This window comes from Leucoraja erinacea, chromosome 19 (genome assembly GCF_028641065.1).
Source record: "Leucoraja erinacea ecotype New England chromosome 19, Leri_hhj_1, whole genome shotgun sequence".
In the NCBI taxonomy this organism is placed as follows: Eukaryota; Metazoa; Chordata; class Chondrichthyes; order Rajiformes; family Rajidae; genus Leucoraja; species Leucoraja erinaceus.
The window spans coordinates 18,656,988-18,778,883 of record NC_073395.1 but is presented as its reverse complement, the minus strand read 5'-3'; the positions used below and the strand labels follow the sequence as shown (position 1 = coordinate 18,778,883).

The following is a 121,896-nucleotide window of genomic DNA, read 5'->3' as shown; positions in this document are numbered from 1 at the left end:
AAATCATCAGGAGTGACATTATTGAACCCTTGGTTAAATTTGATAGGACTTGGGGAAGATTTTCACATGACATAAATTGTCCCCTTTCCAACCGTTATACATTTGTTTTACCTTTATATGGTGGAATGGACGACGCCAAACAGGGACTTAAATTGTTGGAATTCTTTGCAGCTCAGATTCTGTTTTGCTTTTTTTCCCCCTTTAGTTTAGGGGGGAGGAGTTGTTTTATCCTTTTTTTACTCTTTTTTTTTCTTTTTTTTCTTTTTATCGTTTTGTTTTTTTTCATATATGTTTTCTTTTAAACATTTAACTATATTTACATAGAGACCAGGAGGTCTATATTCAATGTGTATTTTGACACATATTTAGATTGTACCTGTTATTAATGTAATGCTGACCCTTATCATTTGTTATGTTTATCATTATTCTTTTTTGTTGTTGTTTTGTGTTTGTTTTTGAAAAAAAAAGCTAATAAAAAGATTTTAAAAGAAAGAGAATTCTAGAAACATCAGAAGGATGCGGAAGACATTCACCGGGATGTTACCTGGGCTTGGGAAAGGTTGGATAGACTGGGACTTTTCTTTGGAATGTAGGAGGCTGAGGGGTGACCTTATTGAGGTGTACAAGATCATGAGGGGCATGGATAACGTGAACGCTCACAGTCTTTTTCCCCAGGGTAGAGGATTCTGAAACTGGAGGACACAGGCTTTAGGTGAGAGGAGAGAGCTTTACGGGGGGGCCTCGGGGGCAACTTTTTCACTCAGAGGGTGGTCAGTATCTGGAATGAGCTGCCAGAGGAAGCTTTAGAAGCGGATACAATTACAACATTTGGACAGATATATGGATAAAAAGGGTTCAGAGAGCCATAGGCCAAATGCAGGCAAATGGGATTAGCCCGGCATGCCAACTTAATCGGTATGGGCAAAGTGGGCCGAAGGGCCTGTTTCTGTGCTGTACAGCTCTCTGACTGACTGTATGCAGCGTTGCCCATGTTTCACCATAACCAGGTTGTTTTCCGGGGGCTGTTCCAGAGGTGAGGGGGCGAGTGTGGTTTGTGTGATGCTGTGGGTGGCGAGCAACTGGTTCAGTCCTTGCCTGCGGCGCTGGCAATCGCTGAGGTTGTGCCGGTTGTTGGAGGGGAGGGGCGAAGGATCACCCATCTGGGGGGGCGGCCAGATATGCTCACCACGTGAGCGCAGCTGGGCTGAAATATGAGCCAAGTTTAAGGGGGTTGCAGCCTCCTGCGATGGGCTCGGGCAGTTTCCCTGCGCAGGCATGTGGAGCGCTGTCCGCCCCGCCGGTGCTGAAAGCGGGAGCCCGCGGCGCAGCCCGCCGTTCGACGCCAGTGGCTCGCTCGACCCAAAGGGCTACAGGGCGAGAGGCGGAAACGCTGGGCAGCTGCAGACTGTCGGGGAGACCCTGGCACTGGCCGAGAGTCCGCCTGGATTCAGGTCCAGAGCTTCACCTCTCACTGGACAAGGTACAGATAAACCCCTAGTATGTGTATGTGTGAGAGAGAGAGGGAGAGAGAGAAAGGTGTGTGTGTCTGTGTCTCTGTGTATGGGTCTGTATGTGTCGGGGTATGTGTGTGTGTATGGGTATGTGTGTGTGTGTGTGCCTGTGCCTGTGTGTGCTTGTGTATGTGTGTGTGTGTATGGGTTTGGGTGGGTCTTTGTGTGTGGGGGTCCGTGTATATGCGGGATGGGGAGGGGCGTTGGGTCTGTGCGTGGGTCTGTGCGTGTGTCTGTCTGTATGTGTGTGGGTGGGTGAGTGGGTCTGTGTGGGTCTGTATGTATGGGTTTGTGTGGGTCTGTGTGTGTGTGTGTGGGGGGGGGGGGGTCCGTGTGTATGGGAGGGTGTGCGTGGGTCTGTGCGTGGGTCTCGTGGGTCTGTGCGTGGGTCTGTGCGTGGGTCTGTGCGTGGGTCTGTGTGTGGGTCTGTGTGGGAGGTAAAGGCAAGAGAGAATAAGAGCCAGAGTTAGACACAAAATGCTGGAGTAAATCAGCGGGACAGGCTGCATCTCTCGAGAGAAGGAATGGGGCTGCCTGTCCCGCTGAGTTACTCCAGCATTTTGTGTCTACCTTCGATGTAAACCAGCATCTGCGGTTGTTACCTCCACATAAGAGCCAGACCTGAAAGATATGGAGAGGCGGATTGTGACAGGGATACGAATAAAGAAAAGGGAACGAAAGGCAGGGGGAGAAAGAGATAATGACACAGACACACACGGATGAACAAAAGAGCGGGAACGCGAGAGGCGGATAGAGAGATAGAAATGAATGAATGAATGAATGTAAGAAACAAAAGGTAATAGTAGAGGGAAAAGGAGAGAGAGGGTCAGGGAAGGGAGGGGTAAGGGGGGTCAGGGAAGGGAGAGGTAAGGGGAGCGCACGCATAGTGGGAGGTTCAGGGAAAGATCTCTGGAGACTGGCGCAGAGAAAGGGAAGGATATAAGGTTGAGAGCAGGAAACAGTAACACGGTGCAACGAATGGGAGAGGGAGAAGGGAAGAGGGGAAGATGGAGAGAAAGAGACAGGAGAAGAGGCAGAGAGGAAGGGGGAGAGGGGAAGGGGAGAGGGGATGAATAACTGTGACACTGGAATCGAGGGACACGTTGGGGGGGGGGGGGTAGAAGTGGGAGAAAGAGATAGTGGGTACAGAATGTGTTTTGGGTGACAAATCAATCACTCCGCCAAGTAACTGGCTTGGATGTGATCCTGAACTGTGCGTTAAAGTCTAATGCACACGGCAGGTAAATGAGCGTCAGGCGAGGCTGCTGAAGGCAGGCAGGTGAAGCGCTGCTGCTCAGAGCTACATCGGAATGCAGACTTGATCGCCTACTTCCACCGATCACAGGCAACGCTCTTTAATGTGATTCTCTAGATCGGAAACTCCTGGGAAGATATCTTGATAGATTCCACTTACGTTTGAGTGCACGAGTCGGCGTTGGTGGGCAATGTTGCCGTTGTGATGGGACGGTCTGTGCGGGCAAAGTCTTGCTGAACCACGCCATTCAATGCCCGGAACCATGCATTATGTATGTGGCATCTGCTCGCAGCTTTCACCGAGTGTAGCTTCATTGAGCTGCGTGTCTCATCTGTGAGTTTAGTGGAGCACCTACATTTCTGGGTGATTGGGATAATTGCTACAAGGGAAGGGAGAAGCGCCCGTTGCAGTTTAAAAAAACGCCAAATGAAATAATTGTAACACTGGCACTCACGAAACCAGCATGGGGGAGGGGGGGGGGGAGGGCAAAACATGACTGAATCTCAGCGTGGTTACAGCTGAGATGGAACCACGCCGAGCTAGACCATTCTGGCCGCTGGATCTCTACTAGGTCTCGTTTTAGAGAAAGCCAACCCGAAACATTCCCCTGCCCTCCACCTACCGCCCTACGGGATCAACGCACGGATGTTCTGCAAGGAATAGAGATGGCCTTGATGTCAGCAATCCGCGGCTACAGGGTTGTCCAGTTGGCTGCTAATGCGTGGCTTTTTCTCTCTGTCCCTGACACTCTCTCATTCTCATTCTTACTCTCACTTTCTCTCTCTCTCTCTATCTCTCTCTCTCTCTATCCCCCTATCTTCTGACTTATCTCTCCCTCTATCTCGCTCTCTCGCTCTCTCGCTCTCTCGCTCTCTCTCTCTCTCGCCCCTCAATGGCACATATACTATCCCATTTCAAGAAGGGTAGGCAAGCTCCCTGATGACCCATGGCCAGTGTTTATGGTGTAAGCGAGGCAGGTCATCTTAATAATAATCTCGCCGAAGGAGCTAACGGTCGATAGTTTAACCAAGAGCATCCTCAGATATCTCACTGCTCTGAAAGTGTTAGTCTGGGGAGCTTGGTGTGAGCCAGTAAGGCTTGTAAATTGTCCCTTGCGTGTAGGATAGTGCGAGTGTACGAGGCGAGGTCGGCGCGGTCTCCGTGGGCCGAAGGGCATGTTTTCGCGCTCCAGTCTATCTCTAAAATAAACTAGATGGTTGCCTCACCTCCCGACCCGCTGTGTATCTCTGACACACTGTTGCCAAGCCTGGTCACTGAGGCAGCCGCTGAGTGTCTCCAGCATTGGTACTTCAGTACTGAGAACTAAATCACAGCAAGAAACATTGAAGGAGTTATTCTAGTAAACCGGCAGGAATGCACCGTCAGCACAAATGCCAGGATGGTAGAAGCTTCCAGAAGCAGAGAGGTGTCTAGTTCCAAGGTCAGTTGGTTGGTCAATTAAACTTAATTTCATCACCATGGAAGGAATTGATGTTGTTGATGGGGATGCATCACGCCACTAATTCTCAGAACCAAGTGTGTGGGAAATGAAATGAAACATTGGAAATTGATTTGTGTTGAAAGTCTCCCGCCTGGTTTGCTGGCCTTGTCGACTGAGTTAGCTGTTGCAGCGTCTGGACTGTGTTTATGACCAGGTGTAGTTTCCAAGATGTTACCTGGGCTTGCAGGCTTGAAGTTCTAGGGACAGGTTGGACAGGCTGGGGCTTTTTTTCTTTAGAGTGTAGGAGGCTGAGGGGTGACCTTACTGAGGTGTACAAGATGATGAGGGACATGGATAAAATGAACGCTCACAGTCTTTTTCCACAGGATAGAACATTCTAAAACTAGGGGGTGCAGGCTTCGGGTGAGAGGGGAGAGGTTTATGAGGGACCTCATGGGCAACGTTTACACTCCGATGTTAGTCCATATCTGGAACGAGCTGCCAGAGGAAACTATAGAAACAGATACAATGACAACTTTTGGACAGATATATAACAAGGAGGGGTTTAGAGGGATATGGGCTAAATGCAGGCAAATGGGACTAGCCCAAAATGTCATCTTGGTGGGGATGGACAAGGTGGGTTGAAGAGCCTGTTTCCTTGCTATACATGCTCTAAGACTATTTCACTCGTTTACCTTCACCCTGCCCCTTGCCGTTTTGCGAATTCCCATTCCCACCTGCAGTCCCTGTATCCTTTACACATGCCCATGCCGTGCCCGACCTCTCTTGAGCCTGGCTAGATGACGCCCCCATGTGGCCCGCTAGGTGATGCCACCATGTGCACCGTGCACCGGACCCCAGCCGGAAACGCTCCTCACATTGTCTACTTCAGTCACATCCCACCTCCAGGGGAAACAATCTCAGTATATCCAACCCATATTATAATTCAAACCAGTCAGGTTTGCTTGTAGGAAGGAACTGCAGATGCTGGTTTATATCGTAGATATACACAAAATGCTGGCGTAACTAGGCGGGGCAGGCAGCATCTCTTGAGAAAAAGTCAGATTTTTATCAGTGAGGAATGATGGAACTGATAGAATAGAATTGAGGGACTGAAATGCCACCTCTTGTTCTTAAACAGCAAGTTAGGTGATGTCATTGGGAAGTTAATGAATTCCTAACATAATAGGGAAGTTTCCAACTAGTTAATGGCCATTTGTTGCATTTGCATTTACTTGAATCTAACTGCTCAAAGCCTGGACAAGAAAAAATCCCTCTTCATCTCCATCTCCATCTCCATCTCCATCTCCATCACCATCTCCCTCTCTTTCTCCTCTGTCTTGGCCACCGTCTCTCTGTCTGTCTCTCTCTGTCTGTCTGTCTCTCTATCTGTCTCTCTGTCTCTATCCATCTCTCTGTCTGTCTCTCTCTCCGTCTCTCTCTCCGTCTCTCTCTCTGTCTCTCTGTCTCTGTCTATCTCTGTTTTTGTCTCTCTCTTCCTGTGCCTCTGTCTCTGTCTGTCTCTGTCTCTCTCTCTGCCTCTCTCTCCTCTCCCTCCTGTCATTCTCTCTCCTCTTTCACTCTCTCTGTGAGCTGGTTTGAAATAAATTGGAACCATGATGTACACTGTACAGCCTTATTACCGGCGAGGGAATGAGCGATCGGAATTATCTGGAAGTTCAGTCTTCACCTTGGCTTCACCCCACCACACAATAAAACCTACCCCCCGGCTGATCTTTCAAATCCTGGTCCTGGTGGCTGCATGAGTTGTCTAGAGGGATGAAGGGGTTTGCTGCTGGTTTGATGTATCAAGGCCTGGATAATTAGTCATAGAGGCAAACAGCATGAAAACGGGCACTTCTGCCTAAGATCACCCCTCATTCTCCTGTACCAGGTGTAAAGTCCTAGCCTATTAATAATGTCGCATGAAGTGTAATTTTTTTTCAAAAGTGCAAGGTCCACAATGGGGTTGGTTGGAAGATCGGCACTACACCCTAGCTTATGGGAGGACTGTTCAACAGTCTGATAACAGCGGGTAAGAAGCTGTTCCTGAATCTGGTGGTACACGTTTTCAACTTGACAGGAAAGGGAAGAAGAGGGAATGATGGGGGTGTGAGTGGTCCTCGATTATGTTGGCTGCTTTCCCGAGGCAGAGTGAAGTGTAGATGGAGTCGATGATGGGGAGCCTGGTCTGTGTGATGGACTGAGCTACAACCACGACTATCTGCAATTTCTTGCAGTCTTGGGCAGAGCTGTTGCCAGAACAAGCTGTGATGCATCACGATACGATGCTTTCTATGGTGCAACTGTTGTAGTCTGTGAGGGTCGTTGGGGATGTGACGCATCTCCAGAGTCTTACGCAAACCCATCCAAGATGACTACTAAGGGGTTTGAGGAAAAGCTGGATGAATACAGGGCAGATAATTAAACGTCAGTTCAGTTCAGTTTAGTTTATTCTCACAAGTACCGAGGTATAGTGAAAAGGAATTCATGGAGAGGTAGGTGAAAGGATAATAAGTAATAAGCAAATTGTAGTAGACACTGTCCAGTCCATCACGGTACTGACCTCCCCACCATCGAAGGGATCTACAGGAGGTGCTGCCTCAAAAAGGCAGCCAGCATCATCAATGACCCACGCTACCTTGGCAATGTTCTCAGCTCACTGCTACCATCGGGAAGAAGGTACAGGAGTCCGGGAACGATGACTTCAAGGTTTAAGGACAGCACAACCTCAGCAACTGTGATCTTCTATGGACTACGGACTTTGTTTTTTTTTGCACTATTATATCATTAATTTGTTGCATAATTGATTATTATATATCTATATGGCCTGTTAAGCTACATTAGAATGTAATTAGTCCATTGTATGGTATAAATGACAATTAAATCGTCTTGACTCTTGGTTAATAGACTGAGCTACAAAGAGGCAGAATACGAGTCTCTACAATTTCAGAAGCACTTGCCAGCTGATGCTTGGAGACGTTAAACTCTTCCTGGCAGGGTCTTTGGAAAATGTGTTTGGGCGGCACGGTATCACAGTGGTAGAGTCGCCGCCTTACAGCGCCAGAGACTCTCGTTCAATCCTGACTACGTCTGTATGGAGTTTATATATTCTCCCTGTGATCGCGTGGGTTTTCTCTGAGTGCTCTGGTTTGCACCCACTCTCCAAAGACGTGCAAGTTTGTAAGTTAATTGGCTTTGGTAAAAATTGTAAATTGTCCTCCGTGTGTCGGATAGTGCTAGTGTACGGGAGATTGCTAGTCGGCGCAGACTCAGTGGGCCAAAGGGCCTGTTTCCACGCTGTCTTTCCAAGATTCAAGAGAGTTTATTGTCATGTGTCCCAGATAGGACAATGACATTCTTAATTTGCTTCAGCACAACAGAATATAGTAGGCATGAATACAGAACAGATCAGTGTGTCCATATAACATTATATAAATATATACATACATCAATAAATGAGCAGATACAGTGCAAATAAACAGATAATGGTCTATTAATGTTCAGAGTTTTGTTTCAGTTGAGTTTAATAGCCTGATGGCTGTGGGGGCAGTAGCTATTCCTGAACCTGGACGTTGCAGCCCTCAGGCTCATGTACCTTCTACCTGAAGGTAGCAGGGAGATAAGTGTGTGGCCAGAATGGTATGGGTCCTTGACGATGCTGACAGCCTTTTTGAGGCCGCGACTGCGATAGATCCCCTCGATGGTAGGGAGGTCAGAGCCGATGATGGACTGGGCAGTGTTTACTACCTGTTTAGTCCTAAACTAATACTAAAAAAAAAACATTATGTGCAAAGGGTTTTGAACATAGTAATAGATTAATAGATTAGTAGCTTATCTTCTGAGTAACACAAACTGCCTCACAGATGTAATTTTGATGGTGCTGTAATTAAATACAGGAGCCAAGGTTAATTTTTTTCCAGGAGTAACTGCGTTTGCAAGTTTCTGAGAGAGAAGTTCGTAGCTGCTGAGTCAGCACGATCAGAGACACCCATCAGCATATTTAATTATCCTCCATGAGCCAGTCTCAAAATCTGTAAACAGAAAGAGTATCTGTTTGACTCCGATACAGACTTCTTTTCATCTGACTTGGATTGGATTCTCTGGAACATCGGATGTTGAGGGGAGATCTGATAGAAGTATATACAATTATGAAAGGTATGGTTTAATTTAGTTAGAGATTTAGTGGTCCTTCGACCCACCAAGTCTGTGCTGATCAGTAATTACCCGTGCACTAGTTCTATCCTACATACCAGGGCCAATTTATAGAGGCCAATTAAACTACAAACCTGCACGTCTTTGGGATGTGGGAGGAAACCAGAACACCTGGAGGAAACCCACAAGGTCTCAGGGAGAATATACAGACTCCATACAGACAGCACCCATAGTTAGGATTGAGCCCGGGTCTCTGGTGCTGTGAGGCAGCAACTGAATCACAGTAGCATACCCTGCATTGTGCTACAGGGAGGGTAGACAGTCAAAATGTTTTTTCAAGGGTGGATATGTCAAAGAGTAGAGCACATAGGTTTAAGGTTAGAGGGGTTCGGTTTAAAAGAGATGTGTGGGGCAAGTGTTTGTCAACACAGAGAGTGGTGAGTGCAGATAGTGGTGTCAGGGGTGATGGTGGAGGCAGATATGAAAGTTGCTTTTAAGAGGCTTTTGGATAGGAAAATTGATATTCAGAGAATGGAGGCATGCGTGTCATGTACAGGCAGATGAGCTTAGTTTAACTTGGAATCATGTTCAGCACAGTCATTGTGGGCCGAAGGGCCTGTTCATCTGCTGTATGTCGGTGTTCTATGTTCCACGACTTACCCAAGCTCAGAAAGTCTTGGTGTAGAATTAGGCTGGCAATTGTGTGCAGGTGCTATGGCAGTACTGAGGGAGGGGGGTACTGAGAGAGGGGGGTACCCAGGGCGGAGGGGGTGGGTACTGTGGGAGGGGGGTACTGAGGGAGTGTTACACCAGTATTGGCCGAGTGCCGCAGTGTTTGATAACGCTGCCTAAATTGGACAAGACATTGTTAATGCCCTCTTTGCCCTCTCGGCAGTGAGACATTTTTAGGGAAGAGAGAAAATTCTCCACCATGCCCAAAGGCTAATCTTTCCCCCTAATTTGGGGAAGGATATTCTTGCTATTGAGGGAGTGCAGCATAGGTTTACAAGGTTAATTCCCGGGATGGCGGGACTGTCATATGCTGAGAGAATGGAGCGGCTGGGCTTGTTTACTCTGTAGTTTAGAAGGATGAGAGGAGATCTTATTGAAGCATATAAGATTATTAAGGGTTTGGACACGCTAGAGGCAGGAAACATGTTCCCGATGTTGGGGGAGTCCAGAACCAGGGGCCACAGTTTAAGAATAACGGTTAAGCCATTTAGAACGGAGATGAGGAAACACTTCTTCACACAGAGAGTTGTGATTCTGTGGAATTCTCTGCCTCAGAGGGCGGTGGAGGCCAGTTCTCTGGATACTTTCAAGAGAGAGCTAGACAGGGCTCTTAAAGATAGCAGAGTCGGGGTATATGGGGAGAAGGCAGGAACGGGGTACTGATTGTGGATGATCAGCCATGATCACATTGAATGGCGGTGCTGGCTCGAAGGGCCGAATGGCCTACTCCTGCACCTATTGTCTATTGAACCCCAGTGACACAGGCAACCTGGTCACGGACACACTGCTGTCTGTGGGGGTTTGCCGTGCATCAGCTGTCACAACCCAACCGTGAATGAGCCCAGAGATCAGATGTTGATGCTTTGTGACATTCTAAGATCAGGAATGTTGCCACGGAAACCATTCTTGGTGCTGTGACAGTGAGGTGATGCGGCTAATCCCATCACCACCTACCCCTCACATTGTGCCCCACGTGGCCATGGTGGCAGGGTCTCCCCTCTCTGAGAGAATAATCAGGAGGTTTCGATAGTTGCCCGCGCCGATCCCAGGGTTTCCATAGGAGAGGGAAAGACCAGAACAAAGAGCAGGGATGAGGAAAAGGTGCAGACATGTACTGGAGTGTGCCCAGTAACCGGGAGGTTACTCCACGGGGAAGATCAAAGAGGGGGCTCTACTCTGGGAGGAACCTAACGCACTGGGGATTGTGGTGTGGTCATTGTGGTCAGCAGATGGCAAGACCGGGGCTGGTAGACGTGGAGATGCAGCAGTTACTAACTCATGGGAAGGCTGGCCTACGACAGGGGCGGGACTGTTAGCCGCTCCCAGAGGGGCGCGTGAGGGAGCAGCAGGGGGAAGTGAGGGGCGGAGGGGATGGGGGAGAGCTGGAGGGAGTTAGGAGAGGGAGATGGGGATGGGGGAGGGATGGGGACTGAGATAGGGATGGGAGTGAGATGGGAATGGAAGACGCATGGGGACTGAGATAGGGATGGGAGAGGGTGGTGTGGTGCTAGGTCCTGACTGCTGTTCATTTGTTACAGATAGAGAATCGAGCAGCACCAGTCACAACCTCTCCACTGGAACCAGTTACTACAGCTGTGTCAGCCAGATCACTGTCGGTAGGTCGCACCTCTAATCTACCTGTCACACCCCTCTTGCACACACACACACACACACTTGCATAGTCATACTGATCTGCACGCCCACTAATGTACATGTGCATGAACACACACACTCAAGCATACACACTCTCACACAGACACTCACAAAGACACAGACACACACACATGCATACACATGCACTCACACAAACACACACACACACACACACACACACACACACACACACACACACACACACACACACACACCACAACACACACACACACACACACACACGCACTCACACACACACACACACACACACACACACACACACACACACACACACACACACACACACACACACACACACACACACACACACACACACACACACACACACACACACACACACACACACACACAGTTCTGATCTTCCTACCTACCTCATTGTGGACCTTGCACTTTTTAAATTTGCTTTTTCTCTGTAACTAACACTATATTCTGTGTCCTGGTATGTTTGTCCTCACTCTAGCTATTCAAGTCATAGAGTCATACAACACGGAAACAGGCCCTTCGGCCCAACTTGTCCATGCTGACCAGGGATACCACCATCAGGAAGTTGCCTCTGAGTCACACACTATTTACTGCTCTAATTTGTCCAGAACTGACCCATACCCCTCAACACCATTCCGATCCAAGCATTATCCAAATACTTTCTACCCACCGCCACTGCCTCCTCTGGCGGATCATCAGGCTTGTAGGTTAAATGGCTTCCGTAATATTGTCCGTAGAGTGTAGGATAGAACTAGTGTACGGGTAATCGCTGGGTGGCATGGACCCGTTGGGCTGAAGGGCCTGTGTTGACACTTTGTCTGTAAACTACACTATCAGTAATGCAGATGAAGGTACACAAAAATGCTGGAGAAACTCAGCGGGTGCAGCAGCATCTAGATGCTGCTGCACCCGCCGAGTTTCTCCAGCATTTTTGTGTACCTTCGATTTTCCAGCTTCTGCAGTTCCTTCTTAAACACAGTAATGCAGAGGAGGTGGGGTGAAGGGACTATCATGGGCTCTTCTGTTCGTTGTGCTGCACTCGATGGGCTGAATGGCCTAAATCGGCTCCTATATCTTATGAACTTCACTGCATTTCTGTAACTCTGTCTTTCATTTTTTGCAAAGCCATTTCTTTTATCTGTCTTGTAGAATGTATGTATAATGTATGTAGATTGTGTGTACATTCACGAGGGTTTGTTCTTTGAGCTGAGAGGGGCAACGTTTGAGATGTACAGGGCAGGTTTTTTTTACACAGATAATGGCGAGTGCCTGGAACAGACTGCCAGGGGTGGTCATAGTCATAGTAACACAACATGGAACCAGGCCCTTTGGCCCAACTTTCCCATGCCGACCAAGATGCCCCATCTCCATTAGTCCCACTTGCCCTATGATGGTGGAGGCAGATACGATAGTGGCATTTGGCAGACAAGATAGGCACATGGATATGCAGGGAATTGAGGGACATGGATTATATGCAGGCAAATAAAAGATGTTCAGCATGGACATTGTAGGCCGAATGGCCTGTTGCTGTGCTGTACTATTTTATGTTCCAGTGAAGCCTGGGCTGGTATCGGTCTTTATTTATCTATTTATTAATTTATTCATTTATTTTTGTTTTATACATATACTTTTGTTCAAAAAATAAAAATAACATACAGAGTATTAACACAATCCAAAGCTGCCTGTGTTGACAGTTTACAAACAAACGATCATCAAATTAATATATTGCTTTATCAATCAAACACTCGACTTCCCACGGTGACCAGCGTTCACGGAAGGCCTCCAAAGTCCCCGTGGACACCCCTTGTTTCCTCTCCAGGGACAGGCGGACACGGACCTAGGCCCGGAATAGGGGCAGGTAGTCAAGCCCCTGTGCGGCCATCAACTGCCCGCCGCCTGGACCAGTATCTGTGGGAGGTTGTGCTTTAACCTGAAGGAACATCACACCTCCACCAGGTGGGGCTGCTGCCCAGGGATGTCTGCGGTGGACACATGCAGCCAGTGTGTGCAGCAATGCTGGGAAAAGCTGCAACTCTGCAGGCGACAGAGCCAGGGTCTAACCCGAAGGGCAACACTTGGGATCTGAAAATTAAACAGAATGCTGTTTGGTGGCACGATGGCGCAGCGGTAGTGATGCTGCCTCCCAGCGGCAGAGATCTGGGTTCGATCCTAACTACGGGTGCTGTCTCTACGGAGTTTGTACCTTCTCCCTGTGACCGTGTGGGTTTTCCCCAGGTACTTTGCTTTCATCTCGCACTACAAAGATGTACAGGTTTGTAGGTCAATTGGCTTTTGTAAATTGTCCCTAGTGCGTAGGATAATGCTAGTGTACAGGGTGATCATTGGTTGGCACGGGACTTGGTGGGCCGGAAGGCCTGTTTCCATGCTGTATCTCTAAAATAAAATAAACGTTGTCAATAGTGAACAACTGGAACCAGTGAGCGTACAAACCAAAGATCTTAGAGCAGAGCTATAAGATCTTTGGTACAAACAATGAACACCAGATGCTGGAGTAACTCAGCGGGTCAGACAGCTTCTCTGGAGAAATGGACAGTTGACTGGGAGGGGAGGGAGATGAGAGGAGAGGCAGGACAAAGCATAGCAGGTAATGGGTGGACACAGGCGAGGGGGGGGGTGTGGGTGGGGGGGGGGGGGGGGGGGGGGGGGTTAGGCAGATGGTTGGAACAAAGGACAGAGATTAAAGCAGAAGGTGTGAAACAAAAGGATTGAAGAGTAGCAAATTATGAAGCCAGAGGAAGGAATGTGAATGGAGGGGAGAAATAAGTGTAAGTATAGGTGGGGCACCGGGGATGGGGGAGACATGGAGTGGGGGAAGGTGAGGGTAGGGTTTATAATTGCGTAACTTTGGAGAATTCAATTGGAGAATTGTCACCTATCCATGTTCTCCAGAGATACTGACCTGCTAATGGACGCCCCTGTCCCACTTAGGAAACCTGAACAGAAACCTCTGGAGACTTTGCACCCCACCCAAGGTTTCCGTGCGGTTCCCGGAATTTTTTGTCAATCTCCCTACCTGCTTCCACTACCTGCAACCACCTGCAACCTCCGGGAACGGAAATCTTGGGTGGGGTGCAAAGTAAGTGTTCAGGTATAGGTGGGGGGCATTACTCCAGGGGTTTGTGTAGGGGCTGATAGACATTTATTGAGTGGGGGTAAGGTGAGGGTACAGGTTATAATAATTGCGTAACTTTGGAGAATTCATGCAAATTTGGAGGCATTGTCACACTAAAACATGTTCTCCAAGACAGAGATACTTTATTTGACCTGAGATGTGCTAATGGATGCCCAACTTCTCACCACTTAGGAAACGTTCTGTAACGGAAAAAGGCGTTTACCGAATCTGGAGACTCCTGCACCCCACCCAAGGTTTTTGCCTGACCGCAGCGCGGGAACAGTCAGGAAGTTTTTTTTATTTGTCAATCTCCCTACCCATAGTGCGTTCGGCTTCCACTACCTGCAACCTCCGGCAACCCGAACCTGCAACCTCCGGGACCCCTCAGCACGGAAATCTTGGGTGGGGTGCCTTGCAAAGTCTCCAGAGGTTTCCCATGTTCAGGTTTCTTAAGTGGGACAGGGGCATTACTCCAGCATTTTGTGTACTTTTTTAAAACCAGTTTGTGTAGTTCTTTGTTTCAGCACAGCTGCATAGTCGAGTTTATTGTTATCTACACAAGTACGGGAAGGTACAGGTACAATGCAAATCTTGCTTGTGGCAGCATCACAGGCACACAGACTCTACAGCACACAAAACATTTTTTACATAAATTATACATACATTCTACAAGACAGTGAAAACAAACGGCTATGCAAAAAAAGACAGCTGCAAAAATATGGTTACATAGAAAAATAGAAAATAGGTGCAGGAGTAGGCCATTTGGCCCTTCAAGCCTGCACCGCCATTCAATATGATCATGGCTGCTGATTATCCAACTCAGTATCCTGTACCTGCCTTCTCTCCATACCCCCTGATCCCTTTAGCCACAAGGGCCACATCTAACTCCCTCTTAAATCTAGCCTATGAACTGGCCTCAACTACCTTCTGTGGCAGAGAATTCCACAGATTCACCACTATCTGTGTAGAAAATGATTTTCTCATCTCGGTCCTAAAAGACTTCCTCCTTATCCTTAAACTATGACTCCTTGTTCTGGACTTCCCCAACATCGGGAATAATCTTCCTGCATCTAGCCTGTCCAGCCCCTTAAGAATTTTGGAAGTTTCTATAAAATTCCCCCCTCAATCTTCTAAATTCCAGTGAGTACAAGCCGAGTCTATCCAGGTTGTGAACATATAAGAGCCCCTCAGGCCACCATACACTGGTCCCAATGCCAATCTACCTGCCCATCTGTCTCCACATGGTCTATATCCCTCTGACTCCTACCTATTCATCGCTGTCTAAATCTCTCATAAATATTGCTATTGTATCTGCTTCCACCACCTCCACCAGCAGAATTGTTCAGGCACTCACTACCCTCGGTGTAAAATAAAACAAAGAGTCACACGGCACGGACACAGCCCCTTCGGCCCAACTCGTCCATCTAAGATAGTACATATTGCCTGTGTTCTGACCCACATCCCTCCAAACCTCCCCTATCCTTGTACCTGTCCAAGATTGTTAAGGGCTTGGACATGCTAGAGGCAGGAAACATGTTCCCGATGTTGGGTGAGTCCAGAACCAGGGGCCACAGTTTAAGAATAAGGAGTAAACCATTTAGAACGGAGACAAGGAAACACTTTTTCTCACAGAGAGTGGCGAGTCTGTAGAATTCTCTGCCTCAGAGGGCGGTGGAGGCAGGTTCTCTGGATGCCTTCAAGAGAGAGCTCTTAAAAATAGCGGAGTCGGGGGATATGGGGAGAAGGCAGGAACGGGGTACTGATTGGAGATGATCAGCCATGATCATATTGAATGGCGGTGCTGGCACGAAGGGCCGAATGGCCTACTCCTGCACCTATTGTCTATTGTCATTTAAATGTTGTTATTGTACCTGCCTCAACTACTTCCTTTGGCAAAAAAAAAAGACACAAAATGCTGGAGTACCCCAGCAGGTCAGGCAGCTACCTCATCTGGCAGCTCGTTCCATATACCCACCACCTTCTGTGTGATAAAGTTGCCCATCGGTTTTGCTTTAAATCTCCCTCCTCTCATCTTAAACCTTTTGTTCTTGATTCTCCTACTCTGGGTAAAAGACTCGGTGCATTCACCCTATCTATTCCCCACATGATTTTATACACCTCTGTAAGGTCACCTCTCAGCCTTCTCCGCTCCACATCATTAGAAGTGAACATGTAGCCTATCCGAACAATGAATATTAATGATCTCAAGTAATTTAATCTGATAAATTTAATGAAGGCAATAAACGCATAAAATGAACCAATTTATTTTTGGCCATTTCTTGGAAAATAATTAAACAAATGAAGTTTGCAATTTAAAACTATTCTCCAGAGTTCTCCTCCCCTGGTTATTGGGTTACGCAACATCTCCTGCCTTTGACTCAGATTAAAAGCATACAATGAATTTCCATTTCAGTGACGCTTTCAATAGGTATTGAGTTCGGTTGTTAACTTCTATCCTCGATCAATTTAGCTCAATGAAACTCGGCCGTGAATAAACGCAGAAGAAACTTTGAATATGATGAGCATTTGACGGCACTGGGCCTGTACTCGCTAAAGATTAGAAGGATGAGGGAGGACCTCATTGAAACTTATCGAAAAGTGAAAGGCTTTGATGGAGAGGATGTTTCCACTAGTGGGAGAGTCTAGGGCTAGAGGTCATAGCCTCAGAATTAAAGGATGTTCCTTTACAAAGGAGATGAGGAGGAATTTATTTAGTCCAAGGTTGGTGAATCTGTGGAATACTTTGCCACAGAAGGCTGTGGAGATTGTCAATGGATATTTTTAAGGCACAAATAGATAGATTCTTGATTAGTACGGGTGTTATCGGTTATGGGGAGAAGGCAGGAGAATGGGGTTAGGAGGGAGAGATAAATCAGCCACGATTGAATGGTGGAGTAGACTTGATGGACCGAATGGCCTAATTCTGCTCCTATCACATATGACCTTATGACATTATAGAAACATAGAAAATGAAACATAGAAAATAGGTGCAGGAGGAGGCCATTCGGCCCTTCGAGCCAGCACCACCATTCATTGTGATCATGGCTGATCGTCCCCTATCAATAACCCGTGCCTGCCTTCTCCCCATATCCCTTGACTCCACTAGCTCCTAGTGCTCTATCTAACTCTCTCTTAAATACATCCAATGATTTGGCCTCCACTGCCCTCTGTGGCAGGGAATTCCATAAATTCACAACTCTCTGGGTGAAAAAGATTTTTCTCACCTCTGTCTTAAATGACCTCCCCTTTATTCTAAGACCTTTTAATTTATGATGTGATGGGGATACTAAGATTTGAGGACAGTTTCTTCTGAGCTGTTACCTGGAAACTGAACCATCCTATCATGAGCTGTAGAGCAGTCCTGAGCTAGCATCTACCTCATTGGAGTTACCTAACTGGGCTCATCATATTTGCCTGCGTTTGGCCACATCCCTCCAAACCTTTATTATCCATGTACTGTCCTTGTGCATCGGAAAGCACGTGGGACAGTTGAAACGTCTTGGGCGGAAGATACAAAGGCAATGTGAGGGAGAATGTTTTGATACAGAGAGAACAGTTTACTATCTGCTGGGGGCGGAATCAAGGATTACAGAAGAAAACTGGGCATGTATTTGAAAGGGGCTACGTTTCCAAGCCTTTGGGAAGGATTGGGAGGTTTGGCATAGATGGAATTGTTCCTCTGGGGCTTGCTCAGTCAGGCAGTTTGGTCGAGTTGGGCCAAAGGGCCTACTTCCATGCTGTGCAGCTCCATGCTTATGAGAAGCAAAGGAGATATTCTGATCCATGTTCTAAGTAAATAACAAACAAGGACAGGAGCTGGCCAAGCATCTCATTGAACCAATGTAGACTAGATAGACCTAATGTCTCCCTTCAGTGCAATATTTCACTTCAACTTGGTCAGCATGAACAAGGTGGGCTGAAGGGCCTGTTTCCCACTGTACAACTATGATTCTTTGCCATGGCAACTAAAGGCAAACAATCAATACAAAACACAAAGTGCTGGAGTAACTCAGCAGGCCAGGCAATTTGGTCAGCATGGAGGAGATGGGCCGAAGGGCCTGTTTCCATGCAATGCAGCTCCATAACACTGAGAATTTAGAGTCACATAACCATACAGCATGGAAACAGGCCTTTCGGCCCGACTTGCCCATACAAATGTTCCTCCAGCATTTTGTATCTTTTGTTATAGTGCAATCAATATGTGTTTTGTCCACAACTCCCTCCGGAAGAATGAATGGTATTAAAAAAAATTACCTTCTAAAAAGAACCAGTTAACCTGATTAATTTTTCCCCAAGTGTTTGCTCCAGTTATCCTGAAGCAATTTATTTTGTTTAAGCGATGTTGTTGCTCTGAGCCTTTCTGATATTCCCGCTCCTTCTGGGCTCGTTGCTCGTGTTATTTATGAGGTAGTGGAATGAAAATCTTATGACGTTGGATTGGATACATGTTTAAAAGTAACTTCAACACTCAATACCCAAAAATGAAATCAATAGTGAATTAAATGTTTATGGGACACGTATCCAGCGAGGGTTTAGAAACAGAATGGAGGGATTAGGAAGACAGCTTAGAATGTTGAGAAGAAATTACCAGTGGGAAGAATCCGAGATGGGTGGCTTTTGAAACCAAAGAGAGGGGAGTAAACTAGAGAGGGAAGATGAGAGGCAATGAGGTGGGATTGGCACCAAGCATAGACTGGTTGGATGCATTTGAGAGCGTAGGTGTGAGACATTGATTGAGATGAAAGAGAGGGAGATCAACAGAGGGAGAGGGAGAGAGGCTGTAGTGGGGAGAGGGAAAAGGAGGTGTAATGAGAGAGAAAGAGAGACGGGGTGTCGGAAAGAGAGAAAGAAAATGAGAGGGGAAATGAGTGAGAGAGAGAGAGAGAGGTAGAAAACAAGTGAAAGAGAGAGAATGAAAGAGAAAGAGAGGTGAAAGAGAAAATGAGAGAGGGAGAGAGAACGAGAGAGAGAGAGAGAGAGAGAACGAGAGAGAGAAAAAGCTAGAGACACAGAGAAGGGAGAGAGAGAAAGAGAGAGAGGGGGATGATTGGGTTAACGGATGATGAGTGTTTGACGGCACTGGGCCTATGCTCGCACGAGTTTAGATGGGGGAACGCCCAGTAAAGTCAGATGAAATATAGTCCGAGGGTCTCCACTGAGGTAGGTCGTAGCTCGGGACAGCTCTCTAGTGATGGTAGTGGTCCAGTGGCTATGAACAGTGTTCACTTTCTCTTGCTCCCCCTTCACAGGTTTTGATGCTGGAGGACAGCTAGCTCCCGGCCTCTCTGGATGCTCAGTGCCCCCCTCTCAAGATGGGGCCCCGTCCCCTCATCATCGCCATTACCCACACCCGGACTTCAGGCTGCCTCCCTCCAAGGTCTTCGCCTCGCAGCTTAGCTTCTCAGCAGCCGCCTCTTGCCCAGCCTCCATCTCCATCACCCCCGTGCCTTCCTACTGCAGCAGCAGCCAGGAAACTCTCAGTCAGGAAACTGAAGGTAGGACCCCTGCCGCATACTCCGCTCAGTTAAGTTCATTGTCACGTGTGCCGAGGTACAGCAAAAAGCTTTTGTTGCGTGCTATCCAGTCAGCGGAAAGACAATACATGATTACAATCAAGCCATTTACAGTGTATGGATACACGATAAGGGAATAATGTTTAGTGCAAGGTAAAGCCAGTAAAGTCCGATCAATGATCACCTTGTGACACTAATCTTGCGTCTGAAGAAGGTCTGTTTGTCCTCGCATTTTGTCAGCATCTCTCAAACTTACAAGGAGACACAAAGAAACACAAAAAGACACAAAGTGCTGGAGTAGCCCAGCGGGTCAGGTAGCATCTCTGGAGAACATGGATAGGTGACGTTTCGGGTCGGTAAGTATAGATGGAGTCGGTGATGGGGAGGCTGGTCTGTGTGATGGACTGGGCTACACCCACAATTCTGCAAGACCCATTCACTATAACCATCCCACAATTCTATCTACATGGAGGCAGACACAGGAATGCTTATGACTCAGTCAAGAATGTTCACTTTCCTAGCCTGCTCCTGATCCACTACTCCACTACTCCACCAATCTACCAGAGAACAATCCCCTCCCTACAACCCCCACCCCCCCCCCTTCCCCACCCCCGTCACCAAGATAAATCCAAGCCCTCTCACTGTTCCTTCGTCTTTTGCTCTATATCCTTCGCACTTCCCTCTTTGGAACAGCCCTCTTTGCAAACAGGAGACATACCTTCTTGTAAGGTCCACGGATTGAGTGCTCGGGGGAACTAGCACTGAAGCGATAGCACAGTGGCACAGCGGTAGAATTGCTACCTCACTGCGAAGGAGACCCTGTTTCCATCCTGATATTTTGTGATGTACTGAATTTGCATTTTCTCCCTGTGACTACGTGGGTTTTCTCCGGGTGCTCCGGTTTCCTTCCACATTCTAAAGACACGCAGGTTCATAGGTTAATTGTCCTCCGTAAATTGTCCATAGTGTTTAGTGTGGACTTTCAAAAAACCTTTGACAAGGTCCCACACAAGAGATTAGTGTGCAAAATTACAGCACATGGTAATTTTGGGGGCAGGGTATTGACATGGATAGATTGGGCAGACAGGAAGCAAAGAGTAGGAATTAACCCGCGAACTCAGCCCGTCCCCGCCCGCGAACACAGCCCGCCCCCGTCCATGAACACAGCCTGCCCCCGCTCGCGGAACACCGCCCACACTCCGCTGCTTCAGGTTTATTCTTGGCAGCTACTGGATGGGCGGCTTCTGGAGGGGTGACTTCTGGACATGCTCACGGACTCAGCCCCGCCTCCGGGTTTTATTCTCCAGCGGGTGCCGGAAGGGGCGTTAACTTCATGGTGACTGACAGGCGAGAAGACCAATCTGCTGATCTCACGATTTTTTAAACCTTCATAACTTTTGTAATATTCCACCGATCGGAACAAAACATGGTGCGCGTGGAGCAGAGGAGAACGGTGAGTAAGGTGGCGAAAAGCCCTAACGATCTAGCGTACTGTTTTTGCACAAATTTAAAAACAACACAGACGGGAAGTGGTCAAGATGAGAGTTTTAGTAAAAGTATAGATAAAATGCTTAAAGGATGGGACAGGCTAGATGCAGGAAAAATGTTCCCGATGTTGGGGAGTCCAGAACCAGGGGTCACAGTTTAAGAATAATGGGAAAAACTTTTGCACCCAGAGATGTGTGAATCTGTAGAATTCTCTGCCACAGAAGACAGTGGAGGCCAATTGACTGAATGTGCTCAAGAGAGGGTTAGATGTAGCTCTGAGGGCTAAGGGAATCAAGGGATATGGGGAAAAAACAGGAACGGGGTACTGATTTTAGATGATCAGCCATGATCATATTGAATGGCGGTGCAAGCTCGAAGGGCCGAATAGCCTACTCCTGCATCTATTTTTCTATGTTTCTATGTAACTAGTGTGAACGGGCGATCGCGTGGACTAACTAGGCCGAAGGGCTTGTTTCCACGCTGTATCTCCAAAACAAAAAGCTAAAATCTGATTCCAGGGGCAGATCAACCATGATCATATTGAATGGAGGGATAGGCTTGAGGGGCTGAGCGGCCACCGCCTGTTATTAGTTTCTCGTGTATCCTTGTATCAATATACGGTCACATTACCTCTGTGGGATTAATTCTGTGGACATCATTAAGAGCGTACTTCCTAATGAGCTGAGTTTCCCAGAGTTAGCATCAATAGTCTCAACAGAATATCACCAGGACATGCTCAATTATTTAGCTCACTGGAAGCAGTGCAATTTTTCAATCACATGTTCATTTAGTTTTAGTTTTAGCGATCGATGACCATTGATCACCCGTTCACACGGGTTCTCTGTTATCCTACTTTCTCATCCACCCCCCATATGCCAGGGGCAATTTACAGAACCCAATTTCTTACAAAGGTTGGTGGGTGTATGGAACGAGCTGCTGGAAGAAGTAGTTCAGGCAGGTAATATCGCAATGCTTTAGAAACATTTAGACAGTACATGGATAGGACAGGTTTAGAGGGATATGGGGCAAACACGGGCAGGTCCGACTAGTGTAGATGGGACGGGGTGCCCGACAGAGTCAACGGAGCCTGGGTCTGCGGAGCCCGTGGCAGGGGCCTGGGGTCGGAGCCACTGAAGTGTCCGGAGAGGACCCGGCAGTAATAGTAGAGAGGTCAGTGCAGCAGTCTACGACGGTGCCGACCAACGGACGAGGACGGACACGTGGGAGCGAGGACACCGCCGCTGGGTGACGAAACAAAGGAGTACCCAGCATGGGGGGATCGACGTGAGGGAGGGGGAGGAACAATGGAGGACCCGCATGAGGGGGACTGCCGTGAGGGAGGTGGAAGATGGGGGGGGGAGGGGAAACATAGGGAGACCTGGCGCGGATACTTTGTAACTTTGTACATGCCCTTTCTGTGGCGACTATTTGCATACCTTGGGAATGCAAGCAAAAAATTTCACTGTGACAATAAAAAGTATTCATTCATGCACTCAAAAAACCATCTGAATCTGGAAGTGTGTGTGTTGTCTTCATACTTCAGTAGAGGGATATGGACCATGTTCAGGTAGGTGGTAGAATTAGGTAGGTAGGTGTCAGGGTTTATCGGGAGAAAGCAGGAGAATGGGGTTGTGATGGAAAGATAGATCAGCCATGGTTGAATGACAGAGTAGACGATGGGCCGAATGGCCTAATTCTGCTCCTATCCCTTACGAATGTATTCGTTTAACTCTGCATCATGTTCAGCACAGAGATTGTGGGCCGAAGGGCCTGCTCCTGTGCTGTACCGTTCTATGTTTGTGTTTGGAGACATCAAATACCAATTGACACATTGATGAAGCACTGATCTACCCTCTTGTTAATCCATTGACATATCATGCTCCGGCACTTTGGACATTGAATGGTTTGAAGAAGGTTAAACCCCAATTGGCCAAGTGTCGGAGGTGATCTTAATTTGTGAGAAGGTTGTTGTCCAATATTTCACAATAGATTTATTCACAAATGGATGGTGCTTTCCTGCAGAGATCAGGTTTCTGCTGTGTGGAAGGGCAGTGAGCTCTGAGAGTGACAGCAGCTGAAACCATTGGCACCGATTCAGCAGAAGGGAAACCATTCCTTCCACCAGTGAGTGTTGCTGCGTTCATATCATAATGTGTAGGTCAGCACTGCCCAAGGTACAAGTCCAAGCAAACCCAACAATTCTTGGTAGACAAAATTGCTGGAGAAACTCAGCGGGTGCAGCAGCATCTATGGGGCGAAGGAAATAGGCAACGTTTCGGGCCAAAACCCTTCTTTCACCAATTCACCAATTTCCGGTAGCCCTTGCTGTCTCCTCCCCTTCTCAGCTCTCCCTCAGCCCTTGGGCTCCTCCTCTTCCTTTTTCCTTTTTCTTTTCTTCTCCCCATCCCACCGCCCCCCCCCCCCCCCCCCCTCCCCCACCCTACATCAGTCTGAAGAAGGGTTTTGGCCCAAAACGTTGCCTATTTCCTTCGCTCCATAGATGCTGCATTCCTTTAAACAAGAGAATACTTGCAGACTGGGATATAACTAAACCAGAGCCCATAAAATGTAAAGGAAGGAACTGCAGATTCTGGTTTGTATCAAAAAATAGACAGTGCTGGAGTAATCCAGCGGGTCAGGCAGCATCTCTGGAGAAAAGGAACAGGTGACATTTCTCGTCGGGTCCCTTCTTCAGAACCAGAGCCCAAGTGGTAAGCAATAAATAGATTGGAGACACAAGAAACTGCAGATGCTGGAATCTGGAGAAAAAACACAAAGTGCTGGAGGAACTCAGGGGATCAGGCAGCATCTGAGTGATGAATGGACTGGTGACTTTTCAGGCTGGGACCCTTTTTCAAACTGATGGATTAGAAGGGGAAGAAAGCTGGAAAGGAGAGGTGGGAGCTTGGAGGGGGGGTCGGTGGTTGTCACCTAACATTGGAGAATCCAATGCTCATACCTTTGGTTGGTAAGCGGAATTTGAGGTGTTAGGTCCTGCGTGTGGCCTCACTCTGGCCATGGAGTGGGGGGTGGGGGGGGGGGGCTGGTTCTGACAAGAAAGGTCAGTAATGGAATGGGAAGGGGTCAGCAACCTGGAGATCCAACAGGACCAAGTGGACCAGGCACAATTGTCTCTCCTCGGTCTTGCTGATGTAATCTGGGGCACCAAATACAGATGTTTTAGCAGAGCAGGTTTCCACATCCTATCTGCACAGCCTGGCAAGTGATAGGTGGATACAGCTGTGGTGGGGAGATGAGTTCCTCCAGCACTCTGCTTTACATCCTGCGTCTTAAATGCATTTACAATGCACCTCTGCAAAACAATCTTTAAATTATTGGCGGAAGGCAGAAACTTTTAAATCCCAGCTCTCTTCGTGCATATTCTAATGCAAAAAGGAATCGACCATCGCTGATTACTATCTCCCCCTCCCCTGCATCTCCAAATTCGTTCATCTAATCGAACATTATGATCAGGATAACCCCCCCCTTCCCTCCCCCCCTCTTCCCAGCACTGTGATACACACACTGACAACTACCAGCAGGGCTATCAATTAATTGGCCGTGCCAAAAAAAGACCTCATTCCCTCCTCCCCCCTCCCCACCGAGTCGATCTTGCAAGGATCTCCGGCACATAGTTGCACACATAGAATATATCCTGGTGCATTGCAGCGCTTGCAGGCTCCGGGCGACACCGAATCGTTCCCAAGCAAGAGCGTGTGAGACACTCTTCTATTGTTGAGTATATCGTGACGTTGTTACAACCGGCTTGGTTTGTGCAGTAATATTCTAACAATGTTATACCAAGCCGACGGCTCGATGCTGTAATTTATATTATACTGTCGCGGGATCCGGACCCAGCGTTTGAATTTTGCATCGGTTGGCAAAGCGAGAATGTATTACACTAATGTATAAATATGATTATGTATTTTTTTTAAAAAAATCAGATTAATTTTAAGCATTTTGGTGCATTGACTTTACAAATGTTAATTGGTTGATTAGTCTACATTTGTAATCTGATGTTTCAGACGGTAGTAATTAGGGATGTCATTAAACTGGAAAGGGTGCAGAGATTCCCCAGGATGTTGTTACCTGGACTTCAGTTGCAGGGGGAGGTGGGATAGGCTGGGACTTTTTTCTTTGGAGTGCAGGAGGCAGACGGGTGACCTTATTGAGGTTTACAAGATCGTGAGGGTCATGGGTAAAGTGAACGCTTACAGTCTTTTCCCCCAGGGTAGAGGATTCTAAAACTAGAGGGCACGACTTAAGGTGAGAGGGGAGAGATTTAAGAGGGACCTCACGGGCATTTTTTTCACTCAGAGGGTAGTCTGTATCTGGAACGAGCTGCTTGAGGAAGCTATTGAAGCTGTTACAATTATGTCTATTTTAAAAGGCATTTGGACAGATGTATGGATAGGAAGGGTTTAGAAGGTTTAGTGGACTAGTCCAGTATGCCACCTTGGTCCTCATGGACAATGAGGGCTGTAGGGCCTGGTTCTCTGTTGTTCAGCTCTGACTCCATTGATTCTATGACTCTGTGTTCCTGGAACGTAAAGATTACTGGGTTATTTAAGTTATTTAAAAAGCTGATTGATGCAGCTGGGAGAATTTCTGTTGTTTGGCAAGCCTGAGGTTGGGGGACAAGCCTGGTTTTGGCCAGGAAACCAGCCAGGGCTACCACTGCAGGGTGCTCGATTGTCAAACTGTTTCTCAGTCAATTGTAGATTTTTTAATCTGTAGATTGGTTGATGAAAGGCGAGGACCACAGGTCGTTCCATTGCGGGCTGAATGGCCTTCGCCTGCCTCTGGCTGAAACATAAAGGTGATAGGTTTGATGAATTTCACTGCAATGCTGTGATGTATTTATTGGAAGGGAAACTTTAAAGAAGGTGGCTGGTCAAGTGAGCCACCATCAAGGACCACATGCGCAGGTGCAAAGGGACTTGAGAGTGTTGGTGCAGGATTTGCAAATGGTTAATTTGCAAGTCAAATCAGTAGTAAGGAAGGTAAATGCAATGCTAGCATTTATTTTGAAAGGACTAGAATACAGAAACAGGGATTTAGTGCTGAGACATTGTAAGGCACTGGTCAAACTGCATTTGGAGTATTGTAAGCAGTTAAATGCACCATATCTGAGGAAGGAGGTGCGGGTTGGAGAGGGTCCAGAGGAGGTTTACGAGAATTATCTCAGGAATGTGATGAGAGTTTAACACAGGATGAGCGTTTGACGGCTGGCCTTTAGAAGGATGAGGAGGGACCTCATTGAAACCTACCAAATAGTGAAAGGTCTGGATAGAATGGATGCGGAGAGGATGTTTCCACTAGCGGGAGAGTCTAGGACCAGAGGCCATAGCCTCAGAATAAAAGGACATGCTTTTTAAAAAGGAGACAAGGAGGAATTTATTTAGTCAAAGGGTGATGAATCTGTGGAATTCTTCTTGGTTACTTGGTCCTCCAAAATATTCCAACTGGAATTTAAACTGGAGGTGGTGAAGGGAGGGAAACTTTATTGCGTGGAATGTGGAATTCTGTGCCACAGAAGGCTGTGGAGGCCGTCAATTGATATTTTTTTGTCAGATTCTTGATTAGTACGGGTGTCAGAGCCTATGGAGAGAAAGCAGGAGAATGGGGTTGAGAGGGAAAGATTGATCAGCCATGATTGAATGGCAGAGTAGACTTGATGGGCTGAATGGCCTAGTTGTTCTCCATTGACCATGCCAATCAACAGAATTTGATTAATGCACAGTCATCATTTGTAAAGAAGAAATAAGGAACTGCAGATGCTGGTTAACAGAAGAAGACACAAAGTACTGGAGTAACTCAGTGGGTCATGCAGGCAGCATCTCTGGCGATCGTTGATAGGCTATGTTTCGGGTCTGAAGAACAGTCTCGATCTGAAACGTCACCTATCCATGCTCTCCAGAGACGCTGCCTGACCTGCTGAGTTACTCCAACACAGTGTATCTTCTTTCAATTGTAAAGATTGCTATTGTACTGAGGCTGGATGGTGGGGTGCAGATGGCTGACCCACCCATTAGAGCCACCCCTTGCTGTAAGGTCTGTCAGCTGACCTGATCTTGAATCCTCCTGCAGGCAGAGACGGCTTGTCTGCCACTTCCTGCAAAGATGTCACCAAGAGTCAAGAGAAGAGCGACACAAAATGCTGGAGTGACTCGGTGGGACAGGCAGCATCTCTGGATAGAAGCCCCACTTCAGACCCGACCCTGGTCTCAACCTGAAACGTCACCCATTCCTTCTATCCAGAGATGCTGCCTGGCCCGCTGAGTTACTCCGGCATTTTTTTTGTATCGTCGATGTAAACCAGCATCTGCAGTTCCTTCCTACACATCAAGAGAAGAGTGTTTAAATGTCATATATACTAGCATGGGAGCACTGAAATTGTTCATGTGCTGAAGGGTCACTATGGCTAGATGTTACAGAGGTATACAGCATGGAAGCAGTCATTTTGGCCCACCTTGCTCATACTGTGGTAGATTGGCCATTTGCCAATTGCCCCCCCCCCCCCCCCCCCCCCCCCCCCCCCCCCCCCCCCCCCCCCTGTATCTCCTATCACTTGCCAGGCATTGTCCTGCCCCACCTCTTTGTCCGCCCCCCCCCCGTCTCTTCATTCTGTAGAATGGTCCCGACCCAACATGTCATCTGTCCATTCCCTCCATTGCTGCTGCCTGACCCGCTAAGTTTCTCCAGCACCTTGTGCTTTGCTCAAGATTCCAGCATCCACAGTCTCGGTGTCTTCAGAACGCTCGGCTCTGAGTGGAGCGTGGCGTTTGGAGCCATGATTTGGGTTGTAACGGGTCTCCCGCCCATGTACGGTAAAGTCTGGCTTCCCCCTGCCACTGTGAGACCACGACTGGCCTTGCCCCTCCTCACCCTGTGACGTAATGTCTCACTGAGGCCGTTCCCCATCTTTAGCTTTGATATCTGACTTTTATTAAAGGCCATTTAATAAGTAGGTGGGCATTAATGAGCAACATTAATGCTGAGTCAGCCTGTGGCTGTAACTCGAGCGTGGGTGTCCTGAAAAATAAATTGAATTCTGTTTATGCAGCGTTCTCTGAATAATCTTTAATGATGTCATTAAATTGGAAAGTGAGCAGCAGAGATTCACCAGGATGTTACCTGTGTTTGCGGGCTCGAGTTACGGGGAGCGGTTGGATCAGCTGAGGCATTTTGCATTGGAACGTAGTAGGCTGAGGGTTGATCTTATTGAGGTGTATAAGATCATGAGGGCCGTGGATCAAATTAACGTTCACAGTCTTTTTCCCAGGGTGGAGGATTCTAAAACTAGAGGGGGTAAGCTTAAAAACGCAGTGTCCAGTATCTGGTCTTTGTAGTCAGTAACGAGGGATGTTTTGAGTGTGAGACCACCTTGTGCGTGGAGGAGTGTACTATGCCCCCACTCCCTGCCTCACAACAAGTCTGCCACAACCCCATCACTCGCTCGTAATTAATATTTATTCATAAGCGAAGCACAAAGTGCTGGAAGAACTCAGCAGGTCAGGCAGCATTTATGGAGGGAAATGGACATACAACGTTTTGCGTCCAAACCCACATCAGTCTGAAGAAGGGTCCAGACCCAAAATGTCATCTGTCCATTCCCTCCACAGATGCTGCCCGACCTGCTGAGTTCCTCCAGCACTTTGTCTTTTGCTCAAGATTCCAGCATCTGCAGTTTATTCTGTCTGCATTCATTCGTAACCACTGTTTCTCTCGACGTTCCGTCGGACCGAGCCAAAGTAATGTGCGTGCTTTCTTCCAGGAATGAGCGTACCTATTCATGGGGCAGAAAACTGTGTTCAGGTTTATCATCGAAGAATCGTATCTAGCTATCAACGCAACCTTCGCTTATACAAGAACTCTGCGCTGTCTCCTGTCTCCAGCTCTGTGACCCTCGACAGCTCCTCAATGGCTTCGATTGAGTGTATGGTCAATAACCAACCTCCGTGCCCAGGTCAGTGTGTGGGACTGCTGTGTAGAGTGGCCTCTGAGATGAGGTGTCTCGGCTCTAGGGTCGGGCTGGAGAGGGTGGGACTACGTGGGAGAACGGTGCTAGAGTGGCAACAGTGGTGCAGCGGTAGAGTTGCTGCCTCTCAGTGATCCAGGTTCGATCCTGACTACGGGTGCCGCCTGTATGAAGAGTGCATGTTCTCCCTGTGACCACTTGGAGGCCAAGTCAATGGATATATTTAAGGTGGAGATGGGCCCATATCCCTCTAACACCCGTCCTATCAATGTACCTGTTTAAGTGAGGTCAATGAAGATCGGGATAACATCGGCTCGGACCAATGCCTGATGCCGGCGGTCTAAAGGAAGGTCCCGACTCGAAGCATCACCTATTCCTTTTCTCCATTGATGCTGCCTGATCCGCTGAGTTAATCCAGCATTTTGTGTCTATCTTTGATGTAAACCAGCACCTACAGTTCCTTCTACACAAGCCCAGTAACATTTGCGGCACCTCTCTGGGCATGTAATGGAATTGTTGATGGGTTTATGTTTGTGAGTGTAGAGACTGCTTGGGAGTGTTCACCAAATTGAGTGCTTCATCAGGCATCTTGCTCCCTTTGCTATACCTTTGTCTGCTCCCCTGAAGTATAGCACAGGAGGTCCTCGTCTTCACGAGCCCAGGGCGGCACGGTGGCGCAGCGGTAGAGTTGCTGCCTTACAGCGCCAGAAACCCAGGTTCGTTCCCGACCTCTGGTGCTTGTCTGTACGGAGTAGGTATGTTCTCCCCATGAGCTGCGTGGGATTTCTCCGGGAAGCTCCGGTTTCCTCCCACACTCCAAAGACGTACAGGTTTGTAGGTTAATTGACTTGGTATAAATGCAAATTGGCCCTAGTGTTTGTGTGCGGGGATCACTGGCTGGCACGGACCCGGTGGGCCGAACTGCCTGTTTCCGCGCTGTATCTCTAATCTAAACTAAGCCGATGACATTGCTTCGGATACCTCCTTGAATCATGGAATCTTTCCATAATTTGATTGCCCTTTTTATTTTTCACAGTGAGATGGCAAGTCTAATAATGAGATTGTTTCAGCTGCCTTGGTGAAGTAAACACATTGCATGGTCTTCATCAAATTCTCAGCTAAACATTTTAGGATATTAAGAGCTGTGTTTGTATTAAACAACCTTGGTTTGTATCCAAAAAAACAGAACTTCACTTTGCTTTTCACACAGTGTATGGGTGGTGGGTGCATGGAACAAGCTGCCAGAGGAGGTAGTTAAGGGAAGTCCATTCATAACATTTAACAGGCTTTTGGACAGGTACATGGATAGGATGGGATTATTAGAGGGATAAGGGCCAAAAGCAGGCAGATGGGACGAGTGTAGATGGGACATATTGGTTTGAAGGGCTCTCTGCGTGCTGTTCCGGAGAAGGATCTATTGCACTGTTCATGGTATGCCTTGACAGAAGAGGAGAAAGGGCTTTTCACTGAATCACTGAATAAACCATTAAACTTGCAGGGTTGCTGAGATTGCTGAGTGATCATGTGGGTTCCCTCTGGGTGCTCCGGTTTCCTCCCACGGGTTTGTAGGTTAATTGCCCTCTGTAAATTGCCGCTAGTGTGTAGGGAGTGGGTGTGCAAGTGGGATAACATGGAACTAGTGTGAATGGGTGATTTATGGTCGGCCTGGGCTGAAGGGCCTGTTTCCATGTTGTATCTTTTTTTCTTTAAGTGCAAACTCCACCCAGACGGTCCCTGAGGTCAGAATTGAACACTGGTTGCTCTGAGGCAGCAGAAACTGAGTATAGAGATACAGCAAGGAAACGGGCTGTTCGGCCCACTGTGTAGACACCAACTAGCGATCCCCATGCACTAGTTCAATCCTCCACACTTGGGACAATTTACAGAACCCAATTAACCTACAAACCTATATGTCTTTGGAATGTGGGAGGAAACTGGAGCACCTGGAGAAAACCCACATGGTCACAGGGAGAATGTACAAACTTCATACAGACAGCACCCATAGTCAGGATCGAACCCATCTCTAGCGCTGTGAGGCAGCACCTCTACCGCTGCACGACTGTACCACCCCTGATGCATCCTGATTATCTGGCAATTAAAAAAATCATCAAATGCCATCAATGATGTTAATAAGGTACCAGGGACATTGTAGATGCTTTATCTGTAACCTCCTGTAGCCCTCGGTATTAGAGGTTGTCCATTTATTTAGCCGGGATTGGAAAGGTTGCACACACATTTGTAAAACAGCATCTGCATTCCTTGTTTCCACCTTGGAGAGTTTGCAGTTGTGAGTGCATCTGTGTATGGCTGGTAATTGAATCCTTCTCTCCAGGGTATCTGGCACTGTGCCACCGCCTCTCCCCGCTGCATGGAGTTGTCACGGTGGCAACATCACGCCTTTGATCTAAAATGTCTGTCGGTGTAAACGTTTTAAAGATGTGTTAGTCTGCTGTTCCAGTTTGCTTCATTTCATTGAAGTACAGAACACACAAATTGGTCAAACAAAAGATGAGTTTGAAGGAGACTGCAGAGAGAGGTGGATGCTGCCTGGCCCATCACAGGTACTGACCTTCCCACCAACGAAGGGATCTACAGGAGGCATTGCCTCAAAAAGGCAGCCTACATCATCAAAGACCCACATCACCTTGGCAATGCTCTCATCTCACTGCTACCATCGGGGAGAAGGTACAGGAGTCTGGGAACTGTCACCACCTGGTTAGAGAACAGCTTCTTCCCAGCAACCATCAGGCTTTTGAACACTGCACAACACTAACCTCAGCAACTGTGGTCTTCTATAGACTGTGTCTTTGGTTGCACTATGGACTTTGGTTTTGCACTATTATGGTTACTTACTATTACAGTTGTTAATTGATTGCATTATTGATTATTATTGTTTTATTGCATGTACAGGACTGTTAAGCTGCAGTAAATAAGAATTTAATTGTTTCATTGTCGTTACATATGGCAATCAAACAATCTTGACTTCCTCTTCAGCTGTGCAGTGAGGTGCATTGCTGAGAGTAATTAACTGGCTGGATTTAAAGCTAGTTCAGAGCTGTTCTATGCTGGTGTTCATTCCCAAAGTGGTTCTGTGTTATAGTTTGGCCCCGTTTCCAGAATTTCTCATTGGGATAACAATGCTTATTAGTTCTTATATCTGCCAGCCACTCCTGGTGCCAGCAACTCCTGGTGCCAACCACTCCTGGTACTGGAACCATCCCAGTCGTCGACCGCAGGAGATGCGGCAGAAACATCAGAGCAACCCGTTTGTAGATTCTTTGCTTTTTTTTTTTTTTCAAAAACGGGTTTCTCGTTACAGTTATCACCAATGCTGCGTTCGTCACTTTGAAATGCCACAATTGCAGGAAGCCTCTCAGCCCATCCAGTCTGTGCTGGCTCCTGGTTGAATCCCACGCTCCAGAACCCTGCGTATTATTCTCCCACATGTCCGTACAATTCTCTTTGGAGGGAATTCCCTCTATGAAGCGTTTTCCCCTCCAGTCTCCACCATCCTTGCTGGCTGTGCCATCCGGATCAGAGCCACTCTTGGCAAAAATATTTCTTTTTTCTTTATTCTGGTCGGTCCCGTCCCCAAGTATAAGTCCATGACCCCTGACTGTGAATGGGGACAGCTTCTATCCGCTTAATCCATCTAAAGCAGCCATTGACAAATGTACTTTCCATCATTGTGTGGGTTAGTATTTGGTGAACTATTGGGTTGAAATATATAATACTTTAAATTAAGGATTTTTGATTATCACTGTCCACAGCTTGGGCAGAAGTGACCAAACCTTTACATACAGTTTCCCATGAGATGGGGGTGATAGAACATGGGACAGTACAGCACAAGAACAGGCCCTTCAGTCCATGATGGCCCTGCTGAACATGATAGAAAGTTAAACTGATCTCCTCTCCCTGCACATGATCTATATCCCTCCATTTCCTGCAAATCCATGTGACTATTTGGAAGTCCCTGCAATGCCACTGTTATATCTGCCTCCATCACCATCCCTGACAGCGTGTTCTGTGCACCCACCAGTCACTGTAAAAAAAAAAGTTCCGCACATCTTTAAACATTTCCCCTCTCGCCTTAAAACCATGCCCTCCAGTCGTTGACATTTCCACCTTGGGGAAAGAGGTTCTGACTATCTACCCTATCTCTGCCTCATAATTTTATATGCTTCCATCAGGTCTCCTCTCAGCTTCTGACGCTCTTGAGAAAATGATTCAAGCATGTTCAGCTTCTTCTTGTAGCTAATGTCCTCTAATCCAGGCAGCATTCTGAAAAGCTTCTTCTACCTTAATCCTATGCTCTCTACTTTTAGATTCCCTTACCCTGGGACAAAGAATGTCATTGTACAGTAGTAACAAGGAACTGCAGGTGCTGCTTTACCAAGAAATGACACGATGCTGGAGTAACTGACTGGGTCAGGCAGCATTTCTCGAGAACATGAATAGGTGATTTAGTTGAGATTAGAGGTACTGTGTGGAAACAGGCCCTTCGGCCCACCGAGTCCGTGCCGACCAGCGATCCTTGCACACTAACACTATCCTACATACACTAGGGACAATTTACATTTATACCAAGCAAATTAACCTACAAACCTGTATGTTTTTGGAGTGTGGGAGGAAACCGGAGCAGGTCACATGGAGAACGTACAAACTACATACAGACAAGCCACCCACAGTCAGGATCGAACCTGGATCTCCGGCACTGTAAGGCAGCAACTCTACCTCTGCACCACCATGCCACCCTGGGCTCATGAAGACCAGGACATCCCGTGCCATATTTCAGGGGAGCAGACAAAGCCAATTTATAATTGGCATTTATTCCAAGCCAATTGGTGTACAAACCTGTATATCTTTGGAGTATGGGAGGAAACCGGAGTTTCCCGGAGAAAACCCATGCAGGTCACGGGGAGAACGTACAAACTCTGTGCAGGCAAGAACAGAGGTCGGGACCGAACCCGGGTCTCTGCCAATGTAAGGCAGCAACTCTACTTCTGTGCTGCCCTTTTAAAAAATGTTTTAAAATTTTATTTTTAGACATTGTCTTAATCAGGTTGTACAAAAATATGGTTTAAATATTTTTCCAACATCCTCATTTTGTTAGGATCTTCGTATACCCTCTGTTTTGGGTCTGGACCGATCTTCAAAAGTACAGGAAGTAAGGTGGATTTGTAACAACACTTAAACAGAAATCAAACTGACTCTTGAGGTCTGAAGAAGGGTCTCGACTCGAGACATCACCCATTCCTTCTCTCCAGAGATGCTGCCTGTCCGACTGAATTATTCCAGCACCTTGCGGTTTGCTCAGGATGTGCAGTTCAGTGTATCCGTTAATTAGACATGATGGCTCAATCCATTCATCAAAAGATGTAGGAAGAAACTGCAGATGCTGGTTTATACAGAGGATAGACACAAAGTGCTGGAGTAACTTGGCAGGTCAGACAGGATCCATGGAGAACATGGATAGGTGATGTTTCTGGACTGAAGAAGAGTTCCGACTCCAAACGTCACCTGTTTCTTTTCTCCAGAGATGCTGCCTGACCCGCTGAGTTGCTCCAGCATTTTATCTATCATCCGTTTATCTAAAGGTTGAATACATCTAATTGTGGGTCTTGCACTTTGGCAACTTTCACGGAGTATTTAAAGCCTTACTATGTTGTGGCGCGGGGTTGTCTGTACATAGAGTCTGGAGCATCGTTCTTGCTTTATGCTCTCTCCCCCTCCTGTCCTCTCTTCTCTGGACCCTCACTCTCATCCCTCCTTTGTTGCAGTGGCTCGAGACGTTAATGTTTACCTCGGCGATTCCGAAGGCAGGGATAGTCCTTCGAAAGATGACGACTCTCTTCTTCACCCCGGCAGTTATACCAGCGCCTCTGGCAATGCCAGTGGGCTGGAGTTGGGCAGTGAGGTGAGGGGACTTCAGCTCTCAATGAGGACGCATGTATCCAATAATGTTTAGAAGCCAGCAAACTGTGAGCTCACTGGGAACTGCGGGCGGCCCTTGCTACCGAGTGTAAATGTTATCATGTTCCGTAGAGATGTGCGGTCTGTTGGGTGCTGGGTTGTGTAGAATGGGCATGACTGGTTGTGGGTGGGAGCCATGAAGACACTTTCGTTTTATTGGAGATACTAGAGGCAGATAAAGAAAACATTGACTTTTCCAATTTCAGGTGACAGCCCACCCTTCTCATCTAATCTCTTCCCAGATCCCACCCCATCCCACTGACCTCCCGTACATCTTCCCGCTCTCCCTGCTCCCATCTCCTACTCCCTATTCCCACTCATCTCCCACTCCTCACATCCCTCTCTACTTCCTCCTGGTTCTACATTTCACTCCCCATCTACCCTACCCCTCACTGCAGCAGAGCCAGCAGCATCTCTACAGATGCAGAACATCATGAGGGGAATAGACAGGGTGAATGGACTGAAACTTTTACCCCGGGAAGGGGAATATTAAGAGCCAGAGGACGTAGGTTTAAGATGAGTGCGGCAAGATTTAATAGGAACCTGCGTGGCAACATTTTCACTCGATGGGTATATGGAATGAGCTGCCGGAGAAGTTAGTTGAGGCAGGTACAACAACAACATTTAGGCAGGTACATTAACAGGAAAGGTTTAGAGGAATGTGGGTGAACCGGAGTCAGAAATTACGTCAAATCAGGCGACTCAAACATAATTTCACTGCGTTTTGGAAATGTGGTTGGAAAGTGCTATTGAGCACAGATGGGACATGGACATTGAGTTAGATAGAGCTCTTGGGGCTAGTGGGAGCAAGGGATATGGGGAGAAGGCAGGCTCGGGTTATTGATTGGGAATGATCACAATGACTCGAAGGGCCGAATGGCCTCCTCCTGCACCTATTTTCTATGTTTCTATGAGTTGGGCCGAAGGGCCTGTTTCCATACCATATGACTCCATATCGGGTGTCCTGGATGAAAAGGAGAACTTTACAGGCAATGGGGAGCGAGCAAGGGGAGGGGAGGGGAACTGACTGGGCAGATCTCTCGAAGCGCAGCATAGACACGATGGGCCGACTGGCTCCCGCTGTGCTGGAGAACTGTGCGCACTCACGTGTTTTGTTCCCCCTGCAGGTTGCTGCCAATGAGAATAAAGGGAAAGGCATGTTCTTCAGAGACGGCAAGTGTCATATTGACTACATCCTGGTCTACAGGAAGTCCAGTTTGCACATGGGGAAGCGGGAGATGTTTGAGAGGAATCTGCGGGCGGAAGGGCTGCAGATTGAGAAGGAGGTAGGTTGGCAGTCTCCATCGGCATCCCATCTCTCCGACGTCTTGTACTTGATTGTTGATCGGTCAGTCCGGGCCAAAGACCGATGCCTGGAGACTCCAGGAACATCTCGGGTCCCCTCGCCCTTTGGTTCTGGCGCCATAGTCATCGCTGGATCTCCTGTGTCGATCAGCCGTGGGAAACGCATCTGTTTGGATGCATGCATTGGATCTAGCATAAGGCAGCTGCAGGAAGAAGAGGAGGTCACCCTGTCTATTCCCCTGGTAGACAAAAATGCTGGAGAAACTCAGAGGGTGCAACAGCATCTATGGAGCGAAGGAAATGGGCAACGTTTCGGGTCGAAACCCAAGGGTTTCGACCCGAAACGTTGCCTATTTCCTTCGCTCCATAGATGCTGCTGCACCCGCTGAGTTTCTCCAGCATTTTTGTCTACCTTTGATTTTCCAGCATCTGCAGTTCCTTCTTAAACAGCTATCTATTCTCCCTCGTGATTTTTATACACCTCTGTAAGATCACCCTTCATCCTTCGGCGCTCCAAGGAATAAAGTTCTTGCCCGCCCAACTTCTCCCTGTAGCTCATGCCCTCAAATACTGGCAACATCTTTGCAAATCTTCTCGGCGTTATACATTCTCAAAGCCTCCTGGCACAGCTGGTAGTGCTGCTGCCTCACAGCATGACCCTGACCTTGGGTGCTGTCTGTGTGGAGGTTGCATGTTCTCTCTGTGACTACCTGGGTTTACTCTGGGTATTCTGTACGGTCACAGTTTACGGATAAAGGGGAAATCTTTTAGGACTGAGCTGAGAAAAACATTTATTTACACAGAGCGTGGTGAATCTCTGGAATTCTCTGCCACAGAATGTAGTTGAGGCCAGTTCATTGGCTATATTTAAGAGGGAGTTGGATGTGGCCCTTGTTGCTAAAGGGATCAGGGGTTATGGAGAGAAGGCAGGTACAGGATACTGAGTTGGATGATCAGCCTTGATCGTATTGAATGGCGGTGCAGGCTCGAAGGGCCGAATGGCCTACTCCTGCACCTATTTTCCATGTTTTTATGTTTGCTCCCACATCCCAAAGGTTTGTAGGTTGACAGGCCTCTGTAAATTCCCCCTTGTGTGTAGGCAGTGGATGAGAAAGTGGGATTACGTGGAACTAGTGTGAACGGATAATTGCTGGTCAGCGTGGACTCGATGGGCTGAAGGGGCCTGTTTCCATGCTGAAACCCTGAAACTAACCATTCCCCATAGAGAATAATGAGGAGCTTTTGTGAAGCAACGTGCAAGTTACTAACAAGAGATGATTGTATATTTTAGATGAAGCATTATTCAAAATCCCATTCAATCCATTTTTCCCCATGTCCTTTATTTTTGCAGGCATCATTAACCAATGATGATATAATATTTGTGAAGTTACATGCCCCGTGGGAGGTTCTTTGTAAATACGCAGAATTAATGAATGTACGGATGCCCTTCAGGTAAGCTACAGTCGGCCTTTCCCCCTCGCTATCTGTTGGTGGTTTTATTTCTGTACGTTTCACCCGGACATAATGTGAGAGTGATTTTGGGGCAACTGCTACCTGTGGGGAGCGGCGTTGGGAATGTCCATTTGGTGCTCCAGGTCCCACAGGTCAAGTGCCGCTCCTTCCGTGTGTTCTGGCCTTCCCCCTTTCCAGCCCCGCAGTAGTTTGACCTTTCCCAGTTGCATTCCACCCGAGGAAATATTAAAGACCGAGACAATGCGTTAAACAACTCGTTTAGAGAGGAGTTCCAGAACATTGGCGGGTTAGAGAAGATGCAGTAAATGACCAATTGGTTTGAGACAGATCTTCCTGGTCAAGGTGTGAGGAATTAGTTTGGAGCAGGTGACGTTTCAAATGCTCGAAGGAATCAACATGTGAAGGATACCAATGTGCATGTTGTTCTTTGCCCTATTTGTCACCATCTCTCCTGTATCAATCTCTCGATAATCTGAAGGAAGGTACACAAAAATGCTGGAGAAACTCAGCGGGTGCAGCAGCATCTATGGAGCGAAGGAAATGGGAAAACGGGCCGAAACCCTTCTTCAGACTGGGTCCTTCTTGAACACGCCTATAATCTGAAGGAGCTCTTTCAAAAAAAAAAACCCCCAAAAAAACAAAAAACCCTCCACTGTTTGCTCCTGATCAGCAGATCACTCCCATGTTTGGGTCGATGCCTGTTCTTTGGGGGCCAGCCAAAGCTGGCAGTGGGCCTTGTCTTGTTCTCAAAAAGATGCAACGTTCCCTGTCCTGGTCACTCGCTCTGGCCAAACCCCACCGCATCCCTTTGAAATCGAAACCGAAAATGCAGGAAACACTCGGCAGGTCGGACAGCATCTGTGGATAGAGAAGCTTTTGTTTTAACACCCAGGTTCCTGGACCCTTGTTGGAAATTCCATCGAATGATCTAGGACCTAAAACAACAACAGTTTCCCTTTCCACGGACGATGGCCTGATCAGCTGAGAGTGCCTGATTATCACAGGTACCATCAATGGAACTCTGCAATTCTTGCTTACTGCTGCTGAACAGCCACATTAGCACACAGATAATATATAATGATAACAGATACAATAAATTACTGATCAGTAGTACCTGTACTAGGTAGTATTAAAGTGCGTAGTGCGTTCAAAGACACAGTCCACGGAAGATCACACTTGCTGAGGTTAGTGTTGTGCAGTGTTCAAGAGTGATGATGGCTGCTGGGAGCAAGCTGCTCTTGAACCTAGTAAATGTTTCATGTATGTTTGATTTTATTTCGGGTGCTCAGCATCTGCAGTTTTTAAAATTTCTATCTCTTTTAAACGTGGAGCGCTGGAAAGGTGGTGTGAATGATAAAGGTGCGTTCATGTTGGTGAGCTGTGTGCTGGTCTCCTCTGTTCCTGTGTCTTGTTGAGCTGTTTTGTGTTTGATCTGTTAATCTCTCCTTTTAGTCTTTCTTCTCTACCTCTTGCAGGCTTATATCTTCAATCTCCCTTTCCTTCCTTGCTAGTTCATACTGTAACTGACGATGGGTTTTCTTCTCGACTGGCTTCATTTTTGCTGTTCTTCCAGGAGAAAAATCTATTACCTGCATCGGCGCTACAAGTTCATGAGCAGGTTGGTGCCTCCAAGCATTGCCTCAACCCAGCTCTGCATGAACTGCCGGCATGCCCCTCTCTCCTCTCAGAGTCGACGAGCTGTACAGTACGGAAACTGGCCATTTGGCCCACCTTGTCCATGCCAACCAACTCGGCATACTGGGCTAAATGTAGACAACGAACTGCAGATGCTGGTTTATACCAAAGATAGACACAAGTGCTGGAGTAACGTTAGCGGGTCAAACAGCATCTCTGGAGAAAAAGGACGGCTGACTAGTTGATTAGTATGGGTGTCAGGTTTAGGAGGGAAAGATAGATCAACCATGATAGAATGGCAGAGTGCGAATTGATGGGCCGAATGACCTAATTCTGCACCTGTCACTTTAAAGGGCCTGTCCCACGAGCATGCGACTCCATGCGGCAAGCGCTACCTAACGTGGTCGCTTGAGCCATACGGCCTCGCGTGGCCGGTCCCACTTCGATCGCCGGAGCCGTATGGAGCTGGTCCTGACATCGCGCGGGGCTCCGAAAACCTGACCGTGTTCAAAAATTCCGTGCGGCAGTGGCCTGCGGACCCGCAGCCGCCTCAACGCCGTACGTCACGCGCGAACTTCCCACAGACTTCGCTCGCACTTCATGTCACTCACTCGACCTCCGCGCGACCCCCGCTTCTGGTTAGGTCGCGCTTGCCGTATGGAGTCGCATGCTCGTGGGACAGGCCCTTTTTGAACTTATGACGTTTTCGGCTGGAACCGTTCTTCATACTGAAAGTCAGTCTGGAGTAGGGTCCCAACCCAAAATGTCACCCATCTTTTTTTTTTTTCTCCAGAGATGGTGCCTTGCCCACTCACTGTTACTCCAGCACTTTGTGTCTATCTTTGACATCCTAGGCCCCCAAACACTTCTTGCCCATATATCTATCCAAATATCTTTAAAAAGTCGTAATTATATCCATCTCCATAGCTTACACTGGCAGCTCATTCCAGAAACAGACTACCTTCTGAGTGGAAAGTTGTCCCTGAGATTCCTCTTAAATCTCTCCCCTCTCACCTTAAACCCATGCCCTCTAGTTTTAGGAAGCTCTACCCTTTGAGAAAGACTGCGAGCGTTCACCATATACATGCCCCTCATGATCATTTAGGCCACCTCTCAGCCCCCTACGCACCAAAGTCCCAGCCATTCCCTATAACTCAAGCCCGTAACATCCTTCTGCACCCTTTCCAACTTAATGACATCCTTCCTGTAGCAAGGTGACTAGAACTGCACACAGTACTCCTAACCAGTGTTTCATAAAGTATCAATGAAACATCCCAACTCTTATGGAACGAGCTGCCAGAGTAGGTGGTTGAGGCAGATACAATGACAATGTATAGAAGATCTTTGGACAGGTACACAGATAGGAAAGATTTGGGAAGATATGCCAATTGCGGGCAAATCTAACCTGCTTAGGTCACCTTGGTCGAAATGGATGAATTGGATGAAGGGCTTTTTTCCCTGCTGCATGACTCTGCTGCAAGCATGACTGTGCCCTGATCTATGAAGGCAAGCATGCCACATGTCTTCTGCATCACCCTCTCCTGAAATCAATGGACATGAATCTCTCTATCTCTGTTCATCAACATTCCTGACTGCTTTCCCGTTTACTGTTTGCGTTCTACCTCTAGGATCACAGGACACAGCAGAATTAGGCCATTCAGCCCATCGAGTCTTCTCTATTTGTCTTCCAAACATGTATCAGCAGGCACCCATTCCCACCACCAGTAAAGCTGAAAATACCTCTTTAATGGAAAGCTGGCAGTGGTTTTATTATTGCAGGTCATGTATAGACATCCTTGGGTCACAGGAGGTCGCCCTTTAGTAGTTTAGAGATGTGGAGTCCTACAGCATGGGAACAGGCCCTTCAGCCCAATTCATCCATACCTGAGCTAGTACCATTTACCTGCGTTTGGTCCATATCCTTATAAACCTTTTCTATCCATGCATCTGTCCAACTTTATTTTAACTGTACCTGACTACCACTTCCTCAGGCAATTTATTCACTTTCTATGCAGAAAAGGTCTCTCTCTCACCTCTGATAAATCTTTCCCCTCTCATCTTAAACTTAGGCTCTCTGGTATTAGACTCTCCTACCCTTGGAGAAAGATGGTGAACATTCCCTTTCTCTACACCCCTCGTGATGTTATAAAGCTCTGTAAGGTCACCCCTAGGCCTCGTACACTGGAGGAAAAACAGTCCCCGCCTAACCAACTCCCATTATAATGAAAGCCCTCTAGTCCTGATTACATCCTGATGAATCTCTTCTCCCTGCTTTGCAAAGGAATGACATTCTTCCAATGAGCGGGCTCAATCATTCAGTGGATCTTTACTGTCACGTGTACCTCAGTACAATGAAATTGTTTCCTCCTACACAGTTTGGTTACAATCCGGCTATACATTAGGCACAATCTTACTAAGTACAAGAGCGTAAGACGGGAGGTCACACTGACTTGGTTCACAAGAGTCACCACATTTTGAGCACCATCTTGTAGTTTATACATCATAGGAGTCGGATTAGGCCATTCGGCCCATTGACGCTACTCTGCCATTCAATCATGGCTGATCTTTCTTTCCCTCTCAACCCCATTCACCTGCCTCTATCCCCTAACAAGCATTTGATGACTCTGGGCCTGTTCTCGCTGGAGTTTAGACAGAAGAGGGTGGACCTCGTTGAAATTTACCGAATAGTGAATGACCTGGATAGAGTGGATGTGGAGAGGATGTTTCCACTAGTGGGAACGTGTAGGAACAGTGGACACAACCTCACAATAAAAGGATGAACCTTTAGAAAGAATATGAGGTGGAATTTATTTTTCCATAGGGTGGTGAATCGGGAATTCATTGCCACAGTCAATGGCTATTTTTAAGGCGGCGAATGACAGGTTCTTGATTAATAAGGGGTGTCAGGGTTACAAAGAGAAGGCAGGAGAATGGGGTTGAGAGAGAGAGAGATAGATCAGCCATGATTGAATGGCGAATAAACTCGATGGGCTGAATGGCCTAATTCTGCTCCAATGACATTAACTTATCCAGGCCCCTCATTCCCTTCAAATCTGAAGTTTAAAAAAAAAAGTTCTGAGTCTTGGCCATAAAGGCCCATTGCCCTGGCAATGGGTTGGAGTTGCAGGGGTCGACTTTGCCAGGCCATGTGTAGATGTCCTACTGGGTGACTAGAACTGTGTATAATACTCCGTGTGGTCTCACCAACAACTAGCACTTTGAGAAGATTGAGCAGGGGGAACTGTGTAGACCATATCATAGCAATGTTACAACATTTTGAGATTTAAAAAATCAAGACTGCAATTTATCCCATCAGATAAAGCATAAAAAGAAGTTTAATTTGACACCTAATTCACTTTCATATCTTCAGTATTAAAAAATGTTATGGCCATTTTCATACTCGGAAATTAGCATCTTGTTCCCTATTGCTTTTCCACTGACTTAACACATAAGCTGTGATCGAGGACAGTCAAAAGCCCATAACGTTCTTAAAAAATTAAGAGATCTAAAATAATTTTTCAGTTATTATAGATTGAAGCATTCTGAAACAAATATGAAACAATCTTACTTGGATGACCTGAAATTAAAGCATAGTTAGTTAATTACCTAATTGTAGCTAATTACAAAATTCAATTACTAGATCTAAACATCTATCCATTTCTTAAGAAAATATTAACATTTTTAAATAGCCTAAGTGTCCAAATAACATTCACACAATAATTCATAATGTAACATGATTTTTAAATCTCAATGTCATGAATTTATAGGCCAAATGGAAGGAATTTAATGTTTAATTCCCGTAAATTAATGGCCATTTAAATCATCTTGCGAGTGGGTTTTTGTGGAACGCGATCGATTGGAACGTTGCGGTTGCAGTGAATTTGAACCCCATATCGGCAGGAAAAACACTGCCGGTTCGTATGGGGCCAAAAATCACATTTTCGCCAAAGAAACTTTGATTAAAGTCAACCTAAGAAGCAAGTTTATATGTAAAATAAACGACTTGCCTTATGTTTTGTCCCCTACGTGGGATCTGTCCCGTTGTTGGCGTTGACGACGTTAGAAGTCGCTTTTTTATTTTACTCCAGCAATTAAATCAAATAAATCCCGGGATTTCTTTTTTTTAAATATTATTTATTTATTTATTTAAAAAAACTTCCGAGAACGGAAGTCAGAACGACTTTTCAGCATCAGCTAGCAGCCCGAGAAAATATATCTCGGACAGGCAGGAGAAAACGGTATTTTAATCCCCCCCCCCCCCAAAGGTGCCAAAGTCACGCACACGGCCAGTGGCAGAACTGCAGCGCCGCTGAAGGTAAGTATGGTAACATACCTACATATCACGGCGTCTCTCTGGTGTGGGCTGCAGCCTCTCCGTATTAATCCTGTCGATTGCATCTTCTGTAAGAGGTTACTGCAGCGCCTTTTACCTCTGGATGTCCCCAAACGTCCTACAGCCAACGGAGATCACCTGAAGTGTAGGCACTGTTCTAATGTTGGATGTGTTGTGCTCGAAAGAAAGCTTTTTATCGGAATGTATCACAGCATGTTTTGAGAATATCTTCATCCAAGACCGCAAGAAATCACAAAGAAATGTGGACGCAGCCCAGACCATCGCACAAACTTACCTGCCTTCCAATGACTCAAATTATACCTTACTCTGCCTCGGCAAGGCCACCAGCATAATGAAGGACGAGTCACACCCTGGCCACTCCCTCTTCTCCCCTTTCCCATCAGGCAAAAGGTAAAGACGTGTGAAAACTCACACCTCCAGATTCAGGGACAGTTTCTTCCCAGCTGTTATCAGGCAACAGAACCATCCTACCAACAACCGGAGAGCAGTCCTGTACTACCATCTACCTAATTGGAGCCCCTCGGACTATCTTTGATCAGACTTTACTGTTTTTATCTTGCACTTACTGTTATTCATGATATTCCCGTTATCATGTATCTCTACACTGTGGATGGCTCAATTGTAATCATGTATTGTCTTTCCAGTGACTGGTTAACACGCAACAAATGCTTTTCACTGCACCTCGGTACACGTGACAATAGACTAATGACTGAGGTTTGGCGGGCTGTATTACCATAACAGTACCCATAAAAACAAATGGAAGAGCTGTTGCCTCTTGTAGCTCCCTCCATCAGTCTCTCTTGTATCTGGAATATCCCACTCCAGGCGAAGCATGGGGTGAATCTCCTCTGTACCCTCTCTGCACAAGCACGTCAACAGCGTTTAATTGTCATGGGTACCGGCAACGGAACAGTGAAATTCTAACTTGTTGCAGCTTAACCAGCCCATAAAAGCAATCTCACACAAAGAAATATAACTTAAATCAATAGTATAATAAATTAACAATTACTAATACCAGCTATCCAGACCATTATAGTGCAAAAACCAAAGTCTGTAGTGCAACCAAAACCAAGTCCATGGTGAATCATAGTTGCTGAGGTTAGTGTGCAGTGTTCAAGGGCCTGATGGTTGTTGGGAAGAGGCAACAGATCACTATTTTGGTACCTTCACTTCATTGAGTCTTACAGCATTGAAACAGGCCCTTCGGCCCAACTTGCCTACACTGGCCAACATGTCCCATCTACACTAGTCTTGCCTGCCTGCATTTGGCCCATATCTCTCTAAACCTGTCTTATCCATGTAGCTGTTTAAATGTTTCTTAAATGATGCGACAGTGCCTGCCTCAACTGCCTTCCTCACAATGGTAGCAGTCAGATGAGAGCATAGCCGGCTCCTTTTGATTGTGTGGTGACCAGAACTGTATGCAATGCTCTGTCGGGATTGCCGTTTAATCACTAACAATTGCTCCATGCTTTTCACAGGATGGAGAAACGGTTGAGGAAGATCCGAAGATGGTTTCCTAGGAAGCCCATGAGGCTGGACAAGGATATATTGCCAGACCTGGAGGAAACTGTCTGCTACACTGCTCCTTTCAGCCAGCAGAGAATACACCAGTAAGCTTCACTTTGGTTAAAAGTATTCTCAAAGGGGTGGATGAATGCTTAGCTTGTAGTTAGGCTTGCAGTTTGGCGATGCAGCATGGAAACGGGTCCTTTGGCCCACCAAGTCCACAACGATCACCCATTCACATGAGATACGAAAAGCTGGAGTACCTCAGTGGGTCCGGCAGCATCTCCGGAGAAAAGGAATAGGTGACGTTTTAAGTCGAGGCCACATTAGTTCTATGTTACCTATTTTCTCAACGTACACAGAAGGAACAATTTACAGAGGCCACTTAACCTACAAACCTGCACGTCTTTGGAAGGTGGGAGGAAACCGGAGCACCCGGAGGAAACCCACACAGTCATTGGGAGAACTTGCAAACTCCGTACAGACAGCACCCGTGGTCAGGATCAAACCAGGGTGCATGGATAGTTTAGTATACTGTCACGGAAATATCACCATTTCCTATTACCAAAGGAAAGGTTTAGAGTGAAATGGTTTAAACATGGGCAGGCTGGACTAGTGTAGATGGGGCATCTGGTTTGGCACGGGCAAGTTGGACCGAAGGGCCTGTTTTCATGCTGTATCTCTAAACTAAATTGTAAGCACACTTAAGGTTGCAAAGCTAGCACCAAAGGAGTGGACCTTGAGTGTTGACCCTGCCAATGCATGGGCATCGTGGCATCAATGGAGTGATGGTGCCACTCTCTGGGGTTTCTTCAGCAGACATTCCAGGTGCAGGCACCAGCTGAATCGAGGGGGTTGGCAACCCATGTCTGCATGTAACTGAACACAGCGACGGGGAAGCGAACGGTAACCCCGTTCCATCTCGTTTCAGCTTCATCATAAACAACAACGACACTTTCTTCCACAACTCCACAAGGAGTAGGATCGTTCACCACATCCTGCAGAGAGTTAAATACGAAGAGGGGAAGAGTGCAGTGGGTACGTCAATTTGGTTCACTCTCTGTGTGTATGCCATTGCTTACCGTTTTATCAGGGCAATGAGCCTATGGATGTGTTGTGAGGAGCTGGTGTTTACTTTGAAATGTCATATGCCATGGTTAGTCATAGCACGGAAGCAGGCCGTTTGGATCACATTGTCCATGCTGACTTAGTTGACCTACTGGGCTAGTCCCATTTGCCTACATTGGGCCCATGGTCCACTAACGTTTCCTACCCTTTTCAATACAAACCTATTTAAATGTTAATTTGCAATTCCTCCTTGCCAGCCTTTTGGCTATATACAGTGGCTTTCAAAAGTATTCATACCCCTTGAACTTTTCCACATTTTGTCACGTTACAACCACAAATGTAAATGTATTTTATTGGGATTTTATGTGATAGACCAACACAAAGTGGTGCATAATTGTGAAGTGGAAGGAAAATGATACATGGTTTTCAAATTTTATTAACAAATAAAAAACTGAAAAGTGTGGCGTGCAAAAGTATTCAGCCCCCCTGAGTCAATACTTTGTAGAACCACCTTTCTCTGCAATTACAGCTGCAAGTCTTTTGGGGTATGTCTCTACCAGCTTTGCACATCTAGAGACTGAAATATTTGCCCATTCTTCTTTGCAAAATAGCTCAACCTCAGTCAGATTGGATGGAGAGCGTCTGTGAACAGCAATTTTCAAGTCTTGCCAGGGATTCTCAATTGGATTTAGGTCTGGACTTTGACTGGGCCATTCTAACACATGAATATGCTTTGATCTAAACCATTCCATTGTAGCTCTGGCTGTATGTTTAGGGTCATTGTCCTGCTGGAAGGTGAACCTCCGCCCCAGTCTCAAGTCTTTTGCAGACTCTAACAGGTTTTCTTCCAAGATTGTCCTGTATTTGGCTCCATCCATCTTCCCATCAACTCTGACCAGCTTCCCTGTCTCTGCTGAAGTAAAGCATCCTCACAGCATGATGCTGCCACCACCACGTTTCACAGTGGGGAAGGTGTGTTCAGGGTGATGTGCCGTGTTAGTTTTCCGCCACACATAGCGTTTTGCATTTAGTCCAAAAACCTCAATTTTGGTCTCATCTGACCAGAGCACCTTCCTCCACATGTTTGCTGTGTCCCCCACATGGCTTGTGGCAAACTGCAAACGGGACTTCTTATGGCTTTTTTTCAACAATGGCTTTCTTCTCGCCACTCTTCCATAAAGGGCCGATTTGTGGAGGGCACGACTAATAGTTGTCCTGTGGACAGATTCTCCCACCTGAGCTGTGGATCTCTGCAGCTCCTCCAGAGTTACCATGGGCCTCTTGGCTGCTTCTCTGATCAATGCTCTCCTTGCCCGGCCTGTCAGTTTAGGTGGACGGCCATGTCTTGGTAGGTTTGCAGTTGTGCCATACTCATTCCATTTTCGGATGATGGATTGAACAGTGCTCCGTGAGATGTTCAAAGCTTGGGATATTTTTTTAAACCTAACCCTGCTTTAAACTTCACCACAACTTTATCCCTGACCTGTCTGGTGTGTTCCTTGGGCTTCATGATGCTGTTTGTTCACTAATGTTCTCTAACAAACCTCTGAGGACTTCACAGAACAGCTGTATTTATACTGAGATTAGATTACACACAAGTGGACTCTATTTACTAATTAGGTGACTTCTGAAGGCAATTGGTTGCACTGGATTTTATTTAGGGGTATTAGAGTAAAGGGGGCTGAATACTTTTGCACGCCACACTTTTCAGCTTTTTATTTGTAAAAAAAATTGAAAACCATGTATCATTTTCCTTCCACTTCACAATTATGCGCCCCTTTGTGTTGGTCTATCACATAAAATCCCAATAAACTACATTTACGTTTGTGGTTGTAACGTGACAAAATGTGGAAAAGTTCAAGGGGTATGAATACCTTTGCAAGCCACTGTAACAGCCCGTTCTTCATGTTAACCTACCTCTGCTGTTGGGGTGGGGCAAGAACAGGGAGATGTAATAGATAGGATGCACACATTTTACATTACATTTATGGCTCATAATAGCTCATATGGCTTTATGGTTGGGATTGTATACCATGATCACTTCAACATCCACCAGACAACCAATCATCACCTGTAAAGGGTTTTGGCCCGAAACATTGCCTATCTGCTTCGCTCCATAGATGCTGCTGCACCCGCTGAGTTTCTCCAACATTTTTGTGTACCATCACCTGTAAACGTTCTTTCATAGCACTACAGCACAGAAACAGGCCCTTCGGCCTGACGCATCAATGCCAACCAAGGTACCCCATTTTAAAGTTGGTCCCATTTGTCTGTATTCGGCCCATATCCCTCTCAACCTTTCCTATCCATGTACCTATGCACACACAATGCTGGAATAACAGCGAGACAGGCAGCATCTCGCTGACCAACTGAGTTACCCCAGCATTTTGTGTCTACCTTTGATTTAAACCAGTATCTGCAGTTCTTTCCTACACATGTGCCTGTACAAATGTCTTTTAAATATTGCTATAGTGTCTGCCTCAACTACCTACTCCGGCAGCTCGTCCCACATACCCACCACTCTATGTATGAAAATGTTTCCCCTCGGGTTCCAACTAAATCTTTTAACCAGTGCCCTCTCGTTCTTGATTTCACAACCCTTGGAAGAAGACCGTGTCAATCATGATGCCAAGTTAAACTAATCTCCTCTGCCTACATGTAATCCATCCCCCGCATATCCATGAAACTATCTAAAAGCCTCTTAAATGCCAGTAATGCATCTGCCTCCACCACCACCACCCCTGGCACCCACCGCCCTCTGTGTTAAACAAAAAAACTAGGCCTGCACATCTTTGTGAAACCTTTCCCCTCTGACATTGAAGGCGATGTATGCCCTTTAGTCTTTAACATTTCCACCCTGGGAAAAGGTTTCTGACTGTGGGCCCTAACACGCTGTGGAACAGCTTCTGATCAGCGTCCTCAGTTCAGGGACGGTTCTGGAGATATGGCAGGGTTCGCTGCCTGCGGTGAGCAAGACCCGCCACAGATATATCAACAAAAGGGTCCCTCTCTGGGAGTGCTGCGGTATTGATGCAAGCAGTGCTGCAAGTGTGTCTTTAAGCCAAACTGGAGCTGTACTGACGTTTCTTTTCTTTAGGTCTCAATTCTTTACTTGGCAACAGCACCTATGAAGCAGCCTTCCCCCTTCACGAGGTAAACGCGAACTAACGTTGTGACTCGATCCTACCTGTGACTCTCCCTGTAGACATGCTGTTTCAAATACCAGGTTTGCCTTGAACAAGGGGGATATGCCATAGAGTCATACAGCACGGAAACAGGCCCTTCCTCCCAACATGCCCACACTGACCAACATGCCCCATGTGCACTAGTCCCAACTTGCCCATATTTTGTCCATATCCCTCTTAACCTTTCCTATCCATGTACCTGTCTAAATGTCCTCTAAATGCTGTTAGTACCTGCCTCAACCACCTCCACTGTCAGCTTGTTCCATATACCCACCACTCCCTGTGTGGATATGTTGCCCCTTGGGCTCCTATTAAATCTTTTCCCTCTCATCTTACACCTATGTTCTTGAGTTACGAGGTTGGCAACATCCTCCTAAATCTTCCCTGCACCCTTACCATCGTAATGGCAGGATATTTGGATTTTTTTTGTTTGGAATTATAGAGCTATACAGCAAGAACAGAGGCCCTCGGCCTACCTAATCATGCTGACCAATTTGGCACTTTGGGCTACTCACATTTGTGTGTTTTGAGTCAATTGGCCTCTAAACCCTTCCTATCGATATTTGTCCAAGTGTCTTTTAAACATTGTAATTGTATCTGCTTCTATAGCTTTCTCTGGAAATTCATTCCAGATTCAGACTGCCTTCTGAGTTTAAAAAGTTGCCCCTCTTAAATCTCTCACCTCCCACCTTAAGCCTGTGCCCTCTAGTTTTAGAATCCTCTACCCTGGGTAAAAGACTGCAAGAGTTTAATGAGGGGGTGGGGAGAATTGCAGTTTATGGGGTAAGAGCAGCATAGTGGGGCTGAGGTGAAAGACTGGTGGGGCAGGTGAGAGGGTGGGAGCCTTCTCCTGCTGCTAGCTGAGCCCCGGCTAATGCTGTTAGACAACACTCATGCCATTATCCTATTGAAACTTACCGAACAGTGAAAGCCCTGGACAAAGTGGATGTGGAGAGGATGTTTCCACTAGAGGGAAAATGTAGAGTTGGACCAGAGGGCACAGCTTCAGAATAAAAGGACATACCTTTAGTAAGAAGGTGAGGAGGTATTTCTTTAGCCAGAGCGTGGTGAATCTAGAATTCATTGCCACAGACGGCTGTGACCAAGTCATTGAGTATTTTCAAAGTGAGGATTGACAGATTCTTGATTAATAAAGGTGTTGGGGGTTATGAGGAAACGGCAGGAGAATGGGGTTGAGAGGGAAAGATAGATCAGCCATGCTCGAATGGTGGTGTGATTTTTTTGATGGGCCAAATGGCCTAATTCTGCACCTTTGACATGATTACTGCATAAGTTACTGGGGAAGGCTGAGCCTCCAGCGACCCTCCACACTCTGAAAGCCTTGAGTATGGGAGTCACGAACACTTTGTGAACCCAGCCAAGAACTGTTTATCGTTTAGTTTAGAGATACAGCATAGAAATAGACCCTTCGGCCCATCGAAACGGCACCGACCAGCGACCGCCCCTATCCAACACACTAGAGACAATTTACAATTTTTACCAAAGCCAAATTACCCTACAAACCTGCACTTCTGCAGTGTGGGAGGAAACCGGAGCACCCGGAGAAAACCCAAGCGGTCACAGGGAGATTGTACAAACTCTGTACAGACAGCACCCGCAGTCAGTGTTGAACCCAGATTTCTGGCGCTCTAAGGCGGCAACTCTACCGCTGCGCCACTTTGTCACCCCACGACATATGGGTAGTATTACAGTGTGGAAACAGGCCTACCAGTCAACATGTCCCACCTACGCTAGTCCCATCTGCCTGTGTTAGGACCATATCCCTCTAAACCTGGCCTATCCATGTACCTGTCTAAATGTTTCATAAAGGTTGCGATAGTACCTGCCTCAATTACCTCCTCTAGCAACTCATTCCATACATCCACCACCCTCTGTGTGGAAAACGTTACCCCTCGGCATCCGGTTCTTGATTTCCCTACTCTGGACAAGAGATTCTGTGCATCTCCCCAATCTATTCTTTTTCTCCCCTCTATAAAATCACCCCTAATCCTCCTGCGTTCCAAGGCATAGAGAACTAATGGCGACTTATTTTGTCTTTGCTTCAGGGAAATTACAAAAGTAAAAAGTCGGTCAAGACCCACGGAGCCATGAACCACCGGCATCTGCTCTATGAATGTTGGGCCTGGTGGGGGGTGTGGTACAAATTTCAGCCTCTTGACCTCGTTCGGTAAGTCGGGCACTGTTCTGTCCGGGGTGTGGAGGCCAAATCAATGGATATTTTTAATACAGGGATACAGTAGATAGATTCCTGATGAATACGGGTGTCAGGGGATATGGGGAGAAGGCAGGAGAATGGGGTTGAGTGGGAGAGATAGATCAGCCATGATTGAATCGCGGAGTAGGCCTGATGGGCCGAATGGCATCATTCTGCTCCTATCACTTATGAAGCATCATATGGGTCAATGGCCGGTTGTCGTCAAGGCCCCACGCTCCCCTGCAAGGCACCCACGCCTCGGACAAGCATTTCAAATTCCAGTGTATGTTATTTTAGTTATATGTTTAATCTTCCTTGCGATTCTATACATTTTCGTTATCAGTGTATAAAATCAAGAATTGATTGGTCACAAATCAAAACACGAGGGGAGAATATTGATGGGGAAAAAAAATCAGATGATGAATGTCATTTTTAATCTGGGTACCGGCACCTTTTTGTCAATAAAAAAAATACACCATGGAGTCTGGAATTAGGCTCTGCCATCCATGCCAATCAAGATGCCCCATCCTGGCTACTCCCGTTTGCCCCATATCCATCTAAACCTTTCCTATCCATGTACCTGCTTGTATCCAATAAAGGATACTTTACTTTTTTACTTTACCTGTCCAAATACCTGTTAAGTGCGGTTACTGTACCTGCCTCAACTACCTCCTCGAGCAGCTCGTTCCATATACCCACCACTCTCTGTGTCAATAAGAGATGTCCCTCAGGTTCTTATTTCCCTTATCACCTTAAATCTATGTCCTCTGGTACTTTATTTCCTATCCGATGCATTCCCCTCATGATTTTATACACCTCTATCCTCCTGCACTCCAAGGAACGAAGCCCTAGCCTACACAACCTCTCCCTATAGCTCAGGCCCTCGGGTCTTGGCAACATCTTCGTAAATCTTCTCTGCGCTCTTTCCAGCTTGACGGCATCCTTCCTATAGCAGGGTGACCAAAACTGAATACAGTGCTCCAAGTGCAGTCTCACCAACGTCTTACATAGAAACATAGAAATTAGGTGCAGGAGTAGGCCATTCGGCCCTTCGAGCCTGCACCGCCATTCAATATGATCATGGCTGATCATCCAACTCAGTATCCCGTACCTGCCTTCTCTCCAAACCCCCTGATCCCCTTAGCCACAAGGGCCACATCTAACTCCCTCTTAAATATAGCCAATGAACTGGCCTCAACTACCCTCTATGGCAGAGAGTTCCAGAGATTCATCACTCGGTGTGAAAAAAGTTTTTCTCATCTCAGTTTTAAAGGATTTCCCCCTTATCCTTAAGCTGTTCCCCCTTGTCCTGGACTTCGCCAACATCAGGAACAATCTTCCTGCATCTAACCTGTCCAACCCCTTAAGAATTGTCTTGTACAACTGCAACATAATGTGCCACCTTCTACACTCGATACCCTGACTAATGAAGGCCAATTTATCCAAAGCGTACGTGATCTCACAACCGCAGTGAAGTAAGATTAATAAGTAACAGTAACTGTGAGGTAAATCTTCCATCCCCATTCCCCGGGTTCACTGGCCATTATCTCATCGTTGAACCTGTGACTGGGCGTTCATTGTCAGGGGTCGTCAGCCTTTAAAGATTGGTGGGTGGGGGGGTGGACGACTGAATAGGAACCTGAGGGGCAACCCTTTCACACCGAGGGTGGTGGGTGTATGGAACGAGCTGTCAGAGGAGGTAGTTGGGGCAGGTACTATCACAACATTTAATAAAACATTTGGACAGGTACATGGATAGGAAAAGTTCAGAGGGATATGGGCCAAACGCGGGCAGGTGGGAGGAGTGTAGATGGGGCGGCATGGGCAGGTTGGGCTGAAGGGTTTGTTTCCACGCTGTATGACGCTTCCTTGTCGACTGGCTGTTTGCTTCATAGGCGTTATTTTGGGGAGAAGGTTGGTCTCTACTTTGCCTGGCTGGGCTGGTACACCGGAATGCTCTTCCCAGCCGCTGCCGTCGGCTTGATGGTCTTCCTCTACGGAGTCTTAACGGTGGAACACTGCCAAGTCAGGTAAGAACATGAGGCGCAGGAGCAAAACGAGGCCATTGGGCTCATCCAGGGTAAGGATGGGCAAGGTTCTGGCCTTCCATCTCTGCTGGGTCGGCATGGACAAAGTTTAGTTTATTGCCACGTGTACTGAGGTACAGTGGGAAGCTTTTGTTGCATGCTTACCAGTCAGCGGAAAGTCTATACATGATTACAATCGAGCCATCTACAGTTGAACGATAAAGGGAATAATGTGAATGATGTTTAGTGCAAGATAAAGTCCGCTCAAAGAAAATCCGATCTCCAATGAGGTAGATGGAGATTGCTCTCTTGTTGTTGGTAGGCTGGCTCAGTTGCCTGACAACAAAAGTAGACTGAAGGACCTGATTCCCTTCTGTACTGCTCTGTGACCCTCTGCCCAAATTATGGTAGAATGCGGCAGCAGAGGCCCGTGACCACCGTTCACAACCGACTTCCCCCCTTCCCCTCCACTGTCGCCATTTAGACGCCCTCCATTCATTGCCAGAGTTGGTGGGTGTGAGCTCATGTGGGAGCGAGTACCGTGGCAAAGTTGCGCAGTTGCCCCAGTAGTAGTCACCGTTTCCCACAGCCAGGTCCCAATCTGGTCCTGTTTGGAGGGGGCGGGAAAACGCGATATACTGGCCACTAATCGCAGATTTCCGAGGGCACGGGAAATCGGCAGGACCCGGTCGCAAAAGGTATTATTAGTTTTTATAGGCCTCGATGAACCTCTCGCAGCCGGGTTTTATAAAGCAAACAATTAAAGACCTTATTTTTACATTAAATGGGGCATATATATATAACCCTTCACCTATAGCGAGTAGTTCCACTGTCGCCATTTAGCGCGATGTCAACGTTCTAAATCAGCCTCACAGGTTGCATTCTATTGTATAAATTAATGTAAATTAGATGGGTGTGTTATTTGTGAATCACACTTAGAGTCGGTGGGTCACAGCTTTTTTGTAATGTCCATTGCGGGAACATGTTTCCGGGAAATGGCCATAACTTTTTTAGCTTGAGATATGTGAGCAAATGGCAATCTGATGTTTGCAGACGATTTTTAAAATCTCAAAATTTTGCATTGCTACTCACAGCGCCAGAGACCCAGGTTCGTTCCTGACGAACCTATGGGTGCTGTCCGTGTGGAGTTTGTATGTTCTCCCTGGGACCGCGTGGGATTTCTCCGGGTGTTCCGCTTCCCTCCCACATTCCAAAGACGTGCAAGTAAATTGTCCCCAGTGTGTCGGGTAGTGCTAGCGTACTGGATGATCGTGGATCAGCGCAGACTCGGTGGGTTGAAGAGCCCGTTTCCTCGCTGTATCTCTAAACTAACCAAGCTAAGGTTCCTGGAAAAGGGCGATGGGTGGGGAGGGCTCCATGGGCCAGAATCTGTTCGATGAGCAGAATGACCACTTTCTTGGAAATTGAGGGAAAATAAATCTCTGCTGGAGTGTCCACACCCGCTCGACGTAACGTCCCTGTGACTGTGCCTCTACTCTCTTACCCCAGCAATGAGATCTGCCATGCAACAGATACGGTCATGTGCCCGCTGTGTGACCAACACTGTGGCTACCTGCTGCTGTCGGACAGCTGTGCCTACTCCAAGGTAGGCACAAGGGGTTGTTCATCGTGCCTGATGGAGGGATGGATGGACGGGCGGGGGGGGAGGGACGGGTGGAGGGAGGGACGGAAGAAGATGAACAGGCCCCTTGGTCTACACTGTCCGTGCTGACGTGATGCCAAGTTTAAACTAGTCTCTGCCTGCACCTGATCCATTGCCTGCATCTCCAAGTGCCAATCCAAAAGTCTCTTAAATGCCACTAGCGTATCTGCCTCCACCACCAGCACCCCTGGCAGCGCTTTCCGGACACCCACCAGCCTGTGTGTATGTATTTTTAAAAATAAACACATCTCCGTTAAACTTTGTTCCTCTCGCCTCAAAGCTGTGCCCTCTAGTATTTGATTTTTTTTCCATCCAGAGATAAAGGTTCTGACTACCTTATCTAGGCCCCTCATCATGTTACAAACTTCTATCAGGTCTCCCTGCAATCTCTGGCTTTCTGGAGATAACAATCCCAGTCTGTCCAAACTCTCCCTGTAGCCAATACTTCCCTTAGTTCTTCCTTGGTCTTGGGCCTCGAGCCCCCGTTGATGGGATGATCTTGACTCCCGTAGCCAGCGGCGTTCGGGAGGGAATGGAGGAATATGGATCGTGTAACTTGGCATCATGTTTAGCATGGACATTGTGGGCCGAAGGGCCTGTTAGTGTGCTGTACTGTTCTATTAAGAGGGGCGGTGGGTAGGGTGTTGGAGGTGTGGCCTTGTTTGGCAGCACTAACTCACTTCCATTTTCCAATTGCAGGTGACGCATTTCTTTGATAATCAAGCAACAGTATTCTTTGCAGTTTTCATGGCGGTCTGGGGTAGGTGTTCATTCATCAATTGATTGAAATATACAGCATAGAAACAGGTCCTTCGGCCCATTGAGTCCACGCCAACCATTGATTACCCGTTCATACTGGTTCCATGTTATCCCACTTTCCCGTCCACTCCCTACACACTAGGGGGCAATTCACAGAGGGTCAATTAACCTACAAACCAGCACATCTTTGGAATGTGGGAGGAAATCTATGCAGTAACAGGGAGAACATGCAAACTCCACACAGACAGCACCCGAGGTTGGGGTTGAAACCGAGGTTGGGGTTGAAACCGGATCCCTGGCGATGTGAGGCAGTAACTCTACCCACTGTGCCGTGCAGCGGTACCGAGGGCATTTACATCTCTGACGAATCATGGCCTGGTTTTTACCACTGACTTTAGAGACAGCGCAGAAACAGGCACTTTGGCACACCGTGTCTGTGCCCACCAGCCATCACCCCTTCCACTAGCACTATCCTACACATCAGTGACAATGTACAATTTTACCAAGGTCAATTAACCTGCAAACCTCTACATCTTTGAAGTGTGGGAGGAAACCGGAGCATCTGGAGAAAGCCCACGCGATCACTGGGAGAATGTACAAACTCTGTACAGACAGCACCCGTAGTCTGAATCAAACCCTGGCCTCAGGCCCTGTAAAGCAGGAACTCTTCCGCTGCGCCACCATGCCGTCCCAAATAAACATCTTGTTTCTTGATTTGTATAACGTTAATCAATTTAGCAAAATGTCCAGTTGACCAGAACCGCGCGCCCTATGCCAAGTAATTCTGTGACCTTCACCTCCTCTCTCTCCCTCTCTCTCTCCCTCTCCCTCTCCCTCCCCTCTCCCTCCCCTCCCCTCTCCCCTCCCCCTCTCCTCTCTCCCTCTCCCTCTCTCTCCCTCTCCCTTCTCTCTCTCCCTCTCCCCCTCTCTCCCTCTCTCCCTCTCTCCCTCTCTCCCTCTCCCCCTCTCTCTCCCTCTCTCCACTGTGTTCCTGGAGTTCTGGAAGCGCAGGAAAGCTGTCATCGCCTACGACTGGGACCTGATTGACTGGGAAGAGGAAGAGGTCAGTGACTGGTGGCACCAGAGACCGCAGACGCTGAGGTCTTTAGCAAAAACACACAGTGCTAGAGGAACTCAGCGGGTCAGACAGAGTTTGAGGTGGGAATGGACAGACGATGTTTTGGGTCGGGACCCTTCTTCATTCATTTGTTCTACATCCTATCCTTCTGTCGGGACGACAGATGGCGCAATGGGCTAAGTGTTCGGCTGGCGACCGGAAGGTAGCCGGTTCGAATCCCGCTTGGAGTGCATACTGTCGTTGTGTCCTAATGCATTTCGTTGTCTCTGTACTGTACACTGACAATGACAATTAAAATTGAATTTGAATCTGAATCTGAATCCCTCTATATCACCGTCATGTCTCTCGTTTCCCTTTTCCCCGACTCTCAGTCTGAAGAAGGGTCGCGACCCAAAACATCACCTATGCTTTTTCGCTAGCTGTTGCCTGACCCGCTGAGTTACTCCAGCTTTTTGGGTCTATCTTGGGAAGAGGTAGGGTTGATGTACAGACATTTGTCCAGGATAGGGGAATCAAGAACCAGAATACATACAGTAGGTTTATGATGAGAGGGAAAAGATTTAATAGGAACCTGAGGGGCAACTTTTTTTTTTACACAAAGTGTGGCTGGTGTAAGGAACAAGCTGCCAGAGGAGGTAGTTGAGGCAGATATTTGCACAACGTTTCAGAAACATTTGGACAGGCACATGGATCGGAAAAGTTTTGAAGGATATGATCCAAATGCGGGCAGGTGGGACTATTGTAGATGGGACGTGTTGGCCAGTGTGGGCAAGATGGGCCGAAGGGCCATGAATCTATGACTAAAAAACCAATGCCAATAAAAGTACTATGATTGGACAACGTACCAACTATTGGTGCGGGAAGATACTGCAGGTGCTGGTTTATACTGAAGATAGACACAAGTTGCTGGAGTAACTCAACAGGTCAGGCAGCAACACTGGAGAAAATGTAATGCCCCTGTCCCACTTAGGAAACCTGAACGGAAACCTCTGGAGACTTTGCGCCCCCCCCAATGTCTCCGTGTGCTTCCCGGAGGTTTTTGTCAGTCTCCCTACTTGCTTCCACTACCTGCAACCACCTGCAACCTCCGGGAACTGCACGGAAACCTTGGGTGGGGCACAAAGTCTCCAGAGGTTTCCGTTCAGGTTTCCTAAGTGGGACAGGGGCATTAAGGGTGACATATCGGGTGGGAACCCTTCTTCAGACTGAAAGTAGAGGGGGGATGGGGAAACTGAACAGACGATCGGACTGGGAAGGGCATCACGACCGAGGTACCTCTTGGAAAATTTGTCCGCGTAGGTGATTGCATGTCCTTGACTGTTGCCCCTGTCACAGCCCTTGGTCACATCCCAGCAGGTACCTGGCCCGCCCTTGCCCCGCTGGCCAACCTGCACACAGCCGCCTGCTGTTGACTTGTCTTCTCCCCACAGGAGGAAATCCGTCCGCAGTTCGAGGCGAAATACTCCAAGGAGGAGCGAGTGAACCCGATATCGGGAAAAGCCGAGCCTTACCAAGCCTTCTCGGACAAGTGCAGCAGAATCATTGTGTCCGCTTCCGGAATATTCTTCATGGTTAGTCAAAGGGGTGGGGTACAGTGTACAGTTCATATGATCACGTGACAAGAACAGAATTAGGCTATTCGGCCCATCAAGCCTACTCCACCATTCAATCGTGGCTGATCTATCTCTCCCTTTTAACCCCATTCTCCTGCCTTCTCCCCATAACCCCTGACACCCGTACTGATAAAAAATCTATCTATCTCTGCCTTAGAAATATCCATTGACTTGGCCTCCACAGCCTTCTGTGGCTGTTCAACCTACCCAGTCTGATACCATGCCAGAGAACATGGTATCAGAACATGTCCCCTCCCTCAGCTGGCCTCTCATGTGCTTAAGATTAGATGAGAAAGCATGGAAACAGGCCCTTCGGCCCACGCCGACCAATGATCACCCCGCACACTAGTTCTATCCTACACACCAGTGAAAATTTACAGAAGCCAATTAACCTACAAACCTGCACGTCTTTGGGATGTGGGAGGAAACCCTCAGAATCACATTTTATTTGGCAAGTATGTTCTTTGTTATTCACCACAGCCGTGCCCGACAAGTTTCAGTGCGTTCCCCAACACGGACCCCTTCAGTCGTCAACATTCCCTGACAGACATCTCTCTGCTGGGAGATCAGCACGTTTTGGGCAGGCTAAAGAGTTGATGACCCTCCAGCAGCACTTGATGTCCGTCTCCAAATGTGTCCCCGGGAACAGTCCGTGAATCAGAGTCCTCTGTTACGGAGCTGTTTGGGATAAACTGTGACTGGGACCCTTGCAACGTTCTCCAGACTTCCTTCGCAAATCCACACAAATCTTCACAAATCTACAGCCAGCTCAGCCTCCTAGACGGAATGTTCCAGAGATTCACCGGCCTCTGGGTGCAGACCTTTACTCATTGCCTTTGGGCCACGCTGGGTCTGACACATGAGGATAAACCTTTTCATCCAGCGAATTGTGGATCTCTGGAGTTCTCTGCCACATAACGCAGTGGAGGCCAATTCACTGGATGTGTTCAAGAGAGAGTTAGATTTAGCTCTTAGGGCTGAAGGAATGAAGGGATATGGGAAGAGAGCAGAAACGGGGTACTGATTTTGGATGATCTGCCACGATCATATTGAATGATGCTGCTGGCTCGAAGGGCTGAATGGCCGGCTCCTGCACCTACTTTCTATGTTTCTATGGCGCGCGCGCGGGTCCGCGTTCCGGGTCTGACAGGCGTGTCTGTGCGTTGGTTCTGTAGATCTGTGTGGTGATTGTCGCTGTGTTTGGGATCGTGATTTACCGCGTGGTGACTGTCAGCACCTTTGCCGCCTTCGAGTGGGGGCTGATTCGCAACAACTCGCAGATCGCTACCACGGCAACCGCCGTGTTTATCAACTTCTGCATCATCATGCTCCTCAACTTGGTAAGTCCCACAGCGGAGAGAGGTGCTCACTGCAGTAACACAGACCAAGGTGTTAGTCACAGAGCAATATAGTACTGAAAAAACAGCCCCTTCGTCCCCCGGTTCATGCCAACCCATTTGGCATTCAGGCATGGTCGCATTTGGCCGATATCCCTCCAAACCCTTCCAATCCATTCTGAAGAAGGGTTTCGGCCCGAAACGTTGCCTTTTTCCTTCGCTCCATAGATGCCGCTGCACCCGCTGAGTTTCTCCAACTTTTTTGTGTACCTTCCAATCCATATGTCTGGCCAAATGTCTTTTTAAAATTGTATCCACTTCTTTAGCGTCCTCTGGCAGCTCGTTCCAGGTATGGACAACTCTCTGACTTAAAATATTGCCCCTGAGATGCCTCTTAAATCTCTCCCCTCTCACCTTAAGCCTGTACCCTCTAGTTTTAAAATCCTCTACCCTTGGTAAAAGACAGTGCCCGTTCATTTTATCCGTGCCCCTCATGATCTTGTACACCTCACAAGGTCACCCCTCAGACCCCGACTCTCCAAAGGAAAAAGTCCCAGCCTATCCAACCTCTCCCTATCTCAAGCCCGCAAGCCCAGGTAACATGGTCTCTTCTGCACCCTATCCGATGTTGCAGTCTCTGCAGAGAGTGGATGGGGTTCCATGCGTTGTACATGCGTTTGACTGGATTCTATTGAAAACCTTGCTGAGGATTTCTGTAAAGTTGATTGCAGTAAATCTGCTGTTTAAAGGTTTAAATGGAACCAGATTTCATTTGGTTTCAATCTGTTTTGGGAAAAGTGAGAGTGTGAAAGTAAATGAACTTTTATCGACCAACGGCTCACTCTGTAATAGACAAATTATGGTGCGTTTATGTTCAATTTAATATGATCATGTGGCTGCTGTAATCATGTTGTAACTGCATTGCCCAAATTATCTCATCAATAAATCTTTCCAGACCAAACATAAACGTAAACATTAAACTGAGGGACAAACCAGTGGGCAATATTGAGGCAGCTTTTAAGCTGCAGAAAGCAATGAGGTTTTTTTCTGGAAGAGATCAAGTCCACTTCTGAGGTCTGAATAAAGCACTATTAACCATCCTATGGAAGGACCTTCGAATACTTGATTTTTCACGGTGAACGGCAGGTCTCTGTGGCGAATAGAGCGATCGTGGAGTATGGGTGTACAGATCTCTAAAAGAAGATCCCGTAAAGATGCTGGAGTAACTCGGCGAGACAGGCAGCATCAATGGAGAGAAGGAATGGTGACGTTTCAGATTGGGACCCTTCTTCAGACTGAGGGTCAGGGGAGAGAGAGAGAGAAAGACTAGAGATATGGTAGGATAGGGTGTGAAAATGACAGATCAAAGCAGACGATCACCAAGGAAATGTAGAATGATTAAAGTGTTATAGATTGATTTGAATTTTCTTTATTGTCATTCGTACAATAGTTTGAACAAAATTGCGTACCTTGCAGTCATGACATAAAAAGAAAACACCAAAATACACAAACATCCATCACAGTGAATCTCCAGGCACCTCCTCACTGTGATGGAAGGCAAAAAGTCTTATCTCTTCCTTGCTTGTTCTCCCGCTGCGTCGAGGCAATCGAGGCTCTCGATGTTGAAGCCCCCGCCGGGTGATGGTAAATCCCGCGGTCGATTCCAAGCTCCGCTAACGGGCCGATTCAAACTCCGCTACCTGGGGCGGACGAAGCCGCTACCCTCCAGTCCGGTGGACGAAGCTGCTGTTGCGGGAGCTCCCGAAAATCGGTCACCAACCAGGGACCTGCGAGCTCCCGATGTTACCGTCCACAGGGCTCGCGGCCGACGACTCCGAAGCTCCGAAGTCGGGTCACAGCCACAGCGCCACCACAGCCTCCGACGTCAGCCAGCTCCACGATGGTGAGTCCACAGGCTCTGCCACTGGAGCCCCCAAGGTCGATTCCAGTTGGAGGCCACCAGCTCCACGATATTAGGCCTCGATGGAGACGGAGATACGACAAGGAAAAGAGTCGCATCCCCGTTGCAGGAAGAGATTTAAAAAAAAAGATGATTGGGGTAATGAAGTAGGCTTTTGGCACATTGGCCTTGATCAGTCAGGGTAATGAGTCTAAAAGCCGGGATGTTATGCTACAGTTGTACAAGGCGTTGGCGAGGCTGCACTTTATTGGATGTTCTGTTCAATTTTGGTCACCCTGCTATCAAGCCATCACGCTGGAGAGAGTGCAGTAAAGATTTACGAGGATGATGCCAGGACTCAAGTGCCTGATCTATAGGGTGAAGTTGGGCAGTCTGGGACTTTGTTTCATGGATGGGAACGATTGGAGGGATATGGGCCAAAGGCCGGCAGGTGGGACTAGTGTAAGTGTAGATCTGTTTATGACAAAGATCAGAATAAATACTTCCACTCGGAGTGTTGCGATCTTCGGGTTCCTGCATGCGAGGGGTAAGGATGCTAAGTCGATGTGTGTGCATGATTGTGTTTGAATGTCCCCAGGAATAGTTGGGGGCTGCAGTTCGAATTAGGGAGCTTCAGCTCTACTATGGCAAAATAGGAAAAAGTTGAAGGCTGAATGGCCTCTGTCTACTGTAGTCTAATACTATAACAACATTTAAGAATAAGGAGTAAGCCATTTGGAACTGAGACGAGGAAACACTTTTTCTCACAGAGAGTGGTGAGTGTGGAATTCTCTGCCTCAGAAGGCGGTGGAGGCAGGTTCTCTGGATGCTTTCAAGAGAGAGCTAGATAGGGCTCCTAAAAATAGCGGAGTCAAGGGATATGGGGAGAAGGCAGGAATGGGGTACCGATTGAGGATGATCAGCCATGATCACATTGAATGTGATCGAGGGGCCAATGGCCTACTCCTGCACCAATTGTCTTTTGTCTATTTAAAAGATATTTGGACATGTACATGGACAGGAAAGGTTCAGAGGAATATGGTGCAAACTAGTGTATATGGGGCATCTTGGTCAGCATGGACAAGTTGGGCCGAAGGGCTTATTACTGTGCTGTATGACTCCATGACTAACTGCTCTTGGTTGCAGGTAATGTCATGTATGTAAAGTAAGAGGAAAAAGATTGGACTTTTTTTGCCTTCCATCACAGTGAGGAATGTGGGGAATCTGCTGTGGTGGATGTTTATGTTAACTTTCATGTATTTGTGTGTCTTGTTGCTTTTATTTTGTAATTCACACATATCACTGTACCTTAGTTGGTACATGTGACAATAAAAGACCTTTGAAACCTGTGAAACGTTAAAGTTAAAACCCTGTGCACCCGTGACTCACTGTATGAATCTATTTTCCAGCTGTACGAGAAGGTGGCACTCTTGCTGACCAACTTAGGTGAGTCTGTGACTTTATGTCTTTGACTTCAGAAATACAGTGCGGAAACGGACCCTTCGGCCGACCGAGTCCATGCCGACCAACAATCGCCGGACACTAACACTATCCTACACACTAGGGACAATTTATGGAAAGCAATTAACCTACAAACCTGCACGTCGTTGGAGTGTGTGAAGAAGCTGGAGCACTCGGAGAAAACCCACGTGGTCACAGGGAGAACGTGCAAACTCTGCACAGACAGCGCTCATAGTCATGATCGAACCCGGGTCTCTGGCACTGTGTGGCAGCGGCTCTACTGTGCCGCCCACTGGGCCTCTCATCAACGTTCCCTCTGCATCTCTCTCCACAGAGGCTGCCTGGCGTGCTGACGGTTTCCAGCATGTTCTGTTTTTGTTTTGGACTTTCAGTACCTGCAGCATTTTTGTCTCGGCTTAATCGAAGGAAGGGCAGGTGTAAGAGGTGGTTCATCCCGCGGTGTGGGAAAGTGTACGACACATTTACCATCACTCCCTCTCATTCTCTTGCAGAACAGCCCAGGACGGAGTTGGAATGGGAGAGCAGTTTCACGCTCAAGATGTTTCTGTTCCAGTTTGTTAATCTGAACAGCTCCACGTTCTACATCGCCTTCCTTCTGGGAAGGTATATCCCGTCCACTTTGACCCCAGAGCGAGAGAGAGATATCTGTTGTGACTGGTGGTTTGTGAGATCGGCCCGTGAGCTGGGAACACTGGCCAATAAGCAGCAGTGTACTGGGCACAGGGGAGAAGGGGGAGGGATCCAGGGGTCTCTCAACTCTAAGTTGCGAGTCAGGCAGAAAATGTGATGAAGGCGGCCTTTGGCACTCTTGTCTTCTTGAGCACAAAAGTTGGGAGTACTGTGTGTAGTTCTGGCCTCCCAGCTACAGGATGTCATGGTCATACGGCATGGAAACAGGCCCTTCAGCCCAACACATCCATGCCAACCATGAATGTGGGAGGAAACCGGAGCACCCGGATCATGGGGAGAACGTACAAACTCCGTAAAGACAGCACCCATGGTCAGATTCTAACCCGAGTCTCTGACCCTGTAAGGTAGCAACTCCATCACTGCATCACCATGCCGCTCCAAGCAATAAAAGGCCCCGGGCAAACCAATGGTGGGTTGGGCGGCAGAGGCTGTGGGTATAAGTGGGGGCACCAGCGTGCCCATTTGATGTGCAAGGTAGGTGATGATGGGGACCACTGTGACAGGTGAAGGGCAGATGGGAGCAGGTCCTGCTTGGATTTTGGTGGGCATGTTGATGAAGTGGCTGGGTGTATGACTCCGTCCTCGCTCCTCCGGCTCTCTGAGGGAATTGTGCGTGGGGTAAGAGCGTGTCTGTGACGTGCTGCATTCACTGGTGTCTCCGCTTCACTCTCAGGCTGACCGGGCGTCCCGGATCGTACCTGCGTGTGCTGGACAGGTGGCGGCTGGAAGAGGTGAGGCTGCATGCAGAGTGTCACGTGGTCCTGCTGCATTCTGGCCTGCATTCTGCTGTGTTTGGGGCTTGTGCTCGGTTCCCCAGGCTGCCGTAGGGGTCCAACACTGTCAGAAATACCCCCTGATGGAGTAGAATTGCAAATGCTGCAAATGCATTTCTAAGGAAGAATCTTCAACCTGGAGTGCTGGAGTAACTCGGCGGTCAAGCAGCACCTCTGAAGAACATGGATCGATGAAGAGTTCTCCAGGGCTCCTGCCTGACCCACTGAGATACTCCAGACACTAATATCCAGTATCTTGTTTTAATAAACTGGCATCTGCAGTTCCTTGCTTATTTCAATCTGGAACGTTCCTGCTCCACAGAGGCTGCCAGACCTGCTGAGTGTTTTCAGCATTTTCTGTTTTGATTTCAAATTTCCAACATCTGCATTTTGATTTTTATCATGTTACAGGAAGGGTGTGGAGGTTTTGGAGAGGATGCAGAGGAGGTCTGGGAGAATAATGTTGGGATTAGAGGGGACCAGCTACGTTGGGCAGACTTGGATTATTTTTTCTTTAATGTCAGTGATTGAGGGGAGACCTGGTAGAAGTGTATAAAATTCTGAAAGGCATGGCTACGGGAGACAGTTTAGTTTATTGTCACGTGCAACATAGAAACATAGAAATTAGGTGCAGGAGTAGGCCATTCGGCCCTTCGAGCCTGCACCGCCATTCAATATGATCATGGCTGATCATCCAACTCAGTATCCCGTACCTGCCTTCTCTCCATACCCCCTGATCCCCTTAGCCACAAGGGCCACATCTAACTCCCTCTTAAATATAGCCAATGAACTGGCCTCAACTACCCTCTGTGGCAGAGAGTTCCAGAGATTCACCACTCTCTGCGTGAAAAAAGTTCTTCTCATCTCGGTTTTAAAGGATTTCCCCTTTATCCTTAAGCTGTGACCCCTTGTCCTGGACTTCCCTAACATCGGGAACAATCTTCCTGCATCTAGCCTGTCCAACCCCTTAAGAATTTTGTAAGTTTCTATAAGATCCCCTCTCAATCTTCTAAATTCTAGAGAGTATAAATCAAGTCTATCCAGTCTTTCTTCGCTGTACTAACGCTTTTGTTGCATGCTAACCAGTCAGTTGAAAGACTATACATGATTACAATCGAGTCATCCACAGTGTACTGATGCAGGATAAAGGGAATGACATTGTTGCAAGATAGTCCAGTGAAGTTTGATTAAAAATAGTCCGAGGGTCTCGAAGGGAGGAAATGTCAAAGGTTAAAAGGCATAGATTTAAAGTAAAAGGGGAAATGCTTAAAAGACATGTGCGGGGTAATTTTTTTTTAACATAGAGGGTAGTGGGGGCCAGGAACTCGCTGCCAGAGGTGGTGGTGGAGGGAGATACGATAGTGGCATTTGAGGCTTTTGGATAAACACATGGATATGCAGAGAATGTAGGAACATGGATCACGTGCAGACAGAGGAGATTTGTATAACTTGGCATCATGTTCGGCATGGACATTGTGGGCCGAAGGGCCAGTTCCTGTGCTGTACTGTTTGATAGACGCAAAATGCTGGAGTAACTCAGCGGGATAGGCAGCGTCTCTGGAGAGAAGGAATGGGTGACGTTTCGGGTGGCTCGACCCGAAATGTTACCCATTCCTTCTCTCCAGAGATCTGCCTGTCCTGCTGAGTTACTCCAGCATTTTGTGTTTTGTTCCAGACCCGGGTGTTGGATTTGAACTTGCGACCATCTGACATGCAACCCATTGAGCGGCAGCTTTTTTTAATTTACTTTTTTTTTTTTTTAATCAAAAATATTTATTCAAATATTAAAATAGTATTTACAATACAATAAAACAAAACACCACCATAATACAAGACGAACAAATATGCTAAGCAACTGCTAAACAACTATATTGCAACCCTTGTCCAGGATACATTCAACCCCCTTCGGTGCCCAGGGGATGCGGAACTCCCTCAGGGTGCCCGTAGACAGGGCGTATTCCCTTTCTATCTGCTCCCGGGCACGGACGAATCCCCGGAAAAGGGGCAGGCAGCCGGCACGGGTAGAGCCCGCCACCGTCTGGCGCCTTGACTCGCGGATGGCCAGCTTGGCCAGGCCCAGGAGCAACCCAACCAGGACATCTTCAGCCCTACCCTCTCCCCTACGCACAGGGTGTCCAAAGATGAGGATGGTGGGTGAAAAATGCAGCCAGAAGGCAAGGAGCAGCCCCTTTAACTGAGCGGCAGCTTGGCAGCGCTGGGGTCCACGGGTCTGGAACACGGCCCCCTTCTCACCCACCTCACCGTCTGCTCTTTGTCCCATCCACAGTGTCATCCGAGTGGTTGCATCATTGACCTCTGCGTGCAAATGGGAACCATCATGGTGCTGAAGCAGGTCTGGAATAACATCATCGAGCTCGGCTACCCGTGAGTAAAGGCGTCGCGTCCGGGCAAGCGTTGGTGTCTCCTCCAGCCCCCTCCCCCTCTCCCGACCGACCCTCAGATCCCGTCTCCGTGTGGGCTGTTTCCCAGTTGGGCCACCTGAATGGTCAAGATGCCTCCACAAGTGTAGGGGTCTCGCTCTGGGATGTCCACAAGAGTAACACGGCGTTCCCGCATTGGGAGAAGTTTAGTTTAGAGATACAACCCGGAAACAGGCCCTTAGACCCACCGAGTCTGCGCTGGCCCACAATCTAGCACTATCCTACACACTAGGGACAATTTACAGTTTACCAAAGCCAATTAACCTACAAACCTGTACGTCTTTGTAGTGTGGGAGGAAACCGGAGCACCTGGAGAAAACCCACGCGGTCACAGGTAGAACGTGCAAACTCCGTCCAGACAGCAACCATAGTCAGGATTGAGCTTGGGTCTCTGGCACCGTAAGGCAGCAACTCTACTGCTGTGCCAATGAGTTTCGGCGTGGGGAAGGTGACAAGTGAGTAAGTAATGGATCAGAAGCCTCTACCTCACTCAGGACCCTCTCTGTGACCTGCACTGGGTAATACTTCCCTGAAACATCAGCTCTGTCTCTGTCTCCACAGACACTGCCTGACCTACTGTGTGTTCCAATCTTCTTTGCCCCCACCCATCCTCGAAGGAGTCCAGTGTTCACAATTAAACCACCTCACTCCGTAAACTCGACAGTCCTCCTCAGATATTCCATCATCTGAATGTAGGACGTTCTAACTACCAAGCAAAATGTCCAGTGGCATTCCAGCTAGGCACAGGGCGGGTGCTTACCCCTGGGTCTGATGTCCAACACCAGGGCCACAGTCCCAAAGCAAAACACAAAGTGATGGAGGAACCCAGTGAGTCAGGCACCATCCATTGGAGGGTTTGGCCAAACAACGTTTCGGGTTTGAAGGGTCCCGACCAGAAACGTCATCTGTCCATTCTCTCCACAGAAGCTGCCTGACCCACTGAGTTCCTCCAGTACTTTATGGTTTGGATCAAAATTCCAGCATCTGCAGTTCCTTGTGTCTCATGGTCTCAAAGCATGAACTTTGCCATTCAGGACATGCAGAGTATCATCTTCACTTATAGAGTGGCGAGCTGCTGGAATTCTCCACCCGAGATAGCTAAGCAGTTGCAGTCACTGGGCTGTGACAGAGGGTCAGGGGCATTAAGGGAACTTAGAAGAAGAGGCAGGCCATTGGGAACAGAGACAAGGAGTATTTTCTGTGCCTGGAGCATCATGGACATTTAGAAGTCCCTGCTCCAGAGGTTTAATTTAGAGATACTGCATGGACACGGTTTCCTCCCACCCTCCAAGTGCGTACAGGTTTATAGGTTAATTGGCTTCCTTTAAAAAAAAATGCAATTCATCCCTAGTGTGTAGGATAGTGCTAGTGTACGGGGTGATTGCTGGTCTGATGGACTTAAGGGCCTGTTTCCTTGCTGTATCTCTCAAGTTTAAAGTGATTGATAATGGGTTATTATTGCCACGTGTACCGAGATACAGTGCAATGATTTGTAAGTGCGCTAGCCAGTCACAGCATGCTATACATGAATGCATTCAAGCCACACACAGGTATAACACATAGTGCAAAGAGCAAAATACCAGAGTGAAGAATAGCGTTACAGTTACCGAGAAAAAGTGGAGGGCTGCAATGAGGTAGGTTGGAAGATTGGGATTACACCTTAGCTTCTGGGAGGACTGGTCAGTAGTTTGATGGCAATGGGGAAGAAGCAGTTCCTGAATCTGGTGGGACATGTTTTCCAGCTCTTGGGTGAGGTACAGGTGGCAGAGTAGAGAGTTGGAGTTACAGTAGGCAGATCATGCCCTCCCTGGGCACATGCCCACACGTGATGGCGGAGCTGGTGGCATGGGGAGTATCCATTTTCCCAGGGATGTGGGTGAGGTCCAGAGCTCAAAGGACAGGTTGTGTGGCAGAGGTGGAAACAGTCCACTAATAGTCCCCCAAAACGAAAACCAAAGATAAGGAATAAGAAGTGCAGTAATTGTGTTTATTTAACACCCCCAAGAAGTGTAATAGGTACTGTACATGCCTTCACAAAGCTCATCAAAGAAAAACGTCTGATATTGGCATGCTGGCTAAAGGCTTGGTCAAAGAGTTGGGTCTCGGGTAGGGAGATAGGAGCAGAGATGTTTAGAAACGGAATCCCGACACGGCACGGCAGCCGTTAAACACATCTGCAAAGGCCATTCAGCCCATCAGTTGGAGATTGCTACTCAGATCTACCCTTTCTATATTTCTTGGTCTCCTATCCCTGGCTCCCGATTTGCAGACGGAGAGAGCAAGCGTTCACTGTGAGAACTTTCCATCATCTCCATGAGCAAATAATCGTGTTATTTGCATGCTCTTGTCTCACCATCCCAGGCTCTCTCTCTCTCTCTCTCACTCAACCTCTATCTCTCTTTCTCTCTCTCTCTCTCCCTCTCTGTTGCCACCAGGTTCCAGCGCGCTCTCAAAAAGGTTTTTGGAAAACTCTGGTTAGTGTCTTCTGCTGTCTTTTCCCAACATCCCCCATTAACCTCCTGCTGCCTTTGAATGTTGCCAAATATGAAACTTAATAATTCACTTGCACTCTGGGCAATGGTTGGTCAAACACTTTCTCCTGGTAACACTCACTGTTGCCTGGTTTATGCTGGTTTACTCACTGTAAGCCGGTCTATCCTGTACTACACTCACTGTAGGCCGATCTATCATGGATTCCACGCACTGTAGACTGGTTTATCCTGGGCTACGATCACTGTCGGCCAGTCTATCCTGAAATTTTAATTGCTGCTGTTACAACCCCAACTAAATCTGGGCAGCACAGCGAATAGAGCTGCTGCCCCACAGCACCAGACACCCGGGATTGATCCTGACCTCGGGTGCTGTCTGTGTGGAGTTTGCATGTTCTCCCTGTTACTGTGTGGGTTTTCTCCAGGTGGTCCGGTTTCCTCCCACACTCCAAAGGCGTATAGGTTTGTAGGTTAATTGGCTTTGGGTAAATATTTCATAAGTTCAATGAACTTATGAATTTATGAGTAATTTACCAAAGCTGATTAATGTACAATGGAAAATTGATCCTTGTGTGTAAGATAGAAGTAGTGTACGGGCGATTGCTGGTCAGCATGGACGCTGAAGGTCCCGGTTCCTCGCTGTGTCCCCAAAAAACAAAACAAAACCTTCAGCAGGCTGGGGTCAAACTCTCCGTGGGCTTGCCAAAACCTCTGTCTCCCCCCTTCTCCTTCTTGAGATGTGTCTGTAAAACCATCCCTTTGACCAGGCTTAACATGGGTTAATTTGACAGAATTGTGCCTGTTTTAATTAAGGGGGAACGTGGACAATGAACAGTAGATGCTGGAATCTGGCACAGAACACAAAGTGCTGGAGTAACTCAGCGGGTCAGGCAGCATCTCTTGAAATCAAATTCTGGATTAGTCAGGAATTACGGGGAGAAGGCAGAACATTGGGGTCGAGAGGGGAAAGATGGAACACCCATGAGTGGATGGTGGAGTAGACTCGATGGGCAAAAGTGGCCTCATTGCGCTCCTATAACCGATGAAGTTATGAATTTATGAACATGGCGAAGTCCTCCTGGGATGCTGCCTGAGCCGCTGAGTTCCTCCGGCACTTTATGTAATTAAGGGGGTGGTTCGGGCTGGGGGAGGTGACACACAGGGATCTGGAGGTTTTGATCATCTCACCAGTCGTGGGGGAAGTGTACATAATGAGGCCTGTTTCTCTTCTGCCAAAGGATGATTCAGAACTGGATGACAAACAGAAAGTTGAGGCAAGATCACCACGATACCAGAAAGTCTTCCTTCCCTCAGTGGGAGAAGGATTACAACCTACAGCCCATGAACACCTACGGCATGTTTGATGAATATTTGGAGATGAGTAAGTACGCTTCAGATGTTCACCGCTGTGTGGTGCGTTGCGAGCTGCCATGTCACGGACTCACTGTGGTTGACTCCTCTCTCTCTCTTCTATTCACTGGAGTTTAGAAGGATGAAGGGCATTCTTATAGAAACATATACAATTATAAAAGGACTGGACAAGCTAGATGCAGGAAAAACGTTCCCAATGTTGGGCGAGTCCAGAACCAGGAGCCACAGTCTTAGAATAAAGGGGAGGTCATTTAAGACTGAAGTGAGAAAAAACTTTTTCACCCAGAGAGTTGTGAATTTATGGAATTCCCTGCCACAGTGGAGGCCAAATCACTGGATGGATTTAAGAGCGAGTTAGATAGAGCTCTAGGGGCTAGTGGAGTCGAGGGATATGGGGAGAAGGCAGGCACGAGTTATTGATAGGGGATGATCAGCCATGATCACAATGAATGGCGGTGCTGGCTCGAAGGGCCAAATGGCCTCCTCTTGCACCTATTTTCTATGTTTCTATGTTTCTCTCTCCCCTTCCAGTTATTCAGTTTGGATTCACGACGATATTTGTGGCTGCATTCCCCCTGGCCCCTCTCCTCGCCTTGATCAACAACATCATCGAGATCCGGCTAGACGCGTACAAGTTTGTCACGCAGTGGAGGAGACCCCTGGCTTCCAGAGCCAAGGACATTGGTGAGGGTCGGCCGAACGTTGAATACCTCCCGCGCTGGGTAACACAACGGGTGATGACGGGGTCACACAAACAGCGGCGCAGGTCAGGCGTTGAATTGAGATCACTGGACACGCAAGGCAACCGCACTACCCCCTGCAACCCTGTGGCTTAGTCACAGAGTCACACACCACGGGCACAGGTCCTTCGGCCCAAATAGTCCAGACCGACTAAGGTGCTCCATCTACACTAATCCCACCCGACGAGGCTGCTTTCCGAGGCCGCGTGGAGTATGTGGAATGGACGTTGGGCATCTCCTCACTTGGTCACTTTACAACAGCATATAACCATATAACCATGACAGCACGGACACAGGCCATCTCGGCCCTACAAGTCCGTGCCGAACAACATTTTTTCTCTTAGTCCCACCTGCCTGCACTCATACCATAACCCTCCATTCCCTTCTCATCCATATGCTTATACAATTTATATTTAAATGATACCAATGAACCTGCCTCCACCACTTCCACTGGAAGCTCATTCCACACCGCTACCACTCTCTGAGTAAAGAAGTTCCCCCTCATATTACCTCTAAACTTCTGTCCCTTAATTCTGAAGTCATGTCCGCTTGTTTGAATATTTGTGCTTTTTGTTCCTTTTGTTCCTCTGGATAGCAGCAATCGAACAAAAGTGAACAAAGTCCCCCTCATTGCAACATGCTGGGTGTGAAATGGCACACACATCCACAGCTACATTTAGGCAAAACTATTTGGATTAACTAATGACAACTGTGTGTGTCTCTCCATCATAGACCTAGTCACAAGAGTCATACTGCACAGAAACGGGACCTTCAGCCCAACTCGTCCATACTGGCCAAGTTGCCCCAGCAACACTAGTCCCACATCCCTCCAAACCTTTCCTATCCATGCATCTGTACAAATATCTTTTAAATGTTGTTATAGTGTGTGCCTCAACTACCTGCTCTGGCAGCTCGTTCCATATATCCACCATCCCCTGTGTGCAAAAGGTTGCCCCTCTGGTTCCGATTAAATCTTTCTCCCTCTCAATAAAACCCTAGTCCTCTGGTTCTGGATTCCCCTACACTCGGGAAAAAATACACTGCATTTAACCTAACGTTTCTCACAATATTTTAACTTTTGAAAAGTTCTCCAGAGTCTGGATTTTTTTTTTTTAAATATGTGACCTTCAACTACAGCATGGCTCTTGATTACTAACGTGCATCAGTGTGTAAGGCTGCTTTCAGAAAAGAGCTGGGAAGTTGGAATGGAAAACTGCAGCAGGAGGTGTGGAAAAGAGTATGGCTGGAATACACTTACATAGAAACATAGAAAATAGGTGCAGGAGTAGGCCATTCGGCCCTTCGAGCCTGCACCGCCATTCAATATGATCGTGGCTGATCATCCAACTCGGCATCCTGTACCTGCCTTCTATCCATACCCCCTGATCCCTTTAGCCACAAGGGCCACATCTAACTCCCTCTTAAATATAGTCAATGAACTGGCCTCAACTACCTTCTGTGGCAGAGAATTCCAGAGATTCACCACTCTCTGTGTGAAAAATATTTTCCTCATCTCGGTCCTAAAAGATTTCCCCCTTATCCTTAAACTGTGACCCCTTGTTCTGGACTTCTCCAACATCGAGAACAATCTTCCTGCATCTAGCCTGTCCAACCCCTTAAGAATTTTGTACGTTTTTATGAGATCTCCCCTCAATCTTCTAAATTCTAACGAGTACAAGCCGAGTCTATCCAGTCTTTCTTCATATGAAAGTCCTGACATCCCAGGAATCAGTCTGGTGAACCTTCTCTGTACTCCCTCTATGGCAAGAATGTTTTCCCTCAGATCAGGAGACCAAAACTGTACGCAATACTCCAAGTGTGGTCTCACCAAGACCCTGTACAACTGCAAGCTGACAGGCTCTCGATGGGCCGAATAGCCTCTTGGACCTCCAAGCTCTTTGCCCAATGAAGGGTAGCCTCTGAGACTGTCATGACTTCACAAGTCATAGGAGCAGAATTGGGGCATTCGGCCCCTCAAGTCTGCTCCACCAATCGATCCTGGCTGATCTGTCTGTTCATCTCGACCTCATTCTCCTGCCTTCTCCCCGCAACCTTTGACGCCCGTATTAATCAATCTCCATTTAAAAACCATCCAATGACTTGGCCTCCATTACTGTCTGTGGCGATTAATTCCACACCTTCACCATCCTCTGGCGAAATAAATTCCTCCTTCAAAATCCCCATTCTAAAAGGTCCTTTTATTCTGAGGCTGTGCCCTCTGGTCCTAGCACACGAAACATCCTCTACACGTCCACTATTTCTAGGCCTTTCATTAAATGGTGAGTTTCAATGAGCCCCCCCCCCTCATCCTTGCCTACTTCAGCGAGTATACACTCGGTGCCGCCAAGAGCTCATCATACGTTAAACCAATCGTTCCTGGGTTCAGCCTTGTAAACCTCCTCTGGACCTTTGCCAACACCAGCGTACCTCTCCTCAGATATGGGGCCCTAAACTGCTCGCAGTGCTCCAAATGCGGTCTGACCAGTGCCTTATAAAACCCTCAGCATTTCGTCCTTGGTGCGTCGATACTGTGTCGGCGGGCGCCGAAGGTTGGCCTGTGGGCAGTGGGAGGCCAGGGGTGGTGAGGGGATGCAGTGGCAAGCGGCGGGAGGTGGGCTGGGGTTGTGGTGGATGGGTGGGCCAGGTGATGAGGGGTCTGAGCTGTGTGTGCCTCGCATGTCCCAGGGATCTGGTACGGCATTCTGGAGAGCATCGGGGTGTTGTCGGTCATTACCAACGCCTTCGTCATCGCTGTCACCTCCGACTTCATCCCCCGCTTGGTGTACGCCTTCAAGTACGGACCTTGTGCTGGGCAAGGAATTGCAGACGAAAGGTGAGTCTACGCTTAACCTGCACGTTAAACTTGCTCATGGAGTCACACAGCACGGAAACCACTGAGAACAAAGAGGGACCAAAGAATAATTGAGTTTAGAGATACAGTGCGGTAACAGGCTCTTCGGCCCACCAAGTCTACACCGACCAGCAACCTCTGCACATTAACACTATCCTACACTTGGGACCATTTACATTCATACCAAGCCAATTAACATACAGGCATGAAGTAAACTAGTGCTGGTAGTTTCAACATAATCATAGACTTCCCAACTTCTGGCCGCTATTGTATGTTAACCCTTATGTCTTTGGAGTGCAGGAGGAAACCAAAGATCTCTTAGAAAATCCAGGCAGGTCACAGTGGGAAAGTACAAACTCCATACAGACAGCACCCGTAGTCAGGATCAAACCCGGGTCTCTGGCGCTGTGAGGCAACAAGTCCGCCGCTGCCTCACCGTGCTTTTGTAACTTTGTCGTCACTAGAAACATGGTGACGTTTGTACTTTGTGTGTTGTGGGCAAAAACAAAGACTTTCACTGTACCTCAGCACATGTGACAATGAAGTATCGTTGAATCATTGCATTGTCTGTCTGCTCCTTCCCAGGTGTATGGTGGGTTATGTGAACGCTAGCCTCTCCGTCTTCCTGGTGTCCGACTTTGAACCACGCTCCCAGCCTCTGTCCAACGGAACGGCCGCCTTTGGCTCGGAGGTCAAGTACTGCAGGTGAGAGCTCACCGTCCTCCTCACTCAACTCGCGGCGACTCCTCACCTTTAGTTTGTGCAGCCATTTAGTTGTTAGTTTTATCGATTCAGCAGGGATGCGCCCTGCAGCCCACCGAGTCCGTGCCAACCATCAATCACCCATTCACACTCGCACTATCCGATACGCGAGGGACAATTTACAGAAGCCAATTAACCTACAAAACCTGCAGGTCTTCACAATGTGGGAGGAAACCGGAGCAGCCAGAAATAAAACACATGGTCACAGAGAGAACATATAAACCGCACGCAGCCAACACCCGTAGTCAGGGTGATCCCGGGTCTCTGGTGCTGTGAGGCAGCAACTCCAATGCTGCACCACCGTGCTGCCCTAGCGTTCTCTTTGAGATCTGTCATCTTGGTGAGGAAGGCCCCTTCACACATCCAAGTGTAGGAGGTTGCACTGGGGATTTAGATATTCATAGAGCTGTGCAGTAAACAGGCGCTTCAGCCCATCTTGGCCCAAAGGGCTTAATTAGGAAAGGGAAAATAGATTATGAAAGAAAACTGGCAGGGAACATAAAACCTGACTGCAAAAGTTTTTAAAGGTATGTGAAGAGAAAAAGATTAGTTAAAACAAATGTAGGTCCCTTGCAGTCAGAAACAGGTGAATTGATCATGGGGAACAAGGACATGGCAGACCAATTGAATAACTACTTTGGTTCTGTCTTCACTAAGGAAGACATAAATAATCTGCTGGAAATAGCAGGGGACCGGGGGTCAAATGAGATGGAGGAACTGAGTGAAATCCAGGTTAGCTGGGAAGTGGTGGTGGGTAAATTGAATGGATTAAAGGCCGATAAATTCCCAGGGCCAGATAGGCTGCATCCCAGTACTTAAGGAAGTAGCCCTAGAAATAGTGGATGCATTAGTGATATTTTTTCAAAACTCTTTAGATTCTGGAGTAGTTCCTGAGGATTCGAGGGTAGCTAATGTAACCCCACTTTTTAAAAAGGGAGGGAGAGAGAAAACGGGGAATTACAGACCAGTTAGTCTAATGTCGGTAGTGGGGAAACTGCTGGAATCAGTTATTAAAGATGGGATAGCAGCACATTTGGAAAGTGGTGAAATCATTGGACAAAGTCAGCATGGATTTATGAAAGGTAAATCATGTCTGACGAATCTGATAGAATTTTTTGAGGATGTAACTAGTAGAGTGGATAAGGGAGAACCAGTGGATGTGTTATATCTGGACTTTCAGAAGGCTTTCGACCAGGTCCCACATAAGAGATTAGCATACAAACTTAAAGCACACTGTATTGGGGGTTCAGTATTGATGTGGATAGAGAACTGGCTGGCAGACAGGAAGCAAAGAGTAGGAGCAAACGGGTCCTTTTCACAATGGCAGGCAGTGACTAGTGGGGTACCGCAAGGCTCATTGCTGGGACCCCAGTTATTTACGATATATATTAATGATTTGGACGAGAGAATTGAATGCAACATCTCCAAGTTTGCGGATGACACGAAGCTGGGGGGCAGTGTTAGCTGTGAGGATGATGCTAGGAGGCTGCAAGGTGACTTGGATAGGCTGGGTGAGTGGGCAAATGCATGGCAGATGCAGTATAATGTAGATAAATGTGAGATTATCCACTTTGGTGGCAAAAACAGGAAAGTAGACTATTATCTGAATGGTGGCCGATTAGGAAAAGGGGAGATGCAACGAGACCTGGGTGTCATGGTACACCAGTCATTAAAAGTAGGCATGCAGGTGCAGCAGGCAGTGAAGAAGGCGAATGGTATGTTAGCATTCATAGCAAAAGGATTTGAGTATAGGAGCAGGAAGGTTCTACTGCAGTTGTACAGGGTCTTGGTGAGACCACACCTGGAGTATTGCGTACAGTTTTGGTCTCCTAATTTGAGGAAAGACATTCTTGCCATAGAGGGAGTACAGAGAAGATTCACCAGACTGATTCCTGGGATGTCAGGACTTTCATATGAAGAAAGACTGGATAGACTCGGTTTGTACTCGCTAGAATCTAGAAGTTTGAGGGGGGATCTTATAGAAACTTACAAAATTCTTAAGGGGTTGGACAGGCTAGATGCAGGAAGATTGTTCCCAATGTTGGGGAAGTCCAGAACAAGGGGTCACAGTTTCAGGATAAGGGGGAAATCTTTTAGGACCGAGATGAGGTGGTGAATCTCTGGAATTCTCTGCCACAGAAGGTAGTTGAGGCCAGTTCATTAGCTATATTTAAGCGGGAGTTAGATGTGGCCCTTGTGGCTAAAGGGATCAGGGGGTATGGAGAGAAGGCAGGTACAGGATACTGAGTTGGATGATCAGCCATGATCATATTGAATGGCGGTGCAGGCTCGAAGGGCCAAATGGCCTACTCCTGCACCTATTTTCTATGTTTCTATGTTTGTTCATGCTGACCAGTGGGCATACTGGGTTAGTCTCATTTACCTGCATATGTCCTCTTGTCCTGTAAAATCATTGACTCCATCTACACTTCATGGTGCCTCGGGAATGCAGCCAACATCATCAAAGAGTTGGATGATCAGCCATGATCATATTGAATGGCGGTGCATCAAAGACTTGTCCCACCCTGGTCATTCTTCCTTCTTCCCACTCCTGTCAGTTTGAGTCTAATGGTGCACGCTTCCAAGCTTTTGAATCTCCCAGCTCCTGTTGGGCAAAAGTTACAGAAGCTTGAAAGTGTGCACCACCAAACTAGGTAAAAGTTTCTCCCCCTCTGTAATCAGGCTTCTGAACGGTCCTTCCATAAGCTTGGGTACTGTCAGATTCACCTAAACCCCATTGCGCACATTGGACTTTGACTATGGAACTGATGCACTACAATGCTGAGAACTATATTCTGCACTCTGTATCTTCCCTTTTGCTCTACATATTGTACTTGAGTTTGGCTTGATTGTATTTATGTTTAGTATTATCTGATTTGATTGGCGAGCATGCCAACACCAGTGTTTGCCCGTTTGCAGGTACCGTGACTACAGGGAGCCTCCATACTCCAAAGAGCCCTACACCTACACTCTCCAGTTCTGGCACGTGCTGGCAGCTCGCCTGGCTTTCATCATTGTGTTTGAGGTAAGCAGCTTCCAGAGCTCAACCCTGGTCAATCTGGGACATGGAAAAGGACACACATGTGCTGGAGTAACTCAGCGGGTCAGGCAGCATCTCTGGAGAACGTGGATGGGTGACGTTTCTCATAAGTTCATAGGAAATAGGTGTAGAATTAGGCCATTCGACCCATTAAGTCTACTCCGGCATTCAATCATGGCTGATCTATCTCTCCCTCCTAACCCCATTCTCCTGCCTTCTCCCCATAACCTCTGACACCTGCACTAATCAAGAATCTATCTATCTCTGCGTTAAAAATATCCACTGACGGCCTCCCCAGCCTTCCGTGGCAAAGAATTCCGCAGATTCACCACCCTCTGGCCAAGTAAATTTCTCTTCATCTCCTTCGTAAAAGAATGTCCTTTAATTCTGAGGCTGTGACTTCTAGTCCCAGACTCTGGCACTAGTGGAAACATCCTCTCCACATCCACTCTATCTAAGCCTTTCCTTCTTCTGTACGTTTCAATGAGGTCCCCCCTCATTCTTCTAAACTCCAACGAGTACAGGCCCAGTGCCGACAAATGCTCATCATAGGTTAACCTACTCATTCCTGGGCTCATTCTGGTCAGGACCTTTCTTCAGACTATTGCTCAGATAGGGGACAATGTTTAACTTGCAACAACTTTGGATTATGACTTAAATTTTGCCAATAGTGCTGACATTGTCCGGGCTGCAAGTCATTTTTGAACCTTAACCTCTAACAATCCTCTCCCTGTAACACCCTCCCCCCCCCCACCCCCCCCCCCCCCACCTCGCCTTTCTCCCTTCCCCTGTGCCTTGTCTGGGCTTTTCTTACTTCTCCCACCCCCTCCACCAACATTCCTTCCTCTGGCATCACAATTTGCAACCTCTTCAATCCTTCTGTCTCACACCTATTTTAATCTCTAACCTTTGTGTCTATCAACACCCCCCCCTCCCCTATCATAGCTAACAAACTCTTCATTCACCCTCTCCTTTAAAGGCCTGTCCCACGAGCATGCGACTACACGCGGCAAGCGCGACCTAACGTGGTCACTTGAGCCGTACGGCCTCGCGGGGCCGGTCCCACTTCGATCACCAGAGCCGTATGGAGTTGTGCGGAGCTGGTCCTGACATCGCGCGGGGCTCCGAAAAACTGACACTGTCCAAAAATTCCGCGCGGCAACGGCCTACCGGCTCGCAGCCGCATTAAGGCCGCATGCACCTCCTCGACGGGCGTGCGCAGCATCTCGACGCCGTACACAGAGTCCTGACGCCATACGTAGTGTCTTGACTGCGTACGCCTAGCGCGAACCTCCAGCGGACTTCGCTCGAACTTCACGTCAACTCATACGGGATCACTTGACCTCCGCGCTGCCCCCGCTTCCGGATTGGTTGTGCTCACCTGATGTGACAGGCCCTGTATGGGGATCACTCGACCTCCACGTGGCCCCCGCTTCCGGTTTGGATGCTCGTGGGACAGGGCCCTTTAGGCTTTAGAGATGCAGTACAGGAAAAGGCCCCCCCAGCCATGCTGACCAGTGATCACCCTCACACTACCACAACCCTACACACTAGGAACAATTTACAATTTTATAGAAGCGGATTAGCTTGCTAACCTGTAGGTATTTAAAGTGTGGAAGGAAACGGGAGCACCCAGAGAAAACCCATGCGGTCACAGGGAGGACGTGCAAACTCCACACAGACAGCGCCCGTAGTCAGGATCGAACCCGGGTCTTTGGCGGTGTAAGGCAGCAACTCTACCGCTGCGCCACTGTGCCGGCTGTTAAGCCATTCGTTGACGAGGTTGTTAATGTTTTATCCACTCCAGCACTTGGTTTTCTCCATCAAGACCCTGATTGCTTACATGATCCCCGATCTGCCCAAGAATCTGCGTGACCGGATGAGGCGAGAGAAGTATCTGATTCAGGAGATGATGTACGAGGCGGAGCTGGAGAGGCTTCAGAAGGAACGCAGTGAGAGGAAGCGCAGCGGCTTGACCTCCCACCACGAGTGGCCGTGAGCGGTATCTCCGAGGTAGGTCCCAGCCGGTCACCCCTCGGGCGAGGAGTAGATTTACGAGCCGTCAGTAAATACGGGATATTCTGAGGTGTGCATGCTGAGATATACATGGACTGATTAGGGAGAGTCAGCATGGTTTTGTACATGGGAGATGGACACACAATGCTGGAGTAACTCAGTGGGTCAGGCAGGATCTCCGGAGAAAAGGAATAGGTGACGTTTCAGGTCGAGACCCTTGGGACATGGGAGGTTGTGTCTCACAAATTGCACACCTCCAGATTCAGGGACAGTTTCTTCCCAGCTGTAATCGAGCAAAAGAACCATCCTACCACAACTAGCGAGCAGTCCTGAACTACTATCTACCTCATTGGTGACCCTTGAACTATCTGTGCCAGCCTTTCTGGCTTTATCTTTAACTAAACGTTATTCACTTATCATGTATCTGTATACAGTGAATGGCTCGATTGCAAGGTCATAAGGTCATAAGTGATAATAGAATTGGGCCATTCGGCTCATCACGTCTACTCCGCCATTCAATCATGGCTGATCTATCTCTCCCTCCTAACCCCATTCTCCCCATAATCTCTGACACCTGTACTAAGCAAGAAGATGGTACATGTAATCATGTATTGTCTTTCCACTGACTGGTTAGCACGCAACAAAAGCTTTTCACGGTACTTCGGTACACGTGACAATACACCAAATTGAACTGAACAGGTACATTGCTAGGATAGGTTTAGATAGGATATGCCATCTAATTTTCAACTCTTACCCGATCTTATCTATGTCCCAAGCGCTGTTATAGTCCTCTGTAAAGACACCCCTCAGCCACATCTGGCAACTCTATTCAATATACTGTACCATCCTCTGTGTTAGATATTCCATGAATTGGATTTGATACGTAAGAATTAGCAGCTGGTGAAATGTTTGGCACAGTCAATATAGGGCGGCATGGTGGCACAGCAGTAGAGTTGCTGCCTTACAGCACTTGCGGCGCCAGAGACCTGGGTTAGATCCTGACTACGGGTCCAGTCTGTACAGAGTTTGTACCTTCTCCCCGTGACCGCATGGGTTTTCTTCGAGATCTTCGGTTTCCTCCCACACTCCAAAGACGTACAGGTTTGTAGGTTAATTGGCTTGGTATTAGAGTAAATTGTCCCTAGTGTGGGTAGAATAGTGTTAATGTGCGGGGATCGCTGGTCGGCGCGGACTCGGTGAACCGAAGTGCCTGTTTCCGAGCTGTATTTCTATAACTAAAACTAAAGTCCTTGTACCAATACATTTTCTAATTGTCTTTTCTTTCCTCCCAAAGAGCAGAGCAGTCCCTGCCCCTCTGTGGCCGTCCCCTTGTTAGCCTGCCTCTGCACGCGTTGCAGTGGGTCCCCGCAGCTCCCAATGACGGTGCCTCATGGACTGAGTCGGTGCCTGGCAGGGAACAGGAACCCACGGGAGGATGAACTCTGAAGACGTTTGCAACTCAACACAAAGACCGGTCCAGTACTCCGGAATCTTGTCAGCATGTCGACCCTGTTATTCATGATATAATGCAACTCAATACGCCAGTTTTTAACTTGAAAGGTGGAAACTGTTTTACACTGGTTTGCTCTGGGGATCCCGGTTCTGCATCTCTCCCCCCCCCCCGGGATACCCCCCCCCCCCCCCCCCCATCCTCACCAGGACTTTTACACACCTGCGCCCGTTCAAAATGTAAATAAGAATTTCTGAGAACTATTTTGCATCATTTCTCTGAGCTGCTCCCTCCCCTTGTTCCACCCACATCACCCCCAACGGCAATCAGAGACACAAGCAAGCCTTGTTCACCCATCTTTATTTTTAAACGACTTGACCTTGCTGCTTTTGAATGGTCAACGAGACGGATGTAAAATGCTAAGCTATTTGTACATGGCACAAAGCGAGATGTTGAATTGTCATGACTTAAGATCAGTTCATGAGCATAAACCATATTTATTGCTTGTATATTGTGATGCAGAGATTTAAATGACCTTGCTCACGAGTTTGCAGTCGACTAATAAATTGCTTCAATTTTTGTCCAAACAACAACCCATCAGCAAGTTCATCGGCACACGATGTCCTTGCCTTTGGCTGCTAGAGAGCTCCAGGTGAAGGCTTCCTTCGCCGATCAGCCGGTCCTGACTTCCACATAAAAACATAGAAACATAGAAATTAGGTGCAGGAGTAGGCCATTCGGCCCTTCGAGCCTGCACCGCCATTCAATATGATCATGGCTGATCATCCAACTCAGTATCCCGTACCTGCCTTCTCTCCATACCCCCTGATCCCCTTAGCCACAAGGGCCACATCTAACCCCCTCTTAAATATAGCCAATTAACTGGCCTCAACTACCCTCTGTGGCAGAGAGTTCCAGAGATTCACCACTCTCTGTGTGAATCTCAAGCCTGACATCCTCCGAAGTCAGGCTTGAGCTGGATGAGCCAGAGTATTGACCTCCCATTCCTCAGACCTGGCAATGCTTGGGGGTGAACTCAGTGCTGGGCAGAGAAACCCACTGTGTTTACATCCAGCCTCTCTAGTACTCCAGGTGTGAATACAAAAGTCAATGTAGGGCAGCATAGTGGCACAGCAGTAGAGTTGCTACCTTACATAGTTTGTCACTTTACATTAGTACAACATATTTCAAAGGTATGGGGGTTTAAAGTGTACAAGTAATACTCATTAATTGAAGCTGAAGAAGGGTCTCGACCCGAAATTTTGCCTATTCCTTTGCTTCGTAGATGCTGCCTCACCCGCTGAGTTTCTCCAGCATTTTCGTCTACCTTCATTAATTTAAATGATTTTAATCCTTTAGTAGAATTAGACTCCTTCGCTGGAGTCATGGAGAGTCATAGTCATACAGCATGGAAACAGCATGGAAACAGGCCTTTCAGCCCACGCCCATACTGCCCAACATCCCGCATCTGATCCCATTTGCCTATGTTAGGCCCATAACCCTTTAAACTTGAAGAAGATGCTGCTGCTCCCGCTGAGTATCTCCAGCTTTTTTGTGTGCCCTTTAAACCTAAGCGCCTGTCTAAATGTTTTTTAAACTTAATTTTGAAAGTAGAATCCTTCACGTTGGAAAGGGTACAGATGAGATTCACCAGGATGTTAGCTGGGGTTTGTGGGCTTGAGTTACAGGGAGAGGTTAGATAGGCTGAAACTGTTTTCTTTGGAGCACAGGAGGCTGAGGGGTGACCTTATTGAGGTGTACAAGATCATGAGGGGCATGGATAAAGTGAAAGCTCACAGTCATTATTGCAGGATAGAGGATTCTAAAACTAGAGGGCACAGGCTTAAGGTGAAAGGGGAGATATTTAAGAAGGATGTCGGGTAACTTTTTTCACTCAGAGGGTAGTCCGTATATGGAATTGCTACCAAAGGATGCTAATGAAGCCATCTAATTATGATGTTTATAAGGCATTTAGACAAATATGTGGATAGGATGGGTTTAGAGGGATATGGGCCAAATGTAGGCAAATGGGACTAGCCTAGTGTGGTCGGCTTGGACATGATTGGCCGAAGGGCCTGTTTACATGCTCTACAGTACTATGAGTATGATGAGAGTATCTTTGATGCAGCAGTGCAGCACATTGGTGCAGCGGTAGAGTTGCTGCCTTACAGCGACAGAGACCTGGGTTCGATCCTGACTACGGATGCTGCGTTTATGGAGTTTGCACGTTTTCCCTGTGACCATATGGGTTTCCTCCGGCTGCTCCAGGTTCCTCCCACATTCCAAAGATATACAGGTTTGTAGGAAAATTGTCCCTAGTATGTAGGATAGAACTAGTGTATGTGTGATCGCTGTTCGACGTGGGCTTGATGGGCCGAAGGACCTGTTTCTGTGCTGTATCTCTAAAGTAAACTAAACTAGGAAGGTGGTGAGCCTGAGGAAGGCTGGGGGTGGCCAAGTCATTGAAGACTTTAAAGGAAGGGAAAGATGTGTGTCTGAATCCTCGACAGACTTGGGTGAAGGTGTGAAATAGTTGAGCAACTACCAAGGGTGGAAGAGGCCCGATGGGCCGAACAGCTTCTTGCTCCTGTTTCCTACGCTGGACATTAGTGTTGAGCCGTTCCTGACCCTGGCCATCTTTGGTGGGCTCCAATTCAACGTTGCTGAAGACTGGGTTGGTGCTACCAGTGGGTGACCTCCCCTCCATCACTGCCGCTCTGCCCTGTGTGACGGGGAAGACTGTTAATTACTCCATGGCTACACACAAAGTGCTGGAGTAACTCAGCAGGTCAGGCAGCATCTCTGGAGAAAAAGGATAGTTGACATTTCGGATCTGGACCCTTCAGAAGAAACCCGCTGAGTTACTTCAGCACATTGTGTCTTTTTTTTTTAACAGATACAAGGATGTGTGTAATGGAGTTTTAATTACTCCTTGGGATGTCTTGGTAATATGGAACTATAGTCCCTTCCAATTCAGCAATAAATCAGCATCCACTTGAGCATTTCTTTTACCTGATGAAATATGTATCTTTGAATGCAGTGGAACTCTGACCTTGATCAGGCAATGACAATCCAATTGGACAGGGTGACGGTTCTTATCGTTATTATATATCATTCTTATTTCTTATTGCTATTTATCGTTCCAGAACTAGGGGTCACAGTTTAAGGATTCCAGAACAAGGGGTCACAGTTTAAGGATAAGGGGGAACTCTTTCAGGACCGAGATGAGAAAAACATTTTTCACATAGTGAGTCTCTGGAATTCTCTGCCACAGGAGATAGTTGAGGCCAGTTCATTGGCTATATTTAAGAAGGAGTTAGATGTGGCCCTTGTGGCTAAGAGGATCAGGGGGTATGGAGAGAAGGCAGGTACGGAATACCGAGTTGGATGATAAGCCATGATCATATTGAATGGCTGTGCAGGCTCGAAGGACCGAATGGCCTACTCCTGCACCTATTTTCTATGTTTCTAGAGCCATGAGATGTAATGGTTACATTACTGGACTGTGCCACAGGAGTGCACTAATGATGGAAACTCACTGTTACACTGCAGGCCCTTCAGCTGAACTTGTCCATCCTGACCAATATGCCCCATCGAACTTTTCCAACACCTGATTCAAAGGTCTTGCATGTTGCTATTGTACCTGCCTCAACTTCTACGAGCATTCAGAGGGAGCTGGGTGAGTACTTGAATGGGTGAGGAAGTGGATAGCTGGATTACTCTAGAGCTGGTAGAAACTCGATGGGCAGAATGGTTTCCTACCCTGCAGTAACAGATCTGTGATGAACACCCTTTTCTATCCATCTGTCCAAATGCCTTTCAAATATTGTTCATGTAGCTGCCTCAACCACCTTGTCTGGCAGCTTGTTCCATATACCCACCGCAAGAAAGTTGCCCCTCGGGTTCCTGGCAAATCTTTCTGCCACTCTCGTTTTAAATCTGTGTCCTCTAGTTCTTGATTCCCCTACCCTGGGGAAATACCCAATAAAACATTTCTCCTATTTATTCCTTTCGTGATTTTATACAACCCTATGTAATCATCTCTCAGTCTCCTGCACTCCAAGGATAAAGTCCTAGCCCACGCAAGCTCTTCCTGTAGCTCAGACCCTCCAGTCCTGTGGATGTCCTTGTGAATTTTCTCTGCACTCTTTCCGACTAAAGGACATCTTTCCAATAGCAGGGCAACCAAAACTGAACACAATACTCCAAGCGCAGCCTCACCAACGTCTTGTCCAAGTCAAGGATTCAAGCCCATCCAAGGCACACCATTCCACTCGCACAACAGAGGGAATGACTGAGCAATTGTAAATATCTGCTCAGATGTCCTTCAGAGAAAGGAATCTCATGGCCATTCTCGCTCTGACCGGCCAACGTGCGATAGCAGACCCAGACCAAGGTGCATAATGGTGCAGCGGAGGAGTTGCTGCTGGAGACCCGGGTTCGATCCTGATTATGGGTGCTGTCTGTACAGAGTTTGCATGTTCTCCATGTGACTACCTGTTTTTTCTCTGGGTGCTTCAGTTTCTTCCCACACTCCCACACAATAACGTACAGGTTTGTAGTTTAATTGGCTTTGGTAAAATTGTAAATTGTCCCTAGTGTGTAGGATAGTTCTAGTGTAAGGGTTGATTGATGGTCAGCGCGGATTGTTTCGGTTCTATATCTCTAAAGTCTAACTAAAGGTTGGCTCTCAAATGTCTCCTCTGTTCAGTAGGATGTGTTGTACTATGTTTGGGCATTCCCCTTGAAAGAACCACGTGTGTATACCCTACTTGAGAATGTTTTATATTTGTGAGTACATCCATTGAGCCAGCATAAATTGCAGCAGTTATGGTTCCATCAGGATAAGCATTAATTCTGTACAATAAATCATAAATACAGGGGTTAAACAATCAGAAATGACACTGGCAGCAATGATAATGCACAATACTGTGTTGTAGTTTGATCATTCCGTGCATTTCTACCCAGAATTACATTGGCCATCATTTTAATCTGATCCACGTTGTGGGATTTCTTGCACTGTGTTATGTCCAGTCCTGGTTCAAAACATTTCACCCTGTTGTTTGACCAGGAGACAAAACAAACTGACCAGTTCTGCACAGAATCTGTGCAAGCCAACCAGTGGGAAATAATCACTGTTTATATACAAAGTGCCGTACACAGTTGGAGAGACAGAGACTGGAGATGCTGGAATCCAGAGCAAACAACTTTCTGCCGGAGGAACTCAGCAGGTCAGGCGGCATCCATGGGGGGAATGGAATGGTGGCAATTTGGGTCGAAACCCTGCATCAGGACGGAGAATGGGGAGGGGGGAGATAGAAGTGAGAGATGATTGATGGATCAAGAAGGGTGATAGATGACAGGCAGATGGGGCTAGATAGGGGAAGGGGAGGCAGACAGAAGAAGGAAGAGAAGATAGATGGAGTCAGGGAGCGGTGAGGTGGAGACAGAGGCTGGAGGGTGAATAATGTGGGCATTCAATGTACCAGAATGAGATGGTAGGGCTGTTTTGTTATTGGAAGCCAGTGATCAGCGATGTACAGTTGGGATCCACGCTGGGACCCTTGCCATTTGTTTTATGCAAACTCAACATAGGAGGTACGATTAGTAAGTTCACAAATTCCATGAAGATTGGTGGTAATGAGGATAGTTTGGAGCTGATAAAATGGGCAGTGGAACAGCAAAATAGATGTAAACCTGAAAATATTTGTGCATGGTCTTTGAGAGGGTTGACAAGCCACGCTATGTCCAAGGATACTTAAAAACACCAGCACAGATGGATATGTGATCGCGGCACATATACATGCTTTCCCCGTAGACTATATGGGCAGGGAAGTCATGATATAACAAGCTCCCCCTTATACCCAGGGTAGAGAAATCAAGAACCAGAGGGCATTGGTTTAAGGTGAGAGGGAAAGATTTAATAGGAACCTGAAAGGCAACTTATTCCACAGAGAAGATAGTGGGTATATGGAATGAGCTGCCAGAGGAGGTACTTAAAGCAAGTACAATAACAACATTTAAAATACATGTGGACATGTACATGGATAGTTTACATTTAGAGGGATATGGGCCAAACATGGGCAAATGGGATTAGCTTGGAAGGGGCAGGTTTATGCCATAGGATCATAATTAGTAGGCCAGCCCATTGAGAAATACTCTGCTATTTAATCATGGCTGATCTACATTTCTCTCTTAACCCTCTTGGCTAGCATGGACAAGTTGGGTGGAAGGACCTGTTTCTGTGCTCAATTACTCCAACCATCCATCTCAGGATGAAGAGGGAAACCTTACCCACGTGCCTGTACATATGCTGATGAGAAAGCCCACGGTTATGACAGTCAGGGTGGCAAAGGTACTGAGGTACAGGTAGGATAAAATATACCAGGACTCTCCTGTTGTAGATCTGTGGAGGGTGAATGATCTTAGTTAAAGTGCATCAGGGCCTGAGCTTCAGGGAGGTGTTGAGCAGGGCTTTATTCCTTGCAGCACACGAGGATGAGGGGTGATCTTATAGAGATGTGCAAATTCATGAGAGGAATAAATTGCGTAAAAGCACAGATTCTCTTGCCCAGAGTAGGGGAATTGAGAACCAGAGGACATAGGGCTAAGGTGAGGGGTGTATGGAACACACTGCAGAAGGAGGTAGTTGAGGCAGGTACTATCATAATGTTTAAGAAATGTTTGGATAGGTACATGTATCAGACCGGTTTAGAGGGATATGGTCCAAATGCAGGCAGGTGGGACTTCTATAGATACATAGAAAATAGGTGCAGGAGTAGGCCATTCGGCTTTTCGAGCCTGCACCGCCATTCAATATGATCATGGCTGATCATCCAACTCAGTCTCCCGTACATGCCTTCTCTCCATACCCCCTGATCCCTTTAGCCACAAGGGCTACATCTAACTCCCTCTTAAATATAGCCAATGAACTGGCCTCAACTGCCCTCTGTGGCAGAGAGTTCCAGAGATTCACCACTCGCTGTGTGAAAAATGTTTTTCTCATCTCGGTCTTAAAGGATTTCCCCTCTATCCTTAAGCTGTGACCCCTTGTCCTGGACTTCCCCAACATTGGGAACAATCTTCCTGCATCTAGCCTGTCCAACCCTTTAAGAATTTTGTAAGTTTCTAGAAAATTCCCCCCTTAGGTGGGGCATGTTGGGCCATGTTGATTGGGATGGGCAAGTTAGGGTTAATGAGTTGTTTAGAGTCTATGACTCTATAACTATGTGGTGGAACAATGTACATTGTAGTAACTCATCCTAGATTTCACCAGTACCTGCCCCATTCTGACCTCTGCCACAGAGAACATGAAGGGTAGCACAGTGATGCAGTGGTAGAGCTTTTGTCTTACAGCGCCAGAGACCAGGGTTCGATCCTGACTATGTGTACTGTCTGTACGGGCTTTGTACGTTCTCTCTGACTGCATGGGTTTTCTCTGGGTGCTCTAGTTTCTTCCCACACTCAAGGCATACAGGTTTGTTGGTTAATTGGCTTAAATTAAAAATAATTGTAAATTTTCCCTAGTGTATAGGATCGTGCTAGTGTACAGGTGATCGCTGATCAGCGCAGACTTGATGATTATTATTATACTAAGACAATAATAAGCACCTTATTTTGTAAATGCCCTCAATTTAAAAGAAAATGTAATTATTTAACATATAACTAATTAATCATTCTCCTGCCTTCTCCCCATAACCCCTGACACCCTTACTAATCAATAAACTGTCAATCTTGGCTCTAAAAATATCCACTAACGCCCTCCACAGCTAACTATAGCAATGAAATTCCACATATTTAACACCCTCTGACAAAAGAAATTCCCCCTCATCTTTCTAAAGATACGTCCTTTTATTCTGAGATTATGACCTCTGGTCCTAGACTCTCCCACTAATGCAAACATCCTCTCTACATCCACTCTATCCAGGCCTTTCACTATTCTGGGAAATTTCATTGTCCTCCCCCATCCTTCTGAATTCCAGCGAGTGCAGGCTCAATGCCGTCAATCGCTCCTCATATGTTCATCCAAACACTCATCATATGTTAACTCCTGCCAATGCTGAGAGGTTTGCTCATTGATGTAGACCTTTACTTCCTGTCCTTAGACCTCATAGCTTTGAGCCTAATGTGCATTTATAAGACACTTGAACAGGTACATGGATGGGAAGGAGGGATATGGGCTGGGCATGGGACTGGCTCGGATGGGGCATCTTGGTTGGCATGGATGACTTGGGCCGAAGGGCCTGTTTACATGCCTCAGGGCTCTCTGACGCAGCTTGTTCCATTTTTCTCACAGAAGATGGTGGATATATAGAACAAGCTGCCAAAGAAGGTAGTTTAGGCAGGTAGAATAACAACATTTAAAGGACACTTGGATATGTGCAAGGATAGAATAGAGGGATATGGGCTAAGTGCTGGCAAATGGGACTTGATTAGATGGGTCATCTTGGTTTGCATAGACAAATTGGGCTAAAAGGTCCGTTTCCTTGTTGTATGACTCCATGCCTATGATGAGAACGGTTTCTGTGACTTACTCAGCCAGGGGACGTAGAGAGCACTGGCAATGCCAGCATTTCTTATCCATCCCTAATTGCCCGTGCCCCAAGGGGAAGTCTGGAGTCACCTATTGACTGGATTAGGTCAGGATAGTAGATCCCCCGAACCTCAACCTGAACCTCTGGTGTTTGTCCATCATGACTGGACATGGTGGCTTTAATACTGTGGACCTATGTAACCACAAGAGGGTAATTGCCCTGTTTGTAGGGTGGACTTTGGGTCAACCTCTCTGGGTCTATGGTCCAGAGCGATTAACTTTACCACTGCCTCACCACATCTCCTCGTGCAGTCTCTCTCAGAGTGCTTGGACCTCAACGCTGGCGAGGAATGGCCCCAGACCAGGGCTGTGACCTGACGCAACAATCCTAGGGTGGGTCAAACGTACCATGAAATTGGCCCAAGGGAAGAACATGCCCAACGTGAAGAGTCACAGGACGGGACCACCAATCATTCCAAAGATGCTGAGAAGGGTCTGTGGATGGAACATGTTGGCGATCAGATATCATGGAGTCATACAGCATGGAAACAGGCCCTTCAATGACAGCTCTTTTATTGTCATCTAGAATTGTATCATTTTTCAGAATTGTATCAGCCCAACTCCTCCATGTCAACCAAGAACCACCATTTTCCCACATTTGGCCCATATCTGTCCAAACCTTTCCTACCCATGTGCCTATTTAAGTGTCTTTTAAATGTTATAGTACCTGCCTGAACTACCTCCTCTGGGTGTTTGTTCCATACACCCACTACCCATGATGTTCCTAGATCTGCACTTGATTCCCTTCCTAATGAAGTGTGCCAAATGCCCCCTTCATAACTCTGTCCACATTACTTGACATTTTTAAGGAACCATGTACCTATGCTCCTGGACCCCACTGTTCAATGACAAGGTAAGGGGCGGTGACGTTGGGAGGGACGGTTCCAAACTACCTGTAAAATGCTTCCCATGAGCAACGGCAAATCAGCCATTGCGATACACGCATCATCAAACAGCAGGCCTGGGAGCACAGTGGGAACAAGACTTGACAGAGAAAATACTGCACTAAGTAGCTTTAAACATTAGGATCCGTGGAAGCAGGAAATGTTAATGTATAATTCTACAAATTATAGAGAATAAATTATAAAGAATACAAATTATTCTGCATATATTTTTTAGATGAAGGGGTTAGTTACGAACATATTTAACTCCATCATTTCATATTCTGGATCCATTAACTGAAGTAGTGAGACAAAACAATCATTTTATGGTGATGGCGCTCAAGCCAGGCAACTCTCTACATGCTGGCCCGAGAAGTGGATCAGCAATCACACATTATAATCGCTCAACTCTTTTTTAAGCCTCTCGCTAAACGTTATTCCCTTTATCCTGCATCTGTACACCATGGACAGCTCGATTGTAATCGTGTTTAGTCTTTCCGCTGTCACACAACAAAAGCTTTTCACTGCACCTCAGTACACGTGACAATAATAAACGAAAATAAAATTAAACTTCAAAAACAACTCCAGTTCGGTGGGACAAATGCTCTGAAGCGCCGACTTTTTTTTCTCTCCTCCTCTTCCCAAAGAGCAAGTGCTCATCGGCTCGTGGTATTGATTGATTGAATGAAAGATACTGCATCGAAACAGATCCTTTGGTCCAAAGAGTCCACACCGACAATCAATCACAAGAGCATCAGGAACCAGAGGACATAGGTTTAAGGTGAGGGGAAAGATTTAAAAGGAACCTGAGGGGTAAACCTTTCACAAAAAGTGCGGTGGGTGTAGAGAACGAGCCCCACAAACTGAGGTAGTTGAGGCAGGTACTATTGCAACTTTTAAGAAACATTCGGTTCAGGTACATGGATAGAATAGGTCTAGAGGCCTTTGGGCCAACTGCAGGCAGGTGGGACTGGTAAAGATGGGACGTGGGTCAGCATGGGCAACTTGGGCCGAAGGGCCTGTTTCCATACTGTATCACTCAATGGCACCCATTCACACTAGTTCCATGTTATCCCACTTTCTTATTCACTCCCTACATACCAGTGGCAATTTACAGAGGGCCAAGTGACCTAGAAACCTGAATGTCTTTGTGGACTGGGAGGAAACTGGAGCACCCAGAGTAAACCCACACTGTCCTGGGGAGAACATGCAAACTTTGTGCAGACAGCACCTGTAGTCAGAACCAAACCATGCTTCTGATGCTGTAATGCAGCAACTCTGCTGCTACGCCACTGTGCCGCACAACATGATTAATGAAATCAGTGCCATCTCGCACTTACTTTCTCCTGTTCACTAACCAGCGTGCAGTAGAAAGTACAAACTACTCCAGTGACAATGATGGAACCCCAGAGGTGGATCTGTGTCACTGAAAGCAAGAAAATAATCCATCTGAATAACACGCACAGAAAGTCATTGGAATGATATTAAATGAATAGATGCTGGGTTTGGAAAGTGACACAGACCTTGGTTCAAAGTCAGGGCAGGGACATAAACATAGGGCACCCTACATCCCAGGGTATAAAATGTGAAATAAAATTATGCATAATATCTTTAACTAGGGTCATTTATGCAATTAATGCCATTAATCCACACATCCTGTACGAGATGAAATTAGAAAGGAGAAACTAATGGAAACAGAAAGATAGAACAAGTAAAGCTAAAGAGAGAGCGAGAAAAAAAACACAATTTACAGGGCGAGTCAGGGATGAAAAACCTCTATCTGTACAGACATACAGCTTTGTAGGTTATTTGGCTTAGGAAAATTGTAAACTATCCTTAGTGTGTAGGGTAGTGCTAGTGCACGGGGATTGCTGATCAGCATGGACTCGGTGAACCATTCGGCCTGTTTCTGTGCTGTATCTCTAAAGTCTGAAGTCATTAAACTGCAAAAGGATTCATGTCCACAGTGGGGACTTTTATATATTGTGGGGGGAAAAAACACTAATTAATTCATAGGCTATGACTACTATCCCAGAAATATGAGTTCAAATCCTATCATGTTTAATTTTACAAATTGAATTAAAAGAAAGGTTACTTTGAGCAAATAAACAAACTGGTGGAGTGACTCAGTGGATCAAATGGCACCCGTCAGGGATAGGAATAGCCGATGTTTCTGGTTGAAACCCTGCCTCGGGGCAGAAAGTGGAGGGACGAAAACCAGTATATAGAGGACAGGGGTGGGATGTGACAGGTTAGTCTTGGTAAAAATCACAGTCTGAAGGAGAACTGGAACAATTAAATTCTTACCTGTTGCAACTTAACAGGCACATTGATGCAACAACAAATAAATATACAATAAATTATCAGTTATTCCAAGAACGACAGTACTCAGCGTAACAATAGCAACACAAAATCCTTAACAGTTCGGGCAGCACTGTGGTGCAGCTGTAGAGTTGCTGCCTTACAGTGCTTACAGCGCCAGAGACCCAGGTTTGATCCTGACTAAGGGTGTTGTCTGTACTGTGTTTGTACACTCTCTGCCGTGACTTCATGGGTTTTCTCTTGGTATAAATGCAAATTGTCCCTAGCATGTGTAGGATAGTGTTAATGTGTTTCATGTGTTTCGCCGAACACCTCCACTCGGTCCGCATTAACCAACCGATCTTTCGGTGGCTCAGCACTTCAACTCCCCCTCCCATTCCGAATCCGACCTTTCTGTCCTGGGCCTCCTCCATGGCCAGAGTGAGGACTACCGGAAACTGGAGGAACAACACCACCGGAAATTGGAGGAGCAACACCTAATATTCCACTTGGGCAGTCTGCACCCTAGTGGCATAAACATTGAATTCACCAATTTCCGGTAGCCTTTGCTGCCTCCTCCCCTTCGCAGTTCTCCCTCAGCCCTTGGCTCCTCCTCTTCCTTTTTTCCTTTCTTCTCCCCATCCCCCCCCCCCCCCCCCCCCCCCCCCCCCCCCACCCAACATCAGTCTGAAGAAGGGTTTCGGTCCGAAACGTTGCCTATTTCCTTCGTTCTATAGATGCTGCTGTACCCGCTGAGTTTCTCCAGCACTTTTGTCTCCCTTCGATTTTACAGCATTTGCAGTTCCTTCTTAAACTCTTATATAATTGCAACAGGACGTCCCAACCTCTATACTCAATACTCTGACATAAAGCCAAAGTGCTGAAAGCCTTTTTCATCAGCTTATCTACCAGTGATGCCAGTACCTGTACCTTATTTTTACATGAAATGTGAAGTCAGAGGAAGGAATACAGGTGGAAGAGGAAAGGGTGTTGTTGATTAGAACAATCCTATAATTGGAGAATTCAATAGTCACACAATTAGGTTGTAAATTATGTGAAGACATAGATAGAGTAGATGTGGAAAGGATGTTTCCACTGGTGGAAGGGTCTAGGTCCAGAAGTCATAGAATTACTCGGGAGGGGCTGCTAGTTTTTCACGCGGTTTCGTTTTCGCGCGGCAGTTGAGTGCTGACCACCGTTGTGGTCAGACTTGTTGTAAGAACCTGCTGAGAAGCTATTTTGTGAATATAATAAGTTATACATCTTAGTTGTCGTTCTTGCACCGCCAAAGGGCGCTCTTTCGGTGGGAGGGTAGTTAATCTGTGGAACTCACTGCCACAGAGGGCTGTGGGGCCAAGAGTGCATATTAAGGCAGATATAGATACATTCTTGATTAGAATGGGTGTCAAGGGATATGGGGAGAAGGCAGGAAAATGGGATTAGGAGGCAGAGATCATCCACGATTGAATGGCAGAGTAGACTTGATGGGCTGAATGGCCTAATTCTATTCCTATAACGTGAACTGGTGAAGACTATAAGGAGCTGTTCCTTTTCCTGGCAGATCTATCATGAACCCTTTCCATCTTAAAGACATCATTCCGTAGCCTGGCGACCAGAACGGTCCACAGTGTGGCCTCTCCATCAGCCCGTGGCGCCATGCCCGTGCATGACGTAATCCCCCGGAGTACGTGACGTAATGCACCAGTGTGTGTGCGCGCGACACAATCAGGCTATGACGTCATGTGGTTGTGACGTAGGGCTCCGATGCCTCTCCAATGGGCCGCCGCGCGTGACGTCACCCTGCCCGTGGTGGGGCTCCCAGAATGCCGCGGCAAAGATGGCGGCGCCCATGCGACGGTAGCGGCGTGTGATTCTGCGGCCGCTGAACCAGCTCTGAGCCATGAAGGACGGGCCGGGCCGGCACCGAGCCGGCAACACGTTCCGGGTAAGCGGCCAGCGGAGCGGGATGCATACTCCTGATGATCCCAGACCTTCCTCCTCGCCCCGATCTCCCGACCCTTGTCCGGGCGCTCTCTGACCCCTCACCATCTCCTTCTCTCCCCAGACCCAACTCGGCAAGACTGCCCCCCGGCGCTCCCCACCATCCCCCGGGCTCTCCCCTCTACACTCCCCCTCTCTTCCTACACCCCCCCCCCCTCCCTCTTCACCCCACTATCTCTCTACGCCCCCCACCCAATCCCTCCCCGGGGCCCCACCTCTTCCCAGGGAACCCAACTTCCCCCCCCCCCCCCCCCCCCTCTCCCCCCCTCCCCCCCCCCCCCCCCCTCCCCCCCCCCCACTCCCCCCCCCCCCCAACCCCCCCCCCCCCCCCCCCCCCCCCCCCCCCCCTCTCCCCCCCCCCCCCCCTCCCCCCCCCCCCCCCCCCCCCCATCTCTCTCCCCCTCTTCCCCCCCCCCTCCCCATCTCTCCCCCCCCCCATCCCATCTCTCTCCCCTCCCCCCCCCCCATCTCTCCCCCCCACCCGTCTCTCCTCCCCATCTCTCCCCTGATACATAAAACATTAATACTAAAACATTATCGATTAAATATGAATAAAATAAAATAAAAGATTCCTGTCCCTATCCCCGAGTACCTGTCCAACGGTCTTTTGATGTTGTTATTGTATCTGTCTCAACTACTCTTGCAGCTCTTTCTATATATCCCTCCCACCTTGAACCTGATTTCTTAAGTTAATACATTGTTAATAATAGTGTCTATCATGTAGACTCTCATGTAGCCTTTAATTACACCCTTTCCCTTACGGGAGTACCTTTGTTATTCGACAAGATTCTAGACTTGAAACCTGCTTGTTGTTGTTAGTAAAATTGATTAGGCCAATGTTTTTGTTTTGCTGAGTACTGAGTGATTGGGTATTTTTGTAATTGTTTCACTTCTTCCTGTTAACAGTTTCTCACCTTTTCTGAACGATTGGCAAATGTGAATATCGATATAATCCATCGGATTGACAGGACGAGCGACGATGCTGAGGTAAGATATCAGGTGCTGGCATTGGTTTATGATAGATGATGGCCTGTGGAAGGACCCTGGTCCCAGTTCCGGCTGCAAGCCTCTCCCTTTCCTGACGGCTGGTGTTCCGGACACCAATCCCTGCTCCAGTTGCAAACTTCCCTGTGTTCCGAACCCCACTCAGCTTCTACTGTGGATCTCTGGATCGCTCTCATAACCAATGAGTGAGCTGCATGCCAAGCCATCAGAACTTCCAGATCATTGGAGTTTTACCAGTAATGGGGATAGCGAGAAATTGTTTAAAAAAAAAGAAAGAAATTAACCCTATGCTTGCTTCCTCAGGAGGTTGAAACCTATTTTTATGAAGGACTGGAGAAATGGAGAGATCTGAATTGCACGGAACACTTTGGTATGGCTTATTACTCTCACCCTTCCATTAACAACATGTTCATTGTTAAGTTTCCACTTAAGAATGTTGCCTCAGGATATAGATCAACTAGGAAAGTGGGCTAAGGAAGAGCCGACAGATTTCAACTCGAACAAATGTGGTCTTTTTTTGCCAAAATCAAAATGCATTAAAAGTGATTCGGAACATTAATAGAATCATGTCTAACAAATAAGCTAGTGCGGTATTGTTAAAGTTCTGAGCGTGCTGGATTATTGGAGTTTTATTGTATAATCAATGATTTGTTTTGGTGTAATTATGTTGCACTCTGTTAGTACAGAACCATTGTTTATTGCTTATTGAAGGAATCAGAGTTGGGGTGTGTAGGTGACACTGAACAATGGTGTGCCAATGATGGATGGCACATGGATAAGAAAGGTTTTGCGGAATATGGGGCAAACATAGTCGTTGTGACTCTTCCGCGTATGTTCATGATCGTGTGGAGCAGGTGGGAGCCGCAGGTTAGCTGTTATGCTTCTTGCGTTAACCGGTTGCTACAAGGGACTCAGCGTAAATGTTTCAGGTTGATGACCAGATTTATTCAAAATGTTGAGGGTCAGCAACTTAAAATGTGGACTTGGCTTCTATCTCCAGAGATGCTACCCCACCTGCTGATTACTCCCAACATGAACTGTTCTTTCAGATCCTGCTGTATTTGTTCTTGTAACCAGTTAAGCTGATTGAGGGAAAAATGTCAGGCAGATTTAACCCATCCCCCACCTCTCTTTTTTCAAAAACAGTTAAATTTCGCAAAGACGTTGTGGGGAAATGCCAGTCTTTCAATCAGCTGGTCTACCATCAAAATGCAGTGGTTGAAAGCTTGAAGATCCATCTTCAAATCAAGAACAGCATGGCCCATCAACCGTTGCTGGAGTAAGGCAGGATTAGCTCTTTTTTCACAGTGCACGCGCTCAGTTTTCTGGTGCACCTTATATTTAACCTGTTATTATTTATAAGTGTTAACTCCACCTATCCTCCCAGGCTCTGATTATCACCACCATTCTCTCCCCACCAGTCTCCATCTGCTCACAAACCCTCCTCACCTGGATCCATTGATGCATGGAGCACAACCCAAAGTGTTGCAGGAACTCGGCATCCGTGGAGGGAATGGACAGGTGGCGTGTCAGCTGGGCACCCTTCTTCACACTGTCCTTCCTTCCAAGAATGCTGCCTGACTTGCTGACTCTCTCCAGCAGTTTGTGTTTTTTGTTCAAGATTCCAGTAGCGCAGTTCCTCGTGTCTCCACCGATCCCTTGCCAGCTCCTTCCTCGCCCCTTCCCTTGACTCCTTTTACCATCTATCTCTCCTTTACACTCTCAGCCCTGGCGCAGGGTCCTGACTTGAAACACCAACTATTTATTTGCCGCTGCAGATAGTATCCAACCCACTGAGTTCCTCCAACAGCTTTGGTCTGCTTTAGACTCCAGAATCAGCAGTCTCGTGTATCTCTGTCTCATGTAACCCTGTGTGGGCTGCTGCTGTGTGATGATGGGGATGAGTTTCTGTATTACAGCTTGGTGGTGCAGCTGGCCAGGGATCTGCAGGCGGATTTCTATCCTCACTTCAGAGACTTCTTTGTGATCATTACCTCCCTGCTAAACACACAGGACACAGAGGTGCTGGAGTGGGCTTTCACCTGCCTCTCCTACCTGTACAAGTACCTCTGGAGGCTGCTGGTAAAAGATATTACCGATATTTACAGGTATTCCTTTTTTTTTGTTGTTGTTTATTTTATTAGAAGTTAATACAGTACAAAACAGTACAGTGGAACCTAATTTTAGGTGCCAACTATGTCGTACCGTAATCCATTCTATGTACAACCTCGAGTTTTATGTTTTGAGAAGGAAGTAATCAAGACAAGAAAAAGAAAACAATAGAAAGGGGGGAAAAAGAGGAAAATAGATGGTAGAGAATAGAAAAACGTGAAGTGTGTATAAGCAAGTACAAGAAAAAAATCTTTATTCGGAGAAATCTATCAACATAGAAAGGGGTCATATTTATCTAAAAAATATTCCTAATCCACATTTTAACAGTTGGTATGGTTGTATTTTTCCAAAATTTAAGAGGAAAATCCGGTAGAAACCGAAAAGCTAAAAACCGGCCAGAGATAGTCTGCGCAAAAACGCGTTTGAAAACTGACCCAAAATGACCCACGGTCAACCCAGGTATGTACTACTGTAGCGGCTGCCTCCTCCCTGGAGACCCGGGAAAAACATCTGTAAATCATTGCTTAAATGTTAGTGGCAAAGTAAGAAATAATTCTTAGTCCCCTACCTGAGAGGCCGGTCAATGCTTAAAAGTTCCGCAGAAATTTGTAGCTCACCCCGGCAACTCTACCCCTCTTTATTCGGAGATGTAGATCTATCCACGGGTCGCCGTGCGGCAAGCTCCGGATGAACACAACATGCGGAAATCAGCAAGCTTTGCAGTACCGCGCCGCATGGAGCCCCCACTCCGCGGTTCCAAAAAGACGCTCGATGACAGCGCTCCGGAGCTTGCCGCACCCCGGTAACATTGCCGCTCCCCGCTGGTATCCCAATTGGTCATATTTCCGGCCGCGGGCCGCGCTGGATTTGGAGCTATTAGTCGGGGGTCGGAGTCTAACGGAGCCCCCAGCTCCACGAGGTTGGGAGTCGCTTCAGGTAGGTAAGGGACGAATGCTATGTCCATCATATCCTAATCCCACATTTTAACAGTTGGTAGGGTGCTGTTTTCAAGCCGCCCGCGCTTTAATCTACGCTAAAAATTTCCAAGTCCGAAAATGTCAATTTCTTTCCAATTATAAAAGGTTATCAATTTCTTTCCAATTATTAATAATAAAAAAAAACGTTTTGGTCTTTATTTAAATTGATATCTTCTACTATTATTCCAAATATAATCCATTCCGTTTTAGATTCTATTGTGGACTTGAAAAGCTTTGTAAATATATCAAATATATCGCTCCAAAATTTATTCAACTTTGTACATCCTACAAATGAATGTGTTATATTAGCGTTTTGAAACAAACATTTATCGCATCTGGGAGAGACGTTTGGATAAAATTTATTCAACCTCGTTTTTGAATAATATAGTCTATGTAATAATTTGAATTGAATTAAATTATGTCTTGCATTAATAGAACAATTATGTGTGTTCATCAGATACTTTTCCCACAGGTATTCCTTTTAATCACTCTTCTAGCTCTTAGTTTTGCCCTAACTGAGCCAGCATTTCTACCTTTTTTACAATTAACTTGTGTGAGAGGAATAAGAATATAACATTTGCTCTGCAAGATTCAGTGTGCTTTTTTGTCAATGTCTTTTATTTTGATTGTGAATTAAAGTAAATATTTCTTTATTCCAAGATATTATTGTCAGTGTCCTTTCTGGCTCTAGCTGAAAACCTCTGAGATTGCTAATTCAACATTGCTGTTTTTTCCTAGTTTGTACAGTTCGCTGTTGTGCCACAGTAAAGAACACATCCGACGCTTCGCAGCTGAAAGTTTTGCTTTCTTAATGAGAAAGGTGAGTTGATCTTGACACTTATTCTTGGCTTAACGGTATCAGAGCCAAGGCTGGCTTTTGCCAGTTCTCCGACCCCAGGAGCCTCGAGTCTTCGTTGTATCCGTAGCAATTTGCTGCTCAACTTCTGATGTGATTTCATCAACCACTGTGATGTGGGACTGGATTTTGAGACAATCTCTAACTGGGTAAGAGAGGCAGGTCTTTAGTGAATCAAGTTTAATTTAGGTCATTTCTGACAACAAATTTTTGCACTTGTCATTCCTCAGTCTCACTTTCCCCCTCCACCCTCACTGTAATTACAAATTGTTGTAAATTAGTTTGAAACTCTTTGAAGAGAGAGAGAGTTTAAAAGGACTTTCATGGAGATATGTGTCTGCTTTCATGTGTGAAATCATGTCTTGTATATTTGCAGGTTCCTGATCACAGTGCTCTTTTCAACTTCATGTTTGCTGACCTTGAGGCACACCGAGCCAAGGCCGAAGGGGTGGGACAGCTGCTGTTCGAAATGTGCAAAGGTGTTCAAAATGCCTTCCACTCCTGTTCAGCCAAGGTAATGTTTTAATTAGTATGGATGACAGTGTTTTCTTAAAAGATAGGTCACTCGTTGGTAGACACAAAATGCTGGCGTATCTCTGGATTAAAAGGAATAGGTGGTGTTTTGGGTCGGGACCCTTCTTCAAACTGATTGAACATCTGAAGAAGGGTTCCTACATTAAACCTCATCTATTCCTCTTCTCCAGAGATGCTGCCTGCCCTGCTGAGTTACTCCATCACTTTGTATCTGTCCTTTGTATAAACCAGCATCTGCAGTTCCTTCCTACTTCATTTGTTAGTATTGGTTTATCATGGTCGTGTGTACCGAGATACAGTGTCAAACTTTGTTTACGTGCTAATCAGCCAAATCATACCATGCAAGAGTATGCACAAGGCATGTACAATGAACCTACCAACAGATCAGAGGGTACTGAAACGCCTGGAGAAGGCTCCATGTGGTCATCAGGAGAGCAAGCATACTGTTTGTTGATGTACTAGTGATACTCCGTACCAGTAACACTGGAGATCAGCATCAAAACCAGGGCAGCAGAGCAGTGTGTCAGCAGCAATAACCTCGTGTGCTGCCTCTTTACTGCCCTATCCACCGGTGACTTCATTTTCAGAGAACTATGCACCTATGCTCCCAGATCCCTCTGCTCTACGACACTCCCCAGAGACATACCACTCACTGAAGTGCCAGCTCTGTTTTGATTTACCTAAATGCATCACCTTGCACTTATCTTCATTAATCTTTGTTTGCCATTACTCGGCCCATTTGTCAGCTGATCAAGATCCTGTTGTAATTTTTGATTTCTCATTGGGGATTTAGTTTTTCTTTTAGCCAGCTGCTTGTTGCAGAATCTCTGATTGGTGAGTTTGTTTCCTTTGCTGCAGGTCTTCCCCGTTATCTTGCAAAAGCTGGGACCCGTCACCGAGGCGACCACGGTGCTTCCGTGGGATGTAGTTTGTGAAGCAGTTGGCCACATGGCCAAGTCATGTGCTGCCTACGCCCATAAAGAACACCTTGACGTCCTGTGGAACTGTTTACAAGTAAGTTGCGATGAAAGATACTGCTTGTCTGTGTATTTCAAGCCAATACAGTTTTTTTTAATGTTATTAGTTTAGTTTGAAAACGGAACCTTCTGCCCACCAAGTCCACGCCAACCACAATCACCCATACACTAGTTCTATTTTAGATATTAGGGACAAGCAGACCCATTGTTCAAACATCTGCTGTCTTTTGGGTCTCTACTGTTTTGGGTGTTGGTTGGGAAACCTTGTTCTGTATTAAACATACAACAGGTTTTCTGTAGCAGTAACCAAGATTTAAAAAGTAATCTTAGGATATACACGATTGTAAAAGTTGCTTTGGAAATTTATCCTCCTTTACTGCCTTTTTTTAAATCCTTAAGACTATTACAAGAATTTACACTGGTAATACTTGAGTACGCCGACCACAGTATATCAATTATGTTACCTTGTTTTTACATAATCTCTTTACATTACTGTATATACTAGTCAGGCAGACTACAAAATAACCCTTTGATGTTCTTTATTTTTTTGAAAAGATGAAATGATTTAAGATGAATAATAAGCTATGCTGTGTCTTGACCCAGTACAAGGATATTTTCTATAACTAAGGGCTAAGCCGTGGGCATTTGTGGCTTTGACAGGAGTGTATCGTGGACCTCCAAGATCGAGTCGACCCTGAGGACGCTGGTCGAGTCTCGGATCACATCCGCCGCTTGTTGCAGACTTTCCTCGTGTTGCTGGAGGCTCAGCAGGGCTCAAAGGTTCCCCATCCCAGCGCGGTGTGTGAGGTGAGGCCGGTAATGTGAGATGGATTGCTCGGGACAGGGCTGTTCATCAGCTGAAGCTTTGGCGTGGTTCCGCTGATCCAGCCACCCCCAGCCTTTACACCACTGCACGAATCTCACATTTTACACACATTTTGCCTATTATGCCTCCAGTCAGTAGTGTTGGTTCTATCAGTTGCTGTTTCCGTAACATATTTGTTTTACGAGACAGGGTTGTTAGCCCTGCGCTCAACCTCCAACCTGGAGGACCAGTGGGATCGCTCTTCGTCTCGCCTCTACACTTTGACCTGTCCAGCATGGGAGACCCTAACAGGAGACGAATCTCCCACTGGCATAGCTCTAGAGGTCACTGAGACACACAAGTTCCCCGACCACGACAAGGTTGCAATCCAACGGGGAGTGCACGAGTCCCATTGCCCCTTCACGAGAGCCAAGAGTGTTTTGTTGTCCTATGTCCTGAAACTTAACAATGACATTTGTACTAGCAGCAGCTTAACAGGTTTGTAAACACAATACTCAATGGATAATATAATAAACAAGCAAAAAAAAAAAAAGTCATTAATTAAAGTCCCAATATAGTGCGAAAGCAAAATAAAACCAAATGTTCCTGGTGCAACACAGGCAGATAGTTTAGTGTGGAGGTACAAAGCGAAAACACATTCTTTGGCCCTCCCAGTCTGCGCTGGCCAATGATCACCCATTCACTAGTTCTCTCATACACACTTCTGACAATTTACCAAGACTAATTAACCTACAATTAATTAGGTTAATTAATTGACCTACTAATTAATGCGCTTTGAAAAGTGGGAGGTAACCAGAGCACCAGGAGAAAATCCACATAGTCACCGGATAAACGTACAAACTCTACAGCCAGCACCCGTAGTCGGGATCGAACCTGGGTTTCGAAGCACCGTAAGGCAGCAAATCTATCGCTGCTCCATTTGCCGCCGTTCATAGTTTGGAGTTTAGTTGGAGTTTGTAGCGTTCAATAGCCTGATGGTCGTTGTGAAGAAAAATTCCTTGGCCAGTTACTGAACAATTTGCACCCACCACCAATCTCAACACAAGCTATCTGGGTGTGAGCAAACACCTGCAAACAAGTGATCCATCTTCCCCTCTTATTAGCAACCTATGAGTTCTGATTAGTTATCTTGTAATCACAAGCGGCTTTTGCCTGCTTGTTGTTATTTCCCAATGACATAAAGGAGGCTGTTCAGCCCATTGAGACTGTGCTAGCTCTCAAGCTGTCCTATCAATTCCACCAGCCCCACTCTCTCTCACATGCCCATTAAATCTCTTCAGACACCCCTACACCAGGGCTGAGTTGCAGCGACCAATTATCGTTTCAATTTGCGTTTCTTTGGAAAGTGGATGAAACTGGTGCAGACGCACGGAGAATGTGCAAACTCCACGTGAACGACAGCGGAGGTCAGATTGTACTCTGGTCTCTCGATCTGTGAGGCAGCAGCACTACCTGCTGTGGTGCCCGTCAATGGTTTTGTCTGAACCCCACTAAGTTTCAAGGCCTCCCCTTCTGCATCGTGTGTCCGCTCTGAAAACCGCTACTGCTTTGTGCCTTTATGCCTCCCGCGGGAGATTATTCCTCCCTGTGCGGAATGAACCGTGCTTCTTCTTCACTCTCTCTATCTGGTTTGTCCCTCAGACTCTGCTCCTGATGTTGCCGGGCCCACAGATGGAGTTGCCTTACTGCAGGACTCTGCTGAAGGTTGTCTCCACACTCCTGATGGCTGAGAACATTTCTCTGCCAGATTCACTGATTGAAGAAACTGCCAGAAAGGTATTTAAACACTTGTTGTCGACAAGTGTAGTCCTGCAATATACTCTGTGACTGGGGTCAGTTCTAAGATCAGGGACTGGTCATGCTGACCGTTGAGCTATCCAGTCAGTCACTCATGCACATTGTTATTGCTCAATTCTGCTGTGCCTCTGGTACCAGCTTTGATTCCATTCACCTCAATGAAATACATGTCTCTTTTTTCTTTTAAACAAGGTGCTATGTGGAAGGCTGGTCTGGGAAGTTAGTTCAAATGGGATACAGTCTTGCTCGCAAAATGGTCACAGAATTGGCGAAGGCAAGGGATAGAGGGTAGTGATAGAGACGGGATGTCTGTATCAAGCGGTATACCACGGGGATTGATGCTGGCTCCATTGTTGTTGGGAGGGATATGGACCAGGTGCAGGCAAGTGGGACTAGCTTGGTTAGACAACTTGGCCAACATGGAGGAGTTGGGCCAAAGGGCCCGTTTCTGTGCTGTGTAGCTCTATGACAATGGTAGCAGTCTTCCTCGGCTACAGGTGTGGGTCCCCAGCCCTAACCCATACATGTGCCCTCGCTCTGCTGTGTGCGAGGAGTTGGCGGGATCGGGAGATGCAGTAGGGAGATGAGGCTGACTGAACCACTTGTCCTTCCACAGTTCTGCGGCCCCTCATTAATTACCATGACCAGGAGACCCTCTCAACCGTCACTTCCTGACACTCGGCATCTTTATGGAGAATTGCAGAACCACACGGAATAGGAGAAGACAATTTGGCCCATTGAATAGATGACAGCTCTTTAAAAGACCCACTCAATCCCATCCCTGTAACCTTGTAATGTTTCCTTCTTTAAGAACTTATCCAGTCGAGGGTTCTTGATGAATTTCTTCCACCGTTTCTTCAAGCAGTGTGTTCCCAATCGCATTAACCCACAGTGTAAATATCTTGCTCCTGTCCTCTATCTGCTTCTGTTCGTTGCTTTGAGTCACCCTCTGCTGTTTAATTTCCCTCTCACTACTGGATAGTTTCTCATTCTAACAATGTCATTCATGGTCTTGAGAACATCCGTCAAATTTACTCTTAACCAAAAAAGACACAAAGTGCTGGAGTAACTCAGCGGGCCTGGCAGCATCTCTGGAAGGCATGGATAGGTAACATTTCATGTTTCAGTCTAGAGAAGGGTCCCGACCTGAAACATCATCTATCCATGTTCTCCAGAAATACTACCTGACCCACTGAGTTACTCCAGCACTTTGTCATTTTTTGTGAACGAGCATCCGCAGTTCCTTGATTCTATCCTCTTAACCATTTCTGCTTATTGGGCCCAAGTTTCCCCCATCCATCGTTGTATCTGAGTTCTCTCATCCCTTCTGCAACCAATGCAAGATCAGTGCGTTAATTGTAATGTATCGGTCCTAGAATATACACGGTTCTACTGCAACATCCTATGCAGGTCTGCCAAATTGCTTTCCATCCATCCTCAAAACCCCTCAACTGTGCATCATGTGCATCCAGCCCAGATGCAGGGTCTCAACCTGAAACCTCGATTGTCCCTTTGCCTCCACCAATGCTGCTTGACTCTCTGAGTTTCTCCTGCCTGTTTTTGCTCAGGATACCAGTCTCGTGTTTCCAACTGTGCATCTTGTTCTGTCGCTTCAGACCCAATGCTGGCCACTCTCCCTCCAATCCTCACTTCTGCGGGGTTGTGAATGTTGACTGTACAGATTCCCATCGGTGTTAAACCTTTACGCTGAGAACAATGCTTTTCACTCATCTCTCATCTTATGGAACTTGAATTCTGTGTCCATTTTCTTCTGCAGGTTTACAGCAGTGGGTTTGAAAGAAGCTTGATTCTGGAATTCTCCGAGGCAATGTTTGATATGGACACATTTGAACAGGTGAGTATTTGCAACAAGGTAATGGATGGTGTCCAGCTCCAGGTCTGGCACCAGTGCAGCTATTTTGAGCTTTAGTTTAGTTTGGAGATTAAAGATACAGCATGGAAACGGGCCCTTCAGCTCACTGAGTCCACACCGACCAACAATCACCCGACCACTAGCTCTATCCTACACACTAGGGGGCAATTACAGAAGCCAATGAACCTCCAAACATGCATGTATTTGGAATATGGGAGGAAACCGGAGCACCCGGAGAAAACCGGGCCACGGGGAACGTGCAAACTCAGTACATACAGCACCGGCAGTCAGGATCAAACCTGGGTCTCTGGTACTGTAAGGCAGCAGCTCTTCCGCTGTGCCACTTGCTTCCCCTTTATCAGGAATGCTTTGCCAACTCGAGGTGTGTGTTTGGGCTAGCCTGGCCCTTGTGCCCCTACTCGAAGAGTAACGAATGAATGAATCCGGTTGATTTGGGTCTGCAGTCACGTTGCCCCTGGCTGTGTGGTGCAGAGTTCCTTCCCTCAGAGCGTTAGTGAGCCAGAGAGTTTCACAAAATCGTAACTGCCACTAGTTTTTTTTCATCTCTCAGATTGATTTAGGTTTGGTGGCCGTCGCTCTGACAAAGGAGTATTTATATTCTATTCCAGATTTTCAGCCAACAGGTGGAGCTGGGAAATTTCCCACAAGTTGTAGATGTGCTCCTCGGTTATTCTTGTGCGTAACCATCACTTCATATTTCTTGAGGATGCAGAGCAAGGGTTTAAAAAAAGTTTTTTAAGAGACAAAACACGGGCTATAGTAAATCACAATCCTCTCTAAAGAAGATGCCTGGGGTATTTGCTAGAGGGAGAGGTTGGACAGACTTGAATTGTTTTCTCTGGAAGGCCAGGGCTTGAGGGGAGACCTGATAGAAATATATGAAATTATGAGCGGCGTAGACAGGCAGAACATTTAAAAATATCATAGCTTTAAGGTGAGGGCGCAAAGTTTAGCAGGGTTGTGCGGGGCAAGTTTTGTTTACACAGAGATTGGTGGGTGCCTGGAATGTGGTGCCAGGGGTGGTGGTGGAGGCAGATAAGATAGTGGCATTTAAGGGACTTTTGGACAGGCACATGGATATGCAGTGAGTGAGGGGATACGGATTATGTGCAGGCAGATAAGAATTGGTCTTGACATCATGTTTGGAATTGTGGGCTGAATGTCCTGTCCTTGTACTGTACTGTTCTTTCACATCACTTTCCTGACCTACTGATTATTTCGAGCGACCTTTGCTTTCTTCCTGAAATCCTGCCATTTTACTATTTTGCTTTGGTCCCTCCTGTCAAGTGGAGCCCACACGGATGACCCTGTTCTGCTGTTTGTCGTTGTTTTACAGCTGCTCCTGCCGAGCTTGATGCAGTACGTGGGGGAGAGTCTGCAGTATGCGGGGGACAGCGTTGCTGCGGGCGACACATTGGCCAGGGAGGAAACGCTGGGACTTCTGGTGAAACTTATTCTGACCAAAGCCAAGCCCCCGAAAGACGGATCGATGGCCTTTGAAAAGTATCCTCTCCTCTTCACAGGACAACCGCAAGTGTCTACACGGTATGTGGTGACTCACGTTATCAAAACCGGGCCAGATCGTGAACTGTCCCCTGCTTACTGGTTGCCCGCTGTGCCTGCACTGTGAAATGAAAGACTTACTGAAAGCCTGATGGGGTAGATGGATTGGGAGGCAACTCAGGTGGGATATCAGAAGTGGGCCAAATGGTCTCGGTATGTTCTGTGAAAAATGTTAATGGTGTTTGGTGTAAACGTACAACATGCAAATTCTGGGGAGGCCAAGCATTGACCCATTGAACTTGGCACCCTGTGCACCTAAACCTTGTGTATACCTCTTGCAGCTCAGGTGATGGAACAGGGACCGGCAGAGTATTGGATTACATCCTGTCTCTGCTGCAGCTCCGCGAAGATGGCGGGGTACCTGATCTGGAACACAGCTGGGGTGCTCTCATCGTTCTCCCCCATCTCAGGTGAGAAAAGGCACTTCCGGTTATCCTAGTTCTGCAGCTGAAAGTTTCGTTTTGTTCATTGCCACATTGACCGAGGTACAGTGAAAAGCTTTTTTGTTGTTGCATACAATCCAGTCAACAGAAACACTGTACATGATTAAAATAAGGCTGTCCACAGTGCACAGAGACACAGGGTAAAGATTTAGAAGAGTTGATCAATTGTAATGAATGTTAGCAGATCCACGTCTGGGATCAGCACGCAGAGAGTCACCAGGCTTTGATTGAAGTTGGGCCGCATACAGAGGGACTCCAACACTCAGGGCTGCCTGTGGCCTTGCTCCAAATCTGTGGCTGGACAGCTTGGGCCTGGGCTCGGCAACACCTCTGGAACATTGCAGCCTTTTATGTTGCAGCCTTTATACCACAAAGGAGAGGTGATGTCCCCATGGAAGACCAGATGTCATGTAAAATCGGCCTGCAGGTGAACTGACTAGTCCAGCTGTGGGGAATTTATGCAACCTGCACGGTTTTCCTCCACCATGTCGCGCTTTTGCCTTTTCATCTCTGGTCTCATCTTTGCACCATGTTCTAATCTGTCACACAGGCCGTTGGAAACGGAAAAAGTCTTGGCTCCGGTTCACTTGTTGCTGGATCGCCTCCTGAATGCTCGCGAACAAAGTGACTCCATTAACGAAGGTTAGTGTGCTATTCTCATACCATGGTGGAGAGCAATGGGCTTTGTACGTTTATTTCAGGAAGTCGTGAGATAATGAAAGCTGCCATATAACTAGAAATAACGTCTCTCCCTTTCTCCATTCTCTTCTTTCTCCTTTCTCTCTTTCTCTTCTATCGTCTTTCTCTTCTCTCGTCTTCCTCTTTCTCTCACCCCTTTCTTTATCTCTCTCTCTCTCACCCCTTTCTTTCTTCCTCCTCTTTCTCCCCCTTTTCATTTCCCACTTGCTCATTTAGCTGTGTATCAATCTCCCGTGTCTCAGTCTCTGGCATCTCCCAAGTCAGGCCACTCTCTCCTCATTTAGTCCGCTCTTAACCTGCCAGGAAGCTGCTGTTCTAATTCAGTGAGGGGGTGATCCACACTTCACCAGTGGCTCAGAGCAGAATATTGTGAGATGTTTTTTGCAAGACTGTGGGTGGTGTTTTTGGATGAGCTCAGTGTCTTTCTTGTCTGCGTCCACCTGTAATCCTAAAACCCTCAGCGTGGCTGAGACTGGCATTCTTCCTGTACTTTGTACCCCATGATGCGACTACTCGTCTCTCACCAGGGTGGATGTACGTCGCCTGTCAAGCAGTCAGTACGCTGCTCAGTCTCACAGAGTCTTTGGAAATTCTCAACTTTTTGCCCGTTGAGCATGTAAGGAACTTGATGAAGTAAGTACTTTATAGCTTTTGTATTAGCGGTGGAAAGTTTGACACAATGTGCTGGAGTAACTCAGCGGGTTAGGAAGCATCTCTGGGGGACATGGCCAGGCGACATTTTGGGTCGATGCCCCTTTTCAATGTCTGACGCAGGATTCCAACCAAAATGTCACCTATCCACGTCCCCCAGAGAATACTGCCTGACCCGCTGAGTTACTACAGCACATTGTGGTTTTTTCTGTAAACCAGCATCTGCAGTTCAAGGATTCAAGAGAGTTTATTGTCATGTGTCCCAGATAGGATAATGAAATTCTTGCTTTGCTTCAGCACAACAGAATATAATAGGCATGAATGCAGAACAGATCAGTGTGTCCATATACCATTATATAAATATATACACAGATATGAATATGATATGAATAAATAAATATATTAATATGATATGAATAAATAAACAGATAAAGTGCAAACAAACAGATAATGGTCTATTAATGTTCAGAGTTTTGTTTGAGTTGAGTTTAATAGACTGATGGCTGTGGGGAAGCAGCTATTCCTGAACCTGGACGTTACAGTCTTCAGGCTCCTGTACCTTCTACCTGCAGGCAGCGGGAAGATGAGTGTGTGGCCATAATGGTGTGGGTCCTTGATGCTGCCAGCCTTTTTAAGGCAGCGATCGCGATAGATCCCCTCGATGGTAGGGAGGTCAGAGCCGATAATGGACTGGGCAGTGTTTACGACTTTTTGTAGTCTTTCCTGCTCCTTGGAGCTTAAGTTGCTGAACCAAGCCACGATGCAACTGGCCAGCATGCTCCCTACTGTGCACCTGTAGAAGTTAGAGAGAGTCCTCCTTGACAAACCGTCTCTCCGTAATCTTCTCAGGAAGTAGAGGCGCTGACGTGCTTTCTTTATAATTGCATCAGTGTTCTCGGACCTTGCAGCACCTTGCAATCTGGAGTGTTTCAGCTGTATTTCCATGAGTTGGGAATTATGGAACACTTGGGTACAGCTATTAGTGAGATAGTCTGGTAATGTTTAATTTTATTTAGTGATGTAGGCTGGAAACAGGCCTTTGGCCTACAACATCGACCAGCAAACACCTTGTACATCAGTCCTATCCTACACACTAGGGCCAATTTATAGAAGGCAATTAATGTGCAGCCATCTGATAGATATGGAGAATTTGAATTGATCCATGAAATGCAAACCAAACGCTGGTGCAGTGCAGCACTGCCAGCGATCAGGTGCTGGAGCTCCTTGTCTTAATAAGATAGTCTTTTCCCAAGGGTGAAACGGTCAATTACTAGAGAGCCCACCTTTACAGTGGAAGAGGAAAGTTTAAAGGAGCCTAATGCGGCAACCTGATCAAAAAACAAAGTGTTGGAGGGTCAGGCAGCCTCTGTGGGGAGAAATAGACAGACTCTGTCTGAAGAAGGGTCCCAACGCTAAACAACATCCGTTCATTCCTTCCACAGATGCTGCTTTACTCACTGATTTCCTCCAGCACTATGTTTTTGCGTAAAATTCCACCATCAGCAGTATCTCCACTTTAAAAAAACACAGGAGTGGCGGGTGCCTGGTGCACGCTGCCGGGGGTGGTGGTGGAAGCAGATACGATGCTGGCGTTTAAGAGGCACAGACAGACAAGTAAATGGGCAGAGAATGGAGGGATACAGATTATGTACAAGCAATGTGTAGTTTAAATTAGCAACATGGTCAACACAGCCATTGTGGGCCGAGAGGCCTACACCTGTGCTGCACTGTGTTCCATGTGAGTTTGCTGAGGTTTCTCATGAAAATGCAGCAAATGCAATGATCTGTTTAGCCTCCTGATAGATTTGCCAGATCGGCTGCCCGCTGTTTCCCATTGTGCTTTTGGCCTTTTATTCTCGCAGAAGCTCACCGGCAGACGTGTCTGCCCTCCTGCTGGGCGACCTGTACTACACCCGGTTAACGTTGTGTGGCTGTAAAGACTTGGTCTCACAGGACATGCTGCTCAGTCTGTACGAGGAACTGCGACCAAATCTGTCATCAGACGTTTCAAAGGTAACTTTTAATTGTAATGTTTCTCTCTCCGCTGCTGTCTGACCTGCTGAGGGTCTACGTTTATTATTGTCACGTGTACTGAGCTACAGTGAAGAGCTGTGTTTTGCATGCTGACCAAACATCAGATATACCACACATAGAATCAGCATATCTTCACCCTTGCACCTTTTTCTCTGCCTTCCTTGTGTAAATTTAAAAGTCAAGTACAATAGGTCGAGGAATAGGTCGACGATGCAGAGTGCAGAAGATAGTTCCCAGCATTGTAGCGCATATGTTTACAGAGAGAAAGTCCAATGTCCGCAATGTGGTGGAGGTGAATCGGTAGAGGTGTACCCTAGCTTGTGGAAGGACAGTTCAGAAGCCTAATAACAGAGGGGAAGAAACTGTTCCTAAGTCCGTCAGTGAGCGCTTTCAAGCTTCTGTACCTTCTGCCAGATGGGAGCAGGGAGAAGGAGGAATGACCGGGGTGGGACAAGTCTTTGACTATGTTGGCTGCTTTTCCAAGCTAGTGTGAAGTGCCAATGGTGTCAGTAGTTGGAAGTTTGGCCTGTGTGATGGACTGGATGTTTTCGGCACTTTTGCATTTGATTCAGGAGTATTTGCTCTGAACGATTTGCAATTGTTGCTCCAGATGACAGAATTCATTCTTTGTTTTGTATTTGAACAGATTCTTTAAATGGTCCTGTCACTGTGTGCCTGCTGCCGTTCCACTAACCGTGCTCTCTTTGTGTAGGTACGCCTCCTGACCCTCAGGATTCTGAATCATTTTGATGTGAAGCTGCCAAAGAGAATAGAGGTACGTGATTCCCACATCTCTGCCTTGTGATAACAAGTGGGGTGGTGGTGAACTTTCTATCCATGTGCCTTGAGACCACTAGAGCTGTGAGGTTCATTAAATCAAGCTGGAGTAACGAATTGTGTTCTTAACCATGACCTTAACCAGGGGATTGGTGTGAAGATTTGCTGATGTCCTTTAGGTAAAGGTGTCTGTTTTCCTTAACTGCTTTGTGACTCCTTAGAATCGCACAGCCAGAAACAGGCCCTTTGGCCCACCACGTCCATGCCAACCAAGATGCCTCAACCGGCTTTGTCCTGTTTGCCTGCGTTAGGCCCGTATACCTCTCAAATAGCCAATAAATTAAGAACTTGTTTACGTTCAGCTTCTGCAATAACTTGAGACAAAGCTGTAGTTATTCCAACTTTTGTGTTGAACTCCATGCTATGATGCAGCAAAGAAACGTGCCCGTCTGGCCAACTCGTCCATGCCGACCAATGCGTCTACCTGAACTACTCCAGCCCAACATCAAGGTGGTCAACACTTAAAATAGACACAAAATGTTGGAGTAACTCAGCATCTCTGGAGGAAAAGGATGGGTGACATTCCAGTATGATGAAGGGACCCGACCCAAAACATCACCCATCTTTTCTCTCCAGAGGTGCTGGCCGACCCACTGAGTTACTCCAGCACTTTGTGTCTATCTTTGGTATAAACCACGTGTGCAGTTCTCTGTGTCAACGCTTAATACGGTTGAATTAGTGTAAACAGTAAGTGCTTTGCAAGTGGCATCCACATCCTGTGAAGAAATGAGTAAAAACTTCTTAAAACAAATTGAATTACGTGAAGGTAGACACAAAATGCTAGAGTAACTCAGCGGGACAGGCAGCATCTCTGGAGAGAAGGAATGGGTGACGTTTCGGGTCTAGACACGAATTACATGAACCATGCAGTCCAGAAGTGAGCATTTGGTGTCCAGCCGTTGTCATGGTTCTCAAGGCTACTTGCTCTTTATGTTTTAATCCAACTTCATCCACACACCCTAACATTCATTTTCGCTTTGTGTTTATTCAGTTGACTTTTATTGCCACCACATCTGCCCACGTTGGAGTAAACTTCACATCTTACTGCTCTCCGGCTGAAACAATTATCTTTTGTATTCTAACATGTATTGATTGGAAGCACAGGATATGGTGGCAGGAGTTTGCCATTTATATTTTACAAATCTTGGGTGGCAAAATGAGGCAATGGTGGAGTTGCTGCCTCACAGTGCTGGAGACACAGGTTCTATCCACACTGGGTGGTGTCTGTAGGAGTTTCTATGTGCAACCTGTGACCTCTTGGGTTTTCTCTGGGTGCTCTGGTTTCCCCCCACATTCCAAAGACCTGAAGGTTAATTGGCTTCAGTAGAAATGTACAGGGTGATCGCTGGTCGGAATGGACTTGGTGGGCCGAAGGGCCTGTATCTGCGCAATATCTGTATCTCTAAAGTATCTGCCTTGTCATGCGGTGAAGTCTCAGCTGATTGTTGATCTCAGCGCCCCTTTTCTGCACCAGCCCCTGTCCTGAATTCTCTAATATGTGAAATCTTGAATATACTCAGCAACTGAACCTCCAGTCCTCTAAGGCAACGAATTCCAACAATTCATCATCGACTGAGTAAATATATTTTGTCTTAGTTCAGTCCTGAATGATTAATTCCTTATAGAAACATAGAAAACAGGTGCAGGAGTAGGCCATTCGGCCCTTCGAGCTGGCCATTCAATATGATCATGGCATGATCCATTTTGAGAATGTATCTCCTGTTTCCAGACTGTCAAAGCAGAAGATTCCTCACTGCTGTAACCACCTTGTTCTGTGGTGTTCAGTTGCATTTTAGGTTTTAGTATGTTTTAATCAAAGAGCAATCAAAGAATATCGTGTACCAGGCTTTGTGTAATTAGCTATCTTATTGTGCAAACCCCTGATATGGGTGAATCCAAAATATAGTATTATAAAGGAGTGTTATAGGGTAATTCAGCTGGGAAACAACTCATCCATGCATCCAAGATGCCCCATTTAAGCTTGTTTCATTTGCCCGCATTTGGCCCATATCGTTCTAAATCCTTCCTATCCACTTTTAAATGTTGTTAGACCTTTTTAGACTTTTGAGATACAGTGTGGAAACAGGCCCTTCAGCCCACCAACCAGTGATCACCCCGAGTGCTAACACTATCCTACACACAACGGACGATTTAGAATTTACAGAAGCAAATTAACCTACAAACCTGTACATCTTTTGAGCGTAGGAGGAAACTGGAGCATCCGGGGAAAACCCACACAGTCACAGGGAGAACCAAGTCCGTACAGGCACAATCCGTAATTAGGATTGAACCCGGGTCTCTGGTGGTGTAAGGCAGCAACTATACCGCAGCACCACTTTGCTACCTGTTATGGTAGCTACCTCTGCCATTTTCTCTGGCAGCTTGTTCGATGCCAACAAATTACCAACGAAATGAAATGTTTCTGTGTTTCCATTTGTGTAGGATGACGGCGAAGAGGTACATAAGTGCGTGTTTGCCTCCTTGCTCCAGGCTGAACTGGTCCCTGCAACTGTTTACGATTACAGGGAGAAGCTGTTGCACTTGAGTAGACTGAGACATGATTTGGTGCAGCTATGTATACCTGAGGGGCCGTACCAAGAGGTAGGGCTGGGTTGATTCTTCTCCGTTTCAGAATCTAATAGTAAAGAAGGGGCTGAGCAATGTACTAGCGGCGACTTGCAAACTAATAAAAGCGTCTGCTTTGGTTAACAAATGAGGCTTCACGTTAGAGACACGTGCATTAGTTGTGGTGACCTTAATCTACACTTGGATTGGCCCGACAAACACAGTAGCAATGATGTGCAGGAAGGATTCCCAGCAGATATCCTGGATGGTTTTCTGGGCAAATGTTGAGGAACCAACTAAACAGCAGATCATCCTCGATCAGACACTGTGTAATATAAACGGGTTAATTAGTAATCTTGTGCGAGGTCCCTGGTGTGGGTGTAACCAAAATGTAGTAGAATTCTTCATTAGAATGGAGCGTCATAGAGTCATAGCACGGAAGCTGACCCTTCAGCCCAATTCATCCATGCTGCCCAAAATGCCCCATCTAAGCTAGTCCCATTTGCCATCATTTGACCCTCTAAGCCATTCCTAAACACTTAATTATCTAAATGTTGATGCTCGTTGGGGCCAATGGCCCACTCCTTCTCCTACTTTCCTGAACACTAACTCCCACCCCTCACTTGTATCTACCTATCACTTGCCAGACTCTGTCCCATCCCAATCCCTATTTTCCAGTCTTCTCCCCCCTACTACTATCAGCCTGAAGAAGAGTCCCGATCCGAAACATTTTCATTTTTTTCAATCCCTCCGCCGATGCTGCCTTATTGCTGAGTTCCTCCAGCACTTTGTGCTTTGCTTAAGATTCCAACAGTTCCTTGTGTTTCCATTTCAAAAATGTGCTGGTCTCCCTGTTTTCAACTGGTACAAGAAAAGCTTTAACAATGCGCTAGCCATTGTTCGCTGATATTGGTGACGCATTTGGTGAAATAAAGGCACATGCTGGAAGTACTCAGCAGGTCAGGCAGCATCTGTGGAGCGAAGCATCCGGCAGCTCTTTGTTTAGTTTAGCTTATTGTCACATGTACTGAGGTACAGTGAGAAACTTTGATTCTCATTTACAGGAAGCTGACGGTCTTTGTTAAAGGTGAAGTTGATTTGAACTTGCCCCCAGTTCACACTTGATTGGTGTTTAAGGCTGCTTTGTTGCAGAGTGCTGTGTTTACAACTCTTCTATCTTTACCAGGTTCCCCTCCAGTATCTGATAGGAATGCTTTACACAAACTTCAGTCCACTGTGGGATCCCGTGTTGGAGCTTATTACGTAAGTATGCAGGAATTCGGATGCTTGGGATCGAATGAAACCCCTTAACAATTAGAACAAAGCAGAACTGAAGGTCATCTGAATGTTGAGTAAAACAATTCAGATGCAACCATCTGTACATCACGCTGCCTCAATGAAGTGGCCAACATAATCAAAGGTGTCCTGCCCCGGTCATTCCTCCTCCTCCTCCTCCCTACTTCCGTCCGGCTGAAGGTACAGAAGCTTGAAAGCGCGCATCACCAGACTCATTGTCTTCTCTGATATCATGCTTCTGAACAGTAGTTTAGGTTCGAGATACAGTATGGAAACAGGCCCTTGGGTCCACCGAGTCCACGTCGACCGATGATCACCCATACACTAGTTCTATCCTGCACACTGGGGGCAATTTACAGAAGCCAATTAACCTGCAAACCCGCACATCTTTGGAATGTGGGAGGAAACCGGAGCACCCGGAGAAAACCCACGCGGTCACGGGGAGAACGTACAAATTCTGTACAGCACCCGTAGTCAGGATCGAACCCGCTCCTCTGGCGCTGCTCCATTGTGCTGCTCACAGAGATAGATGTACAGGACCTGGTTAGGGTGTGAGGTTGGGTTACCTTGCGTTGACTGAGCCATGGATGGATTGGAATAGTAAGGGGTGGAGGCAAGGGGCATGAATGAGGATCTCAGCAGCAGAGGTGTGGCGTTGATGAGGTTATCAAGTTGGCAATGATAAAGATTGGGATAGAGGGCAGATCTATCCTAGATCTAAATGTATAATTGAATCTGTTATGATCAAAAGGACACAAAGTGTTGGAGTAGCTCAGTGGGTCAGGCAGCTCCTCTGGAGAACATGGATGCAGCAGAGATGCTGCCTGACCCACTGAGTTACTCCAGCACTGTGTCCTTTTGTGTAAACCAGCATCTGTAGGTTATTGTTTCTACCACTATGACTAAGCCTGTTGTATTTACATTTTGGATATTAATGTTGACCATGGTAAATGTCTAATGTTTATTGCTATTTTCTTCCAGTTCTCACGCATATGGGATGGAAAATAAAATGTTCTGGCGTATTTATTATGAACACTTGGAGCGGGCAGCCACTCTCGCAGGTAACCAAATGGTTCCAGCTCTCTCTCAATTGCGGTATTTAACATCTCGCTCGAGCTTAGCTCCGCTTACTGGGACAGAGAGTAAAGAGCACAGCACTCCTGTCACTGGATGCTCCAAAGCCCTCGTGAATTTAATTCATTACCGAACTAATGATAATATTTTTACACTGTTTTCACACCATTACGTCTTTTCCAATACGGTGGTGCAGCGGTAGAATTGCTGCTATACAGCACCAGAGAACCGGGGTCGATCGTCCCTGTGGGTGCCGTCTATACGGGTGGAGTTTGTACCTTCTCCAAGTTACCGCGTGGGTTTTCTCTGGGTGCTCAGGTCCTCCCACACTCCAAAGACATACAGGTTTGTAGGTTTAATTGGCTTTGGTAAAATTGTCCCTTGTGTGTAGGATAGTGTTAATGTCAGGATGGTTGCTGGTCAGCGCAGATTCAGTGGACTGAAGGGCCTGTAGCTGCACTATATCTTTAAAAGTGAAGTCTAAATACCTTGAAAGAAATAGGTAAAATCCCTCTTATTTTGCATAAATCTCTTACTCTCTGTTTAGAGGGCTATGGGCCAAATGCAAGCAAATGGGATTGGCCTAGTAAAACCAGCTTTATTGACATGAGAGTTTCAAGAGAGAGTTAGATTTAGCTCTTAGGGATCAAGGGATAAGGGGGGAAAAGCGGGAATGGGGTACTGATTTTTGATGATCAGCCATAATCATATTGAATGACGGTGCTGGCCCGAAGGACCGAATGGCCTACTCTTCCACCTATTTTTTTTTCTATGGAAGGTGGGTCAAAGAACCATAAACCAGTGTCTGCAGGTCTTTCCTGCACAGTTTCCGTACTGTACAGCTCTATGACGCTTTAAGAGCACGTTACAGATGTAGTTTAAAACATTGATTAGGCTGGAGTACTGGTCGCCACACTTAAGGGAGAACATGATTACCCTGGAGGCTTCACTGCATTCTATGTCTTTACAGAGAAAGCATTAAACCATGAGTTGGACGAAGAGCCAAAGAAGAAGGTGACCCGGGAGGTGGAGAGGCTTCTGACGGGTCTGACGGTGGGAGAATTATACCAAAGTCATCTCCGCCTATCAACCACGACCAGCACCAGGACGGATCACACCAACTTCCGCTTCTTGCTGTGGAAAGCCATGTGCAGCTTTAGCGATCGGGTGGAGCCCCGGTCAAAAGAGCTCTCTCCTCTGCTCCTTAGGTTTATTAAGTAAGTCGCCAAACACGGGGAAAGTGCGTGAAGTGAGTCACTGACCACTAAAGCCAATGTCAAAGAGATCGCAGCAGGTCTCTGGGGAGTGGGCTGGCTCAGACTTGATGGACTGAATGGCCTTCTGCATGTGGGAACTTTTCATCAAAAATTCATTTGCACACACCTGAAGATGTTATTGAGATGGCACTAACCCAGCAAAGATATTTTACTTTATCGGTGACCATGTATTCTGTGCTTTAGGTGTTGTTAGTTACAGCAGGGTAAACACATCATGCTTTTCTCCGAAATCTGCCATTGGATCGAAGGGACATTTTGTTTGATTTGCCACCCGAAAAGGGCGGCAGCCTGGAACGTGTGCGCTCAGTTCATAGTTTGGAGTGGAACTTGAACCACGAGTCTCTAGCCTTGGCTCCAATGCTACTGGGAATTAACAGCAAGCACGCAGCGGTAGAGCTGCTGCCTCACAGCGCCAGAGACCTGTGTTGGATCCTGACCACAGGTGCTTGCCTGTACGGAGTTTGCACGTTCTCTCTAATACCTGGGTGGGTTTTCTCCAGGATCTCCGCTTTCCTCCCACACCCCGAAAGACGTAAAGGGTTTGCAGGTTAATTGGCTTGGTATCATTGTAAATTGTCCCTATTGTTTGTGTAGGAGATTGGTAATGTGCAGGGGTCGCAGGTCGGCGTGGACTCGGTGGTCCGAAGGGCCGGTTTCCATGCTGTATCTCTAAAACTAAACTAAAGTTGACTATATCTGGATAGTCGTGTGTCACTAGTCACTACCTTAAAGGGGAACGCTGGATTGGAAAGACTTTGAAGTTGGGCACCATTCATTAACCTGTCCTCCCCCCATTTAGCAACGAGTATTACCCAGCGGATCTGCTGGTGGCTCCCACTGAGAACATCAGAAAGAGGAAATGCATGGATGAGAAGAGAGTGGCCAGTGAGGCAGAGAACTGTGAGGGTGCCGACGATGGAGAGGTTGCAGCTGACGCAGACCGCAGCTTTGCGACGGAGAAGAAGCCCAGGAGAGCGGCTGTGAAGTGAGTGCGGTCCCTGGATCTTCCCCCCCCCTCCACCCCCCCTCGGTCACCAGCTCTGCCGCTGGTCCTGTTCTTGTATTTTCACTCGATGAGAGGGGCATGAGTGGCAACCTTTTCACTCAAAGGGTGGTGGGCACTTGGAACGAGTTGCCAAAGGAAGTCATTGAGGCAGGTACTACAACAGCATTTAAAAGGCATTTGGACTGGTACATGGATAGGAAAGGTTTTCAGGGATGAGGGCCAAACGCGGGGAAATAGCATGAGCTTCAATGGAGCAGCTTGGAATTTTATTGTTCTGTTGTCTGTTGCCACAGACGGTGGTGGAGGCCAAGCCAATGGGAGGTACACAAAAATGCTGGAGAAACTCAGCGGGTGCAGCAGCATCTATGGAGCGAAGGAAATAGGCAACGTTTCGGGCCGAAACCCTTTAGGGTTTCGGCCCGAAACGATGCCTATTTCCTTCGCTCCATAGATGCTGCTGCACCCGCTGAGTTTCTCCAGCATTTTTGTGTACCTTCGATTTTCCAGCATCTGCAGTTCCTTCTTAAACACCAAGCCAATGGGTATTTTTATTGGCGATTTACAGATTCTTGATTCGTAAGGATGTCAAAGGTTATGGGGAGAAGGCAGGAGAATGCGTTTGTGAAGGAAAGATAGATCAGCCATGATTGAATGGCTGAGTAGACTCTGGTCTAATTCTGCTCCTATTAATTTATGAACTGATGAACATATGGCAATTAAGTTCTATTGATTCTTGCGTTGGTCAGCATGGGCAATTTGGGCTGAAGGGCCTGATTCTTTGCTGTAGAACTGACACTGTGATACTTCACATCCTGTAGACCTGCACCACGCTTTAACTTCTCCACAACTTTATCCCTGACCTGTCTGGTGTGTTCCTTGGGCTTCATGATGCTGTTTGTTCATTAATGTTCTCTAACAAACCTCTGAGGCCTTCACAAAACAGCTGTATTTATACTGAGATTAGATTACACACAAGTGGACTGTATTTACTAATTAGGTGACTTCTGAAGGCAATTGGTTGCACTGGATTTTATTTAGGGGTATCAGAGTAAAGGGGGTTGAATACTTTTGCACGCCACACTTTTCAGTTTTTTATTTGTAAAAAAATTTGAAAACCATGTATCATTTTCCTTCCACTTCACAATTATGCGCCACTTTGTGTTGGTCTATCACATAAAATCCCAATAAAATACATTTACGTTTGTGGTTGTAACATGACAAAATGTGGAAAAGTTCAAGGGGTATGAATACTTTTGCAAGCCACTGTATATAAGCCCTCTGAGTGCTCGCTCTCTCATCTATGGTTGTAATATCCCCTCCCAATCCTGGCCTCTTGATCATCCCTCTGTATATACAGGCAGCCCTGTGTCAATTAGCAAGGCCCTAACTGGAGACACGAGGAACAGCAGATGCTGAAATCTTAAGCAAAAAACAAACAAGATACTGGTGGAACTCAGCGGGTCGGGCAGCATCTATGGAGGAAATAGACAGATAGCATTTTGGGTCAGGACCGTTCTTCAGACTGATGCAGTTGGATGAAAAAAGCTGGAAAAGAGAAGTGGGGGTGGGACAAAGCCTGGCTAGTGGAAGGTGGATACAAGTGAAGGGGAGGTTGTTGGTGACAAAGGTTAGA

The 121,896-nt window shown here is 47.0% G+C and overlaps 2 protein-coding genes across 2 annotated transcripts in view; both read left to right on the top strand.

Moving 5' to 3' along the window:
• Positions 1–1,200: 1,200 nt before the first annotated feature.
• LOC129706304 (anoctamin-4-like) lies at positions 1,201–82,221 on the top strand. Its single transcript, XM_055650507.1, has 29 exons — positions 1,201–1,480; positions 10,633–10,710; positions 19,133–19,378; positions 28,662–28,853; positions 34,646–34,782; positions 35,966–36,124; positions 37,495–37,595; positions 39,190–39,234; positions 45,087–45,218; positions 46,046–46,152; positions 49,280–49,335; positions 51,434–51,555; positions 53,478–53,612; positions 55,119–55,215; positions 55,972–56,032; positions 57,012–57,094; positions 58,540–58,680; positions 59,898–60,062; positions 63,369–63,405; positions 63,933–64,044; positions 64,805–64,862; positions 67,192–67,289; positions 71,073–71,215; positions 71,737–71,889; positions 74,631–74,778; positions 75,382–75,501; positions 78,478–78,583; positions 80,406–80,611; positions 81,909–82,221. Exons 1-28 carry the CDS (start codon positions 1,276–1,278, stop codon positions 80,595–80,597), a joined length of 3,429 nt encoding a protein of 1,142 aa, XP_055506482.1. The 5' UTR covers positions 1,201–1,275; the 3' UTR covers positions 80,598–80,611; positions 81,909–82,221.
• Positions 82,222–95,628: 13,407 nt separating this feature from the next.
• utp20 (UTP20 small subunit processome component) overlaps positions 95,629–121,896 on the top strand; it is a 77,255-nt gene continuing 50,987 nt past the window's right edge. The window contains exons 1-22 of the mRNA XM_055650506.1: positions 95,629–95,784; positions 96,747–96,827; positions 97,149–97,215; positions 97,992–98,124; positions 98,765–98,953; positions 100,673–100,754; positions 101,167–101,304; positions 102,183–102,338; positions 102,962–103,108; positions 104,769–104,903; positions 106,702–106,779; positions 108,155–108,363; positions 108,663–108,791; positions 109,375–109,466; positions 110,051–110,156; positions 112,037–112,187; positions 112,921–112,983; positions 115,488–115,646; positions 116,797–116,873; positions 117,888–117,967; positions 118,951–119,197; positions 120,057–120,242. Of these exons, the coding sequence (XP_055506481.1) occupies positions 95,740–95,784; positions 96,747–96,827; positions 97,149–97,215; positions 97,992–98,124; positions 98,765–98,953; positions 100,673–100,754; positions 101,167–101,304; positions 102,183–102,338; positions 102,962–103,108; positions 104,769–104,903; positions 106,702–106,779; positions 108,155–108,363; positions 108,663–108,791; positions 109,375–109,466; positions 110,051–110,156; positions 112,037–112,187; positions 112,921–112,983; positions 115,488–115,646; positions 116,797–116,873; positions 117,888–117,967; positions 118,951–119,197; positions 120,057–120,242 (2,750 nt within the window). The 5' untranslated portion in view covers positions 95,629–95,739. The remainder of the gene's footprint in view (positions 95,785–96,746; positions 96,828–97,148; positions 97,216–97,991; positions 98,125–98,764; positions 98,954–100,672; positions 100,755–101,166; positions 101,305–102,182; positions 102,339–102,961; positions 103,109–104,768; positions 104,904–106,701; positions 106,780–108,154; positions 108,364–108,662; positions 108,792–109,374; positions 109,467–110,050; positions 110,157–112,036; positions 112,188–112,920; positions 112,984–115,487; positions 115,647–116,796; positions 116,874–117,887; positions 117,968–118,950; positions 119,198–120,056; positions 120,243–121,896) is intronic.

Excerpts from the sequence above, each read along its gene's own strand:
- LOC129706304 (XM_055650507.1), top strand. The coding sequence starts at position 1,276 with ATGTGGAGCGCTGTCCGCCCCGCCGGTGCTGAAAGCGGGAGCCCGCGG. Across the intron at positions 1,481-10,632 it reads TTCACCTCTCACTGGACAAG|ATAGAGAATCGAGCAGCACC; the intron begins GTACAGATAAAC and ends CATTTGTTACAG. Across the intron at positions 10,711-19,132 it reads TGTCAGCCAGATCACTGTCG|GTTTTGATGCTGGAGGACAG; the intron begins GTAGGTCGCACC and ends CCCCCTTCACAG.